This window comes from Filicampus tigris, chromosome 17 (assembly GCF_054856515.1).
Source record: "Filicampus tigris isolate MCC_2025a chromosome 17, RoL_Ftig_1.0, whole genome shotgun sequence".
Taxonomy (NCBI): domain Eukaryota; kingdom Metazoa; phylum Chordata; class Actinopteri; order Syngnathiformes; family Syngnathidae; genus Filicampus; species Filicampus tigris.
This window is the reverse complement of record NC_141233.1, coordinates 9,820,672-9,939,987: the sequence shown is the minus strand read 5'-3', so window position 1 is coordinate 9,939,987 and position 119,316 is coordinate 9,820,672. Positions and strand designations below refer to the sequence as shown.

At 40.5% G+C, this 119,316-nt stretch overlaps 7 protein-coding genes, 1 long non-coding RNA gene and 1 other non-coding gene across 21 annotated transcripts; 4 read left to right on the top strand and 5 right to left on the bottom strand.

Moving 5' to 3' along the window:
- Positions 1-849: 849 nt before the first annotated feature.
- Positions 850-34,103, bottom strand: cpeb4b (cytoplasmic polyadenylation element binding protein 4b). 3 transcript variants are annotated; one of them, XM_086012213.1, is made up of 11 exons: positions 33,668-34,103; positions 31,627-32,848; positions 19,031-19,121; positions 14,208-14,258; positions 11,301-11,324; positions 9,836-10,006; positions 9,209-9,298; positions 9,010-9,128; positions 8,800-8,914; positions 6,054-6,235; positions 850-5,091 (listed from the first exon to the last, which is right to left on the bottom strand). In XM_086012213.1, exons 2-11 carry the CDS (start codon positions 32,797-32,799, stop codon positions 4,864-4,866), a joined length of 2,244 nt encoding a protein of 747 aa, XP_085868339.1. In that variant the 5' UTR covers positions 32,800-32,848; positions 33,668-34,103; the 3' UTR covers positions 850-4,863. The 3 variants fall into 3 exon arrangements, with proteins under 3 accessions (XP_085868339.1, XP_085868340.1, XP_085868341.1); XM_086012214.1 differs by lacking the exon at positions 11,301-11,324; XM_086012215.1 differs by lacking the exons at positions 11,301-11,324; positions 14,208-14,258.
- Positions 34,104-36,776: 2,673 nt separating this feature from the next.
- Positions 36,777-64,309, bottom strand: LOC147133308 (uncharacterized). Of its 2 annotated transcripts, XR_015081922.1 has the most exons (4): positions 64,000-64,309; positions 61,237-61,367; positions 40,646-40,782; positions 36,777-36,903 (listed from the first exon to the last, which is right to left on the bottom strand). It is a non-coding gene; the product is annotated as an uncharacterized LOC147133308 (long non-coding RNA). The 2 variants fall into 2 exon arrangements; XR_015081923.1 differs by lacking the exons at positions 36,777-36,903; positions 40,646-40,782 and adding an exon at positions 44,612-44,698.
- On the top strand, positions 63,528-68,304 carry adad2 (adenosine deaminase domain containing 2). Of its 6 annotated transcripts, XM_086013266.1 has the most exons (12): positions 63,528-63,633; positions 64,011-64,079; positions 64,288-64,427; positions 64,553-64,633; positions 65,195-65,323; positions 65,453-65,603; positions 65,685-65,855; positions 65,943-66,157; positions 66,233-66,467; positions 67,040-67,172; positions 67,248-67,361; positions 68,000-68,304. In XM_086013266.1, exons 2-11 carry the CDS (start codon positions 64,015-64,017, stop codon positions 67,356-67,358), a joined length of 1,431 nt encoding a protein of 476 aa, XP_085869392.1. In that variant the 5' UTR covers positions 63,528-63,633; positions 64,011-64,014; the 3' UTR covers positions 67,359-67,361; positions 68,000-68,304. The 6 variants fall into 6 exon arrangements, with proteins under 6 accessions (XP_085869392.1, XP_085869396.1, XP_085869395.1 ...); XM_086013270.1 differs by lacking the exon at positions 67,248-67,361 and having other exon boundaries at positions 68,000-68,301; XM_086013269.1 differs by lacking the exon at positions 68,000-68,304 and having other exon boundaries at positions 65,456-65,603; positions 67,248-67,560.
- On the bottom strand, positions 67,646-80,476 carry adgrg4b (adhesion G protein-coupled receptor G4b). Its single transcript, XM_086013271.1, has 31 exons — positions 80,395-80,476; positions 79,969-80,096; positions 78,667-78,904; positions 78,140-78,427; positions 77,244-77,341; positions 77,071-77,132; positions 76,932-76,983; positions 76,392-76,420; positions 76,169-76,323; positions 75,984-76,088; positions 74,808-74,881; positions 74,650-74,717; positions 74,536-74,584; positions 74,420-74,442; positions 73,663-73,799; positions 73,447-73,576; positions 71,965-72,065; positions 71,692-71,896; positions 71,445-71,610; positions 70,801-70,938; positions 70,569-70,694; positions 70,455-70,500; positions 70,272-70,375; positions 69,870-69,991; positions 69,525-69,793; positions 69,254-69,368; positions 69,110-69,188; positions 68,787-68,988; positions 68,589-68,690; positions 68,354-68,518; positions 67,646-68,234 (listed from the first exon to the last, which is right to left on the bottom strand). The coding sequence occupies exons 1-31, from the start codon at positions 80,474-80,476 to the stop codon at positions 68,107-68,109; spliced, it is 3,786 nt and encodes a 1,261-aa protein (XP_085869397.1). The 3' UTR covers positions 67,646-68,106.
- Positions 77,404-77,475, top strand: trnap-cgg (transfer RNA proline (anticodon CGG)). Its single transcript has one exon. It is a non-coding gene; the product is annotated as a tRNA-Pro (tRNA).
- Positions 80,477-81,022: 546 nt separating the features above from the next.
- Positions 81,023-90,959, bottom strand: LOC147133304 (four and a half LIM domains protein 1-like). Of its 3 annotated transcripts, none has more exons than XM_086013290.1 (7): positions 90,814-90,959; positions 90,511-90,573; positions 84,434-84,607; positions 84,192-84,366; positions 83,395-83,564; positions 83,146-83,332; positions 81,023-82,035 (listed from the first exon to the last, which is right to left on the bottom strand). In XM_086013290.1, exons 3-7 carry the CDS (start codon positions 84,587-84,589, stop codon positions 81,884-81,886), a joined length of 840 nt encoding a protein of 279 aa, XP_085869416.1. In that variant the 5' UTR covers positions 84,590-84,607; positions 90,511-90,573; positions 90,814-90,959; the 3' UTR covers positions 81,023-81,883. The 3 variants fall into 3 exon arrangements, with proteins under 3 accessions (XP_085869416.1, XP_085869415.1, XP_085869417.1); XM_086013289.1 differs by having other exon boundaries at positions 90,840-90,959; XM_086013291.1 differs by lacking the exons at positions 90,511-90,573; positions 90,814-90,959 and adding an exon at positions 85,039-85,149 and having other exon boundaries at positions 84,434-84,609.
- Positions 90,960-91,623: 664 nt separating this feature from the next.
- Positions 91,624-104,713, bottom strand: LOC147133303 (sodium/hydrogen exchanger 6-like). 2 transcript variants are annotated; one of them, XM_086013101.1, is made up of 17 exons: positions 104,125-104,713; positions 102,680-102,879; positions 101,704-101,781; positions 101,339-101,415; positions 101,145-101,257; positions 100,119-100,224; positions 99,825-99,926; positions 98,527-98,668; positions 98,274-98,379; positions 98,111-98,199; positions 97,897-98,010; positions 96,918-97,029; positions 95,858-96,011; positions 95,710-95,740; positions 95,540-95,628; positions 94,839-94,944; positions 91,624-94,524 (listed from the first exon to the last, which is right to left on the bottom strand). In XM_086013101.1, the coding sequence occupies exons 1-17, from the start codon at positions 104,402-104,404 to the stop codon at positions 94,222-94,224; spliced, it is 2,202 nt and encodes a 733-aa protein (XP_085869227.1). In that variant the 5' UTR covers positions 104,405-104,713; the 3' UTR covers positions 91,624-94,221. The 2 variants fall into 2 exon arrangements, with proteins under 2 accessions (XP_085869227.1, XP_085869228.1); XM_086013102.1 differs by lacking the exon at positions 99,825-99,926 and having other exon boundaries at positions 104,125-104,701.
- Positions 104,088-109,785, top strand: LOC147133302 (cytokine receptor common subunit gamma-like). Its single transcript, XM_086013097.1, has 9 exons — positions 104,088-104,198; positions 106,408-106,589; positions 106,911-107,001; positions 107,166-107,338; positions 108,003-108,136; positions 108,230-108,392; positions 108,469-108,571; positions 109,080-109,140; positions 109,263-109,785. Exons 2-9 carry the CDS (start codon positions 106,523-106,525, stop codon positions 109,359-109,361), a joined length of 891 nt encoding a protein of 296 aa, XP_085869223.1. The 5' UTR covers positions 104,088-104,198; positions 106,408-106,522; the 3' UTR covers positions 109,362-109,785.
- Positions 109,786-111,044: 1,259 nt separating this feature from the next.
- On the top strand, positions 111,045-116,165 carry snx12 (sorting nexin 12). 2 transcript variants are annotated; one of them, XM_086013099.1, is made up of 5 exons: positions 111,045-111,405; positions 112,230-112,325; positions 112,400-112,524; positions 113,610-113,700; positions 114,088-116,165. In XM_086013099.1, exons 1-5 carry the CDS (start codon positions 111,241-111,243, stop codon positions 114,091-114,093), a joined length of 483 nt encoding a protein of 160 aa, XP_085869225.1. In that variant the 5' UTR covers positions 111,045-111,240; the 3' UTR covers positions 114,094-116,165. The 2 variants fall into 2 exon arrangements, with proteins under 2 accessions (XP_085869225.1, XP_085869224.1); XM_086013098.1 differs by lacking the exon at positions 114,088-116,165 and having other exon boundaries at positions 111,047-111,405; positions 113,610-114,032.
- The last annotated feature ends 3,151 nt before the right edge of the window (positions 116,166-119,316 follow it).

Genomic DNA, 119,316 nt, shown 5'->3' with positions numbered 1-119,316 from the left:
AAACATTACAAGTGATTTACAATATTCCAATTCAGTTTCGTCATTGCTCGAACAGGGACACACCTTTGCTTTTCATTTGTTCTTTTCGTGTTTGCTATTCTCAACAAGCCTAAGTAAACAATAGAATGGCTTCAACAAATATTGTCTGGAGCGGCCCTTTGAACCCAGATGCTGTGGCATGAGTGTGATTCACACTAGGTATCCCAAGAACATTGCTGAACTCAAGTGGTTTGTTAAGACCAACCAATAAGCGTTACAAGGTTACAATACAGTTCACGATATCGTCTTCAGGCGCTACGCTGTCGCCATCTCCTGGTTACTAGGAGAAATGCTTTCGGTGACAACTTCCGGGAATCTGAAACAAATATACAGTATGAGCCGTATTTCAATTTGTCTCGTGGTATATTTTATTTTCGTTTTAGAATTAAAAATTGAACATCAAACTGTTTTAGACATTTTCTTACTCGTTCCAGACGCCAAACTAGAAAATCAAGCTGTAAACGTAACATCCAATGACCAAAAGAGACACGGACCAATGAGGCGCTCATTTGTCGTCCTTGGTGGTGGTATCTACCACCACTAGGGGGTAGTGATGGTTAGAAGCAGTGACACCCCCCCCGCCCCCCCCAAAAAACACAGTACAGTATTAATTATTTTGTCTTTAACAACTGCTAAAACCGTTTTATCTATGTATGAAAAAATTGTTTTTGGGCGACTGTCACTGTCTTATAATAGTGGGGCTTATTTAAAAATCATACCCCAACACACACTCTAAGATCTGGGGAGCTATTCTACATATTCAAAACAATGTCTTCTTTAATACAATAATAAACACAAGGCACGCAGACATATTCATCACAGTTAAGATTTATTTCATTCAACATTTCACATTACAAATATTGAAAAATTATGCATACTGTTATATAAATAGTTGGCCGCAAACAATTAAATAACATTAGATTTTTCTTTTTCGTTTCACTAGCACTTCTACAGACCAACCCCTAGAAATATGGACATATCCGTATTACATAACTTAATCATTAGAAAGGAAAATACAAAAATAGTAACTTATAAAGTGAAATGACAATAAAAATTAAGGTGATATCTTAAGTAAAAAAAATGCTATTAATAAATACAACAGACCTTCCCATACACAGTTAAAAACTATTGAAATCTTGCCATTAAGTAACATTAACAGACAAATATTTAAATATTTATTTTCCTTCAGAAAATGTGAACCATATATTGTGGAGCACAATATAGCAATTAGTAAAAACTAGACACTTTAACATATTAAAAGCTTCACCTCAAAAATATAACAAAAATCTGATCAAAATTATAAAAATCAATTGTACATTCCAATTAAAAATATACCAATAAACAGCTAAATACATTGTTGACCTAGTAATTACAATGCAATCAATCACAGTAGCTTAAAATAAACAAAAAAAAGCAAATGAGCACAAAAAACTTTTTTGTTGTATGTTTTAAAAATAACTTCAATTATTTATATTAGTACAAATAGTTGGATTTCATTTCTCTCTTTTTTTTTTTTTTTTTACAAACACCAGCATGAAAAGGATTACATTAAACAGTAGAAAATGACTGTGAAAAAACATATTAACATCTTCTTTAATTAAATGTCTGCAATAATTAAAAATGGCATTTGAAAGAATTACATTGCAAAGAGTCTTTCGTCTGGAAAAAGGTTCAAAAGAAGTATTGCACATAACAACTTGAAAGTTAACTTGCAACATTGTTTTTTTTTATTCTTTTCTTTTTCACCACATTCAAGTCTTTAATCTCCCCTTCCTCCGCGTAGGTCAAGTCTTCATTTTTATTTTTTTTATCCGCATTTTTTTTTTCCCAACAGTGTTCTAGAAGGATGCTCGAGTCCGAAACGTTCACACTCGCCTATTCGCTTTTGTGTTACGCGCATCCCCGCTGAGGTCTGCCAATATGTGAGGGAGGGAGGACAGAAGGGATGGCGAGGGAGGGGTTGAGGTTGGGGTTCTCCTTAACGACATCATAGTCCAGAAACATTTGGTGCACACCACAACAGTTAATTTCCAAGCTAATTCACCTCTTTCAGCACTTTTTTTTTTTTTTTGTCGTCATGCATGCTAAGGATTACGATAGGTGCTAGTTGGCAAGTTCAAGAATATAGATACTATATATATATTTATTTATAATTTTTTTTTCTTCAAATATTAAAATATCTAAACACCAAACATCCATTCTTGTGATACGAGATTCTGCATTAAGTGTCCAACCTAAAATCTTTTTGCATTCGTCCCCCTTGACCAGATTTCCTCATATAGTGGCCAAGGGCTGTCTTAATAGTGGGGAGGTCTTTATTTACTTAACGGCAGGTTGGGCGAGGTCCTAACTGCAGATTGAGGGAAGCATTTTAGTATGGTAGCTGCATTTGACTGCATCTTGAGGGAGTCAACCAAAAGGGGGCGAGGCCTTTATGTACTCAGCTGAAGGTTAAGAAGTGTCTATTGGGTAGATTAGATTTGGGGAGGCATCAAATGGGGAGAGGCCTCCCTCTAACTGCAGTTTCGGGTTTCGGTTCTGAACTGCAGGCTGAGGGGGGCTGAGACTGTTTACATGCCTCAGTAGGTGCTGTTGTTTTGGTTAGCAACAGAGTTCAAATGGGTTCAGCAGAGGAGCGGCCACTATTTGAGGAAATATGGCAAGTACGGAGATGAAAGGTCATGTTTAACAACGAGTTTTAAGACCACAACGTTTTTTTTGTCTTTTTAAATGATTTCTCGTCATGCTATTAGAATTACTAGTAATCACCGAGTGGAAACATCTAGTGTAGGAAAAGCTAAGAAGACCAAGAGAGCGGATACACTTTGGTCTCTCCTCGGCAGATGTGACGTCGCACGTATAGTTGGAAAGAGTCCTCAGCACTGAAATGTATAAAAAGCATAATTGAAAATAACGTATATCTTGAAATCGCTCCGCTCTTTTGGGGTTTTTTTCTCTTCTTTAAAATGAACATTTCCATATATGCAGATCTCTCAGTAACAAAAGTACAAAAGCTACCTTTCACAATGTGAAAAAATTGAGGTATTGCAAAAAGGAGTTTCCCCATATTTGTGAAAAATGTGCCTAAAATGACTGCCGGAAATAAAAAGAAGGAAAAAAAAAAAAAGATATTTAGAAAAGTAGTGCATAATAAATGCTTATATGTGCATGATAAAATAATTTAGCTAGAAAACACTGTTCCAAAAAATCAGCAGGCCGTGTATAAAATAATTTTCTCATCTCATTTTGAACAGCAAATTCTTCACAAAGTGTTTGAAAATATCCCGGGTGCAAAAAGTCATATGAGGATCCTCACTTATGAGCAAAATCAAGTTTTCTCTGCACTCCTCCACTACTAAAATGGGAGGATTTTGTCAAAAATTCTCACTTCCACTGCGTGAATGTGCACTTTTGTTGTTTTTTTTTGTTGGGGGGGTGGGGGGGGGAGCTAGGAGGAAGTCTATATATGGTTGCAGTTTACTGCCAATGGGGTTTGACTGCACTGTTCATTTTTTTTTTTTCGGTAAGGCCAATCTTTGGTTCTCTGGAGTCTTTCAGGGGTGGGGGCTTCGAAACAGGATATGAGCTACAGTGCGACCCACTACTGCACAGCCGTCTTTGGTTCCCCAACCTGCTGGACTTAGGAGGGGGCCTCTTCAAGTGTGTGTATTGTTGTAGACTATCTTCAGTTATGCTTCAAAAACACATAGATGCTGAGTAGGATAAGCTTGGGAAGATGGAGGCCATATTTGAACTGCTTCGATGTAAAATAGAGCTTTGTGATGTTTTGTTTTTTTGGAATTTGGTGGCAGCTCCGCAAAAAAAGGCTACTTGGTCAGCTTTTTTCTTTTGCATTGTTTTTTCAGATGTGACGGTATGGTCGGGTTCTGGATCTGAAAGTGATGGGGGGGAGGGGGCCCGTAGCCACCCATTGCCATACATTCCCATAATGCACTCTGCGCACGACCGCGTAGGTTTCCGTAACAAAAATAAAAAGGTGACGACGAAGCTAGCGAGTACAAAAAGTGTGCGAGTAACATCGTAGCTCCGCCCGGAAAAACACGATAACACGGGCAGGCGTTCGTGACTTGCTGTTTTTTTTTTGTTTTTTTTTAACTGCATCCGGCACATTAGCAGCTGAGTTTGAGGTATTAGTTTTTGCATGTCAAGATGGAGATCGAAATTATTATGCGTCGAGATCTTTTTTTCTGAGAGAAAGAGAGAGAAAGAGTGTGTTTGGCTTTCAGGGCTTCTCTATCCTGTGCCGCTAGCTAATAAAACAGCTTTGGTTATCAACTAAGGGTATACTGGTATATTCTAGAACGTGAAATAAGTGCACTCTTCTTCAGCAACACCTTTTTCTTTCTCTTCAATTCACATTTACTCTTAAGCCTCAGTGGCGTCTTGGAAAAAATCTAAAATGAGCTCTGCTACCAAATAATCTATAATGTCAAATGAAAGAGTATTCGTTTGGGGGGGCCTCTTATTAAAAAATAAATAAAATAAAAAAATACATGACGGAAAGCATGCCAATTGAATAGCAGAGTACCAAAGCACTTCAACTTTCCCATACTTTTTTTTTTGGGGGGGGGGGGAAACAATCAAAAAATTAAAACAAAGCCACATTACACTTTGTTTCCTTGCTGGATATATTTGATATAAATCCTGTTTTCTCTTGTGAAAATATAAATATTAACTCAAAAAAATATTGAGCAAAAAGGAACCAGCAACAGAAAAGTGCATTTATTCATTAAATGATTTTGCGACTCCTGCACGACCTTGCAATCCTGCTCCCCCCGTCCGGCCTGCCCGCCTGACCGCCGCTCAGTTCCAGCGGAACGAGATGTGACGCGGCCGGTCACCACCCTCCTTCACCAGCGGCTTGTGGAACTCGCGGCCGGCGCGCGAGTGGATGGCCGCCCAGCAGTACTCGCAGTAGTACTGCAGGCAAGTGACGTTGGCGCAGAAGAACGGCGCAAACTTGCCGCCGCAGCGAGTCCCCTGGCACTCGTCGCACAGCTGGTCGTCCAGCACGTATGGCTTCACTTCCACCTGCAGGCGGAAGAGGGAATCGAAATTAAAATGTGCCGTGGATGTGTGAGCCCTCTAGTGGTATGAGAACAAATACATTTGCATCTAATCTTGAAAGGACTGTTTATTTCTACACACTTAGTTAGTTTACACCCCCCCCCCGCCCCCCTCTGAGTATAGTATTTGTATTCAAACTATGCATAATGTTACAGTAGCTTACAATATTAAATATTCTTTTGTCTCGTTTCTTTATGAACACTTTGGCCTATTGTATTTTAATCCTGGTCATCGTGGCGGTACTAAAGAGCGCTAAGAATTTGTTGTGAAAAAAATGAAGTCAATGGCAGACGGTGCAATTAACCTGTTGCCAAATAAGTCTTGGCTTCCTGCAAGTTTATTCGCTTTGTGTTCAATTAAACAGGCCCAGATTTCTCACGGAGGTGAGTTTGATACTTCACTTGTGGTTGCCACATTAGCTAACAGTTAGCCTAGCTTTTAAAATTTCTTCCACTACAGATCTTTCTGCATTTTTGTGCAATATGGATGAATTAAAAATTAAAGCATGTACCAGGCTTAAGATCTTTATTTAAATCAAGCAATTTTAAGGGTAACTGAGAGTGCCTCCGTTGATTTCAGTCAAGTAGTGCACTCCGTTTTGCCTCAATTCACAACGAATGAATCGATAATGACCAAGTTAATTTGCGTAATAGGCATTTTAGCTTGCCATCAGCATTTCTCAGTGCTTCCCCAGTTCTGATTTCCCCATCAAAAAAACCAAAAAACATCTCAGCATTTCTGTGGGTTATTAGATGACCAGAAGTAAATTATATTCATTGGACAACCATAGTTTTTGAAACTGGAAGACCACATACTATGCTGTGCTATGCTCCCTTGTCACTAAACAACGCTTCCTAGTAAGACTCAAGCTGGTGCACAACAAATTATGAAAAATGTGAGACGAGGTCACATTTCTTTCCACAAACCCGTTTATCGATTTCTCCATGCTGCAGCTGCACAAAGCGAGCACTGATAGCAGCAATGTAGCTCTGCTGATTAGAGAAGGCGACCCGCCCAGCTCCTTTCGGGTACTTCAGCTCGGGATCCGTGTCGATGCCGGCGTAGCAGACGCCGCCGTACAAGCGGTCCATGATCATGGCCAGCTCCACTACGAACAAGAGACGCGGCGCAACAGATCAACATCGTCCGCCAATTGTGCGCACTTTCAAACAGAATTATGTTTATAGAGGATGTTAAGTATACACAGCCAGTGTACGCAAACACACACTAAGTTGATGCAGACGGTGGAGCTGAGAGCTTTAAGCCATCAACACAGATGGATTAGAAGGTCAGCAGGGTCACATAGTGAACAGCACACCATTTCTTTGGAAAAAAAATGATATGGAAATGGTTTCTCCTACAAATGGGTGCATCTCAATAAATTTGAATAACAGAAAATGTAGTTCAGTCACTATTTAAAAGGTGAAACTCATTGATTCACTACACGCACTTGCACACACACACTCTTATAAAATATAGCAATTAGTATTCTTTTTTTGTAATTGAAATAATGAACAATCATCATGATTCGAAATGTTGAAATTGGCCTTCCGCAAGGTTTTTTCCTTCTGAGTTTATAATACGAATTTGACTTTTTGAATTGAACTACTGAAATAAAGTAACTTTTCGACACACAAACATACCCGATCAGGATTAAAATGTGAAATCCTCCAAATTCATATTCCAAACGGTGCCACAGAGAGCACAGGGGAAGTGTGAAGGTGAAAGCTGATGATTTCAGCAACTTCAGTGTGGATGCTGCGCCCAAACAAGGCTGTCACGTGTTTGAACACCAGCGAGCGTTTGCTTACAGCTGACATTTCAAAGACTGGCAGCGAAGCAATTAAGCAAATGTCGGAACACATGAGCGGGGGATAAAGCGCTGAGATCGTACTGATCAAAGCCGAGTTAAACATGAACAGCGCGCCGAAAACCGGTTGGGGAAAGCAGGGCAGATTGCAAATACATCTGCACATCATCCACCCCTTATGTTTGCATTCTAACAGTATATATCGTGGCGCTCCAAATTAAAATATATTTCATGCTTTGTTTCCTTAGCATTCACGCTGGCATTTCAAATGGGGAATCTGACAACTTCAAGTTTTGAACCTGGAATAACTTTCACGCAATAAAGTGAGATACGAGTTGAATATGTTCCTTGACCGTGGCTGTAACTCATAACACATATGTTCCCCCATTGAAATGAATGAAATGAATTAACACTACTGTCAAAAAACACACGTTAAAAAGAAATGGTAGTTTTGTTTGTCTCCCCGAAATTTTTAATCCCTATGATTGATGGGTTAAAAATGGTGTTGTTTTTTTAACTGATGCGTGTCTAACCATTCGCATCAGTTAGATCGCTTTCTCTGATCAAAACCAGTTCATGGGTGTGTAAACATGCCCCCTGGTTTGTGTACTCAGAGTGAAAATGCGTCGCAACAAACACGTGACGTCGCTCTCTCCTCTAACAACAGAATCATGAGAATGAGTAAACAGGAAGATGGTTTTGGGGAAGGAAGTACAAATAGTTGTTGTTTTTTTTTTTTTTTAAATGGAGCAAATCCCATGTTTGGTAGTAACTTTAATTGTTAAGTGGACAATCTAGCAGGCTACTAATTGACCAGCAAATAGCAGTGTACTTTTTTATTAGCAAGAATTGAGCATTTGTGCGATGAAAGGTGCTGCCTTGCTAATGCTACGTGCAAACATGCTAAACCAAAGACATGTCTATCGATTAAAAAGCGTGCTAGGTTTACATGGCACCTGCAGTTACGTCAACATCATCATAATGAGTTGGTAGTGAGAGCATCAATAACACCACATCCAGTTTATACAAAAGAGGTGGCGGTTACGGTAAAAATGAATGTGCTCATATTCAGAGGTGGGTAGTAAACAGCTACATTTACTCTATTATATTTGCTTAAAGTCAATTTTGGGATAATTTGTATTTGTCAGCTTGGTTTCATCAAAGCAACATTTTCATTTTACTTGAGTATTTGTGTCAGACAAAATGCTACTTGGACCCCGTTAGCTTGAGTTGAGCTACATTCCACTTTTATGCTACTTTTATTTTTATCTATATAGTTGTTTGGTGAACTCTACCTCGGGCAATGTCACTTGACTCTTTCACAAACCCAACATAACCACTAGCAACATTTCCCCAATCAAATGGAGCCAGACAATCGCATGAATGCACACAACATCTCCGTGGCACCAAACAGAAGCAACATTCTCACATTGAGCGTGACTCAAGTTAAAAGAGGCACAACACCCCGACCTAGCATTGAATCCATGTTGACGTTAAGAGACGACAGAAATCTTTGTCTGCCTAAAAAATGTCGACATTTCCGCCTACAAGAACTCCGCTTCTCAAAACAAAGGCAAGGTACTAAGGTATTCATTTTGGCAAATAACAGCCAAGTGTGCATGGACAACCTGTTTTAACATAACCACGCCACAGTTCATTTGGAAACAAACTTGGAAGAGTTACAGCCGGTTTGTGTAACAGTGTTCGGATGAGTGTTCACGCTTGATCAAACAAACAAGTAATTGCACCATCGACAGAAAGCTAACAAGTACGAACACAGGAATGCGAGGAAGCTAGCATGCTAAGGGGCAGGGGGGGGGGGGGGGGGAATAAGCATTCCGGTAAGGGAGACACAAGCCTACCTGCACGAAGTGGGCGAGGGACACCTCCAACAAAAATCGTTTTCCTTGGGTCCAAAGGCTGAGATCCGTCCATCACAAAATCACTGTCGTTCAAGTTCCACGGGCGGATCTGGACCTGTCACACACAAAGTCAACAAAGTCTGAAACTTTGACACACATTGAAACAAGTTGAGCAAAGCCGGCGGATGTCTGCAGAGGGTTTCCACTGACCGGTTTGTCTTTGATGGTGGGACTGGAGACGCACAAGTACAGCTTGCCATCCTCCTCGATGCAGGCGTCGATCAGAGCCTGCACAGAGCTCTCGTCCTGGAAGAGCAGGAAGGCGTAACCTGCGCAAAGTAATATGCCCGCTTAAAGTCGCACCAGTCCCGGTGGACGTGCCCAAGCGATGCTGTTAATTCCAACTCACCTTTCGGAGGGAAGTAAGACTTGCTCTCGGCTTTATGGGGCCAGTCGACAAACAGGTGTCCAAAACGCCGGAAACTGGCAGTTATCTCATCTAGAACGAAACAAGACAAGTCGACATTGATTTTATGTTTAGTTTTTCATGGCATCCATTGTCGATATTAATAACACATTTGCTGATCTGTTGTCTGAAGCTGAGCCGTGCTTGGTCGTTATTGACAACATTTTTGCTGATCTGTTTTCTGAAGCTGAGCCGTGACTGGTCGTTACCTGAGCCCTGATCAGTTGTGATGTCATTTTCAGTCGACATAAGTGACAAAATGGCCGCCCTCTGAGCTGGCTAAAAAGGGATGGATTTTGCTGCCTAAATCATATTCCACAAACGCAATATTAATCAGAAGGCCGCGTTTCAACTATTGGGCCTGCTGGGAATATATTCTTGAAAAAAAAAAGTGTTTGGGTTGATCTCCTCATTCACCCAAAAAAAAAAAAAGAATCCATTTCACACACATTCATGTGGTTCTTCCTCCTTAGCAAACATTTTTCACTACTTCTCGTAAAATCATGACGTTATCACTTCACAGAACGTGTTAGATGGCCCAGATATCCGATACGTCGGATGCAAGTGTACCTTCATCTATATCTGGGGGCAATCCTCCCACAAAGACTTTGCGTGAGTAGCGCTCTACGCGTTCGCCATTCTGGTGAGGAAAACAGTGTGGAGAGCCCAGGCCTGCCAAACCCTGATCGCCACGCTCGTCATCGGGGAAGCCATCCTCCATGGGAAAGAGGGACGAATGGCCTAGAAGAAAAGAGGAGGGGAGAGGCACGGGTTTATTTCTTGAGGAGAGAGAGATCAGCAACAATGATTTTAATCTGACATCCTTTGCAACTGTGTCTTTAATATCGACACCACCATCTGCCACTGGCTTCAAAATACAACATTGTGACATCCAGAACCAAGAATGACAATCTATTGTAAAAAATAAATAAATACACAGTTCCGTTTAAGCCTTAAAACACTCCTTCCACACACTTCACATTTAAACAGGCTTTTTAAACACATTGGCGAAATCGGCTAATCAGCATGGGTGCTCGATTGATTGACAAAACACATTGTGAATATAATTGAATTTTTTGGATGGTTTTTTTTTGTCGACATTAAACGTCCAATCAGCCCGCATTTCATCGTCTAAGTATAAGCTACAGAATATTTTCTGTCATTTCATTTTTGTGGATTTCAGTCCGTGTTGTTAATGTCAAAAACATGACTGCCGATTACTCGACGTATCGCTACAACCGTCATTGTGATAAAGTCGACTGTTGATTATTCAGTTCAACCCCGAGTAGAAATACCAAATAAAAACCTTTGTTTCATAGTCCAAGCCTCCTCCAGTGTAATCACTGTAATGTATTTTAAAGACATAGATGGTAAACGTATTTCAACACAAAATATTTCGAACTGAAAAATCCCGACAGGGATTACTGCAACATCAAGAAAACACGTTTTTCTGCATACTTGTTCAACCTTACCATACTGGTGACAACTGACAAAGCATGCACACGAAACACATAAAATTGCCTTCCAGTCTACATAGCTTGACAGAGGATTGCGTGTGTGCGCGTGCCGCGTGTTGTAGGGGTTAAGCCCTCCCTTGCCTATGCCTGCTCCAATACAACCTGCCCTGAGCTGCTTTATAAAGATTTATGCCAGGGAGTTAGCTCAGCCACAGCTTACAGTATGCACTGCACTGTGGCGTGTGTGTGTCTCCAACCATGTGCCTGGGCTCCAGTGTGTTTCTATGCGTCATTAAATTTCAGCTAAATGCTAACAAGCGGCAATAGTCTTGCATAACATGCGTGCGTGCGTGCGTATAAATGTGTTAAGCAGTCCAACATAAGATTGCAAACATAAGCTTGTAACGATAAACGTTTGACACTTGGACAATCATGCAGATGGCGGATCACTGCAAACTGATATGAGCCGTTGAACCAAAAGCCAATAAAAGCAGAACAAAATGGCTTCACGTCACAAAGCAATAGTGAGATGGACAGCGTGGACTTTATGCGGCTACGCCCGTGATTTATGTTGTTACCTCGTCTCCTGCTATAACTCCTGGCTGCATGTGAAGTCAAAGAAGAAGGTGATTATAGAGGATGCACAGTACATTGTGGCAATAAGCATGCCAGGTGGTTGTGTGACAGTGGAAAGGATGTTAGCCACCATTTTTATTTATTCATTAGCCATGGAACTAAAGCAGCATGATATTTGTTTGTGTGTGAGGCTTGACGCATACAAATAAGGGACATTTGAAATCATTTTGCCACTATTATGTATACACTAACCGCTTTGGTTAAATATCAACAGTCTCATCTCATTCAAATGCACAAACCAGCTCTTAAAGTTGAACTATTTTTGTTTTGTTAATATGAGCAGAACATCACATGACAGCGAGCAGCACGGTGATTCAGTGGTTAGCATATCGGGCTTTATAGTCGAGAGTTCCTAGGTTCAAATCCCAGTGGAGTTTACGTGTTCTCGCTGCATTTATGGATGTTTTATTTACTCCCACATCCCAAAAAGATGCTAACTCGCCAATAGGTGTGAATATGAATGTGAAAATCTAAACTTTTTTTTGTAAAGTGGGGAAGCCTCAAAGGCACCTCATGGTGGCGAAATTGACTCATGAACTGAGCCCCCGCCCAGGGACCCTCACTCCGTTCACTTTCCGCCAATCTGTGCTGTAAACATAATCTACATCGCTTATCCTGTTCAGGATTGCGGGTTGCTGGAGCTTATCCCAGCTGACTTGGGGCTACACCCTACACGAGTCGCCAATCACAGGGCACAAATACAGACAAAACACTCATTCACACTCACATCATCACCGAGTGGGAAATGAAATCGCACAGACTGCACAAACAGTCTAGCGAGTGAACCAACATATCACTAGTGACCGATATAAACACGAGATGGATCCATTTGCAGGTGATGTAAAAAAATTACCAATCAAAAATGTATCAATTCTGATAAACATTCTGTTCATCATTCATTGAGAATTGTTGACAATGAATCCATCTATTTATCGCACAGTGGAACCTCCAAAGTGGAACGTATCAGTTCCATGACGCTAGTTGGCTAACTGGTTGGTTGTTTTTATTTCAAAACAAATGTTCATATAGGAACTAATGTGCAATGAAATATTGTGTCGGGTATAAAAATGTATACTACTGCATGTTATGAGTAACATTCTAACATCCTAAAATGACAAGTGTAAATAGAGGTTCAGCACAGTATGACAAACCAAAATAAACGATTCACCCTTTCAAGATGCGTGACAGAAAGTGATTGTTGCACAATACTGTCACTAAGTAGCATCTTTCCGGTTTGATCAAATGTCTGACAACACACGCACCTTTCAAAATAAATACACTGAAAAATGTTTACAGTAGCCAAAATTGATAGTTTTAATAGTTTAAATCACATCTATACCACCAACTACGACCCCAACACAATTTTTGGATCACACTGAACCTTAAAAATAAATCACCGATGCTAAACTTATTTCCTCACCGACAGTCAAGCCCATTTTATTCATACACACACTTAACGGGGACAAGGAAAAGTGACTGGGGCAGGATGTGAGAACAATGAGCACAACAACTGTCGTCTCAACAACAGTAATGGTCCAACGATGACAGCAGTTACAACATAAAGCAAGTACTGTTGTTAGTCTCCTGAGCTGTATGTATCACTTCCAACATTGACGTCTTTATCACCAATAACTTATTCACTACCAACCAGGGCTTTGGTGCCACCCTGTGGCATATTAGGGCATTACAGAGAGAGCACAAAAACGCTTGTCGACACTGAGCTAAAGTTTCGATGCTCTTTCTTATGCCATTGAATGAGAAACGATACACAAACCGTTTTCTGGTAGTCTAGGTTCCACTGCGAGATTTTATAATTGTCAAGTTGATGTTTGCTACGTGACCCTTGCGTCTACAGATCTTGAGGGACACAACAGCGCTTATCAGACACGCTCTGAAGGCACAATAGCGTCCTCTAAACCGGTGCTGAACGTATGAGACGCATGCAGTGCACGCTGCAGAGATTGCGGCACCGGGCCATCTAAAACGAATAGCAGCGGAGAGAGGATGAAGAGGCCGGAATATACACGAGCACTAATCTCCCAGCTCCCACAGTGAACTTTCCAACCCAGATGGACATTAACTCTGGGGGAAGGTCAAAGAAGGAGGGAGGGAGGGAGGGAGGGTGGGAGTGAAGGGAGAGAAACACAGACAGAGAGTGCAAAAGAAGGAAGCGGATTGAAACAAATCAGAGTTCTATAAAAAGATGAGCGTGCGCAAGAGAGGGAAAATAGATTGGAAAGACGCAGGAGCAAAAAAAGATGCAAAGAGGGGGGATGGGGGGGGAATAAAAGCGAGGGGAGGGATGTGCGCAGCCTTGCGAGGCCTGCCTATGCGCTGGCACCATCTGTCTCACGGCTCCATGACAGCTCCTGACCATGTGATCCACCCATGTGACCAGAGGATCGTGAACAAACCTACCGGTATCACCGGTTTACATCCTGGGCTCGAGACCAGACAGCGAAAACGCAGCAGCTTTAATTTTACAGCCAATGAAAATGAGCAGTGTCACATTTCGGGTTCAACATAGTTTAACTGACAAATATCATCCTATCAGGGGCCATGACAGTTTTTATATGGTTCTCTGAGGGTCATCCTAAATCTACGAAAAACGATCATAAAATCAATCACAACGTTTCTTATTGTATATTACGAGCATTTGAGGGTTCAGATGCTTTTGTTCAGTTTATCTGAGGTGTTGTTTTTAGAACAGCATAGCGGGCTTTGCTGTAAAGTGATCATCTCTACGGATGACATTTGAATCACTATTGAATATTGGAACACCTCAGTTCAAATATCGACAGGCCCATGAAAACCAAAACCTGAGTTGGTCAACATACGGACATACGTACCATTTAGGGGCAGCGGGTTGTCCCCGCCAGGATGGGGGAACCCCAGACGACCTGCACAAGGAGACACACAATGGTCATATTTAACATCATGGCCCCTCCTCGCGCTGTATGTGACACATGGATAATTTATTTAAATGTTGGACCAGTGTCGAAAGACTGTATATTCAGGTTAGCACTTCAAGCAAATTCTAAGTCAGACAAAGTCAGACAAATCTAGTAGATAACCAAAACTAATGAAATAACTCAAATTAAAATTGAAAAAACATTTTCGTTAATGAAATAAAATAGAAACGAAAACGCTTGTAAAAAATTAAAAATAAATAAACTTTTGTGGCTCATAGTGACCTATTTTTTTAACCTTGTGCATGACAAACACTCCATATATTAAAAAAAACAAACCAATAAAAACAAAATTAGAATGAAGCATTTTCAAAACTAAAAATCTAAAAATTTCATTTGCCGGAAAAATCATGACATGCCAGGTGGTATGCCACTCCAGGCCTGTAGGTGGCGGAAATAGTACATAAACCCTCATCTCGGGCTTTTCGCATTTTGCCATCACACAACACAGATTTTGATGGATGCCATTTGATTACAACGGGGACCTCTCAAGTCAAAGGTCAACAAAGTGTTTTTTCTTTTGAATTTAGGTACAAAATTTCTGTCTTTAAAATTAAACACAACTTACAATTCAAACCATCTAGACATCAGCAAATCTTGAGAGATGTCAGCGTTTTGTAATGTGCAACGAATGTAATGCAACAAAAATTGACTTGTCACATGGCCTGTAATGTTGTTCAAAGGTTTCATGATGGAAACTACTTGATCCTGGAGCTAATCGATTTACTTTACATAATTTCCTATTGGAAAAATTATTTTAAAACTCAAGAGACATGAAAGACATGTTATTGAACAAATTTTGTTTCAATTTGGAGGTTCCACTGTACTTCATCCAAGAACGGCGGACATCTTTCCAGCAGAAGAGCCCAATTTGTTTTGAAGTTGTCGACTTGAATATGGCTGTTTTTCTGAGAGTTCATTAGGAGTGGTAACGCTTAGGCTGCGGCGGCTACCAGCACACCGACAGTTGCCTCCACATCAATCTGATTAGAGCCTACATGTGTGAGACACCAACCCATCTCTCTCCCCCTGCCATCGACATCATTTCCCTGTCCAAACGTCTCACACTGCAGGCCTCCTGTCAGACATGTTCCACTTGCCAGGCCCATAAACAGCACAACTCAAATGCTCAAGCTGTGATGCCAAACACGCTTCAAAGTTATGCAAGCCCTGCTTTCTGCGGTGGTGGGGGATAATGAGATGAAAAAGCTGAAATAGTACAACCATTGTTGTAAGGACAGCGAGTGCCCTGTGATTGGTGCATTCCAACGCCTCTGTCACATGCAAGTCCGGAGGCCCCTCCCCCACAGTGTGGTTAGGGCGCCCGGCTGAATGCAAGAGATGCCGCGCATAAAACGAGACCTAGATTTCCAAAATCAGGACGGACCGTCCTTGTTTTAAAGGGATGCCGCCAAAAGTGAGATTTTTTTTTTTTTTTTCCCCAGCTGAACTACACTTGGCTATGCTGCAAAAAAAGGGGGGAAAAGTACACTCTGTAAAATAAAACTGGGCCCAATACAGTACCGTGCAAGCACAGCTGATCAATTGAATGTTAAACTTTCATGAGAAGGATGTGCTCTAGCATGAACGCCACTGATGTCTACAGGGTGGGGTGCTGCCATCGCCTGAACCTCCCACGAGTGCCGCCGCTTTACATGTTCACCGTTGAAATACATGCATGCACAAGCACACTCAAACTTGTTGGTGTACATCTGCGTGGATGCGTGGTGGGACTGCGGAACAGAGGCATCCTTTCTGCCGGTCGTGACAATGGTGGAAGCCATTCAAAGCAAAGCCACGTCGACAGTCGACATTTTCTCTCCCCTGTGCCGTCTGCTTTTATTCCTCAAACTTTTGCTCACAATTATGGTCCGAATGACAAATGTACGTGAATACAACACGTGTTCATTTATCATAATTGAAGTGCTCACCTGGGTCTCCGGAGCAAGAGGAGAGAGTATGACACGCCAAACAGGAGTCACTACTTTTGAGATAATGTTGAGTAGTTTAATTAAATGGACTTTGTAAGTGCTAAACTCTGTACAAACAAATGTCATGAAATCCTGGATGATAGATGCGGAAAAGGCTAATTAAACTGAGCAACAGTTTGCAGACCATGAGGCGGCGAGGCTGGATTTGGCATGATGCATCATGTGAAAGCAGCAGAGAAAGAGGCACTGTCGTGCGAAAAAATGTGATGAGGGTGCCTGAAGATAAAAGGCGGTAAAATGAGAGTAAATTCTGCTGTATTCCTAACCAAGCAGATATAAACGACCAAGTGGTATTCCACGGTTTGTCGGGTGGTACCTTGAAGCTGGTTGACCTCGGAATTGGTCGACTTGACAAAATATCTCATGGAGATCACCGGTTTGAAATAATTTGCTCCATAATTAAGACTGGTCACCATCATAAAACTTTAATCAGTTTTAAAGCCAACACAATTCAAATTTCTCTTTGAGATAATTGTATTTGGTCCATAATTAAAACTAATCGCCATCATAAAACCGTCTTTGATTGTGCAGTTCTCATGTATCGTTTTATTCTGCTATTTCGTTTCTCCTGTGTTTTCGCTCTCTTTTCTCACCGTCTCCTCTCGAACCTCGTTCGGTCCGACTGCATTTCAAATAAATATCCATCACTATATAAATAACCACGGAGGGAGTATATCAAACTCCCATATTGCACGGAAAAACTGCTTTGGCAATAGGGCAGACCCACCGTTCTGCATTATCGGGCAGCTGCAATGAGCAAGTTTGAAAAATGCAAGTATTGGTATGAAAAACACTTCTAGGCCCAAAAAATATTCTTACGCCACTGTGATTAACTAGTTAATTGTGCGCTGTCTGTATGGTACTATCATCACATAGTAACTATCTCTTGATGAAGTAAAAAGGAACTGTGGGCTAGCGCAAGCTAAACAAGCTCCAGTGAGCTGCGCTGACGTGATTATACTGACCTCAGGCATTATAGCAGTGCGATGTCCAAATTTTGTGCGGATATATTACATACTTTACGAGCTTTAAGGTGTCGGGCCTATCTGCGGATCCATCTGTGCCGAAGCAGACCAAAGTAGCCTTCTCACATTATTAAGGTAAGATTTACTAAAGCTTTGACAGCGCAACATTAGAGCACAGCTGGAGCTAGCTGAGCACAGTGGGTATGAGGCCGAAATAAATAAAAGGTGTAATGTCTTGCGGAGCTCATTTCAACATTGTTAGAGTGAAACTACGGCTGCAAAAGACACTGGGCTTTTGTTTGGAGAGCATCATCGGTGTTACAATTGAACAGTTAACATAGGCTGCTGAGGACTAGGTTTGAGATGTGTGCCTACGAATTTGCCTGAGAAGAAACGGTATTCCATTCAGGAGTGATGACCGAGCAGCAAAAACCTGATTGTGCAGTATTTTGGAGGATTAAGCTTTGTGTCCTATCCAGCATTAATTAAAACCCCGATGCTCCACACAAATCCTTTCAACTGCACAAATGCCTTGAGAACTAAGTATCAATACCCGAACTTGTTACAACATGTATCTCCCCAAAAATCAATATTGGCTATGTCCTGGTCATATGCAATTAGATTCATTAAACACATGAAACAAGGCGTGCTACATGCAGGGCTACATCCAGTAACCTATTTCTGCTGTGTTGCATAACAACTTTCGGTCAATAACTGTCATTGGCTGCTCTCTGGTAATCAATAACTAAAGTCAGTTAGAATTTAATCTTTGCAAATTGTCTATGGGCTGCTCAGCATTTTGAGCCCCATTTTCATTTCAAACAAAGACTGTGGAAGCAACACTGAAGCAGCAAGGAGTAAAGAGTGCACAATGGAACCACTGGAGGTTGAATAGCTCAAAAAGTGCTACAGTTTGGAGTTCAACCAAATGGGGTGGGAAGATATGCCTCAGAAGTTAAACTAAAACATGCAGCTCAAACCATGATCGTGTGTGATGTCATGGAAAATATTGGCACTTTTTTTTTGGTGGGGGGCGTCAGACTGGTGTTTTTCTATTTCTTTGCCTTTTTTGTGAAATTACAGCAGAAAGGTACTAGTGATGGCAATGAGGTAATAAGGGCTGGAAAAAAACGATTATTTTAACTGATTAATCGGTCAATTATTTTGTCGATTCATCAGATTTAAAAAAAACCAACATGTTTTCATTCCCATCCCTTTTTTCAAAAACATGACATTATTTCAAATGGACAGATCAGAAAATGCACACACATAAATTATGATTCCGTTGCTCATTATTTTCTAAAGTAAAACAGTCCATCAGTCTGTTGAGAAGCTGCTAATTTATTACAATCAGTGATGTACCATCATACCCGTTTTATCATGCCAAATCTTCAAAATGATCAGTTTGATGAAATGCTTATGCTTATTGAAAGGCACAGACAAAAAAAAAAAACTTTGCAATTTAGATTCCAATTGGAGCTGTTTAGCACAAATTCCCTTCTACTCGGGGTTTGTCAAAATACGAACCTTTGCCCAAAATGGCTAACCTCCTGCTCAATTTCAGTCATGGCTCCTTGAGACTTTTTGGTGCATCCAATTAAGACAAACATGTTTACACAACTTCCTACCCACTGGTAAAACTGGTGTCCGGGGCTAATCGTGATGATTGCGTCTGTGACATAGAATGCGTGCAATACTGTATTATAGTCAGGCCACTATTTGCATGAGTGAGGGCCGCTGTGTTTACCTTTCAGGTTGTCCTGCTCAACCCGCATGATATCGATCAGGGAGCTCTCCAGAGTGTTCATGTTGAAACTGTCAAACGACCTGGTGCGCTCCTAAACAAGGGAAGAACAAACATCTTAAATGAAGCACAAAAATCTACAAAGGCATCATTAACGTCATGTGCAGTATGACGACAATCGACAAGCCCAATCCTTTTGTGTGTGGTTAAATGTGTTACTTGATGTATCCCGTGGATGTTGTAAAGTATTGTTTCAGGTTGGCAGTAAAAGGAGGCGACAGCTTTGTAACGCAACACAGTCGCATACCAACCATAGTGAGAATTGTTCTTTGGTTATGCACGCGCACACAAAATATGTGCACACATTCAAAACATGCAAGGAGAAACTCCAAGCAAAGGTTTGCCAGACTTATCCAACATTATTGTCGAGCTACCAACGACAAACTACATAAATGAAATGTTGTAATTTTTTTAATGACCAGCAATCAAACTGACAAACATCTGCAACAAGCTTCCATGTTTGGCATAATAAAAATGTCTCTTCTGTAGACTTTATCTTGAAATGAACGTACAGAGTAAAGTAACTTTGATAAGACTTCACTTTGGACTCCACCTAAACACATCAGAGTGATTAGCTCACTTCTTCATGAGCTGTCTGAGTAAAAGCAACAATTCCAGATTTTAAAAAGTTCCTCATTCACATGCTCTCAACAGAGCCTTCTGCTCATTGCAAATGTGATTTTTCAGTGAGGTGACTAGAAATTGATTCGTCATGATGGTTTGACTGTTTGGTCACAACTAATAACTTAGGGGTGTTCCCTAGCGCATCTTATCAGGAATGGAGTTATTTTAGAATCCAACGATAGAAAATGATGAAAAACAAGCAACAAAAAGAGTTGACAGTAGTAGAAGTACTAATCAGAGGTCATTTTAAATACAGTCAACCCTCAGTATTTGAGAGGGTTTGAAACCCGGACCTCCTGCAAATAGCAAATATTTGCCAATTGTAAAGGCAAAAATGTCAATATTGGCCTATATCAATAGGTTCAACACTATATGCCAACTTGGTCACAAAACACTTTCATATCATTTCAAACTCATTTTACACTATTACTTTTCAAAATAAATGGTTTAAAGATTTAATTCGAAAAAAATGCACCGGGTGTATGAGGATGCTTACATGTGCGTCTCCGCTTTGCACCCAGTAAAAATACCAATTACAACTTTACTCTTGGCCATCTACTATTTCTGACTCAGTGATACATTCTCTCTTAAAAAAAGACATGTATATAATTGCAAATGATTATCTTTAGTTAGGAATTTACTGTAGTATACGTTGAGCAGTAAGGCATTATCAGCTGTTAACTTCACACGCAACATGCCGATGTGCACTGTCAAGCCAACGCTAGCTATTTTTCTGCCAACATTGTACCTTAGAAGCAGCGGGGTGTTTGGACAATACAGAAAACAGCATGTCAAGATTTCATACGTCGCTAGGTACAAGTAGATGTATTCCTCAGAAAATCTTTTATTTTGTACAGAAAAATGTGCAAATGGCGATTTTTGAATATGTGCTGGTTGCCTATCTTGACGATCAACATACAGTGCTTAGTTTACTTTTAGACTTGCAAGAATGTTACTTTAAGAAAAAAAAATTCCAAAGGAAAAAGTCGTTTTGAAATCTTTTGTGTGTTTGACCTCACAGATTTCACTCTAGTCAAATTAAAGCATGACTGGACAATCACACAGGTATCTTACAAATGATGACATTTCATGAAATGGACCAACCTGCAAGTGATCTGCAATGCCACCACGTTAGTATGTTCTCAATTCGTGCCGGTCACACGCCGGCTATACTTTTGTGGCGCCATGTTTGACACGGAGCAATGTGACAACAGAGCAAAGTCACCTCAGGAAGAAAAGCTCACAGTTCAGTGATAGACCACTGACTCTTATGTGAGGTCACATGTTGGGAGGTGCTCACAAAAACAGACCTCAGCGCATGACTGTGGGTCGTGTGGGCAGGCAGAGGACTTTTTTTTATCTACTTTCTATATTCCCTAAATTCAATAACTACTTTTAATCTTATCAGCAAGCGAGAGATTGGTTGGATATCTCCACATGCCAGCTGGTTACAAAAAAAAAAAAAGAGGGCCATTTCACAGCAGTATCCAAAATGTCACATTTTTAAACTGGTGTGCAATGCGCAATCTCACAAAACAAACATCAGCATAGGCTGGACTACATCTACTCTTCTTTTTTTCCAAATGTGGCTCACTACTGCACCTTTGATGGACTTTGGGGTCAGTAAATCACACAGTGAAAGACAAGAAAATCAAAAACTAGCGCACACTATTATACATTAGAATGGTCTTAATTTGTAATGCTTAAGAATACAAATAGAGTGGTTAACCCAAGTTGTTTCATTTGTGAACTATAAGTTGAATGAATTGTAAAGTGCAAATTGTCAACTAGAAATTAGCACTGACGGTGTTGTGGTTCACTCCTCTGACTTCACAGCACTGTGGTTTCACTACCCCAAAAAACAAAGACAAGCAAAACCAAATACTTGCAGTAATTATGACTTGACTTTTCGTTAGCATAGGCTAATGATGGATTACGGTGCATTCTGACTTTAGAAACAGAACTGTAGTAAACTGAGGACCCCCTGTAATGTTGAATCAATGTAATAACACAGTTTATAATGTACTGCGCGACCAGTACCATTCCTATGTGAATGTGCTCCATTTCCGTCATTCATTTGGTACTTTACTCTCTCGTGTCACCTTCTGCCATCTGAGAAGGGGGTAAAAAGGGTATCTAGGTGAAACACTGTATTGCTTATGATGGATTTTCCCAGGTTTGAGATTGTTTTGACCTCTACGTCTCCATGTAAATTGCCGGGAAGTTGTCCGTTTCACCTCTTATTATTGTGTTCCTAATCACGTCCTCCACAACAGGGAGGGAGAGGAAGGCCAAAGCGGAGAAGGCAGAGGTAGATGAAAGAAGGGGATGATGGAGGGATGGAAAGGGTACAAGGCAAAGGAAAGGTCTTTTCTCTCTGTCTGCCTTACCAGGAGGGCAGGAAGGGGAAGCGGGCTGAGCTTTTGATGCTTGTGAATATGGCTGCAGCAAGCCAAACTATTTCAAAGCCATGCTACAACATTAAATACCCAAACTGTCAGAAACGACCTATTAGCGATTGTTAGCCAAATGTTGGGATTGTTGTGCAAGTGTGCACTGGAGGTGCAATAAGAGTAAGGCAAACACAACCCTTCCATTGCTTGGGGATTACTGAGGGATTATTCTGAAATCTTGCAATGACTTCATTGTATGCAACCGTTTGAACTAAATACAGTGCTATCTCCAAGTACTTTTGTCCAGCATTAGCATGTGTTTTAATATGATCACAGTAGAAGAAGTAGATTTGATAAGACTCTCTGCCTGAATTGCTACTGCCATACTCACAGGTGTCAAACTCAAGGCCCGGGGAGCCAGATCCGGCCCGCCACATCATTTTATGTGGCCCGCCAAAGCAAATTATGTGCATCGACTAAATGTTTCTTGCTAGAATACCAAAATTGCAAATTGACTTCACATTTAAAAACATTGAGATATTACTAGATTTTTTTCACCAATCACTCTTTGAAAATAAATGTAATAATATTTGGGCAAACAGTTTTTACTGGCCACTATTTCAAAATTTGTTATTCATCAATTTGTTATGTTTATGTAGTGTGAGGCAATCAAACATTCATTTGGGTTCGCAGTAAAAATGGCCCTCTGAAGGGAACCCTGAGTACAATGCGGCCCGTGACAAAAATTAGTTTGACAACACTGGCCTAATTGGACTTGATTTGGACATTTTATGACTGATGTTTATTTGATGTCCTTTTGTTTGTACCGTTTGACAAGGAACACTGAGTAAAGAGGTAGATTACTGCATTAGCATCTCACGCCAACATCACTTGGCTGTCATATGCTTTTCACCCACCCTCAAAAAGTAGAGTGCTTCATGTGTGTTGTTTCATTTAAACTTCGGTGACAGAATGTTTGAAAAAAAAAAAAAAAAATGGGTAAGCCATTTTTTTACCCTTCTTCATTACTTATCAAAGTGGAATGTTTAATGGCACTTGTATGCCTCATGGTTCTGGGGTTCAGGGTTCCAGCTGACCTCTGACCCCAATGAGGATAAGCACCATAGAAAATGGATGAGTGAATGGTAAATCACTTCAATTAAATGTTGACCAATGTCATGGAATGGACTGTGGTTGACCTTTGACGTACCAGAAGACCCTTACTTCCATACAGTCATTGCATTGTCTTCTCTTGCTAAGTTCGGACACATATGAAGAAGATAGAAGCCGCTGACTAATTAGGGCCTATGCAGCCATAGACGTGTGCGTGCACACACACACACACAGTTTCAGAGTTATCTGTCAAGGGTGTGTGAAGGGCGCAACAAAGCCGCATGATCGCAACAGTGTGTGCTGTGTATGCAGCCCAGCTCAGGCCCCTCATTAGTTTAAAAACATTTCTCTCATTTAGCACCAACGTGACAAAGAGCAGGGGTAATGACTGAAACCTCGGGCTTCTGCAGCTTAATGGCTCAGTCAGAATTAGTGCATGTAGAGACGTGCACGAGAATTTGCATGCACATGTCACCGTCAAAGGATGAAAAGCTGTCTCTAATGAATGATTTTTTTTTTTTTTTTTTTTTTTATCCACTACCCACTTCTCCTGGATGCAGTTTCAATCAGGAAGTTAGGCAGTGAGATGGCAGACTAATTGAAAAACTATATCATGTGCTGGACAAAATATAGCACCCAATTCATTCAAGAGATAACAGGAGATATACCACGTCGAAAAAAAGTGAGACTGGACTTAGTGAAAAATATGTCTCAAAAACATTGAAGGTCAAACCGCGATGCTCCAGGCATTGGGGTTGACTGCTAATGTTTGCCTGTAGCATCAGCTGACATCAGCTGGTTATATACAAATGAGCTTGATGAGGCATTTTCAAAGAAAAATATGCCTCAGTCAATAGTCGCACTAAAACATAGATGCTTAACATAAGGGACACTAAGTGCCAAACTGAAGATAGCCATTCATGATATACCCATTTAAAAAATTAGGGTACCTATGCATCGCTGGGTAAAAAAAAAAAAAAAAATTAACAAAATGGCTATAGGAAAGTAGTAGTTTATGGGTTGCGAAGTGGCTGTACACCCCAGTGTCCTTGCACTTCTGATGCATGTTTGTAAAACAATCTTTTTAAGGTAATGTTGGATGTGTTGTCTCTTTGGCTTACTATTTGGGGTATATTTGGGGTTTAAACCTTTAAATGAAGGCAATCAATCATTTAGAGGTGTTACTTGTGGATTTTCGCTATTCCCCTATGGACTTGGTCCCTATCCCCCATGAATAGTTTTCATAACTAATCATGCTCCAGCCGCAGGAGTCACATGCTAATGTTAGCTATCAGCGCTTGCTTGTTTGCTAGACACTGACTGGCCAACTACTACATGTGACGTACGAGTATGCTCTCCATGTTTGTCATTAGGCTTAAGAGAGCTGAAAGCGCTACTTTTTTTTATTGGGATGGGGGGGGGGGGTGTAATAATGTCAGTCATGCTTCAGGCAAAAGAGCTAGCTGCTAATGTGAGTTACCAACGCTAGGAACGTGCTGGCTTACCACTTACTGACTAGCTGCAACACCCAAATAAGTTGCATGCTAGTATTAGTTGCCAACACTACGAGCTTGCTTGCTGCTACATTCAATGTACACATACTGTACACCCATCACATTAAACCCAAGAGTGGTTAAAGCTCTATTTTATTGGTAAGATAACGATGTTTGAAGAACTGTCTTACTTAAAACATAGCCTGTACAGTTAGGTTTTTGTCCATTTTTAAAAAGAAACTTTTTAAGTCTACATTTTTATCGTATTTTTACACTAAAAGGAACAGACTAAAGGAAAAGAGTTTTTTATGCGTTCTGCCAAAAGTAAGGAGGGGGAAAGTGTCCTTTTCTAGAAAATATACACACTTGTTTCATTTCCATCAAGATAATGGCAAAGCTTCTCCTTATATGAATACAGTCTACTACAGCCTGAAAGAGCATTGGCTCACCATGTGATTTCAAAAACAAAGCACCAGAGGAACTGCTATTCATAGTATCATTTTTTTAAGTGTATGTTCGCATAAATCCAGCATGGCCTTTTGAGGATTATAAAAACTGAAATGGCTCCTGAGTGGCATTAAAGCTTCTGTGACCCCTGATCTAACAAAACTGCTTAGTCTGTCTAATTTGGTCTTTTCTAATTGCACAACAACCTCTTATATTGATTGTACGTCCTTTCTAACAATTGGGAGTTCAGCAGGGGATGAATGAGGGTTGGCGATGCACAATAGTCGATGTCAACTCTTTACAAACAGAGCGCTTTATAACCAACAGTTGTCCAGGTGGTTCTGTTAAGACAACATCCTGTCTTGGCTTACAGCGAGTACACAACACCTGACACAAGAGCACATCTCTGACCTTAAGAATCAAAGGTGTGAGGGGCTGAGAGAAAAGAAAGAAATTCAATTTGACATCAATTTTACAAAATAAATCACATTTTGAAGGGGAGAAGCTTTGCAAAGGCTGAATGCTGCATTAGCTGTTAGCAGGAGTGCTGCTAGCTGGCCATCAGCCCAGCCCGAATACTAAAGCTGCTCTAATACAGCAGCATCCCCGCTTACTGCAGCCTGCACTACAGTGCTGGAACATGGCGTGCCCTGCGTGGCTCTTCCTGTTACTTTGGGATGAACAGCCTCGAAGCAGCATATGGACTCCTCAAACAAAAACAAAAATATTCCAAAAACAAACCCTTCTGAAATCTTTGGACAAAATGGTGCATCTGCTATGTCGCTGCAAAAACTGAAACTTCTCCAGGGAGTAAAAAAGCAGTGTGGCGACACTCCTCATATTGTCCAGATGATACAGATATAAAGAGGATATAAAAGTCAACACACCCTTGTTCAAAATGTCATATTTTTGTGATATTCATAAAGATGAAAGCAGGTTAAATCATTTCAAAACTTTTTCTCCACCATGTATGTGTCCTGTAACCTGTAGCAATTGAAAAAAAAAAATTAGAACAGGAGTACAAAATAATTTCCAACGTATTAAATATACAGTGGAAGTCATCTACTGGAGATTGTATGGCTCAACAGCGCCCAAAATGTATGAATAGATGAGACGAAAACTGGCCAGAGATGCTGCCATGGGACTGACAGCAAAATTCAAGGAGCTGCAGGAATTTATGGTACGTACTGACTGTTTAGTACATGTGAATTCTTCATATGTCTGGGGGGAGGGTGACAAGATGGAAGCCTTATTTTGCAAAGCCTGCCTGGCTACTATTTGCAAAAACACACTTGAAACCTCCTAAACGCATCAGAGAAAATGTGTTATGGTTTGATAAAACCAAGGTTTATCCACCATAGCTACATTGAGGCATAGTGGTGGCAGCCTAATAATAACGGGCTCTTTTCTTCAGATGAAACTGGGGCCTTCGTCAAGGTGGAGAGAATTATGAACAGTTCCAAAAGTCAGTGTTAGCACAAAACCTTGAGGCTTTTCAGCGTAGCAATGCCTCAAAGCACACATCTAAATCAGCACCAAAAAAATGGCTTCACCAGAAGATTGAGGTAGGTGCGGCAACAAAGGTTTTTTAGATTGGTTGTAAAGGTGATCGGTCACATCATACATTTGTTACATCACATACATTTTGTTACATCACAAAAACCTGGCATTTGAACAGGTTGTGTATGGTTAATGTTCATTGTACGCGGAAGGTAGAGCGGTTAGCAAACCGGCGACTGCCTTGTGCAACGTCATCAGTCATGTGAATGCTACATCGTCTCTGCAATGCAACATTTAAAGAAACAAAACGAACTGGCTTGTTCATTGCTGAAAACTCAACATTCAATACAGTGGATAATTTAAAGCCACACCCCTCAAAAGTGGCACAGTTTAAGTTAACCACTTGCGTTAAAGAAGTTTCAAGTGTGGGGACTTTAGCTCAGGGAGCATCTAATAGAGCTACGCAACTTCTTTTTTTTTTTTGTACTTTTGCGATTCCATCCAAAAAGGTTACCCGTCATGGCAAAGAGGAAGTTGTGAAAATAACCACACAACTGGAAATATTTAGTACAAGACGGAGCAAAGTGTTGGCTTTTCTGTTCAATTTGAAATGTATTTCACCAAACTAAATACTCACCTAAATAATAGCATGTAGCTGAAAGAATAATGGTTAAGCATGGGAATGAAAAGCCTTACCAACAAATACTTCTGTTACATTCCTGTCAGCCGTCCCTAAATGGCGAGCAGTTTGACTTTCTTCTTGCTCAATTTTGGTTCACTTGTCTCTATTTTATATGGTAGTTAGGAATTTTATGTATTATGTTAGTGACCCTTTGGGCCAGGAAGGAAATGACTCATGGGTGACCTTACACAATGTGTATTTAAAACAACCACATCACTTTGAATGTCTGCTAGCTTAATGCTAACACACAAAATTCAATGCAAAATTTCAAAGATTAGCTGATGAATAGACCTATATTGTGGTGTTGCAATGCTTTAAAGCATTGGATTCTTGAAGATAAATCGAACACCAAAACATGTAGACAGACAATATAACAATACTCACTGGTATGTATTTTTTATTCTCTGCGTAAAACAACCAAAATTACTATAACATACTGAGTCACTTAGTTGTGACTCGTCTTGGCTTGCTTATACTGTCCCAAACATACTACAGCACACCAGAACATGCCAATTGCTAATTCGCTTATGAATGGGGGCACAACACAATACCCACTGCATTAACGTCCAGAATAATGCATATTCATTGTTTCAGTACGCCTTGATAAAATGGTTTCAAGTTCAGACAAAAGCTCTGTGTGTTCTTCATAAATGGGTTATACTTGTATAATTTCTGGTTCTTTTGCAAATGCACACAAGCAGAGGAAGGTCATTGTATGCCTAGCCTCCCTCCACGTGTCCTTGCTGCATGACGAGGCCAGGAGGACAATGCTACTTAGCTTGATCTGTTTCAACCACTGGAAGACATACTAGTGCAGCTCCAGGCCCACAACTCGAGCTGTAAATTAAACCCAACCAGGGGACTGACTGGGGATTGTTCGTGGCATTAAGATGGATGCCGTGCCATACTCCAAATGTGCCCCTTATTTGAATTCTTATTTACAGAGTTTTGAGTGTAAAAAGACAATCAAATAAGACAGACCAAGGGCATGTTGAGACATGTCAGAACAATGTCCTTACTCTCTGGCCCAAGGTACACTATGAGTCATACTCATCCTTGCAAGAGTGTGTAACGAATACAGCAGCAATCTCAAAGATCAAACACAATCTGTTTCCAAACTATGATTCCTCCTCTTTAAAACACATTTTCTATACGTAATATAATTGGGATATTACACCTAAGTGATATGTACTGTCTGGTTACATCACAGAAACCGTAATAGAAGGAGCCCCAGTACATATATTTTCACTTATTTCTGATGTCTACATACTGTCATTTTAGCCACATTGTTCTGAGCAGCCAGGACAGAGACGTGTGAACTGCTACATGACAATAAGCTCCACTTTGTTATATGCATCTCATCACACTTTTACTCTTTGTCATCACTGGAAGTCGGGTGAGAAACATTCTTAAAATGTTACAATTTTGAATTTCCACTGTATATACAGTGAACCCTCACTATTTGCAGGTGATATGGACCACTGTACTATACTACACATATAATTACATTTGAATACAATTTGACTTGCGCCAGATGGTGGTCTTTAAGACCAATTAGTGCAGGCTGCTGGCAGCTAAGTCAACAAAGGAAGTCACCGCACACATTAGAACATCTAATAATGATATTGATTTGAATCCACCCAAATACGAGACTGACAAGTTTATTTTGCATGCATGGGTGAAAAGAACACACAAATGCAAAAAGGGCAGTGGCTGTGTACAGTACTTAGAGAGGTCATGAGGTCGAGCTGAGCCTATGGCAAACGTCATCCCTCGACCCCCCCCGCCTCCTTGTGATGACCTACGCAATCAATCTCCAGCTGGATCAATACAATGAATTTATTATCTTCAGGCTCCGTTTACCCTTTTCCCGTCAGTCCTTTTTATGCATGTGGTAACACAATTATTTGCATACTCAGATCCCAGCTATTACAAATCACATTGAATGCGTCATGAGGCCATTTTGTTGGTAGCATAATAGCAGACACATCCTGGGTCATTAATAAACAGCCAATCGATGAAAATCATTAGGCTCCATTGCTCCATTTCAGAGACTAAGATATTGATACCTTGTGATGTGGCACAAGGCAGAGTTCCCCCACACACATTAGCACCATTCTTTTCTTAAATGCAAATCATCAACGGCTGTTTTTTTCTATTTAAAACCTCTCTCATCTTATTTTTCAACCATCTCTCCATCCTTCATACCAGCCCCCTACCACACCCAACCTACCCCCCCCCCCCATGGCTCGCATATGTGGCACACTGCAACGTTGCAGTGACACAAGCACATTAGTCATCATCACAGACATGCTGCAAACCAAGCACATGGGCCCCAAAAAAAAAAAAATACTGATTTATAAGCTCACGTGTCAAGAGGAGAGCCTTGTAAATCCGTGCCCACCTACCAGCCCCCACATCTTAAAATAGCAGCAATATCATCTTTACAGTAATGAATTAACAGTAAGGCGGGCTGCTGTTTAATTATATTTTGCATAGACATTGGCGGTAAATACGTATTAAAAGGCATGAACGTATTCATGAGAATGTATTTGTAGTGTTGAGGTTCACATCGCTGACCCTAAACCAGCTAGGATTAGCCTCCAGCCCGTGACGCCACCCAGGAAAGCGGATGAATGGAACGTACAGTATGTACAGGGGAGTCCTCGGTTTACGGAATTCCGTTTGTGCAGAACCCACATTTGCGCATGAGTCGGAATCTGCCAATAACCTAAGTTAGTCAAAAACGCGGTGAATATTTGCATGAAAAACAAATATTTGAAAAAAAAATCAAATGAAAACTATTAAATACGGCAGAAACTGTGTCCTGTGGTACCCGTACTCACGAAATGAATTGGTTCTGGAAGATATTTCTTAACTAGAAAAATTTGTAAGTAGAGACCTGTTTTCCATGTAAATGCCCCAATCCATTCCAAGCGCCCCAAAATTCAGACATAAATATTTTATAAAGCATAAAAATGCATCAAAACATGTAACAAATACATGTTACAATTAGACTATTGCACAATGAGACTTGTGCATAATGTAAAAAACAAAGAATAGAGTAAATAATAAAAATGATGGTCAGTTACCTTTTAATTGCTGTCCTCATCGCTTTTTGCCCTCTTTGGTTCATGTTCTCTCTCAGAAGTGGTTTTTGCCTGGCGTTTTGTAAAGAACTGATTTAATAACGTGGCGACTGTCGATACATTATGGTCATATTCTTTGGCGAGATCAACCAAATACATCCCTTTTTCAAACTTTTCTATATCTCTTGCTTTGTTTGTATGGACAAAAAAAAACTATTTTCTTCTTTTTTTCTTGTCCTCATTTCTCCATCACTTTCTCGGGGGTTCATAACGAATACTCACGTAAAACTATCGGAACACCTCATGGCCCGAGGGGCGAATGACGAGGACGCTGCATAGACATATCTATCACATAAATATCTATCTACCTGTCTATCTACACACATAGACACATACGATAGAGGTCCCTCTTAGCCAATAGGATGCCAGGAAGATGCTAGGTAATAGCTAACGGCAGAGCAGCTATGAGTATGTCGCGTTCAGTAAACTCTGGAGCTGCGAGTAGCAGACCATACTTTTACCTTTCGTATCCTGAAATTTCTTTCGTAACAAGAGGCAATATTTTCTTGAGGCGTTTCATAACTTGGAAATGTCGTATGAAGATACGTTTGTAAGTAGAAGTAACACTGTATGCCTGTTCTTCCACCGCTGCACAAACTAGTTCATTATGTGATAGTCCTAACCTCAAATTGTAACAACTACAGTAAATTTACTATGGATAAACTTCCCAGCCATGAGAAAGTTAAATACAGTGGTAAAGATGCGTGCCTTTGAGTGTGACGATGCATTGTAACGCCACCAAGAAAACTAGTGTATTGCCCACCATTTGTAATGTCAGAAAATCTCACAATGACAGCAAATACTTGTAAGGAAAACATTCCAGGTCATGAATATAAAATAATCCAATGATTAACCACTAAGTACAGCAGGAACTGAGCGTGCTTCCTTGTGTCATGAGACGATGTAATCTGCCTCCATTCGGTGAAGCAGTTCATTGCCCACCATACGTAACCTCAAAATGTCACAATTACAGCAAACGTTTGTATGGAAAACCTTGTAGGCCATGAATATTAAACAATCTGATGAAAAATAGTAAACGCAGCAGGACTGAGCGTGCCTACTTGTGCAGTTATGTTCGTACCGACAAAATGTCGTATTGGTCAGATTGATGACCCCCATAATAAGAGTATCCCCATACCTGGAAAGGGAAGATGTTATCACTGCGGCCGACGCCATCATCCATCCAAGACTTGGGGTTGAAGCCGGCGGGAGTGTTGCGAGGGTACTTCTGGGATGCCACGTGGTTGTTCAGGAAGGTCTTCTTCAGCGGCGAGATGGAGTTGATGGGTGTCATGCCGCCGTTGAGACCTCGGCGATAATCTCGGCCCTGAGATCCTCCCCAGCCACCACCGCCGCTTCCATAGCCGCCTCCTGGACTCCAGGAGGTGGACGAGCCCGGGGAGGGAGAGGGGCTCTGGTAGCTGGCCGGGCCCCAGGGGGACGGGGGCTTGCTCATGCTGTTGGACAAATGTGGCAACTGGTTGAAGGGCGGATTCCGGTGCGGAAAGGGCGGAGGAGGGTGCGGGGAGGCGGGCGAGCGTCGGTGTTGCTGGTGTTGGTTGTGGGGGTGCTGGAAGTGAGGGTGCGGCGGGGGAGCCGGGTGGTGCTGCGAAAGAGCGGCGGCCGGTCCTATCTGAGGGGAGAAGTTGCCGCCGAAGCCCGGGCTGACGTGATGGGAGAAGTTCTGGAACAGCAGCGTGCCGTTGTTGGCGGAGGCCGGGTTGAAAAAGCTGACGTCCTCATTGATGATGGTTGACGGCGCCGGCGGAATGGCCGCCGACCAGTTGTTGAAGCCGGTGAGCGACGACGAGGTGGTACTAGACTGGACCGGGCCGCCCAGACCGGATGTCTCCTGGTAATCGAAACCCGTCAGAACCGGAGACTCGAGCCGGATCTGTTTCTCTTTCCCCGTGCTTCCTTCAGGCGAGCCGCTGTCCGTCTTGCCGTCCTCCGACCGGCCTTTTTCTAGTTCTGAAATGATCCCGCCGCCGCCCTCCTGGTGACTCCCGGGGGAAAGCTGCTTTTCTTGCACTTCTTGCATTTCTTGTTGCTGCTGCGCTTTGGGCTTCTCGGGCCCGCCCAGGATTTCGTCTTGCACGCTGCTGTGGGTGGCCGAGGCGGGAAAGAGCCAGGGAGAGCCCGCCGTGGTTCCATTCCCCGCAGCGGTGGTGCTGTTTATGAACGCAGCGGGGCTCTGCGACACATTTTGGTGGTGGTGTGGGGGCTGCAGATGCGGGTGGATTCGGACCGGGAACGCGGACTTGTTGCCAGTGTTGTTTTGAACCAGGACTCCGAACCCGTAATCCCCCATTTGTTTGCTGCCCCCACACACACAAATAGTATCCCGTGATCGTTTGGTCCTGTTGAGAGAACACACAGACAGGATGGTGTCACACAGTAGCAACCTCTACACATAAACAGATTTAGGGAGTCGCATTTAAAGTGCATAGATGATATTTTTCTGTATTATATCTTCTTCCATTCACCGACTTCCTAGATATACGATAATCAACTCCCTCCTCAATGACCCCATTCTCGAACAGCGAACAATCTAGCGTCAGTCAAAGCTGTGGGCAAAGCGTTAACGTTGGACATGTCCACCGGTCTAATTATAACCGCGTGACGTTGCCCAACTTGTCCACGGACAGCTGAGTCGCCGGCAGCACCCCCTCAAATGCGTGCAAGCCATACGTGCTGTTATGTGACGAGGGCCGAGGGACACAATCGCTATTTCGGAGACGTTTTGACTTGACGCAAAAAGCGACTGACACGCCATGAATTTGTTCGCGGCGTGGGGCCAAAAAAAGAAGAGAACACACAAACGATGTGACGTGACGTTTTAAAGACTAATCGACGTGGGGTGGGGGGAATGTTCTACAAAACACACACACAAAAAACCCGCACGACCTTGTTTGACAGCTGTCAAGAGTCTATGCTCTTTCATCAGCGAGGAGCAATACGCGACCGTTTCACGAAATAGCACCATAAAGATCCGTTGTGTGCTTTTTTGTATTCACGATTAAGACGACAGACAAAAAGAAAAGATAGTGAGGCGAAAGGTAACCGGTAAAAACTAGTTAGCCAAGTAGCTAATATCGGTTACTAGCCAAAGCGAGCTAGCCTTTAACTGTTAGCACGAGCCGCTAGCTGGCTAATATAAAACGCCTTTTTTTCTTCACCTTGTGATCACCACCTCCGACCTCGGCGACGTCTTTGTCGGGAACCTTCCGTCGGCTTGACAGCAGGCTGGTGTCCTTGAAAGGATGTCTTAAGGCCGGCGGAGGCGATTTAATAGCTTGAGTCGTACAGTGCAGTCGGTCAGCTTTTTTTTCTCTCTCTCCTCCTCCTCCCTTCTCTTGACGTGTCCTGCCTGCTCAATGACACCGCTTTGCCTCGAATGTGGACCGTGTCATCCGAAGGGGCTTCGCTAAGCTTTGGCAACGCGTCAAATGCGCTCGGGTACGTGTAGTGTCTCGAGCCTTATTCGGTCGGTTTCATTTTAAGCTTGGCTTCAGTATTTTTATCCAGCCTGAGTCCTTGTGTGTGTGTGTGAGTGAGCTTTGGCTTGCCCCACTTCTCCTGAAGCCGACCGTGGCCGAATGACAGTGAGGGATCAGCCGAAACACGCTTCCGCTTCTAGCTCCGCCCCTTCAGTCAAGGCCACGCCTGCAAGAGCCACACCTCGGCGTTTGATTGGCCGTGTAGCCAGCAGCCGTGCCCTGACTCCGCCCACCATCCCCTAAACCACACACAGGAACAATACAGCCATGATGATGCAGAGGAGGACACAAATGATCAGATGGAAGTCTTTTTTTTCCCAGCATGACATGTTTTCTACTAATAGATATATATTGACACTAGACATTCATCTTGACATATGCTGTGGTGCTTTGAGATGAGTTGAATTGAACTTATATCACCCGTATCATGACAAATCATCTTTCCCTTTTGAAATGAATGGAAATGTCATTAATCCATTCCAGCCGCCCAAAAAAAATAATAATTGGGGGGGTATTTTTTAAATAAAAAAATAGCACTCAATAGTATTACACTTTATTATAAGAAACAGTAATGACATAATTAAATACAACTAAGAAGAAACTTTTTTGTCACACTTTCTCCATCAGTTGTGCTGCTCATTCTAGTCTGTGCACCTTGGCCACCTGCGAGAAATGTGTTTTTCACAGGACTGCCACGATATGCATTTTTGCTTTTTTTTTTTTTTTTACCTCCAATGCATATCGCTGGCGTTGGGCCAAAGCTCATAAGTTACATTTGAATGAATTTCACATTTTTTCAAAAATCTATACTATCGGTCAGTCCACATGCGTGGATGTTACTTTTATACATTATTCACCAATCTAAAGTCTTGAAAACAGCTTCTTTTTCACGATGCAATGTTAATGGTTGAACAAACTTTGGGGTCTCCTGAAAAGTGACTATTTCAGAGGTGCAAGGTTTTGGCCCGACACCAGCGATATGGTCATTCAGCTTGTGTTTAAGAAAGTATCCATTTTTTTTATATACTGTACCATTATTTGTCAGCTTAGTTTGGAATTTGGAAAAAATACATCTGTATTGGAAAAAATGGAAAAAGAATAATCTGTTCACATTGTACATTGTTTTAACAATTCAAAGCAACTTCCATTTGCCGCAATATCCCGCATCTACCGCGTGTGATGCGTCTGTCAAATCTAAAAGGTAAGCACAGCTGCAGAGTTTTGTAGATTAACATTAGGTGACAGCGTTGATGAAAGCATTATCATAGATATGTCATTAAGACACCTGGGAACTGTTTTAAATCGTAAAACAAAATCCATCCATCCATCAAGCATAATATGTTTCCTTCAATATCTAAACCAAGCTACCATTTGCCAGATTTTCATCTACTAACACAAGAAGTGAGCTACCTGAGCTGGAGTTTTTCTGTGACCGCCCAGTCGTTTTCCCACACGTCCACCCACACCATCCCCAACATCCCTTCATCTAAACCGTGTCCCCCACCTTGTGTGTTTTTCCTCTCTGTGTGGTCATTATCACCTGGAGGTCATCGCGAAGCTTGTCAGTCTTGACGACCCTCCGCCACAAATGACTATCTAATAAATCAAGTCACCTTGGATCCAGCTGTAGAGGTTGATAAATTAGACGAAGCATCGTGTACTGCATTGATAAATGTGTACAGAAAGGATGAGCAGGGTCAGAGAGTGACCAGATCAAAATAATCGGATTATGAAAGAAAACAGAGTTGAGATATCTGATTGTGACACCATTCAACTCTTCAAATGCCTGCACATTCATTTCTGGATATTAAAAGTGGCTCATTTGGCTCGAAGTGGCTCAGACTCACGCACAATGAAAAAGGATTACAGTTGAAATATTATGAGAATAAAATCGGAACAAATAAAGCTCTATTTTGTATGGGATTTTACATAGAATAAATGCAGTTGTAATGTTAGGACAGGAGAATTAAGTTATTTTAAGGGACAAAATTATTTTTTCTTAACATTAGTAACAGTATATATTAAGACCATAATTTTGACAGAGTGGAGTCAAAACTACAAGAAAGTCAAAATATCACATGAATAAAACCCTATGCCGTCATTTAAAAACAATATGAATGAAAAGTGTGAATGTAACATGTATAGAGTTGTGACATGAGAAAAAGGCATTTTACAAGAATAAAGTTAAAAAAAAAATACAGTGGAACTTTTACCTCAATAATTAACTAACTAACTGTTATTGTATATATATTTTTTTCATCACAAAAAGTCTATATGTACTGTAATGACAATTTGTCTTTAACTTGAATACTTAGATGTGGCATACGCTGTTGCTGCTGAGTGTTTAAAGATTTCAGTGTCTTAATAATTTACTAAATTAAGAGACCTTTATTGTTAGTGTATTTTTTATTCTGGTGTAATTTCTTAGAATGTCACCCAAATGGTTCGCTTTTATTTTATTTTTCTAAAAAAAAATGTACCATTTACTTTTTTTTTTTTCCATTTACCATTTACTACATTTACCAATTTATAGCTTCATCTTTCCGAGCTGTGCAAACATCGCAGAAGGCATTACATTTTGCAAACGCAGACCAAGATAGCCTCTTGTATGTTCCTCAAGTTCCAAGTGGAGTCCTTGTAGGCCGAAATGCCGTCATTTCAAATAGCGAGGGGAGTATACTGTACGAATGTAACTGAGTGCAAGCAGAAACTACTCTGACAAGTACAATCAAACCAAAAACTCACTTGAGTAAATAGAGTAGAATAAATGTAGTTAATTACCAAGCCAACTCTGCTGTGAATTTGATGAGATTCATTTCTTAATGGATTTAATCATGAACGTTTGGCAGGGTGTTCCTCTCACTGTGTCGACGGGAAGTGGATTTCTAGGACAGCAGAACTGGTCTTACTGGTCTCTGTCAGGAAAAAAAAAACACCCATCCCTCCTTTCACTTTCACTCAAAACAAACACTCTGACGCACATTGTCCATACAGTACAGCGGTGGTGGGAGCGAGCTATAAAAGCATACACATGTGTGTGTGTGACAGATATCGCAAGGTGTTCTCTTCTTGACCGCAGCTCCTCGTGCACCCTGCCATATCCGAGATTGGATAGGTGCTATGAATAAAACATTGAATCCATTAAAAAATTAATCGCCTCTACCTTAGGCATAATTATGGCACGATTTGAGTTCTTCCGTATGTGTACATGTATTATATCGGTACAACAACATTTGAATTTTAATCATTTCATCAGGCTAGGATGTTCTCCCCTAGTCCCTGGTTATTGGAAAGTTCGCGTGTTGGACCTCTCGACCTGACAGCAATTGGTTGGGTGTGAATACTGTGTAGTTGTCATGGTTGGAGAGCTGAATGACGTCCCATTAATAGACTTTGGCACACCGCACACCAAGCGACGTGGCTCAGCCCGAGCAGCTCGAAAAAATTACAGATGGTGACTCACACTCACACATCTGCAAGTGAGGCTACAACGGAAAAACTGCGACCCTCTCTCGGGTTTTGAGGCTCCACATACAGAATACTGTGCTGTATTATTTTCTATTGAACCATAACAGCATGGCGTGATTTTCAAAGAAGTACGGATTAAAACAAAGAGAGAAAATGGCGGGCAATGAAAGGTGCGAGTGTTGATATTTTGAGAGGCAGTTGACAAATGATCGATCATTGACTGCAACAGTGCATTTCAGCGACAGAGGCTCTTCACGCTATGCTTTCTTGCTACAGGTACATGTGAGTTTATAAATATAGTTAAGTATTCTTCTAAAACACAGCACCGTATGTATAGTCCTACAATAGTAAAACATTGGAACTTTTAACTTGGCATATCGCTCTGCCTGACAGGTGTTCTAAACTGTTCCATTGGCCATCAATGGTTAGTAGTTATCTAACTGTGGGTTGTTAAAAAAATAGCGTCAAAAAGATGTTTCCAGAGCTAACATTCCATTTCAAGTATAAATGGTAGTCAAAGAGGACTAAATCAAGAAGTGAAGCACCCGAGATGTCACCGCAAACCTCCGTGTATGCTCATGAGATCAAATGACACATTTATGGCAGATACTCAGCCAAAATGCTAATGCAGCTAACGAGTATGCAGTCATTGTATCAGTTGGCTTCATGTTGCATTTCTGGACTACTTTGTGTGACTTTTGCTTGTTGTGCAGCCCACTAAATGACATAATGGAATAACGCAATTTGACATGAAAAAAAATAACATTTTTGCCTTGTAACTTTATACATCCATCCATCCATTATCTGTACCGCTTCTCCTCACAAGGGTCGCGGGGCGTGCTGGAGCCTATCCCAGCTGTCTTTGGGCAGTAGGCGGGGGACACCCTGAACTGGTTGCCAGCCAATCGCAGGGCACACAGAGACAAACATCCGCACTCACAATCACACCTAGGGCCAATTTAGAGTATCCAATCAACTTACCATGCATGTTTTTGGAATGTGGGAGGAAACCGGAGTGCCCGGAGAAAACCCACGCAGGCACGGGGAGAACATGCAAACTCCACACAGGGAGGCCGGAGCCGGGATCGAACCCACGACCTCTGAACTGTGAGGCGGACGTGCTAACCAGTCGACCACCGTGCCGCCCCTAACTTTATACAGTATATCAATTTTATTTTGCCTGTTATGATTACATTTTCGTGAAATTTACATCTTTATTCTGTTTTCTTAATTACGACATGACATGAGTTGTTTGAGTTCAACATCAACTATTTGTTCAATATTATGACCTTTTTTAATGTCATATCTTCACTATATTCCTGTAAAATTAGAGCTTTACTCACATAGTATTTTGATTGCGTCCATATATTTGTATCCTTAAATAGATTTGTTCATAAAATATTATGACTCTGTCATTAAATTACTATTTTTTTAGTAATACTACAGCTTTATTCTCATAAGTGTTTTCCTCGTAATTTATCTGCTTTAATTCTTCTTTCACAATAATAATAACGCAATGATGTGATATGATTTCTTTTTTTCCTCTCAGAATTATGACTGCAATGTCCAGAAAGTGACATTTGTCCTAATCATCTCAACCACAGAGTTAGGTCAGGATTGCTATCAAAGTACTGCACTCTTCTGTGTTCCATTTTCCTACCAGACGAGAAGACCTTTTACACGAATTCATCCTTCCAGTGCATTATTCCGACCTGGTGTTCTCTCCCTCGGGACGGCATTCTAATTAACCCAAAGAGGTCTCGAGTCGAGTGTAGCAGGCCGGGACCACTGTTTGAGAAAGACTCGTGTGTGCGTCACAAAGACCGGGGTGATTTCACTGGGTTCAGGAGGGGTAATAAATTACACGAGCGCAGCAGCTGGGGGTCTGTATGTGTATGGTGTGTGTATGCGTGTGTGAGTGTGTGTGTGTGTGTGTGTGTGTGCATACATACTGTACGTGCGTGTGTTTGCGTGCGCTAAACAAATATTTCCAAATACAATGCTTGGATTTGGGCAGGGGAAAAAATGGTAAATGCATTTGTCAGTTAGAAGCGCTGATAATGTGTAGAAAAGATCTTGAATGATTAAAAGAATAAAAATCACCAAGTATATAAAAAGAGGGCTCAAAATCACGACAAATCAAGTCATTGTCTCTGTTCTCTAATGCTGTGGGCTTCTCTTCCATATGTGCTAATATCAATGTCAATCAAATACCACAACAACTACTACTACTACTACTACACATACTTGCATGTTTGAACCCCATCCATCGCAGGGATTTATATGGCGCCGCAAGCATTAGCCACGAGCTAGCTTGCGAGCTAACAGGCTTTGGTCTGGTAATAATAGCTAGGTTTGCTCGATAACCACGGAGTAGTACTTATAGTAAGGGACGCGGAACTCATGCTCTCATGCCAGACGACCACTGGGCTCCATTTTAGCCGAGCCCCATGAATCAGGAAAAGCAAAATGGTGAAAAACGGTTTGGATACTAGTACACAGTATCCCCACAATTCAATACTACACTGAAAAAATGTACTTAATTTTCGGTTGCACATGATTAAACTGTGTTAAGATAATACATACCTTTTGTTAAATCCAAAGGATCTTTTTTTTCAGTGTACATAGTTTTGAATCTTCGCACATTTTTTCAACAATTATCTTCAAACATGTGCAATGTATTCTCTGAAACTCCGAATTCACTTTACAGGGTCTTTCTGAATGTATGAACGGGACTGGAAAAATAGCATTGATTGGATTTGGCGATCATTTTCTCCCAAAGAACTGTACAAAGTGGGGTTTTTTTGTCTGATGTGTGGAAATTGGGTCAAGGGTATGCAAGCAACCCCCCCCCAAAAAAATGTAGGATTGTCTCCAACTATGTCTTTTTGCCACATTCCCGCGGCATCTCGTGCTGTAGATGCGTCAGTCTCCGAGTGAGAATTTCTTGTTGCCATGGTGATTCCAATTTGGCTAACTAGCTCATTCATTCATTATTTGCAATGAGTTATGTATAATAAAGACGTATTTCATGTTTTTTTACGTGCAGTAGTAGTATTCCGACTATTTCGGGCGAGATAGACACTTGATTTGCATATGTGGGTAGGTGTGTGTGTTTATAATTCAAGACTGCGTTGTGTGAAATCAATCGAGGTATTGTGCCTGAGACACAGGAGTGGTTTCATTTACCTTCTGGGCACTTGTCCACGGCTGATGAGTCTGGCTGGCTGACAGACTAGAAGGAGCCACAGCAGCTGGATGGGCAGCTCCACGTCAACATTCCCAAATTTGGTTGTGTCCCATTTGGCTTTTTGATGAGTGATTCTCTGCATTTAGAAGGTGACATACATCCATGACTATGTATTGTGCATAGAAAAAGTCTACACACCCCTGTCCAAATGGCAGGTTTTGTGATGGCAGATAAAATTGACCAAAATAATTTTGAAACGTTTTCTAAAAAGGTCAAGTCATTTCTCACCTTGAATAAAACGACTATGATTTGAACTAATTGCATAATCCAGATTATCATTTATTGAGTGATTAATTGACCTGTTATCAGGCAAAAAATATATTTTGTAAATTGAGTGGGCTATACAGTATGCCAAAATTGAACCAATTGATGATGAAAATTCCACTTATACAACCATCTTTTATACCGCCTATCAGCGCTCTTCTTGTGGCTATGATGGATCTGATCCCAACTGACTTCAGGCAAAAAAATGGGTTACACTTTTCGCCAGCCAATCGCAGGGCTGTTTCTAAAATATGTAAAAACATCAGTAACAATAAAGAATCCACTTTTCCAGAACCAAATCTAAAGAATCAGTGCATAATATTTGAATAATCATAGATCTTAATATACTGTAATAATACACACTTATCCATCTCCCAATCAAAGCAATATGTGAACAAAAATATTTTATTAATCTATCCACGCATCTAATTATCTGTCAATCTAACCATCTATCTAACTATACGAGTCTGTGTTTGTCTTGCCATTGTAGTCTTTTTCCTCTGTGTGTGTTCCCTGATAAACACACGCACAGGCACACTCACGCACACATGCAAAATGCTGACATAGGCTTTAAAAAGAAAAAAAAAAAAAAAAGGAGCAATAGGCACAGGAATGCTGAGTCAAGCAGACCGGAGCCGCCCACCACCCCAATAAATGTACGGAGCATGTGGTCTCATCAATAATGGAAAGTCCTGCTTAAAGTGTCACTGTGTGTATAATGAAATGTGTGTCATGTTGGTGTGTTTATCAAGACATCATGCATATGTATGCATAATGTATGTATGTGTATGTGTGATAACGGTTTGGCTAATGGTGTTGAAAGATCACATTAACCTTGAGGTGGAGTTGCTAGTGTCGCTTATCAGACCACACAGCTGCACCTCCCAAAATGTTTGATATGTGTGCGCATTTGAGCATGCGTGCGTGCGCGTCAGTCTGAATGAAGTTTCCCATTCGTAATTGAATAGAATGTGAAAGAAGTCAACAGTTTGTGCATCATGAGTTAATAGTGCAATTCAATTCATTGTGCTGCTCCTTCTGGTGCGCAGTAAAATACAGTCATGTAGACACAAACGAAGAATAGTACATATACTTCGACTGTGGGTGCCTCAGTAAGATGCTGTAAGATTAGTCATTTTTCATACAGGATAAAAAATATATATAACTGTGAGTATTGTTATATTATATATACACATACACGTGTTGCTCCACTGTTTGTGTTCAAATATCGGTTGGATGAAGGGTTCTAAAACTGCCCCAATGCTAACTGTTAGCATGTCAATGGCGTTATTACCGGTATATGCTAGCATTAAGCTAGCAGGTCATTCTTCTGTTTCACAATGCTGCACTGAAGTTAAGCGAGTGTACTACTTCTACAAAAAAAAAACTACAAACAAAACAAAATCCAGACAGTCATGTAGGATTGTGATTTTTGTGGTCATCTACCACCATGCATGTCTTTTGTAATGCACACATACACCATCTCTCTAAAGTTTAATTTCTTTTTATTTTAAAATGGCATGGTGAGCTGGATCAAACTATGTGGACTACGGTCTGCCGGCTCACCAACACTACTCTACAGGATTTCATTAATCCTATTTGATGCTACTGGTGATAATTGCTCGTGAGCTGCATTAGCGTTATTGTCGAGCAGAATGACCTTTATAGTGCGCGACGAGGAAGGAAAAGGGAGAGAGGGAGGGGTCTTTGGTGGGATTGATCCTCCAACCCCCACATGTACCTTTCTGAGCCACACCGTGGTCGGATGTGTTTATTGACCACAGTTTGAAGAGTTCACATTCTGGGCTTTTTGCTATTTACAGTCATTGATTCAAGTACAGCACTGAGATGATCAATGCGTTGAAATCGGACTGGACGGGGAGGAAGGCAAGGGGCCACACCTCCAGGGACCAGCCCTCAATGCCCACTCATGTATTTCTTGCACGCATTCAGCATACTGTAAACACACAGGAGTGTGACACGTATGTGCCCCGGCAAGCTCGACATTAATCATGTGTGAGTCTCAGACGCTATATGTATTGAAATGTCACAATGCCATATAATCAATACAGTGGAAAAAAAATCCATATAAAACCATTTTACATTGATGGCCATCATCCCCTAACTTCGCTCGGTTGAACCATAAATGGAGAGCACGGCCATAATGACAGTGATGATCACAATGCTACAAAGAGGTAGATTTGATGGGAAGACAGTTATTTTCTATTCGGGATGAAAAAGGAAGATCTAACATAATCAAATCTATCTAAAATGTGTTTTATTCCTCTACTGTCAGGCCAAACATGTTGATTTATAGCATTGTGGTGTCAGGCGTTACAATACGCTATACACTGACTGGAAACTTCACTAGATACAGCTGTACAGGGATACACCGACAAGAAGTGTTACATTTGAGTAAAATCTATTCGATGTTTGATAAAGGTTTGTGTTTTGAATAAATATTTGATTGTGTGTATGAGAATTGTTTATACTGTATTTGACTAAAACTCATGCCAAATTCAATAACAGCTTGTGTTTCAAATATTTGATTGTGTTTTTAAAAAGTGTTATACAGTGGAACCCCCGCATACTTTGTACTCTGCTACTCAGATTTTTTTCAATATCTTTTACTATATTGAATATTTGTATAATTCAATAATTCTAAATAAAAATAAAAATGTCTTCAGAATCGCAAGATGTAATGGCATTATCAAGTATCATATTTGGTACCGGCAAGTACTCTAAAGTAAGTATTTTTACTCGTACTCTGAAAAAAATCTTTAGAGTTTCTGTTTAAGATTATTCTAAAAATATATAAACAGCCTACAGCCTACTACACCACCACCAATCTGCAGTTAACTAAACAAAAAAACACCTGCGTCTACTTGTGTTTCTTCACCATTTGTGCACAAATATCTGTTGTGTGAATGGTTCCAAAATTTCAATTGGCGAATCTAATCATGAGCATTTTAATGGTGTTTCCCATTCTGTTAGCATTAAGCGAGTGGGGCCATTCTTAAGTTAGTCGTTTGGCTGTTTTAAACACACAGTCTGTAATTCCCTTTGTTTTATGTTTAGTTTGACAGTAAACTTCAGCTGGGAGTGGCGTTAAACAGCTTGAAGCCTGTTTTTCTGATGAAATTGTTCACTATTTATCAAACTGCTGCTTATTGTGACGTGAGTTGAATTAGCGCTCGCAAGATGATGTCTCGTATCTCAGAAAACGTGCAAGTCGGGTCGCTCGTATCTAAAGACACCATTGTTCTGTATTTGCTAAAGCGTCCATCGTCTAACGGACTCATAGCAGAAATCATATGTAGTCATCTGTTGAAGGTGATGCTCATATGGGAACATGCTAACATGTGATGTGGATTCTTTTTCAATCATTGGCAGGCTTTCGTGTAACCGGACCTGTGTGCATCTCTCCCTTTTGTCTCGCCCATGCAGTAGTGGACAGATGGTTGGATCAAAACCCATCAAACATTTACAAGCTCACACACACACGCGCGCGCGCGCAGCCGCTGATATCAGAGAGGCCTGTACGCACACACAAAGACACACACCTGCAGCTGCAAGCTAGGCTCCAACAGTGTTCAAATGAGGAGTTTGATGGAGTCCTGCCGAAAGTCTGATTGGTGAGATGGCTTTTCCTCCCGCTGCACACTTCCTCACTAACTCTATCTCCATTCTGATGGATAGCACGAGGGGCCAAATGGCTGCAGTTTTCCCTGAAATTTTAGCCAAGGACACATCGAATCCATCAGACTTGTTCTACTGCATCGCCAGGTCCGCTGGGTTATGTATGTGCAACAAAATGCAGACGAAACAAACAAAACATCACAAACGGAAAGGAGGAGGAAGAGGGTGGCGGTGTCAAGGAGAGAAATGATTAGCAGGCGGGGGAGAAAGAAAGAGGAGGAAGATGAAGAGGAGAGATGGAGGAGGAAGAGGAGGAGGCAGGGGAGCGAAAAGCTGCATCATACAAGAATGTCCTTCGCTCCCGAGTTATGAATAATAATAGTATAGAGTAGTTGAATCACAGGTGCACCTTCATAGCCCCCATTCATCTCAAATATGCTGACTAACGGTGTTTAACCTGTGCCAGTCTAGTCTTGACGTGACCCCACTCTGAAAACGGAATCATGGCAAAGCCCCTTTTAAAATCATACGATTTTTCAAATTGATTTATTTAGATTCCTGAAAATCACCATCTGTGATGTTCAAAACTAATCAAGTGTAATCAGTTAACACATGAGTATAGTTTAAATATGGCAGGCTATGGATTAAAGAAGATTAATTTAATAAAAATTTATGAAATTGCTTTCCTTTAGGTTTACATAAATATTTCTGTATGTCTATGCTTTTTGTGAATAGTTATAGCCTTCCAATGGCTTTGGTTGTAGCTAATTACATTTTATCATTAAAGTTAATTCTTGTGTGTGTTCTCCTGTTGTGAAATAGTACTTGTGTGTGTTTTACTTACTTCTTTCTCATAATTTTGTGACAACCTTATGTTAATTCCGTTTTCAGTTTACAGGATCACCTGATTATTAACCGAGAAGTTGCAGGGATGCTGTTGGCAAATGCAAAAAAGGTCAAATGCAAAAAAAACAAAAAAATAATAGAACTATCTGGTTAAAAAAATTAAATGCATTTCAATTCTTGGGAATTAGCCCTAAAAGACTGCTCTTTACACTGAAAAACAGCCGCACATAATTGAATGAAATACAACTTTCCCACAAATTGAATGCATGAGCAGTGTGTTCCGAGCTCAGCATCCCCAGAGATTCTGTTGCCAAGTCAACCGCGGACACTTTGACGCAGCAGCCACCTCATCTTCATATCTATTCTATATTCATTTGAATCATGCCGCTCATCTTCATTAATTTGGATATTGTTTGCACGGGGATCAGTGTAGTGTGTATGTAACGTGACATTTGCTGTTAATGTGCCTTTTGTGGGTTTGAGGATCTCAGTGTTGGGCTTTGGCGCACCACACGGTTCCAATTTGTTTTACATAGCCGTCGTTTGCTGTGCTAATAAATAATAGATAATCTACGTTTGTACTCTTATGTGGGGCAAGGAACAATATGTGCAGCCTTAAAAAGAGGGTTTGAAATGGAATCATTCCATTCAGCTATCATTACTAAATAAATACAGTTGCGCCTCAAGATACGAGCTGTCATTTGACTGATTGTCTGCTTTGACTTGTCTTAGCAGACCTGAGCTAAGATAGCTGTATGGTGGCAGTGACTCATCTCATGGAACACGACCTCTAATAACATATAACTGCGATGGCTGGCTAGCTAGCAGCTAGCATTAGCGCCTCGATCACACTGTGAGGACTTTAACATCTGTGGTATGAATGATTCAGCTAGATGAGATGTATTAAATGTCAATCCGTATTTACCATTCAAATAAGAAGTATTTACACATCTCGTGACTGCTCTTACTGGATTGCAAACACTACAGACAACTATAAGCATATGTGACATCGACACACAAACCGCAGTGTTGTGGAATATTCTAGTTCCATCACACACAGCTACTCAAACACGCACTTTCACTGCCACATCTCACAAACACTGAGTCACCATGGCCGTTTTTTTCAGCCTGGTAATTACCCATAATGACATTGGGCATGCAGACCACTTGGGACCAAAATGCACTATTTTTCAATACGGACAACCTCGAATGACCTCTGCGCTGATAAATAATAAACCAAACATACGTCTGAAATACACCTTAGCCCATGGCGTGAATGCTCCCTCGGCATTGACATGCTTTGACTCACACTGCAGCAGGCCTCATTGAGATGCACAGCTAGGTCTAAAGCGTGCTCTGCCAAGTCGGAGGCAGCCATTTAGCCAGTAGAAACAGGAGCGCATTGATGCACACACGCATGCACCAAGACGAACCAATCAGACAAGAAACAATCAGATGGGATCAATTGAAGAAGGACATCAATGAAGTGTGTTGAAAAGTGCATGTGGCTCTAAATTGGTAAATCATTGTTATTAAAAGTGCTTAAAAGTCGACAATATGAAAGTGGCTTTGGAGCTTCAGCTACAGCCTGGTTGGTCATGTCATGGGCGCAGAGAGGGTTGCTCACTGACATTTTCAGAAACAGGCAGATAAATGATTTTTTTGGTTTAATTTCACATCGATTTGTGGGCAGGTACTCAGAGAAACAACTGGATTTTTATATAAAAGGCATGAATGCCAGATCTATTGCTCAGCTCAGTTTTGCATGATCTTTGTGGAAAAGAGGCTAGGGTTTGAGCACAGTCGGAAAAGACATTTTGGTCTGCTCCAATTTGAGGAATGGACCGAAAGACTTCCTCTGCTGAGCCAGCTGCTAACACTTACAAACAGGCTCTTACATAGAAAAGTGTAATTTACCACTTTCCAAATTTCAGCCCTTGCATACAATGTGCTATTGTCTGTTTCTTGTACCACCTCTCTGCCGAAGACAATAAACGAATGACCATGACCGCTGGCACTTTGAAGCCTTTCTTGTAAGAGTTTATAAGGAGAGATTCGTTAGGGTTGACCAAACTACAGAAACAGTTCAACAATCATTAACATTGTTGCGGTGTAAGGATACCTGAGGTCTATTCTTATTACCTCCACCAAGCACCAAACCAGAAAGGTGATGGGTAAAAATATACATACTACATTGATTTTTAAGCGACTAGTCGAATAGTACGGTAGACATAATATGCCAACACAACTATCACTGCTGTTCATTTTCCTGTCAATGGTGTTTTGCATTATGTGTTAGCATTAAGCTAGCGGAAGGCATAGTTGGGTGGTTGTTTTGATTGCACAACATGGAACTCTTTGTTTTAGGTTTGATTTGACAGTACAGTAAACTTCAACTGAGTGGAGTGGCATTCATCAGCTCGAAGCTTCTTTTTGGAAGAGTTGTTCACAATATGACTAACTGTTGCTTGTTGTGAAGTGAGTTGAATTGAATTAACTGCCACCATCCAGCACTCATATCTAACACTCAAAAAAATCTGCTCAACGATGACATGTATCTATAAGTTGCCTGCTAGCCAACAAACCCAAAACACCACTCGTGTGCTGTAGATAAGCTGTATATTTTTTTAAACATAATTTGTGATTAAAGATCCTTTTGTCCTTTACCCCACCATTTTCATCACCCCCCAGCAAGGGTGTCATGTCACCTCCGGAATAAAGAAAGAACAAACAAAAGCTGTAAACTTGCTGTTCCACACCCATTTATTTCTATTTTCGTGTGCGAGGATGTCTTGAAAAAAATAATAATAAAGGCCCTACAGGGGTTTTTCAGCCCATATCGGCTCTTGACAGTGCAGTCTCAGAGGGCCCCAACAACAACACACAACACAAGGACACAACCACATAGAAGCAGAGAAGGGCAGAGTGGGACGGGAAGCCACATTCTCCAAATAAACAGGCATGTTGAGATTTTTAAAGGGTAACCAGTCAGTGGTAACGCACAAGATGCATCTTCCTGTTACTTGGTGTAGAAGGTTCCAGAACCACTGTCCTATGGCTAAAAATCATTTCATCGGGATCGTTATTAATAGGGTTCTGCAAAATGTTGCTTGCTGATTAGCTAATCATTTGAATCGGGTTTACTGGAGGAGGGAAACATTTAAAACAGGCAGGACAGGGGCTCTCGAGGACTGGACTTGGTTTATATGAATGCATTTCCTTGTAACGTTTAGTATGGCCCTTGGTGGACTTTTCAAAAGCTGAAATGGCCCCTGAAAGAAAAAAGGGTCTGGCGCCTCTCTCTAAAGGCAAAACTAAATGATGGGATTACCATGACAACGGGGAGCACTGATGTGGAGGTTACATCGGAAGTGTCACGCTCCATGGAGACAAACTTGATGGCATCGCTGAATCATCACGACACGGAACCAGAACATGTGATACTGCCATTGTCTCTTGCTCACTTCATGTATTAGATTATTGGAGGTCCGGTAATAAGTCGACAGAACCCTGACCTTCAATATCTTCAGTTGGTTCACTGCTGTCTTTCTTCCTTTTTTTTTTTTTTTTGAATAGCCCACATCCTTCTGTTGTCTGAGGTACTTTTACAATCACTGTCCTCCATTTTTGCACCCACACCCTCACCATAGCAACCAACGGTGCCTGGATGTCAAGTAGCGGAAAAGAGGACAGGCGAGATGAGGAAAAAAGAGATGAGGGATGGGAGAAGTTGTCTGATTGAGGTGAAAATAACGAAGACTTTGAGTGAGAGCTTTTTGTACCCGAAAAAAATACAAATAGGTCAGTCGTAATCGAGGGTTGGGTTTTTATGAATAAATAATGCAGTCTGCCTCAAAGTAAAAATAGCCTCAAGGTGGAAAGCTTGCCACGTTGCAGCAATACAGATAAATGTGATCGGAGTACCAGTTTGTTGGCAGCAATTAGAAGAGGATGTATTGCAAAGCACTGCGTGAGTCTTAGAAACACAGCGGTAGTCTGATTACTTCTTCTACTTCTGTCTGATTATTCCATTTCATCCGGATTCTCTTTGTGATTGACTATCAATATGAATACAACTAAAGCAATACGACATTAAGCAGAAAAGTTAGTTAGCTCTGGGTAATACAGTGGTGCCTTAAGATGCGAAGGATCCGACTTTCTGCGAAGTGGCTAACCAAATGGAGACAGATTGAACAATAGGGGTCCCACGATTGACCCATGGAGAACCCCGCGTGTCATAGCAATTTGGTCTAAAACACAGTTACCAATTTCACAAAGTATAAAGTGAAACACTTTTCAGTTCCGGGTCTATTTAACCCAATTCCCACCAAATTCACCCAACTCCCCAGAGGCTGCATGTCTCTACTGTATGTATTAGAGGTAAGTGAATATCCAGGCTTGTGTGTCAAAACAATCAGCGATGTACGTGGTGTGTGTACTATTACATCAAATATGAATAATGATTTTTCTTGATCTTTTACAAATGAGAGAGTTGTAACCCACTTTAACAACATTAAGCTCAAAGGTGATCTGGTGCTTGGCCGCCCAGCGGGATGTGTATGAAGTTTCAGGTGACTGAGTGGGTGTGATAGATGATCTGATTGCTAAGAACAATGGCTGACCTCCCTATGTGATTGAACACCAACATGGTGTCTCTGGTTACTGTTACCATAGGAACAAACATTAAATCTGCATGTATGGTTCAGGAGGATAGGACAGTTAATACCATCCTATCAACGGCACTTAGCTTTCTGTTCTCCATTTGCTTTTCTCTCATTTGTAGTGTGATTGTCGTGTCATTAGGAGGATTTCCGTAATTGTAGCTACTTATTTTTTCTTTAGAGAAAGGAGGAGTAATTGATGGTTAAACACTCAGTCTGCTGCCAAAAGGGAAGACAAAACTGACGTCATTTATGGCCTACATTGACATCGTGAAGACCTACGCTATGGCACAACTCCAGGCAATTACTCTGCTCAATACATAATTGAAACAGGAGTTCAGAACATTACGAGAGTGGTTTTACTATTCCATAAAGTGGAGTCAAATGCCCATCTCAAATCGACTGGCCATACATGAGAGTGCTATGGTGTCCTGTATTTCTATTGTGGGAAGCCACAAAGCATGCAAATGAAAAAAAAATACATAATTGTGAGTGAAGAATTTCAAGCTACCTTGGAGAATGTTGTATAAGTTCAGCGGGATGGTGCGGTGTACTGTGTGGCCTAAACAGGCACAGCTGCTGTTTATGATCCCCTGTTGTTACTGCTGCTCCATTGGGAATGCACGAGAGCAGCTGAGGGCAGTGACAAAGGCATGCGCGCGCACACACACACACACACACGAAATAATATAAACAATGCCCATGATAGCTAGATAGCTCGATATGCATGTGTGTGCCCTTTTTAATCATGAAAAATAGATGTACCTTCTATTAAAAAAAACTAACATTTAAAAGCAGCATTGCCAGCTATTGGCCTGGCATGCACATTACAAGGAGAGCATTTTCATTTGCCGTCTATGTCAGTTTTCAGAAACTCAGAGGGTCATACAAAATGTATGAACAAGATGTGATGTAACACATTAGTTATTAAGTGCACGTACATACGCACAAAGTAATAAGATTGAAGTGTGAAACCATTGTGTCAAACCTCCAGCAGCAATGGCCCATGTGACATTATCACTCTCGCTGGGTCACATCTGCATGGACGCAGAGATAAACGTGTAACGCACAACACATGCAAGCGAGCAATCATGATGGGCAAATGAGAAATGAGCCTCCTAAAAGACACGGCTCACATTAATTGAACCTTGTCTTGTAAACAAGACACTCATGTGGCTGATAGCATGAAGCCGCGGTGTCGTCTTGCAGCGCATTATTAACAAACACTTACCAAAAAACCCCCCAAAAAAACGCAGACCAGAGTGAGTAAACTCAATAATGACGACTGATAATGAGCATGGCGTTGTCTTGGAAACAAAGCCATCTGCAAGCCTGATTTGATAAAGTAAGTGCCCTCGGTAAGCAGCTCATGTGTGATTCACACTATGTAAAAATACATGATGGAGGTGCTTTCATGTGACGAAACTCTTGTGTGTGCGTATGTGTATGTGTGTATATATATATATATGTATATATATATATATATAGGTATATATATATATATATATATATATATATATATATATATATATATATATATATATATATATATATATATATATATATATATAGGTATATATATATATATATATATAATTAACTATGGAGATTAATTTAAATTTTATAACGCACTAAAAAAATTAACTCAGTTAACTCAGTTTTATTTACTTCCTGTGGCAGCTTCCCTTTGCTCACTTTGCAGCCAAACTTGGAAGAGAGTCACTGTTGTAAAGATGGATTTTTACATAGTTTTACTTTACTAAAAAGTTGTTGGACGGTTCATTGTAGAAATCCAAAATAATTTGCAGACTTTGCAAAGCCAAATTCAAATACCATATTAGTTGTGCGTCTATGGTGTATCGTTCAACTGTTGTATTTTACAGGAAAAGAATCGTATTCAAGGATCAAAGAAAGCTAATACAACAGTCTTTGAATCAAAATATACTTTTAATTGTTTTCCACATTAATTCCAAGATCTTACTCAAGTAAATATCGGTTCCAAGCTTCGTAAAAAATTGTAGTTGAAAAATCTGATTAATCGTGATCAATTATGTAAAATATTGCGATTAATTAGTGAACAAATTTTAATCGCTTGACAGCACTAATATATATATATATATATATATATATATATATATATATATATATATATATATATATATATATATATATATATATATATATATATATATATATAATGTTTAGTTTAACAGTAAACTTAAGATGGGAGTGCCAATTCCAAAAACAGCTTGAAAAAAAAAAAGCCTGACAGAGGGAGGAAGCCGACACTAGGATGTATATGAGAGTAGTGTGCTTTAATTTTTAAAATAGCAAAGACAGACATGATTGCTCATCCCAGAACCTGGGGGTCCCCTTGTCCTGTGACTCTTATTTCAACCCCAGCCACTGCTGAGCGACTAAAGAGAAATGCACCAAAGGCTTGCCCTGCGAATAGCAGTGGAGGAAGTGCAGAGTGATGTATAGATAATGTAATTATCCGCACATGTATGTAAATTCAGATGGCGTGCCCGGCTAAATGAAAGATGACAAAATGGGGGAGATGTTAAGGAAGTCAACTCCACAGCGCTAGCTAGCCATGTGAAGACTTAATTGACAGAGACAGCTAACTTCCAGTAATTTAGCTGATGAAGCTTTTCAGGACTGCTGGCTGCACACAAACTCACCAACAGGCCAGCAGAGCAGAGAAGCCAAGATGGAGGAGGAGGGTGTGTTTTGTTAACATTTGAGCCCACAGTCACCCAGCCCAAACACACACGCACACACATTGCCACCATCAACCTCCAAACAAGTGAGAGGAGACAAAGTGCTGATAGTGCTGTTCCCATTGCAGAGCAAGCCAAGGCACATGCATGGCTGGCTGGAGCGCTGACGCTAACATGACATGCTAGCCACGAGACACGCCGACTGGTGATGAAGAGGAATGTTGTCTGACCCTCACTATATGTACATTTCAATCCCACCAGGGATGTATAGTTGTTTGCATGCAAAATGAACAGTTACAATTGAACTGCATGACATCTGAACTTCAAAGGGAATGACTTGGAAGTAGGCGTGAACGATTTGGAAAACAAAATCAAATGGTGATTTTTTTTTTCCCTCTCTCAATATTGTGATTTAATATTGATTAATTTTTTTCAAGGTCCTCTTCCCATGTATTTTTTTAACAAACACAAGCAATAAATTAATCTGTATTACAATAAACAATACTCATTTATTATACATAAATTGTTTGGTCGTATAGGCTTAGGCTAAAATAAAGGCAAATGAACCATGAATTAATATGAAAGATCTCTTTCAAATAGTTAACTAAACACTTCCAGTTTTTTAAGTGTCCACTATGGCAAGTTCACAAAACTGTGCCAAACGAGTATGGCAAAAACATAAGTCAGTAAATCATAAGTCTGATAACAATAATGCGAACAAATCTGTGGCTTTATCAACTTTTCGAGTCATGAAACAATGATGTAGTATGTAAACACGATGACTGCACATCGAAAGCACTGAAAATATCTTGACTCTATATAAATAAAGAACTAAATGTATTTTTTTTAATTGTCTAACAACTGGCTGAAATTAAGCTTTTTTTTTTTTAATTACAGCCTTTGCTATTTGAAAATTGAATTTGATTAATAGTTCAGCCCTACTTGAAAGTCAACCTAGATTTTAGGTTAATGTGGTCTAAAAGTCACAGAAGAATCCAGATCCTGGAAAAAAATTGGATTCATAATTGTTTGTAGTCTTTCATATCGTCACGCTGGTAAAATAACGTTGTTGTTTTTTTAGAAAACATGAAAACTGAATTAATTCTGATTTGATGGAATTTATTAATCATTCATTTCAGGGGTAGAAAGGAATTATCTGTTTAAGTACGAATATAGCCAATTTCAGAGCCGGTGGCAGCATCCTGAGGAGATGTTTAAGGCAAAAAAATATGTTTTGTCAAAATCTGACCTAGACCATTATTTTGAGAGACTGACCAAATGCCAGACAAAATGTCGCAGTTCCACAACCAACCCTGCAAAGACCCGCCGTACACCGGGCAACATGACCGAACACAACTGATGGGGACCGTCATGAAAAAAATAGTTGCCGACTCTTCACCACCACACTCCTGCGGAAAAACTGCAACCTGCTATCTAATGGTCCAGAACAAAATTTGATTTATAAGAATTTACGGTCAAAATAGTCACACTTTGACAGTTTTCATAATTTAAAACAGTTCCCAGATGTCTTAAAAGGTCTCTGACATTCTTTGGCCAAAATGGCTTTGCACCAACTGTGATCATTCAATTTGATCCAAACCCCATTAATCAACAGCAATGGAAGCGTCTTCCTTTGAAGCCAATCCCTGCTCCCCCCCACCCTACTAAACACCACCCCATCCTCAGTCTCAGAGCGCCATAAATAGCTTTGAGGGGATGCGGAGAAAGATCCACGGACGAGGGACATGGAAGCCCAACGTCGCGACTGTCTGCTGCAGCGTACTGGCCGAGCCTAATATGCTGGCAACGCGCTGCGAGCAAAGGAAAGAAAAACAAGGTAGTGTGACGGATGACCAGGACAAAATTGGATTAGAAATGCTCCAATACATATCTATTCCAATTCTGGTGAGGTCCCACACAACGTATCTTTGCTGATATTCACAACACTGATATTTCATCACCGTTACGACCATAGTAGATTTCTGCTCTTAACTCCCTACTCATACTTACGACTGACATGTCTCTGCAATTAGCTGGATGCGATAACTTGCGGTGCCACTGGATTGCATCATACCGTGAGGTGTGTTTCAAACCTAATCTAAGATCTGAGTTTTGATAACATCTTTTGTATTGGGTCTAAAGGGATTAGGTGTATCTAATGTTGTAGCCCAATGATTAAGTGTACTCCTGTTAATGCCTTACTGTTTTATTCCCTACTGATATGTTCATTAAGCAAATGGGTTACAGTCAAGACAGTAATCATGGAGGCTGCCTGATAATTACAAAGTCAAAGTGTTTGGTGCAGTCCTCCGTACCAAATGTGTCATTTTTATACGAGCAGTGGAATGTGATTTTATGTAATACTTGAACTACGCTCTATGCCTGTGAATAATGACACATTGCAAATATATGTTGCTCCACCATTTGTGTTCAAACGTCTATCGTTTAGAGTTATAACAATTTCCATCATGCGTTAGCCTTAAGCTAGCGGAGGCATTCTGCAGGTAAAGCTGATTGGATGTTTTGAATACGCAACATGTATTTAACGTCTGTTTAACGTTTAGTTTGACAGCAAACTTCAACTGGGAATGGGAATAAACTGCTTGGAGCCTCATTTTTTGGGGGGAAGAATTATTCACTATTTGCCAGAGTGCTGCTTATTGAGTTGAAATAAGTTTGAATTGAGTTCAATGCCACCATAGAGTTGCGCTCCACGATTTAAAAAAAAATTATCTAATTGAAGTTTTCCGCCCCCTCAATATTGAGATTGTGATTTAATGTGAAATTATTTTTTCAAGGTCCTCTTCCCAAGTACAAGCAATAAATTAATCTGTATTAAATTTATTTTACATAAATATTTTGGTTATATGGGTTAGGCTTACGCTACAAAAAGGCAAATGAACAATGAATTCATATGAAAGACAGTTTATCTACTTCAATTTGAGTTGTGAACTTGCGAAAAACTGCGGGCCCTATTTTCATTTTTGCATGTGCTTGCTGACTAAATAAACACTGTGACTTGCAGTCTTTTAAGTGTTCAGTATGACAACTGAAATTCTTCCAAACAAGTGTGGCGTAAACATAAGTAAATAATTAATCAGATTACAAAATTAATGCAAGCAAACGTGTGACTATCACTTCAACATTTCATAATTCTTGAAATAATCATACGTAAACATGTGGACTGCACCTCTTAAGCACTGATCCCATCTTGACGCTATATAAATAAATAAACACATACATACATACATAAAATTAAGCAGCATAAATTAAGCGGTTTTTTTCTCTTTCCAAATTGCAGCCTTCCCGATTTGAAAATGGGATTCTACCACATTTCAATTTGATGAATTCTTCAACATCTTGTGTGGTGAATATCTCCTAAGTCTATCATAAGTGTATCTCGAGGTGCCACTGTATTGTACATTAGAGGTTCATGAACCTTTCAATACGGAAAACGATTAAACCAATGTGGGCGAAGAGTCAGCCCAGGCCAAGCGAATGAATGTGCCGAAGGAATGTGATGCCACATTACACCACGAGCTGGCATGCAAATACTGTTTTCTTGCTATATTTGCATATTCAAATTATCACACTCCCCAGTTCATAATCGCATGCACCTTCATCCAAACTTATGTGGAGCCAAACCCCCTCCTGATTTGACCTCTCTGCTCCTTTCCATGCAAACATCCCCAACTAGTACAGATAGATGAGTGTCATATTTCGATGGCAGCGCACTGCGGGGGATCATTAATCAAACTCTGTGGAGATGTGAGCGAGGTTTGTGATGAGCAGCCTTTGTAGACTTAAGGGAGACACATGAGCGCGCGCAGTCAGGCTTCGCTCCGGGATGCAAAACGGGGAGGCAGGGCGACGGGCGACATATTGCTCTCAGCTCATTACATTGTCACTACGAGCGCCCAATCTGGGACTCGTTGGCTTGAATGCAGCCTGATTGTACCCTGTTTGAGTGAAAGCAGGACACGGCGCCATCTCCGCTGGGAGAACGGGCAAGAGCGTGGATCGGGATTCACATTGAAACGGTTTTATGTTAATAGCGCCACACAGTTAGTGGAGTGTACTTTAAAGTATTTCCATCTGTGCGTACGGTCATGAATCCTTCATACATATGTAAGCGTGACTGGCTGCTCAAATTAGCATTGGGGCACGTTGGTACAGTGTGTGTGGTACTGTACGCCGTGCGTGACCAGGCTAAGCAAACTGGTGATGTGTGTGTCACAGCACCACGCTGAGGGAGGCTGCCATTTGTTTGCGCTTGGCCCAGAGAAAAGGGCCGCCTGCCAAAGACCCTCCACGCCGAGTGGGGGAGTACACGAGTGAATGGAATGAATAGCGGACATACACAAACATATATTGCATATATACATATACTGAATACTTATATATACACACCATATACGCACATATACATATATGTACACACATATATATATATATATACACATATATATATATACACATATATATATATGTACACACATACATACATATATATATATATATATATATATATATATATATATATACATATATATGTATATGTATATATATACATATATATATATATATATATAAATTGTTCCCCTCAGTTGTGTTGTTGTGTTGCGCCTGGAATGAGCGCCTTGGCCACATGGGGTCAGAATGAGTCAGACAGATGGACATACTATTCATTTACATACTATTTATCTCAACTCCTCGCTGAGCTCATCAGTATAGCACTAATATTAATCGTTCAAGCAGATGATAAAGAACATATGATTAGGAATAGTCTCGGACTAAATAGATCAAATTTAGTCTAGTTTTTTTTGGGGGGGTGACACTGTCATGGTGCATATCCCAATTGTGGCACTTAAATGAATAGCTTATGAGGCAGCGCTAAAGTCTTTTCAATCGGGAAAAAAATGACCATTTATTAAGTAAAAAAAATAATAAAAGGGTAACAGTAAGAAAGGAAGTAAAAAGGTCAATAAAAAGACACTAATACACACAAGCCATAGTGCAAACCTCAATCTCTTATTCATTCAGACCAGAGGCGATCGGGTTACACGCACACACAGGTACACAAACACACTTACCCACAAGCAGTGAATCCCACAGGCCAGGCCTCATCAGTTCAATTGAATTATCGTTACCGTACACCCAGCACAGTGACTGGGGAGCCTGCCCACAACGCACACCCTCCAAATGCGGCCCTGCAATGGAACCAACGACCCTGACACACACACAAACACACGCACACACGCACGCACACAAACACGTGAGATCATATAGCACTACCTCTCCCTCACGCAGGCTGCATCACTTTTTCGATTTCCCAGGACAGACAGGGTCCCATTATGGTCATCACTTACAGTCCGTATTGATCACCCAATGGCTGGGCTCCGCTATCTTGGGCCGCACACACACATACAGTACAGTTGTCATGTTTGCACTTCTGGCAAGAAGCATCCAAGACCATAGAAAAACAAGCCTAAAACTACAAAATGTCCCCCAAAGCATTTTTCTGTTCTTCAACAATTCGATTTTTGACCTTAACTGAAATCCAGAAAGCTCACGTGAGGCTAAGCCCTCATTCAAAATGATACTGAGGAAAAACAAGTAAAATATGGCTTAACCAGGAGACCAGAGCCCAGACCAAAATTGATCTGTCAAATCGGACAGGGCTATGTGCAATCCGACACAATTGTAGCGCTCTTACAATTTTTTCCTCACAAACTGTTTTCTCTTTCAATTGAATTGAAAATGGTATAATCATCAACATTTTTTTTAACACAACATTTTGCATAAAAGCTGTGACTTTCATAATAATGTGGAACAACCTAATTTCCTGTACTTAGGATTCCTTAGAAACTAATTATGAAACAGGTTAAAGACTTATCCATACAGAGAGCAGCAACAACATAAGCAAAAACATCCCCAGAAAAACTCAAAACAAAAATGTTTAACGTAAATACATTTGAATTTGGAACATGTAGTCTAGCTTGCACGTGAACCGTTTTCAACTGCATGACAAATGTTATTATAACAAACAATTCCACTCTGTCACTGTGTTTTGACATTTTCATAGCCGCCTGCCATGAGTCCTCCCACCGGAGTGGGGAAACCCTGGTTGATGTGTCCCGTAACGAAAAAAGCAAAGAACGAAGAATAGGTCGCTGGCCTGTTTCTTGGTACGACGTGAGCGAATGAGGTCGACAGACGATGGCGAGAAAAAGAGAAAGAGAGAGGATGCTGGGAGGAGAGAAACAGAAGGCGAGAGGGAGGAAAAAGGAAGGGAGCGGATGTTGCTGCCATGGTAACCAGTGGCACCTCAGAGAGGAACAGCACCGCTGTGGGGAAAGACCCCGTGTGCATGAACACACACACACACACACACGCACAGTACTGTGTGTGTATAAAACTAAGACACATTCATGTATGTTTCATTGATACATTCCTATTTTGGTATGTGGGAGTCTTTTTTTTCCCATTTTCATCTATCATGAAAGATGCAACTTTTTAAATGTTTAATTAACATACGCCCCTCCTCCTATGGTTGACTAAACTGGACCAACTGAACCATTTCCACTGAAGCCCATGAAAAGTCTATTTTTGTTGCCCCCATATTGTAGTCCTTCCTCGTCAGAATATGCGGGCTGCATATAACGCCAACCCCCCCCCCCCCCCCCGCCGCCCCCTGCTGTGGCTATGACGAGGAGGCTCTCCCCCTCCCCCAACATTTTCACATGCAATGCGAATCTGTTCTGCATACGCGTGAGAGATTTCCCCCATTCTGTTACTGCATGACGATACTTTTATTTCCACCCTAGCCATCAGACAAGATTAAATCCAGGAGAGTCTCCAAAGTCAAACGCCTTAAAGGTGGCATACGCATTGTGCACAACTAAAACCTCATAGTCTAGCTTTAGTCTATTCGTTTGATGATAATGCTAACAAACAATGGGAATCTCTATTGACGTGCTGGAGCTAAATAGCATCAGCGTCATGGTGTTACCATAAAGTAAAGGATATTTGAACACAAACTATGCAGCAATACATGTAAACAGACAATATAACAGTACTCACTGTCATAAATTCTTTATCCTCTGCAATGACCAACTAGTATTAGTGCCATATTGAGGAGCTGAGACCTCCATGCACAATACTGTATATCTGTTTATGTCTAGTACTGCCCCCAGGTGGCCAGGACTGCACACCAGGGGAAATGCCCATTGATGGATACATTAACATTAACATTTTTTGGAGGGACTCATATTTTGACTTATGGACAATTTCCAAGAGTCAATTTCAAAGAGTCATGAAGCCAATATGCATTTTTTGCAACAACTTTTCTTATTCTGAGGTTAAAGACAGCCAGTCGTTGCATGGACCGACATAATTCATTCATGTAAAAGTTCTTGTGAGGGAACATGTTTACTGCAAAAGCCAAAAGGCTATTTATAGCTTAGCATGTGTCAGAGGATGGTGTATGAGCTTCATCGCACATGGAGGCGAAGACAGTGATGTTGCAGGACAGGCGTGAACGGCGCAGTTGGTGTTAAGGATGTTAATGAGGAAAAAAAAGAGCTTTGTGGCAAGCGTTACATTTGTGTTACTAGTGTTAGCATTAGCTGCAATGCGTGAGTCAGGAACATGATCGTTATGAATTCAAAGTCGATATCCATATGCAGTATGTATATGTACAAACACTGCATACACGAACACAAATATGTATGTATGCCTAAAAGGCGAAGTGTGTGGAGTATCTGTCGTCGAAACGCACGAGTGCAGTCAAATAAGAAATAGCGAGTTTCCCTTCTTATCTATCTTATATATAGCTACAGGGGCAATACGTTTATAACTTGACAATCGCACCATGTTGTTAGTGGTTCAGTACAAAACAATACAGTACAGTGGCGCCTTAAAACATTGTTTCCCAATAAGAATGACAGGAGTCTCCGTTTTTTTTTCGTTGTTTATGTGTGCAAGGGTCCTCGGATGTAATTATATTTAATAAACAACAATAATGGATTTTTTTTTTTTTTTAATTTCCCCCATAGCAAATTGAAAACTTAAGGGCAAATGTCTCATTTGAGCAAATTAAACAGAGACTATTGTTTCCGGTGTGTAATATGCCTCAAGTAAACACTAAAAAATTTCATTCACTCTTTTTTTTTCTGACCGCCATCTTTTCATGCATCACATCACAAGAAGAGAAACAAAGGGAGGTCAACAGAAGGAGAAGCAGATGCTAGCATGGGAATAATTATTATCCTGATGAGATTCGACCAGAGTGGCACGATATTCGGGGAGTACCTCACGACGCAGCAAAGGCGGAGAAAGAAGTGAGACAAAGGGTGATTTTTTCTTCACGACTCAGTATGTGAGTGAGGCACGTACGCGTGGGCTCACTCGCTCCCTCCTTCGTCATCCTACGAGGCGTGAGAAAGTGGCGCCTCCCTCTCATCTTTAAAGATGTATGAAGCTGCATCCACAGGGTAGGCAAGCCAGAGTGTTCTGCATCTTACTGTCTGAAAAGATTAGCAGAGAAGAAGAGAGTAAAAAGTAGAGAATCGTGGACATTATACACCGATGCCTTGACTTTAAGAGTGTCTCAAATCATGTTTCCCCATTGAAATAAATGGAAATGCCAATAATCCGGACCAGCCAGCCAAAAAAACAAAATAAATTATGCTTTTAATGAGGAAAAATAGCACTCTATCATATATTAGCATCTATAGCATATGACAAAACTGTCATATACTATAGATGCTAATTGTTAGCCTATATGTACGGTACGTTTGGAGTTTTCCATTGCAGGCAATGTGGTTGCTTTAAATGCTCAATGTGTAATTCTCTTAGTTTCAATAAAGTAAAAGCAAAGCTACCAAAAATAAGTTGTAATACTGCAGTATCACAGCAATGTCATTTTTGCTAGGCGATAAAACAGAAAACATTACTTTCCACCAGAGCTCGGCATTCCGTCTATGTGACGGACCAGCCCGTCTATCCGCCTATGACTGAAATAGACGGACTAAAGTATAGTCGGAAGCCCATGTATTTAATCCGTCTTTCATCTGTAGTCCATCCTTAGTCTATTTTTCGCAGCCAGCGTGGCGGGGAACAATAGTGAGTTGTTGTTGTTTGGGGGACACATTTGAGTCAGGGACCAGGCTGTGAACAGGCTTCCATGGCACAGAGAGTCACTCTTTCTGTTCAAATACCGGCAAAGCTATGACGGACGACGGAAGGGTACCCACGCTGCAGACGGATGACGAATAACGGACGCCCAATTTTTAGTAAAATGCCCAGCTCTGCCTTTCACACATCTTCACGCATATATTATATGAGTAACACCACAGAGAGATTGACACAAATCCATTTTTTCCTCTAACACCAATTAATACTGTGATTTGTGAGTCAAGTGTAAAAAAAAAAAAAAATGCTAGTCATGCTAGCGGTGTTGACTTTCAAGTTTGCAGCAAGCAGCCTCTCTCACTCACAACATATGCTGAATAAAAACACTATCACAGTTTTCCCTCTGCCATCTTCCAACACAAAAAGCTGTGACAAACGGAGCTGTCCCCTGTGCCCTCACCACTTGATTTTTTTTTTCATTTAAGAAATAAAAGTGGGAAATCTGTGAGCCTTTAAACGGCTGCGTGGGTGTGAAATCATAAGACAGAAAGGGAGGGGGAAAATGAGGCGAGAGGGTAGAAATAGAAATGAGAGACAGGAGAAGGCGAGGATTACACTGGGGAAGTTTTCCATTGTGCCTCAGCAGGAGTGACTTCATAGACACACTTGCACACACACGCACACACACATGTACAAGCACACTAGAAGGCCCCATTTTGCTCTCTTGAGGTGAGCGTAACAGAAATATTGTTGAATTTCACAATAATCAAGGGAACATATCACGGGTGCAAATAAGGCTTCGCGCTTATACGGCATGTACAGTGTGTTTTTTTCAAGTGTCCTCATGTGTGAAGGATTCATCTTCACAATTTGATATTCATAGAACTCCCCAAACCATTCTGTATCTATTTGCTTATTTACTGCAGCCATCTATACATAAAACATAACAAGTGCCGTCTGGAGCACCGATACAGATTTGATTAGATATTTATTCGCAAGCAAACGACGTAGCATGATGTGCACATCTGCCTCACAGTTCTGGGGTTCTGGGTTCGAGTCTCAGCATATACTGTACAGTATAGGCCTACTGTAGATGCACATTGGAGTACCTTTACTGTTAAATATTTGGTAGAATTTTAGATATTTGATAAAAATGAAAAAGACGAGAAGAGAGGAAAAAGCTACCTTTTAGAAATGCTTATTAAGACTGGACTAGAGGCATCATTTGAGAAATATTGGACTGCTCGGACTGGTCTCTGATAGCAATTTTGTTTGTAAAGAATACAGGTAACGGTACAGAAGATGGCGCCAGAGTTCTTGATTTCTACGGCCACAACATTAGGTACACCAGCAACAAGTTATTTCATTAAGAGCAGTATCAGTTTCCGTATTTGCAAAGAGAACCTCACTTTTAGTTTGTCGACTCCAGGACACTATTGCTAATAATAATGACGAATGTTTAAATCTCTTAAGTGAATTTCTTTCTGTCAGTAAGGCACTGCTTGATTGGTCCCCGAAGACGGCCAGGTTAGCACTGAGCCAATCAGGGGGAACTTTACTCGCGGATATGCAATTATCTTCCTTTCTTCTTCTCTCCTTAATGTTAACAAATTAAATTGGCGCCACAAATTGTGAATAAAGCACGACAAAACTTCTGTGGTGAGTGTTATTTTTACTGTATTATTTATCGTACTTAATTAAATTGGACTTTAAGGTAATACTAATGCCGCTTTGAACTAAAAAGAGAATACTGTAGTGAATTAACATGTAAACAGTCAAATGGACGCCACGAGAAGCTGCCGGGTAAATAAAAGTGAAGTTTATAACGTTGTTAATGTTTGTACTGGGCGATACATAATATGTTGGTATTGTTGTTTTATATGTGCCTGCAAAGTTTGTTGGGAATTTAATAGTTCAAAAACACCCATTAAGATTAACCTCAGAACTTTTGTAGGTTGTTTTGTTAGCATCTGGCATTTAGCTGAAAATGCTCAGAAAATAGGAAATTAACAAATTGTCATTTACCTTCTCAACAGCGAGATGAGTAACGAAGCACGCGTGTGGAACTGCAACCATCCTCGGGTGCCTTTTGATGATGCTGAAGGGTACGTTTCATGTTTACTAGCTAACCCTTCAATTAATGCGTCAAGATTAGTTCTATCAATGGAACTGTGCACTCACTAGTTACATCATGCGGTGCACTAGTTAAAGCTGACTTTAGGCCCATTGTCGTGCATATACTAGACAAACAACTATTCACATCTATGGCGATCGAAGAATATTTGTCCTCGTGAATTTTTTACTTGCTTGCAGAGATGATGAGTACGTGACTGAAGAAGCTGGCACACTTCCATTGATGATGACGTCCACTCCCAGAAACGCCAATGCTGACAGTTTGCTATCAAATGAAGACATCACTGTGGAGCAGACCCTGGACTCAGGGGTTGTGGGAGGTACATTCATTCCAACTTAGTGTAGTTCTCAAACTGTGTTGTCACTGAGACTGTGTTATGTTAGGCTTCAGATGCTGTTAGGTAATTTCTTTATCAATAATCACACTCTCTGTATTTGTTTGAAGCCTGTACTGTTGACCTTGACAAGGATTCCAATGAAACAGCAAGGGAAACTCCATCTTCTTCTTCACCCTCGCCAGATTCAGGTTCAGCGCCTGTTCAAAACTGTCTCGTTGCCGCGAGAAGTTGTTTTGTTCTGCATCATACTGAGATGTTTGGTTTTCCTGTTGAGTACAAGTACATTTCAAATCATTTGGTCCAAACTGTCGCTGGATCAATGAACCGTCTTCAAACACGTTCTAAACTTTAATGACGACTCACATCTTTTTTTTTTTTACACAAGAAGTTAACGTAGGAATCTCACCACTCAACTCAAACTCAAAATGCAGGACGCCAGCTGCTGAAGATTCAAATCAAAAGCCTTTGCTCTTGAAAAGCTGGGCTGAGTTCTACCAAGCCAGAGGGAATTGGAAAACAACATCCAGTAGAAACCTACCAAAATAAAAGCTGTACTTAGTACTAACTACTCTCAGTATGATGCAGTGCAGTAATACGACACATCTTATCAAAGGCATTGTTAAATGAATCCCTCTCTGACAGTCAGTCAAAACTGTGCATTATTATGTCTATAAAGGAAGAGTTTAACTACATTATGTGCATGTACCTAATGTTGTGGCCAGTGAGTGTTCACATATCCTGTGGTTTAGTTTGGGACACAGACTTCCACAAAAAGCACATGACGGCAATAAGCAGTGACAAATTCAACAGCCTCTTGAAGATGAGTCCGGATTTCCAGGGCTGCAAGAGCCACATGGCGGCGTTTGTCCTCGTGAGAGGTACATTTCACATAGTGACTGTGAAGCCCATCCCAAAAAAAACAACCTTTGAGATAAACTAGAACAGAGACTGGGAGTAGAACCTCCAAAAATAAACTTTGCAATACTTTTGTGTGCTTCTTCCCATAGAAGTAATGGACACTTCGGGGCGTGCATGTGATTCCTACCAGGTGGTGGCGTTGGGAACTGGCCGCTTCAGCTGCACCAGTTGGCTTTGCTTCAACGGGACTGTGGTGCACGACTGTCACGCCATGATCATTGCCAGGCGTGCACTCCGGAGGTGCACTGGCATCATCAAAAGCTACCTTCACTCAACGTACCTCCATACACGAGACGCCTCATTTGTCGTCTTTGTCTTCAGGTTCCTCTACAAGCAGCTTCTGCTCTTCTTCGACACTGACCCTCGGGCCGAGGAGGCGTGCATATTCGAGAGCAGCCCAGCCGGGCCGCAACTTCAGCTCAAGGCCAAGACCAGCCTTCACCTTTACACCAATCAATGTCCCGAAGGATCCGCCAAGAACTTTTACATGAGGTGTGACTGTGTGTTCAGGCAATGGAAGCATTCCCGAGTCTGACATATTGCCAAGTCAACAACAACCCCATTTGTCGCCGTCTCAAGGGGCTCCGCCAACAACAATTGGACCCCGCTGAAGCTGCAGTATCACGCCAAGAGTTTACTGGTGCCTGCCGCCCACCTCAACCCGAACCACTGGGCGGCCAAAGTGTGCTGCATGTCGGGCAGCGACAAGCTGTGTCTGTGGACCTTCCTGGGCGTGCAGGGCGCTCTGCTGAGCCACTTCATCCAGCCGCTTTACATCGCAAGCATGGTGCTCGGTAACTGTCGTCACGCCGATACGTGAGAATAAAGTCTAGTTGTAGTTGAGTTCTGAAGTTGCCGTGTCGACGCAGGGGGCCAGAAGCTGTACGCCGGCCACTTGTCGGACATCACCAGTGAGTGTCTGGGCGACGGCTGGGAGGACATCCTGCCGCCGTTCTACAAGAAATATGAGACCAGCTTTCTGTGCTGCGAAGAGGCCAAGCCTATCGAGGTGTCGCCGCAGCACGACGTCCTCAGCATCAACTGGTGCCTCGGAGACAAAGACATTGAAGTGGTAGACGGCAGCAAAGGCTTCATCGACCACAGGTAGTGAGCTGACGTGTCATCTCATGTCATTTTTTTGTTAGCTTTTCAACTTTTGGAAGGGGATTGAGCAAGCAACAACACCTGCTTGTATGGCGCTGGCGTCAGGGCGAAAAGTCCAATGACAAAATTTGGTGAATTGAATATTTTTTCTACAAATCTATACGATTGGTCAATCCACGCGTACAGGTATTATTATTGACCATCTTACGTGTTGACAATGGCTTGCTCTCTTTGATGATGCAATTGTAACGGTTGAACACATTTTGGGGGTGTCTCCCGAAGTGATGACTTTTTTTTTTTGAGAGTGTACAAAGAAGCAGGGTTCCCATGGATCCTTAAAAAGTCTTAAAAGGCATTGAATGAATGAATCTAAAATCAAGGCCTTAATTGGCATTAAAATATCTTCACCTTTTGAAGAGTGTTGCTTTACTTAAGCTGCGGGAACCCTGTGAAAGAAAAGAGGACAAAAACGGCAACTGTTAATACGTGGTTTGATAAGTGACCGATATAAAAAAAAAACACACAAAAAGCCTGTCGGAATTTGAAACAACAAAATCGCTGTCACCTTACAGTTCCCCGTCCATGACCGGGCCCGGCTTCTCCAGCAGGCTGTGCAAGAGAGCGCTCTACAGTTACTTCCGTCAAGCGGCTCAGCTGAGCGGGCACGGCTACTTGCTGGACCTGCCCACCTACCACAGTGTCAAGGTGTGTCCCAAAGCATGTCTACCGAGCTCTACGGGTCTTCATGTCGATGCGTGTGTTGGTCCTTTTGTGTGCCAGGTGGAAGCGGGCGTCTACCAGACCGTTAAAGAGCTTGTCAAGCAGCACTTCCAAAGCAACCATGGCGGTGCTTGGAATGCCAAAAAGATGGTGGACTTCTTTAGCACCTGAATGGTTCTCCTTCACATTTAGTTTATCTGCATTTAGGCATTCAAGTTCTGTTTGGGGGGGGGTAAAAATGTTTAGATTGTTTTGTTCTTGTTCTTCTTAAGTTTACAATCTCATGAGGTCAGCACAGCATTCTCGTGCAGTGTGGTTCGGGTTGGAAAGAAATACTTCAACATCTATATAAAAGTGTTGTGGAGACTTACAATTCATGTTACACTTTATTATGTATTTCTAAGAAGTAACATTAGAGCTGCGCTAATTATCTAAAGTTCAAAATATGTACAATGGTATAATGACTGCATGAAATTTAATTATGAATTTGTAAAATACAATACACTGGAGTATTATTTTAACCATTAAAAACAATTGGGTACAAATTATTTGAATTACAAATGTGGTCACAGAACGAATAGGCTCTTAAGTCAAGGTACCACTATGTTGGAAAAATCAAATTGTACACTGACCACGCATGAGTGATGCAGTTATCCATACAGTAAAAAGCAATATACAGTAATCCAATCTCCAAAATTGAGGGTTTTCCATTACAGCTGTGTTTCTATGCTTCACAGGCACAATGTCTTCTCACCAGTTGCTTGGCAACAGACTCCTCCCTGGTCCTGATGCTCATGTGTTCATAATTGCAGGCTTCTTTGTGGTACTTAGCGGAAACAAAGAACAGTAGTGGCGCATGATACAATTACCGAGGACGAGGAGCAGCTAATTTCCGCGTCTGGCGTCGATGGCGCCGGGCTCAGTGTTGGATGTCTGGTGGGGTCCTCCAGCCAGGTGCACCGGTCACAGCCTTCGCGAGGGGCTTCGACTGAGTCCCTGGATAGCTTGACTGGGCACGGGGGAAAACCAGCGACTTCACGAAAAGACCTGAGGGATCATCATCATTAAAAAAAAAAAAGAGCAAGGGCGCAGGGCTCCATCAAGGATTTTTAGCCAGTAAAATAAATAAATGAGTGGAGTGGAGTGTTGTTTTCTGCGCCACTGACCCAGGTCAGGCCTCTTGTAAGACGAGCCCCTGCGGCTGGATTCCGAGGAGGCCGACGTACTTTCAGTGGAGCTGGACTCCACAGAGCGCACCGACGGCACGCCGGCGTTTCGGGGGCATGGTCTCGGTTTGGCAAAGGCGGCAACGGACGCTGTGTGGCTCCATTCTACACAACAAGACTCATGTCAGTGTCTCGAGCAAGTCTACTGTCGCATTGGGTGGAGAGACGAGTATACCAGAGTGATCCACAAGGCGAAGTTTGCCAAAGCACAGGTGGACCCTCCATTGCCGTCGGACATTTTCCTTCATTAGACAGTGGAAGAGAAAGATGAAAATTCCTGGGGAAACAACATTTAGTAGATCATAAATCCTGAAATAGAATATGTGGTTGATCAGACTGAACATGACCTTTCATTCGATTACTATTTATCTACCTTGAAGCGTGTTGAGTAGAGAGAACAAGTAGAGCATGACCACCCGGGCTGGCCCCCAGGTGAAAAATCCAGTGGTCCAGGTGAGTCCGAGTAACAAAGTCAGAGTGGTGACCCCCTTGAGGTCATGCATCAGTCCCCCGCGGATCCCGGCGGGACTGTTGGCCCGCATGTGGCGAATCTGGATCAGAACCACCACAAAAACCTGACAGAAGGGACGATAGACTCAGTTTGTGGATGCACAATTTGGGGATATAGGTGTCATTTCATTTCACCAAACCTTTATGCAATCATTTACATTTAGAACTACAGAACTCTGAACTCACAGCGATATTAAAGAGAAACACCAGCAAAGCGTAGGCGACCACAGACACGTAGAACGTCACGTCATCCTGCAACCAGCAGCTAGAGACACAAACAGGAATATCGTCAGTATCATGGATTTGTCCATACCTCAAAATTGCCCGTACAAGCTGTCACTGTTGTCAAGGGGCGCCAGGCTGCTCCTAGCGCCAGTGTAGAGGTGACCGCCGTAAGCGTCTCTTTTCACGATGAGCACCAGCACACAAATCACCAGCGGAATGCCTGCAAGCGCAATGAATGAAATCTGAAAATTTGTATTATTATTACTACGCCATTTGCAAAATTAAGTGATTGTGATACAATTCAAGGATGGCATATATTAAAATTCAATGATTGGATTTGGTGAACTCAAAATCTATTTTCTAGCTTCGGACTCACCCCACCCTATTGCACAAAACTTGAATATGTACGCCGGCACGTAGACGTTGAAGACCTTGATGAGGGCGAAGTACATGTTGACACCCTCAAGTCCCATCCAGGTGAAGGAGGCCAGGAGGAAGTAGTGGAGTGTGGCGGCGGTGGCCACACAGAGGCCTTCCACACCCCACAAGGAGAGCCATGAGTCAAGCAGGAATGCTAAGTTCAGGCCCAGCAGGGCCACGGAGAGGTTGATGAGGATCTGCGACGGGTAGTCTCGACGCAGCTTCCTGAAAGCAACCCGAAATGGCGTCATCGAGAAAGGGGACAATCAACCCTCATCGTTTATAGATTTTGGAGTCTTACTCAAAAGCTGTGTAAGTGAGGATGGTGATCCCCAAAAACAGCGAGGAGACCCCACACCCAACATAGGTTATGACTGTCAGCACATGCTCATTAGCTTCATCCACGGAAGCTCTGGAGACATCCTGGATGCAAAAACACACACTGCAAAAACTCCACTTTCCAAAAAATAAAAGAGTGATTAGTAAGTATGTGATTTTGGGACGAAAACCGCTATCGTATAAAAACTGCTTGGTGTTGTGTCAGCCAAAGTGCTGGCACAACACGGTTTCTTCGCACATTCCAAAACACACATGTTAGGTTCATTGAAGACTTTAAACTATCCTGAGGTCTACATGGTTATTTTGTCTGTGTGTGTCCTGTGATTGGCTGGCAACAAGTCATTCTGTGCAACATGACAGTTACCAGAAGAACTCCAAAGTGTGTGAGATGATCACACAGGCACGTGGTGAAGTCAACACTGCTGTTGTGTTTTGTGCAGCCGCGAGGGTCCCAGCCTCCGTGTCCGTCTGACGCACACATGCACACGCGTACTTGAAAGTCACAGCAAAAAACGAGGAAGTCCATTTTTACATGTTGACTGCTTACTGTTCTCATTGAAGTTCCAATACACGCACTGTGTGTCCATATTGGGCTGAAATATATTATAAGGGCATTAAAGCAATATTCACCGATTTGCCATAATGACGATTGTGGTCATACGTGTTTAGGTTGGAGATGATGGAGCGTGACTGGAATGTCCTCTTGGAGGTCTTGGATGGGGGAGGTGCTGTTGCTGACGCTGGCGGACACCACAAAGCTGTTGAGGACCTGATCTTTCCGCTTGTTCTGGAAATGAACAAAAAATATCAATCAGTCTTTTATTTCCGATAATAAACCTTAATACTCGTGATATCCCAAAAAAGACAAACAAAAATAAAAACAAAAACAGTACCTTGAATACCTCCGGAATGCCGTAGAACTGAAACTGGACCCTCGGTAGGCTCTGGGTGTGCGGGAAGCTGTGCTGCAGAATGGAGGGCAAAGAGATGAAAGCCACTGTGCCTTTTAGGGGGATCTTGTTGAGGAAAATCTGGAAAAAAAAAAAAAAAAAAAAAGGTAAAAGCAAAATAAAAAATCAAAAAAAGCATTTAAAAAAAACTGACTACAAATATAATTATAGCAAAAATGTCATTGGTTTTTGTCTTTGGCAATTAATATCATATGTGAACTTTCAAGGTTCACTTTAAATGTATTTATTTTGGTACTGCGGTACTTCCATATAGAAGCTCAAATATGAGAATTGTAGTTTATTTAAAGTTATTACACAATGCTTGGTGACTTTTTATTTATATATCTCGCACTCGGCATTCTATATATAAATGAACTAAAAGGAACCATTTAGAAAATAATAACAATAACAAAGTTGCTCCAAAAACGACTTCAAACTAACTGCATTTCAAATAAACAAAATAAAAACGAAGAACAATGAAAAATCCCAAACTTTTATAACCCTACACCCAGTTAGTCAATGTGTGTGTACCCTGATTACTGGATAAAAATCAATAGACCTCTGCTGGTGATTGTGACTCAACTAACCTCAGGTTTAGAGCCAACCCCATGAGACGACACTCCAAAAGTCAAACCAGCAAACTGCCCCGGAACCACGTCCACCATCGAGACCGCCAAGGCCTGAGTCACCAGAGTGGACGATCCCTGGAAACCCATCATGCAGTCTCCCACCGCCTCGGTGATGTTCAGAATCCTGGAGATGAACACACACATTAGAATACTCTTTTTATTTTTTTTTTAACCCCCATTATCTGAATGCTCAACATTTCCTTACGTGTTGGTGAAAGGCAAGAGGTAGCTGCGAGACTCCAAGATGTGACTGATGATATCGATGAGAGCTTGGCCCAGGTCGGCGGTCAGCGCCGCGACGCCCACCACGTCCTTCAGCTTGTCGAGCACCGTCACCAGCTCCGGATAGTTGAGCTCAGAGCGGTTGCTCAGTAAACTTTCAATCATCTCCACCACGTCCAAAGCGTTCTCTGGCGATAAAACGCATGTTAGTCGTTCATTCACATGACATAATATTGAATTTTGTGTCGTGACCGACCGGGAGTGACTGCCACATGATCCAGATCGGCGACGGTTTCCACCACTAGATGGCACTCTTGTAGGTTTGGGGCCATCCATTGAGTGTTGAGGCTCAGTTTACTTAAGAAAAGACATTCAGGAGTCATCACGACACGATGCATTTGAGGCTTAATCTCACCTCCCCAAAAAGTTGAGATTTTCCGTTGAACTTCATATTCATTGTACAGTATTCTGTAGATGTTTTGATGTGACGTGATCTTAAAATGACAAGGTGTATAAAATCCTACAAAACACTTTTATATTCAAGTTTTGTAAGTAAAAAAAAATAAAAATACTCCTAAAATCTTGCAAGTATCTACGGTAGCTCCTAATTTTGGACAAATTAAAGTATCGGGACATCTAATTTCTACCAAAGAAATAACATCGTAATACGTTTGTCTATTTCTCACATTTGCTGCAGATGAATTGTTCATTAAAAGTCAAATATACTCTCTACTCATTTATCATTTTGTTCAGAAACTGTGTGAGACACATACAGTACTAAGCTTCTGATTAATGCTTTTACAACACTAACTGAGTCAACATACACAGAGAAGCGGCCATGTAAATATGTACCAGAGGAAGTACTCAGAACTCACAGGCGCACATTTATTGAAGCTTTCATGTTGACACAAGAGTATTTAATGAGCCGCTTCTAGTTTCATGATGGATGTAAGTACATTTTCTTTTGAGTGTGTTCTCATGAGAATTTAGTAGGAAATCACACAAAAGGTTCTGCACCTTACAATGCACAAGTGTGCAAACATGCTCTAGTGTTGCTATAGTTTGCCATCATTTCGAGTCAGGACGTTCGAGTGAGGACAATCTATTATTTTAGGAAGAAATATTTCTAAACTAGAATAATCTCTTAATTTTGTAAATCATACTAAAGTCTTATATAACATTTATTTTGTAAAAAAATCCTTCAAAAATTTGGGGGTCCTACTGGTATCATCAGAAAGAAGAAATTAAAAAAAAAAAAAGAAAATCCTACAAAAATCATATAAAAAAAGCAATATATTTTGTAGAAAATCCAACTAAAATATATATATTTTGGGGGGAAATAGTAGAAATCCTATCAAAATATTTGTACAGTATATATATTTTGATGGGGAAATCCCACTCAAGTCTTGTGAAGACATGTAGTTTGTAAACAAATCCTACAAAAATGTTCTGTTCTGAGAACATGATCTCTGTATTTTGTAGAAAATTCTACTAAAATCTATCAATAAAAAAATCCTGCTACTCTTGTTAAGTAGAAATCCTAAAGGAAATTAAAAATGAGTGTAAACACTATTTATTTTGTAGAAAATCAAAATGCTACTAAAATCCCATGAGAACATTTATATGCTGTGTGAAAAATCTATAAATAATAAGGATAACAAAACTAATAATAATAATGAAACGAATATTTATTTAAATCCTACTTAACACATTTTCCACTAATGTGTGTGGTTCTAACCAGTGTCTGGTGGCATAGTGCTGGGTGTTTCTGGGGCACGGCAGATTGCTGTTTTTCCCCCCGGGCGTGACGGGCCACTCAAAGAAGCCTTTTCTCGTCTGCTGGCTCTCCGCTTGACACGTCACAACCACTGAGGTAAGTTAAACATAAGAAAAGACCAAGTCAAGTGATGGCATCCTTCTTCAACCGCTGAACCTTTCACATCTGCTTGCTTACGTATGCGGCTTATTTGTACATCCTGAGTTGCTATGGAGACGGGGCCTTGGACGTAAGGCGTCAGGAGCAGGTCTCGTATCAGAGCTTCCTGCGAGTGTTTAGGCGATGGCACCTGAACCTGGAAGACCAAGCTCGCTCTGGCAAGATTGTGTTGTGACAAATACAAAAACAAAATCTAAAATGCATTAAATTTGTAGAAAATCACCCTTAAGTATTATATAGAAAACCTAAATTAAAAAAAATATATTGTGTTAAAATCCTTCTAAATTCTTGTATATTTAGTGGAAAATCATATTAAAATAACACAGTATTCCCACTTTGACAACATATATTTTTGTAAAGAAAAAAAACCCTACTAATAAATCTCCTTCTAAAATTGTGCAATAACATTGATTCATTCTGTACACACTCCTACCAATGTTTCATTATATCTATTTTGTAGAAAATCATATATATAATCAATATATTGTGTTAAAATCCTACTAAATTCTTGTCAGAGAATCTGAAAATTTAGTAGAAAATTATATTATAATAATTTTCACACTGTGACAACATCTATTAATTTTGTAAAGAAAAAAAATACTCATACTTTTGAGAACATTTAATCAAATTAGTACTTGATTAGAAATGAGTAGAGTCATATTTTGAAGAAGAAAAAATGCGTTAAGGAATTAATTTTGATCAAAATCCACCAAAACAAAAGTCTGATAAAGTTGTCGAAATGGATTTACTGTAATATCAGCTCCAAGACGCATACCTGGTCACAATGTCTGCAGACACCTGGGAAGAATATTGACGTAATATGATTATCCTAGATTATCCTAGTTTACATTCCATGTTATATCACCCACTATTTGAGGAATGTTATCTTACCCCATCAGCAGTAGACAAGTTGGAGTGCATGGGGGCGCGTTTACGTCTACTGGCGAGATTAAGAGATTGAATTTATTAGCCCATTTTGGCCTGAATGGAAACATCCGAGCACACCTGAGAGTTTTCGGGAGCAGCTGGAGGCCAAGCACCAGCATCATGTGATCAGATAGAGTGTCGTTGAGCTGTGAAGAACCAGACATATTCGCGTAAAGTAAATATTTCATCCAGGCAAAGCAAATCGAGCGTCAATTTGGAGAGGGTGAGGGGCTCACCCATCTGGTGAGAATGCGCTTGGTATCACAGGCTCCTGTTATGGACACGTTGACCTGCACTTCATAGTACATCTCTAAATGTAGGACAAAAATATCGCATATCATTAATATAATAATAATGGTGTTTGTCCCTACTAAAGTTGTGTGCGAAGATTTTTTGGGGGTACATAATCTGATGAAAGATAACACAAAATCCTACCAAAGTATTGTTTGATGATCTGTTTTAGATTTTGTGAAAAATCCAATTTGATTCTTGTGAAAACAATCATCTATTAATTCTGTACAAAATACTATGAAAGTGTCATGGGAACATATATTTGTTTGAAAAAAGAAATACTAAATAATAGTAATAGTAATAAAAAAAAAATCAAAAAAAATCGTTAAAACTATTATCCTAGGATAAAATCTTTCTAAAATCGTATAATCATTTAACTGTACAAAATAATCTATTCAACTATGTACTGTGTAGAAAATCTAATAAAATCAATATATTTTGTAAAAACAAAGTCTATTATTGTCTTGTGAAAACATCTATAGATTATTTAAAAAATGCTCAAATCTAGACCTGTTTTACAAGAACATCTTTATGTCTATCTGCTAAAGTCTTGTTAATATCTTCTTCTTTCTTCAAAAATTGTACTATACTGTAATCTCATTAGAACACTTATCTAGTTCATAGAAAATACTGCTAAAATTTATGACCTTGATGTAGAAAAATCTAGTCTTGAGAGAACATAAAAAATCTGGCTAAAGTATTGCGAGAACATCTACTGTAAATTATCTACTGTAAATCTACTGTGTCTAATTTTGTAAAAATAATAATAATAATAATCATAATAAATAATAATAATTAATATTATTACTAACAAAAAATAAAATTAAAATAAATACCAGTAATCACAAATTGTAAGCCTCGTGAGACGATCTATACATTTTGAGGAAAATCCTACTAAAATCAAAATATTTTATTGTGAAAATTTACCAGTCTTGTAAGAAAATGTACTGTATATATTTTCTAGAAAATCTTATATTTTCAGCAGAAATAATCCTACTAAAGGCTTGTGAATGTACATAGTCCTTTGAGGAAACTCTACTCAAATCTTTTGACAAAATCTAAATACATTGTGTAGAAATTTCTACTAGAGTTAATAGATTGCATCTTCATGAAGCACTGACCTAGCATGCCGGGGGATGTTTGCGTGTAGGAAGAAGTAAACACTGTCGTGCCAGAAGGACGCTTCGTGGTCACAGCGGGCAACGTCGGATCGGAGGGGAAACTGTCTAAAGTGGCATAAGAAAATTAGCATTTATTGTCATGGTAACAAGTCTACCTAGACTCTGTCCTCTATCTGCTTTCTTACCAATGGGTGTGGTTTGTATGCTCGCTTTGTCAGCTCGCACCTGGACCAGACCACTGGGCTCGTGGTAAGGGTACCCCAGTTGTGTGTGAATCGTGCGCTGCATCACTGCCACGTCCATGCTGGGGATGACGTTCATGTAGGCCAGGCCGTCAAAACTACACAACACAGCCATCAGAATTTAGGATTTAGTATATTCACTTTAGGCTAACGTCAAATTTCTCACCTGTTAATAGCGGATGAGGACAGGCGCACCTGAGGGATGAAAGACACATTCAAACACATGTTCAATGCAAGCGTGAACCTTCATTTCCTTCTAGGTATACTTTGGATTCCTGGAACAGGTGTAAGATGGGATCCCTGTCGATTCCTGCACAGTACACTACACAGACTTACACACACACACACACACACTCATGTGATGGATCACACAATGCAATAAACAACCCTATCATCAACACCTTTTCATCGGCTTCCCCCCCAATCACTTTCTTCACAGATCTTTTTTTACATAAAAAATCGCCTCGTACATACACACAATGTAGTGTCAATACATACACATGATGGAGACGTCTACTTTCGAGTTTGACGTCTTCCTATATTCCAGTATTAGTAAAGGTTTACTTATATTTATATTATTTTACTGATATTATACAGTATCTCAAAAGATATATAGTAAATAGTAATACAGTACACCAGATGCAATTCTATATAGTTCTGATTGCTATGCTGGGTATTTTAGTTGTGCCATAACATTTCTGCTCACCAGCTTTTCCCCGCTCGGTGTAGTCACCATGTTATCATCTTTTGCAGTGGACCTGATCAAAATAGCACTCGCGTGTTAAAATGATGTTCCGTTGACATTTAAAGGTCTGATGAATTCAAATGTCAGAGTGTTGCCCCACCTGGTTGCTTTGAACACTGACACTCGGTTTAAATAGATCACTGAAGGCAACACAGCTCTGAGCTGAAATGGATACAAACGTATTTACACTGTTAGTGTCAAGATAATAATAATCACCTGCACCACCCAATGCTCTTAATGCATGTGACGTGTTTCAGTGTATGACAATAATACCCAGCTGTGTGCGATGTCTCTGGCTGTGTAGAGCTCCGTGTTGTTCTCGTCATAGCGGATGATGATGAACTTCAGGCTGACTTTGTAAATGGACCACACTGCCAGCATGCGAAACAACAAAAAAAAATCAGTTGTCCGTGGTTTGCAGTTGTAGACCTGCGGCTCGTTGGTCTAGGGGTATGATTCTCGCTTCGGGTGCGAGAGGTCCCGGGTTCGAATCCCGGACGAGCCCTACTTAGGTTTAATCACTGGAAACGAAGAGAAGGTTGTTGTGGTGCTAAATGAAATCCAATGCGTCAAAGCTATGTGATTGGCGCTGCATCGATCACAGGACAGTTTCTATGTTTGCTGAACTGACTGATTAGACAGCGAGTCAATGTTTAATCGGGCAGTCGATGGCGTAAATGAACAAACCCCAGAGGTGGCCGTAAAGCACTCCATGTGATTTTAATACCATCAAACATCGATTTCATTCAGAATGGCTGGTGGACAGATAAATCGGGGAATAATGGTAAATGGATCGGTGTAAATGAATGGATTAACTGTTGATGTGTGGGCGGATGGAAAACCAGGCAGATAGATGGATAGACTGACGGATAGTAGTAGGGGAGATAGATGGATGTGATTAGAAATTAAATAGGTGAATGGGTGGATCTTAAATAAATAGCTGAATAGCAGATGATGGATGGATGGATGGTTGGACGGATGGACGGACGGATGGACGGAAGATGTTTGGATTGGTAGGCTGGCTGGCTCAATGGATGTATGGGTGTACTGTATGTTTGGATTGTGGGATGGATGGACAAATGTTAAATGGATGGATGGATGATGTTTAGATGGCTGGATGGATGTCTCTAATGTTATAATGATAGCATGCTAGCGTGCTCGTTACTGACCACAGGTGAGGGTGTCATCAGGAATGGGGGCACATATGCATGTGTTCCACTGCTCCCTGCTCCAGTGCACTAGATCTCCCTCGGTGCAGCGGAGGGTTTTCACTTCCTGGCCGCTGCGTTGTCGCCCCCACAGGCGGAAGAGGGACAAGCTGCCCAAAAAGTTAGCCGACGGAAGGATGCGCATGACGCCTTGCACCAGATGGTGGGCCGCACCCAGGGTGAGCGTCCCGTTGGGGGCCAGCTCGCAGCAGGAGGTGGAGATGGGCGAAGAGGTGATGCTATCCTCAACTGTGGCACACAACATTTTCAGTGCATCCAGGAAGTAATAATAACACATTTTATGGTGTAACAACTTGACTTCAAAATGGATTACATACTTTTTGTCCTGAATTTGTACATGCAACATAATACCGTAATGCGAAAAGAACGTTTGGGGGAAAATTTTACCAATGTACAGAGGATATAAAAAAAGTTTACACACCCCTGTTCAAATGCCAAGTTTTTATGACGTGAAAAACTGTACTTACCTGCCTTGAGAGCTGTCAGGGTTCCGTTGACGTACAGCATGGGCCTGTCTTGGGTGTGCGACCAGGTCAGACATAGCGAGTGCCACTCTTTTGCAGCAAGGCCAACGGTGGCCGTGGTCCACTCGCTGCCAAGCAACCAGACCACCATAGCGTTCTCTCTGCCCCCCAAGCCTAAACTGGCACACTGAACCTCTGGATGGCGGTACATAAAGGCTGTCCACGGCCTGCTAGCTGGAGCCTTGATGCAGGCCAGAAACAACATTGTTGTCATTATTTGAAGTTAACATGTTTTCAACATTTAAATGTGTCAGTAAATAGAGAGGCTAACTAGCTAAAATGCATTAAGTGGATAGTGAAGATAGGGGTGGGGGGAAGCTCTTCCTAAAATAGACATTTAAAAAATAGCATGAGAAATGTGTTAACTAGACAGCTAAGACCGTTTTGACATTGTATTGATTATTTAATTTTCTAAGGCATAGAAATCTGTTGGTAGATGGACATTTAGGCCAAGTAGGCCAAGTGGATAAGTAACTAACAAAGATAAAGATAATTATCTTCCTATCTCCCTAAAAAAATAAAAAAAGAGAGGATGTACTTGAGTTATAAAAATATACTGTACTGGACTTTTTTTCAAATCCAGTTCAAACACGCTGTATTCAACCTTCTTATACAGTTGGTTGTATTACATGTGTTAAATGTACAGCACCAGTCAAAAGTGTTTGGAAACACCCTCTAATTCAGTGTTTTTTCATTATTTGAAAAAATCCTGATTGTAAATTAATTCTTAAGTCATTGACGTTATGAAGAAATATTGATGGAATTATTGAGTAAACAAAAACATGTTCACGTCAAAACAGAATATTCTATATTGTTTATTCTTCAAAGTAGCAGTAACTAGCTAACAGATTTGCACATCTTAGTACTTTCTCAGGCAGCTTTATGATGCGAAATGACTCTTAGCTCACAGTTGTGCACTATCGAGTGAATAGTTTTAATTTCTTGACCTCTTAATGGGTTTGAGACCATTTGAATTTGAAGGTGCTTCCAAACTTTTGACTGGTACTTTGTGTACCACCAGAGGGCGCCCGCGTTGCAGATGTATAGGATCAGAGAAATAAATAAGTAAACATAATATAGTGAGGATAAGCGGTTTGAATAATGGATGTACTGTATAGATAAAACAAGAATAGATGTCAATGGAGGACAGGTGGGGTTTTTTTTCAAACCAATATTGAATTCTCATTCGCACAGGTTGAGAATGCCGGCTTAGAAAGTTGTATTCATTCATTAAAAAGCAACGACCTTGAACTTGAGGTGGAGGCAGACGGTAAGATGGTCCAATGTCGGGATGTAGACATGAGGTTCCAGTCTCCAGTGTCTACAGCCGGTGGTGAATTGGGCCACGTTGCCCCACAGGCTCAGCAAAGGCGCTGACCGACCACACAGTACACGCAATGTACAATATAACATCAGTAGAACATAAAAATCAAAGAGAAAGTACAACAATAAGAACTTTATCCCTCCATGATGCTATTTTCATTCAAACTTGAATATATTATACATACATTTGATTATATTAAGCCTGGCTTCAACTTGATGACCTATAATGTATTTGATCATATTTTTGAAGCTAATTAATAAGGCATTAGTGCCCGGACGCCTTTATATCAAAAAACTAATTAATAATAAATGGCTTGCGATAGTTTGATATAAAACTAAATGTCATACCTCGCTCTCTCATGGAAGAGGTAGCGTTGCTCAGCAGAGTCAGAGTGACCACCACGTTGAATATTTTGGGTTGAAAAAGCATCAGAAATCCGGGGGGGTGGGGGTGAGGTGATAGTTCCCCCCTTGTGCGATTTTCACTACAGTAACAAAGCAATGTTCAATTTTCAAACTACCATGACATGATGTTGCTGTCCTTGAAAACTGAGGTAAATTAAAGCAGTTTATACAGAAATGCAGAGATTACAGGGTGTCATACAGAGCATTGTAACAAAATAGGCACTTACCCGGTTAAAGAATCCTTCTTCAAGGCAAACAACTGCAAGCTATGTTGTTTCCCAACTGTGACTCCAGATTATATGGTGTGTGAGTGTGTACTTGGATGACAGCGTGAGACACCAGTGAAGCAGAAAGGGAGATAAAGAGGAACCTACACACATACTGTCTGCAAACTTTATACTGGACATCAATCAATCATTATCATATTATATATTTTTTGAAATATATAGAACTTAATCATTTAGTTATATATACTTAAATATAGGTCAATTGTCAACATATATGTCACATAAAATGTTTTCAAAACATTAAATTAAAATGTATCGCACTTAAAAGTCAAATACAAAAAAAAAGTTTAAGACACTTGAAAAATATGCAGTTTTAACATTTAATTCAATGATTCATTCACGTACCACTAGAGGGAGCTAACACAAAGCTAGCTAGCAGTCAGACTGTATATAAACACTGTTATACATGTATATACAAATATATTTAAAATAAAAACCTCCTCCAGAATGTATTACAAATGTTTATTTTTTTATATTCAAAATACATGAGAACCTGCTGCAGTAAAAAAAAAAAAAAAAAAATCATTTCATGACAATAGCAATAAAAGCTAACCTAGAGTTACAACGCTAACACTAATGGAGCTAAAGCGTTGAATAGGAATTAGCGTGCACCATTACAAACATGAGTTGACTTAAATCAGACCATTTATCACTTATTTAGTTTTCTGTACGTTGATGTCATTTAATGCATGATCTCCCCAGGAATCGATACGTTGATTATTATTTTTTTAAATTAAACCAGATGTGGTGTTTTGGGCATTTTCTTTGGCTTTTTTTGTTAGTACTGCACACCATATTTCCTCAGAAAATTGGCCGAGTGCGTTTATTTCGACACGTATATTCGTCAACTCCAATTCACCCATTTACTGCCACTGGCGAAAAGGTTGTCGCCCAGCTTGTTGATCCACGTAAATGGTGGCGTTGCATTGCTTTGGATTTCAGATCAGCACAGCTTTTGCGTAGAAGATGAAGATTAGGCGGTTAATATCGGCTTTTCAAGTTGATTATTAGGGAGAGAAATGCATCTTGAAAAAGTTGTTAATATATCAATGAGGCAGTCATTGAAATAAAGATGTCTTTCGCACCATTGTTTAAGTGCAGCCTAATGACAAGTGCGGTTTGGCAGAACCAAGGGTGTTGGTTCCCTACTTGTCGCCACAATCGGAGCAGAGGATGTCCCGGCCCTTAGCTATGAAGGGCTTGTTAGCTAGACTGAGGGAGCACCGCTTACAGTTGAAGCAGTATTCGTGCCAGGAGCCTCCGTCGTAGCTCACCACATTCACCCCTTTGCCAAAACCTGAGAGAAGAGGAAAACCGTCACAAAAAAACTCAATTTTACCACGTGTATAATTGACCCTCAATATAATTCAAATGATGTTTTTTCTGAAAAATTTCAACTAAAAAAAAAAAAAAGGTTCCCCCAAAAAATCTGTGCATGCCAAACCACAAATATGCCTGGGTCCACTGTATACACAACAGAGACAGTCACAGCTGCTCAATTAGCTGCAGTAATATTAGTTATCTTTCGCAGAGGATAAAGAATATATGCCTCTGAGTATTGTTATATTGCAAGTCGACATGTTTCTGTTCAAAAATCTGTTTCTTAAAAGGTTATAATGCCACAACATCTATGCTAGTTTCATTAGCCCATCAATCGGGTTTTACATTGTGTGTTAGTATTAAGCTAGCAGACTTTTGTCAGACAAAGGGTTGTGGTGTTTGTTAAATACAAAACACGTAATTCTTTGTTTTATGTTTAATTTTCCCAGTACACTTAACCTTGGAGTGGCAATAAATAGCATCCAGCAACCTTTTTGCTCACAACTCAAGACAAATAAAAGTCCAAATGATGATCTATAAACTCAGGCTGGGTCACACTGTATTTACTTTTTGTGACACTTTTGTAGTGTGCTGTATTAGGTTATTATCATTAAAGAAAAACTAATAAAACAACTACAATTGAATTAAAAAAAAAACTTTTACAATGAAATAAAAAAAAAGAGTGCTTAAAAATGATAACTAACTGAAAGTAATTATTACAACTATAAAAATTGAAACAATTATAGCAAATCGTTTTGATCCATGCCAATTAATTTAATACATGGGCGTTTGTTTGAGGGCATGTGATTGCTTTCAAATGTATTCATAAAACTAATGCTAATACGAAATCATAAAAACAATAGCTTTAAGAACTCATCAAAACTAACTGAATTCAAAAAACAAATTTCAAAATGAAATACAAAGTTACTATAATGAAGAATCCAAAACTTTTCTACCCTGGTGCCGTGATGAGATTTTTCTTCATGTTGCTGCTGTCAAATATGTGCCTGTGCTGAATTAACGTGAGCAAACACTGATTTGTTTAACACATTCAAATATGAGTAGAGGCAAAAAAAAACAAAGGAACCTGTGATGGCCATTTGGCAGCCGCTGCATTTCTTAGCCACGGTGCTCTTGTAACAGTCCACGCAGAAAACCTGGTCCTGGTGGGTGGTGAAACTGGACCCGGCCAGAGTCTTGGAGCAGGAGCTGCACACGAAACAGTGGCCGTGCCAAGGCTGCCCCTGGTAGTTGACTCCTCCGGACACGATCGGCTACAGAGGAATCAAGGTATGGTCAGTTTTGATTGCCACTTCTTCCGTTTTCGTTAAATTACCTTTTTGCAGGAGACGCAGATCTTGGCAAACTTGTTGTCGTAGCAGGGGCTGCAGTAGACGTCGCTTCCTTTGGCGATGAAGCTCTGCGATGCCACCGGTCGCTTGCAGTGGCAGCAGGTGAAACACTCGTCGTGGAAGGAGTTGCCTTTGTACTCCACACTCTCCGTGCCTGGAGATGATGACGACACACAGGTCATAGATTCATATACGAATGTAGAGCAACGGTGATTCTCAAAGTGTGATACGCATACCTACCTAGCAATACGCAAAAGAATCACTGAATTAAATGTTCTGTACAAAATGTAAGAGGGCCTTTAACTTTATTAATCCAGTGCAGTACATTAGCATGTATTTTTTAAAGTTATTTAGTGGTAATAATGCATACTGTCCTCTTATTGGATGATGATGAACATTTAAGGCCGCATCTGATTGGTCAAAGTCAGATAAAAGTATACAATTCCATAAAGCGTTAATATATCACATCTCTTTGCAATACGCATATTGCAACGTGCCATTATCACGATGACAATGTTTTTGCGATATATTGTGCGGCCATAGTTGCAACTCAGCCACATGCAGTACAGTACATCAAATGCTAACAGTTAGCCCTGATAGCCCATAAAGTCAACGACATTGACGTTGTGTCGTGCTTAGGCAGACAATTGAAGCAAAGAAATGTGGCAAAAACTGTTCTATATTCTAAACTTTCTATTCTATTAGGTCACTACTGCGTGTTTTTCATGAAGTGCAATGGGGGAAGATGATACACGTCATCTGCACTTGTGTTGATTCTTACCAGCGAGTATGGGTTTATAGCAAGCGTGGCAGCGTGGAGCCTCTTCTCTGGAGCAGCACTTGCCGCACAGGATGCGCTCATCCTTGGTGGTGAACGGCTCCTTGGCCAGAGGCTTGTAGCACTTTGCGCATCGGAAGCAGTCCTCGTGCCAGTAGCGGCCCTTGTGGCTCAGCTCCTGATGAGAGCCAGCGTCACATCCAGGTGCCAAATAATACTGCGTGAATACGCGCGTGTGTAGACACCTTGGATTCCACAGAGATGGGTCGGTGGCACTCGGCGCAGCTGTTGGCGCAGAACTTGGTGTGGCAGCGCACGCAGGTAGGCCGGCCCTCGTTGCGCACGAACCTCCTGCCGCCGAGGTCCTCGCGACAGTAGAAACACTGCACGATGGTTGACATTTTTTTTTTTTTTTTTATCTCTGAAGCGACAAAAAAAAAAACTTCAGTCAGATCAGGATTTCAGTCACGTTGTTGACTTTACGAGTACATTACATTAAAGCAGTACTGGGCAGGAAATCGACCTTAATAAAGTTTTTTCACAACTCTTTTAATGATACATTGTTTTACAAGTAGATGAATGGAACTTTTGTCATGCCTTGGGGGAGGGGCGGGGGATCTGTGTCGTTTTTACTGGCACTGAGCAACTTTGGGGAGGATGCAAGCAACCCTGGCACATACAAAAAATACAAATGTCCTGAATTGCTTTACGGGATACTCACTTCCTCCTTTCGCTATAAGGTCGTAAGTCGATTCGAACGTCTAAGCACTATTACTGGTGTCATGGCAGAAGCCCCAAAACAAGCAAGAAAAACAACTAAGTATTGTTTGAACAAAATTTGATTCATTACCTCATCGCTATTCATCTTTCACACAGTCACTGGAAATAGAATAGCAATTCAGTCCAACTTGCTGGCCAGTGAGAGTGCAGGATTCCACCACACAACGCGCTGGCGCGCATGGCAAATGTGGTTGACTTTTGCCAAAACACTACCGCTTTTGTCCACATGGCGCCGCCATAATCAACAAAAAATGACATGACACTGTTGCTTTAATAGGTTCCCTATAGTGCTTTAGGATGGAGGGATGGATGTCAAAAAAGGAGGCAAGGAGCTGTATTTGGCAACTTAATTTTGTAGTACTAAATAATAAATACAGAAGAAATTTTATTTTTTGTATTTATAGTCAGTTATAGGCCAAGAAATCCTGTTTTATAAATGAAATCAAAATGGACGTCACACACCAAACAATAAGGCAATAGTTGAAACGTGCTTTCAAGGTATATTAAAGTATAACATTTTAAAAAAGGAAAAGACAAATCTTTCTTTTACATCCATCCATTCCATCCATTACCCAAGCCACTTAAGAACAACCTTTGATGTAAATACTATATTTGAATGGACATATATAACACTGGTTAAGACTACAATGGTCAAGATTTTGCAGAAATCTAAAAAACATATCTTGAGTAACGTCATCAAGCTCCACTTGAGGTCAAAACACAGAAGTTTGCACCCAACATGAGTGTGACGACACAAAAAATAATAATAATAATAATAACAATAATAATAATGAGCAACACTGAGTTCTTACAAGTAAGTCAACAATTTAAATGGAATGTTGTTGGGTGTGTCTGGTCAGCCGGAAACACTGTCCGGATAAAAAGAGGGTGTGGAATTGAATGAAGCATGCTTCCAACAAGGTCATTCTAAGTGTACGAACAGTGTACTGGAATGCTGTGCGCTTATTTTAACTTTCTGGCCAGTGCTCCAATTTATACTCCAAAGTAAATGACATGATTCTCAGTCACTCTAGTTGTACAATATACCAGCTGCAACCAACAGAGGGCAGTGTGCATCCCATACCTTAACTTTATTTAACATTATTAAATATTACGAAGGCCAAGGCGCGCACAGTAAAAACAGCAGTACTTATTTTTTTGTGAATAAATGTTTACATTTATTTGAATATATTACTATTTTGTTAATTATTTTCTTGCTATTCTTTTAGGTTACTGTATATTTAAGGTTGAGATTTGGTTGTGAATAAATACTACGTTTGGAAATTAATGGTTAATTGTGTTTGATTTCAAGATCAATCAAGATAATCTTGATTATTCTTTTTTTTTCCATAATCGCCCAGCCCTAGGAAGACACGTTAAAAATGCCTTCACTCACATACCGCCCACATCAGGTTCCCGCCGACTGATTGTCAAGAATTCTCCTCAAGGGCAGCAACATGTGAGAGTGTACATGGATATTCGTCAATACACTATTTGATCACACAGAAGGGTGAACGCATGAAGGAATGCCTGCTATGGCACATGTGGTCAGATCTGGACTGCAGACTCACTCACACTAATGCACACGTAAAATTGCACTCATGCTGACAACACAAAGCCACTCCAGAGAAAACAAAACCCACAAACCTCGTGGCTTCAGCTGCGTGCCAGCACAGACTCAGACGGAGGTGTTCCTTTTTTTCACAAATAATATGATGAAAACACTATAAAAGCATTTCATCATCCCTTGTTTTTTTTTTTTGCAGTGATTCTAAAGGTGATTTACGACAAATACGAGACATCAAAGTACTTTAACTTAGCTGACCCTAAGAGAACAACAATAACCGCGCCACACATGCACTTTTTGCTGTTAGACCCAGAAACACCCGGGACCTGCATTCAACAGACGTAAAATAGTGTTTAGTCCACTCAAAATGCCTCTTTGTACAGGTCTGTTAGTTCCAGAATTGGCCAAAATTCATTCAACAACAACAACAACAGACAGAGACTAGTCAAGTGTTTCCATCTTGCACAGCTCTCTCGTCATAGATAAACAGACAGTAGACTAGAGCAGGCAAAAAAGCGTGTCAATGTGGCAGCCATGTTGGCAGGGGAGAGAGTCCCTTCAACTGAAATGGAGCACAGACGTTAGCTTAGCATCCACTGTCGACTTGTGGTTTAAAAGGAGCCTGCTATATCTATCTTGTATTCAAAACTATGGCTGTTGTTTTTACCAATTAGTATTTAATGTATTCTTTATCTTTGTGTACGATTTCTGAAGAATGTCAAAGACCTGGGAACTCTGTCTAATTTTGAAATAAATTTGCGCAGCATGACTTCTTAAAACTTGGCCATTTGGTTACAAAATAAACTTCCTGCTTTTGGACCTTCTACCTGTTGTTTTATTTCCCCACTAAACTGAGCAGAGAGCAAATCAACAGCAATCACTGGCCGCAGCCACACAGGTTCATGTAATAACAATAGCGCCACCAGCACAATAAGACACTTATCTGATGGGAACCATTCACTAACAGGAAGCCAACCGGGAATTCCACGCATGTCGGAGGGAAAAATAAATCACGTTTAGGTGACGTAATCTGACATGTCTCAACTTTTTCCCTCCGGTTTTTGTCTAATAGACCTTGTTTTAAGAGTAGATAGCTATCATTATCATGCACAGCTAAGTGCTAATAAAAAAAAAAAAACTCCAAGTGAGTGTGCCAACATGTGTGGTCCTGGCTTGTATTAAGGAGGAGTAAAGCGTGTTAAGAAAAGAAAATGATTTGGCTGACTGTTCTGTATTTTCCTATTTGGGCATGTGATGGTTCTGAGTATTGATACAGGATGCATCTGTCCGTCCAACAACAGTGCCTGTCCTCACACAGCACAACGACATCAAATTCACACCCACCCTGAGCCATCTGACACCGTACGGATTTTTCACATTTGTCTGCACGACATCTGCGTCGGGCCCGGCATGTTGGCATGAGCTTATCGGCCAAGAATGCGCTGGAACACACTGAAACAGGAAGTCTCCATCGCGAGAGGGTTGGCACGGTAAATGCGCGCACACAGAAACGGCGTTACGAATAGAATTTGGATCATATTATTAAAAATGACTACAGTATTGCAGCAAAAGGAGGGCTTTGATGTTCATGCATTCGAGGGGCGGACTTCTTGACACCTTTTTAACAATTACACAAGTCAACAGCAATTTTTAACAAGAGAAGGCATTTTGCGTCCCTAAATGTATTTTTGACACTGATTTAAAAAAAATGTCAACTTTTTTCTAGCATATCAGGTTTTTGAAATATTTTCATGTTTTGCTTTCAAGTTTGCGCAATATGGATTTCACCATGAGTTGTAATTATAGCTATGACGTTTCAGAAGACAATTCCACCTGTTACCGAACCTAATTCTTCGGTCATTAATATTACTAAATACATTACATGTATAGTGTAAGTATTTCATAGATGATGGAGAAATGTTTGCTATCCGACAAACTGCACATTAGCACTGGTACTAGTATGTGGTATCGGTTAATTTTTGCCAGTGAATCAATATACTCCGCAACCCTACTTTCTACTCTTACAAAACTAACAACAACTCACACTATTTAATAAGAGTTATTTTCCATAAACTGTTATATTTGACTCCAGTGAGACAAAGTCCAGCAAGTGGAATAATGCAGAAAGGAAAGAAGGCAACATAGCGGCAAAGACTTTACCAGCTGCCTATTACCAATTTCCTTTCGTGGTACTATCCGTGACATTCTCAGTGTGTGCATGCCAGCCACCCTTCAAAGCCTCAGCGACACCACAAAGGCATCACAACAACATGACTGACTGCGTGCAACTTTCATTACTGTCTTGAGGGATTCTGAACTGCGCAAACTAAATCGACATAAATCTCAGTGTCCCAGTCCAAAAGCTACACACTAAAAACACTGCCGCCAAACAAAAAGCCGCACAGAGAAAAACAAAACTTTCCCTTTAAGCAGCAGATGATTTAAGCGTAAAAGCAGAAAGCTGGATGCGCTCTCGCGTTCAAGAGAAAGTCCTGGAGGGGACGTTGGAGAGGGCTGCAGAACAACTTGAGTGATCCAAGGCAACGATTTTTACAGTTTGTGCAAAAGCTTGTCTTTGATTACCTGAAGGATGTTTGATTTTTGGAGTGCTGTCTGAAAGCAACATTGGAACAGTTATCTTGAGTTGCATGGTGGGAGTGAACATCACAGCAAGCAGCAGTGTGAACAATTAATCCCAAATCAGGCAATTGCTTCAAGCTGTTTATTGCCACTCCCAGTTGAAGTCATTTGTAAAACTCGACATAAAATAAAGAATGAAACGTTGTGTAATCAACACAACTTTGCCAAAAGTCCGCTAGCTTAATGCTAAAACACAAGCAATCGATAGTGTGGATGTTAGAAAAAAAAAAAAATAGGAACACAAATGGGGTACACCCTGAACTGCCATGTGTCATCTTCCTGTACAGAGTGGCGGGGAGGTACTGGAGCCTCTCCCAGCTGATTTGGGGTGAAAGGCGGACTACACCCTGAACTGGTCGCCAGCCAGTCACAGGGCACACACAGAAGAACAACCGTTCACACTCACAGTCACACCTAAGGACAATTTAGAGTGTTCAATTAACCTACCAAGCATGCTTTTGGAATGTGGGAGGAAACCAGAGGAAACCCATCTACTTTACAATGTCAATTAAAATTCGATTAATTGTTCGTCCCTATTTAAATTTGAAATTTGGGGGATTAAGTCACAGAAAAACGCAAATGTTTTTTATAAGTTCCCCGGAGGCTGAATTTCACAAATTAATTCTGCACACTTTGTGTTTATGGTAGCTTGGGCCTATAGACATGGTGGCCAAAAGTTGTATTTTTGGATATCATTATAGGACTATAATGAACTTTGCTTTTTTTTTTTAATGCGGCTATTCTTGGAAATTTCTTTAAAAGTGCTGAAAATGTTCTTGACCTTGACCTTGTGCCATCATCACGACCACCAACACTTTACAATAAAAGTCCATTAAAATGTAACACACTCATTTACATTCGCTGGCGTGGAGCAGCGCATGACGCGTGAAGCCTAAGAAAGTGGATAAAGTTTTACAAGGCTGTGATGTAGTTTACTGTGCTGTGCTTTAACCTTTCTAACAGGCACCAGCCCTGGGGCACAAAGTATGCTTCTCCACACTGCAAGCCATTCATGTTTAGGCTATTATAAGGGACATGACCGCAAGCTGTGGAAGATTCATTCACTCATCTCGAGAAAGTTATTTTTGATGCCTTTTTAATTTTCATCATTTGCAAGGTTATTATGGATTACAACAAGTCTCGCCAAAAGTTACCTTCTGTCCTGTGCAGAATAATAAACTGCTGTACAGGAATGTTAATTGACCTTTGTGAGCATTTTCTTGGCCTCAACACTTCGATCAGTGAATGGGGAGAAGAGGAAACTTGCTAACTGGAAACAGATTGCATGGCTTCCAAAAGTCACACACGCACACACGCACTTGCAGAATTACTTACAGAGACAACGCCCCATGCAACTTTGATTCCCCTTTGAATTTTGGAGATTTTTGCAAGGCAAGCCTGTAAAAAAAAATGATAATAATAAATCACAAAATGCGTGAAAATGACATCATCGTCATTATCAGAGAGCGCATTATTTCCACATAATGTATATGTGGCGATTGCTCTAACTGTATTAAATGTCACACATCAAATACAGTAAATGGCACACACGAGTACGTTTCATGAGACGCGTATGCAAAGTAGCACACATTTTCCTGACAAAACACACAGTGAGTTAAGTCAAGTTTAGACACGAACATGTGTTTTCTGGTCCTCCAGTTTACCGGATTCAAGGTGGAGTCGCGTGGCCGCGGATGCGCGTATCGCCGCGGGTGTCGAGGAGCTGAGGGTCTCCGTCTTAACTTCGCACCTCCGGCTTCTCCGTAAACACGTTCGCTGGCGTCGTCTGCTAGACATAAACAACCAAGCCAAGAGCGGATGTTTGGTGTCAAGCTTCAAAATAAAATCAAATTAGGACTTCCTTCAACATACATTTCAAAATATTAAAAATAAAAAGTTACAAGTTACTTGTTAAAAAAAAGGTAGTTAGCAATGTAGTTTAGGTATCATAAAGTTACGCAATTACTTCCAAATGCTTTTGCATTACTCCAATACTAACTAATAAATTAAGTAGCATTTTTTTCTGGTCTGATAAACGTTTAATTCATTACTGATCATTTCTGTGCGTGCACAAGGAGGTTTTCAGTTTGTTAGCAGGTTAAGAACAAGTTCAAATGAGAAAATATTGATGAATCACTGATTTATGCATCAAATGTTCATATGCACGAACATTTAAGCACACGTTTGTGCGTACTCACCTTTTGAGAATAAGGTGCATTCCGAATTTCCAACAAATTCGGAACTCCATTTTAAACAGAGGACCAACCTGTAATGTGGTTTTAGTTAACTGTACTGCATCAAACAGATTTTTTTTTGTTTTTACATATTTTGATGAACTTATTCAGCTTCAAGAGAGGGATACAAAAAAAAAAACAACCTGCAAACACATTGTGTTAAAGGATTACCTCACTCCATCAAAATACACTCACAGGATGAGAAGAAACAATGTGCAGTCCTTGACATTTATTTCTGGTACATTTGCAAGTTGCCAGACAGGAGACCAAAAATATAGAATGACGGAACAGGAGGGAATAAGTCAGTCAAATATTTTCAGAACATTGGATCACATTTCCTTTTTTTAAGAAAATGTTTACATATAAACACATTCCATTCATGCTCACAAACTCCAGTGTTTAATCTCTACAAATAGGAGAATCAGACATTTAGTTTGACGTTTGATTGCTATGACAAAAGTACAATATAAATTAAATCTATATATTTAAATCATTTACACATTAAAGTAACACACAATCCAAATTGGGTGGATGATTGTGAACATTACAATACATCTTTACTTATATAGCGCTTTTGAAAAGCTTAATTCTGAATACTGCTTAAAACAAAATCAGGACAAAAACACTTTGGGGGATTCAAAAGTTATCAGGTATTTTAAAGACCAAAGACACTCTAACGGTGTTGACCAGCCTGCTCGGCACAAAGACGACAGGACGAGTTTCAAACCACCAAACTACAGAGATGCCTATGTGCAAAAAGCAGACGAATGGGTGAGATCCTTTTGTATTGCTACAGTGGAACCTCCGAAGTCCAACGCAAAATGCTCTCTTGACTTCTAAGTTGGACTTATTACTTTTCCCATTCTAAAAAAATGTTCACTTATTTACTTTGTAGATTTACAATTAAAGTTTGGAGGAACCTTTTAACATTCCCAAATGTCATACTGTAAGAAAAATAGACGTGGGACACTGTAAAAAAGTTTAAAAAAAAAAAAAAAAAAAAAAAAACTTCAAGTGAAATGACTATCTTAGTGGTGAGTAAAGTAATTCCCCCACCTATTCTTAGTCTTTGTGATCTTTCTATAACGCTGTAAGATGCTACAAAATGGCTCTAAAGACTTAGACAAATGGTGACAAATAGTAATCGGTCTCAGGGATTTCTTGCAGAACATTTTGGCTCAGCTCAATTTTCCTACTTTAGGAGCGTTTACTTTGGAGGTTCCACCGTTTTAAAAATTCCAAGGTGGTACAATATACTCTACGATTCAGTAAACCTGACATTGCTGTACAATGCTATTAGTTCTGATAATATATTGTTCATCCCAGTTACACCTGAAAAATGAATTAAACCAACTGCACTGTTCATAGTCAACATCAATCGGCGCATCCAAGTGTCAATCAGAATGTTCACCTGACTGCACACATCAAATGTACAAATCTACACTGAGGAGTTCAATTTACATTTTAGGCACTTGAATTCACAATAGTTGAGCCTGCCCTCATCCCGAAGACATGGCAGCGTTTTTGTTTGTGTGTGGTGCATCTGTCAGATTAGCAGAAATTGTTGTTGTTTTTTTTCCCAGTCACAAGCTTGTAAACGACGTTCACAGGGGAAGCTCTCGTCGGAACAAGCGCCTTGCTACATCACACGCACGCAATTTCTTTTTCATACACAAATAGTTAAGAAACTTTCGCAATGAAAGTCCACAACCACCTTCGCCCCCCTACATTCGTACAGCGTACCTCACGTGGGATGACTCGGCCGCGGTGCGCCTCGCCGCAGAGCTGTCCCTAGTTCTAAAAACAAATCATAAAGAAACGTCATACTATGAGCCAACAAACAAATAAATTAATAAATAAATCCACACATAAATGAAGCACACGGGCAGTGCTGAAATGTCTTTTACAGGAGTGTGGAACTAGTCAGTCAGCTCTTGAGTTGCTTAGCCTGCGCTAATCATCGACTTGTCATCCATGCGTGTATTTCGACACAGGACCTGACCTTGCGTGCGGTGCCGACCGTCACAGAGCACTCCTCGCAAAGCACCTCACGTATACCTGACGCGGACCTGTCCACGTGAATATTTTAAGCGACGGGAAACAGCGAAAGCAGATGATTATTTCAGTCGTTAAAAGTTAATACAATGGCTGTAATTACGTGACCGTAACAGTGTGTGCGGACTGTTCTTTTTGTCTTTTTTTCCCCCCGCTTAAATCAGCTGCATTACTGAGTTAGTCATGCTCTCTTAATAGCAGCTGGATGTTGGGTCTGTGAAGCAGGAAAAGTAAAACGCCTACAATGTGAGTCCTGTGTTGCAGAAAATGATTAAGCAGCATAGTAGACCATTCACTTCTCAGACAGGTGGGGAACTACTATAAGAATACTGCCAGTAAGCATGATCAAATAACACCAGCAAAACAGCGGAGCTGTAAAAAAAAAAAAAAAAAAAAAAAAGAGAGAGAAGTGCTGAATTACTCCAATTGAAAACCACAGAAATCTAAAAACAATCATAATAAATCACAGTCAGGTAAAAACAGTCACCATCCAAGCAAGCCTCAACAAGCGGAGATATTTCTTGCCTTCGATAACACTGCTTCATGCAGAGATGTAAACGTTGAAATAGCGAGAAACTATGGTAAAAATAGTGTGGTGTTGTACTACAGTCGTAAACTGTTAATTGCCATATAAAAGGACATACAGTACGGTCACGTGAATATAGCCACCGCTCCGCTGGCTGGGGGTCCAAATCAACTTGTTGGCATTTTCAATGATGACGACAAGAAGCCGCATCCCACCAGTGCAAACCTTTTCTTACAGTCTGTGCCTACGGGGGTCCGAGCGAGGCGGGGACGGCGGCGGGGGGAGGGTGACGGTGGTCGGGGGATCGGCCGCGTCATTCATAGGCAGGACCAGGCGGGTGCCCCGGATGGCCACCTCGTGCTCGGCCAGCGCCAGTTCGTGATCCAGGCCTTCGTCGGCGGCGGACGGGCGGTGGCGCTTGGCGCCGCTAGAGCCCGAGCCGTCCGTACTGACGGTGACGTCAGCGTACATGGAGCTAACGCTGGCGTCGTTCAGGATGAAGTCAGAGTCCTCGTCGTGAAGCGGCCCTTCGTTCTAGTTTGCGAAAAACAAACACTTGAAGGGATCTCAAAGTCATGTAAATAAATATTTTCTACTAATGACAAGCACCAGAATTTTTTCCTGTATCGTGCATATGCTGCCAATTGCATATTTACACGAGTCCTGATTCGTTTTTACATGTATTTAACATGAATAGTAGTAGCATAAAAATACAAAGGAAAGGGAAATGTGGTCGAGTATATACAATTGGCCCGTGTTAACATTTCAAGCATTTGAAATCCGATTTTAAGAACCCTCTAATGGCGCACCTATTCAAATGTGTTAAATAACGTAGTTGAAGTTCAAACCTCATATGCTTGCGGGCTGGTGAGGCACCGCGCCAGTGGGCCGCAACAAGCGGGTAGAGTGGCGGTGAGAGGGGGGCCGCTATGTGTCAGGAGGGGCTTCAGGTAGCTGTGCGAAAGATGTCAAGGACCTTGAACATTTTGAATAAGGTAAAAAATATCCATGAAATTATACAAGTGCCTAAACAATTCCATCAGTGTTGTTTTATGCTACATCACTGACAGAACTTTTCTGATAAGCAAAGATACATGTGACTAAATAGTCCATGAAATAACACAGGGTGTGCCTCAGGGATCAATTTTAGGCCCTTGCTGTTTTTCTTATGCTGCCTCTTGGTGGTGTCATCAGGAGATATGCGGTGAACTACATATAGGTTGGTGACAAAAAGTCTCCCGATGACCTTAATGCAGACAACGCCTTGAGATTTTGTTTCCTTCTCTAGATCGTCCGGACTCAGCCATACACCATAGGTCATTATGTCGTAATTTTTTTAACCTGTGGGTAAGAGTGTGTGAGTGTGTGTGTGGATGAGTGGGGGGGAGAAGCTTGATTTTAACCATGCAAAGGACTTTGTGTTGAATTTAATTTATGACAAGTGCTTCATAAATAAGCACTGTAAATAGAATTTCCAGTTGAAGGATTAAATCAGTATTCAAAAAAATAAAATCAAAATCCGAGAGTGCACATCCACATCAAAGGATACTTGTGATCAAAGTTGTACCAGATCCTGAACGGCCAGGCGCTCTCGTGCTTGGTGTTCCTCCTCTGTGAGCCATCCAGCATTCCTGAACTCTGTCAAGCAGAACATTCCGTTACATTTATGTTTAATTTTACAATGGAAAACCTACAATTTCATCATCTTATGACACTTACTGAGTGGTCTTGATCAGAGTCCACACCAACGCTGAGAGGGAAAAGAGGAGCGGGGGGCGTGGGGACAAGAAAGGTGACTTTGGAGTAATAATAAAACATTTTTTAAAGAAAATGCAGATAGGGAGATGAACTCTGTTGTGGCCCTTACGGAATGCTCATAAAGGACAACATAGGCATGGTGCCGCCTCCGCAGATCCACACGGTGAAGAAGACGATCAGCAGGGTGGTAGAGAACATCATCTGGCGGGCGTAGGTGGCCGTGTCTCGGATGGATAAGGCGAATGTCATCGCTCCGCGCAGTCCTAGAGGGGACAAGAAGAAGTGAAAAAAATTAATCAGGTGTGAAGAACCTATGACCTATGGGACATATAGGTACCGTGCATCTCAATAAATTAGATTACTGTGCTAAACTTCATTTATTTCAGCAGTTCAATTTAAAAGTAAAACTTATTATACAGATTCACTATTTTATAAAAATTCACTCAAAATTACTCTGCATTTTCCTGCATCTTTCCATGAACTTTCTACCATATTCAAATTTAATGACCTGCACCTTTAAAAACGGGCCGTGAGCACATTTGATCCAAACCGCCATGCCAAATTATACCTCCGAAAAACTGTTATAAAAACAACCACAATATTAAAACCTCATATGCTGATAATATAAGAATAAACATTTGAAACAAGAGGTTTGGAGAGGTCAAATCTTGATTCAGGTAGTGGTCTTGCAACTGGGTTGATATATAGTTTATTACACCAAAATATACAAATTGGTGTCATTTGTAAATAAACAAGAAAGATTGAAACCATTCGGAAAGTGTGCACACTTGAGATGCAGTTTTCAAACAACCCTGTCATAGATTACATTAACCAACACTTCCCTCTGGTGGAGCTAAGAGGCAGAGTCAGGTCATGAACCTTTTCCTCTTTGGTAAGACAAGTCAGCCCACTAGTAGTGGAAATAACACCTCCTAAATGACAGTCATTCTACTAGTGCGCTGAATTGTCTTACTCATGAGGATAAAGAGCCTACTCGTACATGGACTTAAACTAGATATCAAGGATAATGGAACAAAGCGCTTCCCTGATCCCACTACTTCTGAGCTGCTGACAATTGTGAAATCGAATGACTATAATAGTTTTTTTTCTCCGTCTCTCTCCGCGGCCTCAAGTGGCCAGCGGCTGCGGACCAACGTGTTACAACGTACCTGCAAACATCATCACGTGCTGGAAATTGGAGCCAATCTTGTTCTTGCGGCCCAGGTTGAGCAAGAAGGACAATGGGTAAATGTTTGCCGCCCTGCCCAAGAACACAGCTACCTAGAATAGCATTTCGGTCAAGGGCAAAGCTCCATGGTTGAACAGTGAGAGAGGGATGCTGACGGGAATAATGATGAGGAACAAATAGTCACGGATGCATCGTCATAAATGCATATGGCAAAATGTAACGAGAGGGGGGAAAAAGGTATCGAATGGATTATCTTCTGATGAAAACTGGGCCTCTTCTAATGTATTGGATATGTGCCAACGGAAGTGCAGCGTGAGCACGTATATTGTGAGTTTGACGTGGAAAAAAAAAAAAAAAACAACAATTGTTGATGTATGCACAAACAAAATCAATATTAAATCTCAACTACAGCAAAAGCACAGCCGGTGAAAGATGAGTTGAGTCATGTGGAACTTAACCTCATTTCAATGTGGCGTGGCAGGATCACATCAGGCCAACAAAACACTAATATTTGTGTTTAATATTTGTATTACTTTTCAACGCTTGTGGGGATATCTACCTGCAATCAAGCCATCTGCACACGCAGGTTGCTTCAAATGTTCTTGCAGTTTAAACACGGCCATATTGGATATGTGTCACCTAAAATGTACACTGAAAGACCTGCACTGTAAATACTGCACGTGTCACGGCCCAAACTTGGAAAAGCAGACACGCCGCTGAGAGGGAACAGTTTGTTGGCAAGCTTCTGTTTCTTCCCATGATAGTCACAGGCAATCATGTTTTTAGCTAGATGCTATTGACGTTGAATTTGTTATTAAACCAACTGCATTGCGCATATCACATTTCTTACGTCACAAAATTGGCCATCTGATTTTCAGGATTATATTGCACAACGGAAATGCACACTGCGAATAAAAAGCCAAGAATACCTCTTTGCCAACGAGCTGGGTGAAGGATACAAAAGCCCCGATGATGAACAAAGGGTTAAAGATGTGCGACTGAAAGGAGAAGAGCGTCAGGCCCATGTAGGAGAAGATGAAGTTCTCTGCCAGGAAGTTGAGCAGCTCAAACAACTGCGTTGCGACAGGCAGACAAACGCACACACACAATGAGAACTCGTGGGAGTGTCTGTTGGCACCCTTTGTCCATTGACACGCCCCAGTTGGCATTTACCTGCTTGGTTCGATCCTGCGAGTCACGAGAGAGATTGTTGTAGGTGTAGTGAGCCTGAGTGATCCCGCAGAACAGCACGGCAACCACGCCTGTATTAGGAGCGTTGTGTGAGAGTTTACCACAATATGAAAACGAGTCGACCATAACGCTACGAGAGTGGTACCGGTGAAGCCGCAAGCCTCGGCCAACAGGAAGGTGCTCCAGGACATGAGGAAAAACAGTGCCGTCTCCAGCAATGGGAAGTCCCTCAGCTTGGTAAACTTGGTCACGTGATGGAAAGTTAATGAGAAATCAATCAATGAGAAGATAATAGGCAACATGGAGACAAAGCAAGACCACTCGGGAAGTGCGGGCCTCTGTGATTATGTTGCAAGTCAACTTCTGCGCTGACGATAACAAGATAACAAGAAGGATATGAGCGCCGTCACCACACCGGTGGCCACGCCGAGAGCAAACGATCCGCTGAAGACGCCCAAGAAGATGCCAAAGGACTTGAGCATGGCCATGGCCTCAAAGCTGTGGCTGTTGTCACCTGTCGGCTGGTAGGCCACAATGGAGCTGAGGACCGGGTGGACAGCATCGACATCATTAGAAGGAACATGGCAAAGGGGGGAACCACGAGAGGACAAGGAGACGGACCGACATCGAATCAACCTTGAATCCGTGAATATCTGATAACCTGTGATTCAAACAGATTAGTGTCATTCTTAACTCATTCACTGCCAGATGTCATCAGACCCTCTTTTACACTAACGTTTGAAAAATATTGAAAAAAATGTCTAAATAAATTCCTGGGATTGAATGGCTGGACTGCGAAAAGACAAGTAAATTCGTCAATGGCAGTGGATGAGTTAAGCATGTATGGGGTTTTCGGTTTATGACAGGAGCATCGTAAACCAAGGGCCCACTGGATAGTGAAAAAATAAATCCCAAACCGCTTGCGTTAACTGGAGTTTGGATCCAACCGTCGTCTAAAAGGAAAAGCAGATTGTTTTAAATTTGGGATATTTCCTCAAATAGTGGCCTGTGGAACCAACTGCCGTGCACGGCCCTGCCACGCTACGCTATTCCAAAAACAAATGAAATCTCAGGCAACTGCCATACAAAGGCTAAAAACATCAAAAACACAAACGCTCGTGATATAAAATAATGATTGTTGCATCAGGCTTTTTTTTTTTCATACAAATTTAATACGGAACAAAGAGGCTATAAAAAAATACCTCTGACTTAAAGAAATTCCTCACCTCAATCAAACACTTTTCCACTACTAAATAGCTATACCTGTATTCTCAACTCTACAAACCATAATTTGCTTAATCCCTCTAAAATGTGTAGAAAGAAGCCTGGATGCCATTAGAAAAAAACGCTAAAAATTAATCATCCAAACATTTGAATAGATGTGATTTCAACCACACTGTTCATCTGTTATGTGACGTGTGGAAACTTAAATAGGAACCAATTAGCTCTGCCTACAACTCCACTAAATTATTGATAAGAACCACAAATAAAAAGGACACGAATATAGACCTCTCCCGTTACAGATGCAACAATTCTCCGTCCACATGCTGCCTCCTCCCAAATGCCTTCAAACATAAACGCCTTGTACTCTCGAGTACACAAAAACGTGTGTGCACTTTTTGAGGAAATATCTTGCGACTCATTTTGTGGATCCCCAATATGCCACCAAAACCAAACACAAAGCCCAACCACCCACCGAGGAATGACTGTCTGGTTCTTCCTCAGCCATTCCTCCTCGCCCTCGGGCCGCACAATTCGAGCCCCCCGCCTACTTTGCTTCTCCAGGCGGAGAAGAACGCTGCATGCATACGTACGGGTAGGTGATGAACGACATAGATGGATGAATGGAAGGCCAGCAGTGGAATGACAGGGACGTGTGTTAATAAAATGATTACCGGTAGATGATTTGCAGAAATGTAGTGGATTATGGGAGTTTGAGTTGATTTTTCAGGGGGGGGGGGTGTCAAAAAAAAAAAAAAAAAAAACTTACGACGAGAGGACGATGGCCACGGCATCATTGAGCACACTCTCCCCAAAAAGTAAAGCGTACAGGTCCACGTCTACCTTCAGCTCATTGAAAATGGCCAGCACTGTCACTGCAACACAGAGTAGGAATGTTGGATACCACTTTTTTTTCAAAGCGACACCAGTATGAGTATTCGCTCTTTGAGTATGCACCGATATCAATTACCAATCGCTCTAGTACTTTTGATATATATACAATATTTCTGAAAATTGGCAAAAAAAAAAAATGGTGAACACCGATTCACCGATGTGTCGAAGTATCGCACCAACTAATGCACAGGAGAAATGTATGTCAGATTTATTATCTGACATAAATTATCGGAGGCTGGTATCGGCAGACTCCAAAAGTGCCCGCTACCTTAAAATAAGGCCGATAACGGCCCAATACTGATACCTGGTTTTGGTACTCGGCCATCCCTAAAAATGAACTGTATTACACCTGAATGCCTCATCTAAATAAAACGTGCCATGTTGGAAAGTGCAGTAATATTGAATGCTCCAGAAATGGAACAACCAATATTTTCTGGAATAATAGAACTCAATCAATCAACCATCATCATGCGTGACAAAAAAATACACTTAAAACCTATCCGAAAAATACCAATAAAAGTGACCGTCTCCATTATACAGTATATGTCTGTCAAGTCTTCAAACAGTGAGAAGTTTTATTTTATTTAATGTGTATTGTACAATGGTGAAGTTATCTTTTTATTTATATGACAGTTGGGAATGGGAAAATATGACTTAAAAACAATTGCTGCAAATACATAAAGGTTTTATGATGGCGAAAGTGTGAGCCTGGAACTAATTTATTCAGCTAATTTCCCTATGGGACAAATGTATTTTTAAATGAGAACAACAAAGAAGTTAACCAGCATCTTGATTGACCCTGAGGGTAAAAAAAAAAAAAAACATTAAGATGGAATATGCTTCAAAAGGTCTCACAATTGAGTTTTGAGTTGTTGTTTTTTTTTTAATGACAGTGTTGTACCTGGGTCTGTCGCTGATACGATGGCCCCGAAGAAGAGGCAGTCGGTAAAGTAAAAATCTCCCCCGAGCTGGCCCACTACTTTCATGAAGGACACAAATCCGTACATAATGAGCCTGGGAGACATTACAGGAAGCCATCAGACACGGTCGAGGCTCATTGTAGTTACAGTATATGAACACAAACAGACCACTTACCCAATAATAAAGCAGGATATAACAGTTCCCATGAAAGCGTAGGCCAGGATGGAGCCAATGTTGCGGAAAAAATGTCTCTGACACGGACAAGGACAAACATTTATTAAAACATATCACCTATTGTACTAGAACTCAGTCTGAAGTCACGTTAATGGTATAAAAACAGCACACTGTTACCCGTTAGAGCACTTGATCTAACTCGCAAATCAATTCTTAAAACAATTAAAAGAACTGTTACAAAAATAACTTTGAAACAACAAAATATTTGATAGGTTTAATGATCATACATTGTGTCCCAACACTTTTGTCCATGTAGGGTCTCTAGCACAGTTAACTTCTAATAATTATTATTTACATCACCTTACCCGTTTTAGACTATAGCCAGCATGGAAGATGATTGGGGGCAGCAAAATGTTGAAAAAGACTTCTGGGTCAAAAGTAACCTGAGGAAATGAAACAGATAACTGGAGTTTTAGTCCATTTTGTACAGTCATTGCGCAGTTCTTATTAAGGTATTAACAACTTCAGATTTTCTGTAGTTGACTTACAGTTATGGATGAGATCCTTATACTTATTTTTTCTATTTATTATGTTTTTTTAAAGTTGGCAACTTACTATCCACGTGACTTTTTGCCTTCTGTCTCCAAATACAAGCTCACTCTCCCTGTCATAGACAATAGATATAATGCTCCCCACTGTCCCCAAGTGCAGTTGCCCCACCCCCAGACTCACCAATCACATTGAGCCACCGTAACTGCCTTGCAGACAGTCGGAAATTGCAGAAGTCGAACTCCAATTCATGTTATACGGTTGCAGGTTTGCTTCTCGCTACAGTACTAAAAAATCATAGGAGAGTAGGTTTTGCAAAAGTGTATTGTAGGGACTCTGCTAACAACCATGTTAAATACTACAAAGTCGCGACTGTCTGTGAGGAAGAGAAGGTGTCTGAGTGTGATTTGTGATGCAATGAATAAGTCGTGGTTGGGGCAACCGGAAGGAAGAAGAGGAGTGTGTCAGCGTGTGTCTGCCTATCACCTGTTGCTTTCATTTCAGCAAGGCGTCCATGTCAATAATGCCAAAACAAGTGATTGGCAATTAACTGACTTCAAGCTCTAACTGTCATTGCATATAAAAAGCATCATTAATACAAACTTAATCCATAAAAATACAATCAGTACAATGAGAAGAATTGATTAAAGAGCATCATAATAATCCAAACGTTAAAATATGAACAACAAAATCAAAAAAGGTATACATTTTTTTAAATGCACAGAAATTTCAATAAATTATAGAAACAATAATAGTATGAAAATACATAATGATGACAAGGTCTCGGCTTGCCTTTCTCAGCATCTCATCGTCCTGCACTTGGTGGCCTTTGCCGCGGCTGACTTCGCCCTTCAGGGTGTACTCGTAGAATCGCCCGCTGACGTTCACCAGAAGGGTGGCAGGACTGGCATTCACCGCGCAGCCCTGCACCACGTCGCTCATGCTCGGGGGCACGTGGACACCAAATCGTAGGATCACACCCACCAGGAGGCCTTACAGGGAGGAGAGAAACCGAGTCAAGTGGTGGTCAAAGTTTACATGCAACTCCATTATTAATAATGATTTGCAGCCATCTGGTGAGATCTACAGGCAATCATTACCGTTTTTAGAGAGGTTGCCGTTATTTTAACAGTACTTACTTCAAGTGTGTTTCATACAAATATTTACTGCAGCTATGGAATTAGAAAGTGAAGGATTTGTCCAATATTAGCATCAGGCTGGTAATTACTGACTCTAGCTGGCAGGCTGAAGATTAGCCAAAATATTAGCCATTTCTGGTCAATACACACAAACCGCTAAATGTCCTTACACATAAGCAGTCAATAGAAAGAAGAAACAAAACTATTTGTGTCTTGTATAACGCACACACACCAACAGGCCTTCACATCACTGCACGCATACAGCTTTGTCTAATGTAATGGAATGTGGCTTTGAGGGATATCTGACAGAGCTAGAAGTCCTTGTGACCAAGAATGTTTCCAGGCCAGACGACCTGGTCCTTGAAGTGATTAACCATAGATGGAGAAGATCAGAACCAACGTTTTTGATGAGACTTATCTGACCGCACAACACTATAAATGTAGGGGTTCCATCTTAGACAGCGCCCTTTACTCACTTCGCCCCCATGGGTGGGTGTGTTCGCAATGTAAGAAAAGAAGCCCAGATCTGACCTTGTCTGATTCCTGTATTTCAGAGATTGAAAGAAATGGACGAGCAAATTAAATCAACTTGTGTCAGTCTTGATTTACATTGGATGCTTTCTTGAAAGATTAAATGAACACGCATTGGAAAATGGTTGTTGTTTGTGAACTAATAATTGAGCTTACATCCCAAGTGAGTGACCTGATGAAATTTTCCAACAAAAGGTTACAAGTGGCGCGCACTGCACCATTTTGCACAGAGGTGTAAACATCTGTATAGGGCACGCTGAGTTACCACCGTACTTACTGTTTTTTCATTTGTTTCATATTTATGACCCGCAAATGTTTTTCATTCAAATATCAGTTTGCACGTTATTATAACGTATAATAAGGATGAGTACTGTTGAGTGATTTTTTTTGGGGGGGGGGGGGGGGGGGGACTGTGACCACTCCATTCGTCAAGGAACCACTGTACTATGAACTGTCAAATTACCTTAGTGCTTCAGTATGTGCAGCTAACGCTAGCTACCATAAGCATCCAGTTAGCTCGTTAGCATGGACGCTACACGGTGGTTAGCTCGAGGCTAGTGCTCTTACCATAGATCATGGCGAGTCCCGTTTCGTGCAAGAACCGAAAGCGCCTGTGCTTGAAGAGCCATATAGTGAGAATGGTGAGCGTTAAGAGCATGATGAATATGAGCAGGTTGGCACTGTCTTGGCGGTGGCTTTCCTCAGCCAGCCTCTCGGTTGCGACGTTGTCCATCGCGTTGCCCTCGCCTCTCCCAACGAGGACGAAGGTCAGCAACGCAAACGGTGGTGACCACAGTGCCGTCGGGGATTTAACGTGAAGAAAGGGGCTTATTTGCTTAGACGCCATAGTGGCGCTAGCGTTTGTAGTAGCAACAGTAGTAGTACAGTATCGGGAAAACCACAAGGTCCCTGTGACATACCACAACAAACGGATTCAATTTCCGGGCCGGTGTCAAAACAAAATAACTTCCGGCTGTTCAAAATAGAGATTGGAAAACAAATATTTTAATGTAATTATAATACAAATAAAATTAATAGACATAATAAAGATATAATATAGTACAATAATACAAATAAATAAAACATGCCATGAAAACCGTTGGACGGTGATGGTTGGTTGGTTGCAATATACTTATCAATACTGTATTCCAAATGTATATTCACAAACGTAAACAACACTGCTGAACTTTTTTTTTTACATTTTTAAATATATATATTTAATATTTAGATATATTTAATATTATATATTTATTTAATATATTTAATATATTCAGTAATATTTATGAATTAAGGGGTAAATTCAACAACGGGCGGATTTTTTTTCTGAAACATCAAAGCTATAAATTACAACACATGGTAAAATCCGTATTGCGCAAGCTTTTTAAAGGTCAAATTTAAAAACAAAAAATGAAAATCTGTCAAAAACCTGATGTGCTAGAAAAAAGAAAGGATTTTTTTATAATGAGTGTCAATGCGTTTAGGGACACATAAAGCCATCTCTAATTAAAATTTGGTGTTGACCAGTGTAATTTACACAAACATTTGTAAAAGAGCCAATCAATAAAATGTCATGTAGTACAGGAGGTAAATCCAATCAAATAGTTTAATTTTCATGCATGCACCTGTTTTGACACACAAAAGTAGATCAAATATGTTCAGACCAATTAAAGGGGCTACTGTACGTCATCCTTAGATAAAAATCTAAATAAAAATACAAAATAAATAATCCATCCATTTATTTTATGTCGCGCTTATTTCCACTAGGGTTGTATCCCAGCTGACTTTGGGTGAGAGGCCAGGTACACCCTGGATTGATCGCACTCCAGTCAGAGGGAATACAAATTCTTATCTATTTACATGTGTATTTATTTAATCTTTCATTCATTCATATTTTAGGAGGAACTAACACTTTCAATTTGTCTTAGCCAGTTTTACAGTATCTACTTCCTGTTTTTGTGTGTCAAAACAGAGATATTTTTCAGAACTAGTCTCTGACGGTTGTAGTGGTTCACTCCTGATTTCTGTGCAAGCAATGTGGGTTCAGTTCCCACTGTTACAGTGGAAAAGTGAGTGTCATGTCCTCCGATGCTACTGCAAGTGGCTGGCGACCAGTCCAGTGTGTAGTCTGCCTTTCACCCAAAGTTAGCTGGGACAAGATACCGCAACGCTAAAAGGTGGTATAGAAAATGCATGGATGTATAGTTTCAAAAACACTACAAATCTGTTTTTATTTACTCTAAAACTGTTCAATGGCTTAGTTTGAAGATGTTCAACAACAACAACAAAAAACACAACAAATGTGATGGCAAGATCAATCTTTTTCAAATTTGGTGAGTTTTGGTTTTGAAAAACACAACAAATGTGATGGCAAGATCAATCTTTTTCAAATTTGGTGAGTTTTGGTTTTGAAAAAGAGACTTTATAACAACTAACAAAATGTTTGTTTTACATACACAGGTAAAGTTCCACTTGACTCACACTTTTGTGTACATAATACCTTGAAAGTAGTTTCCTTTGACAGGAAACAAAAGCGAAGGGTGCAGTCGTACACATGATGCAAAGTGCTACTAGACTGGTGTGCCCATACAGTGACTTCCTCAATAACGTCTGAACTTCTGTAACCAAACTCAAATAGCAAAATGTGATCTGCATACAAATCTGGGCTTGATCTTGTCCAATTTTTGAATGCTATATCCAGTGTATCCGTGTTGCCAGCGGTAATATTTAAAATTAGGCCTACAATGTGAATAATGTTAGGCCAAGCAGCATAAATGTGTCCAGTTATCATCATTTTGTTGTCTTTCACATAGTGCTAATGATACTGAATAACCCGACAGTTTCCGCTGACAGGAAGCAGAAACCACCAAAGTCAAGCAGAGAAAAAACCCAAATGTGACGCATTCCCCTCAGATGTAGCCGACGACTCGCACCAACGCTGAGAGCATCCGCGTTCTTATGCTCCGTGATGCTTGAAAAATTGCTGTTACTTCTTTGTCTGGTGGGACCTAGTTTTGCCAAAGAAGCCCCCCCAGGTAAAAACATTTGACGTTCTATTCAATTAAGGGTGATCAGCCTGCAGCCTGTTAGTACTCTTTGTAATTTCCTTAAAGTTCAAAGTTGTTTCACACATGATGGAGATTATAATGTGAAGTTTTCATATGAATTATAATGAATTCATATTTTTAAAATATATATTATTATAATAAATATTAAAAGTATAATTGTATTATAATTATTTAAAATATAATCAATTGATGATTAATCATTTCAGCTACACTTAACATTTTTCTGAACTGCAAACTGATGAACAAAAAGGTTTTACTGAATGTGTTTTGCTGTATTTGTCTTGACAGATGTCGACTGTGTTGTGTTGCATCTGGAATATGTTAAATGTACCTGGAACAGACATGGCAATCCTAGAGTCAATTACACCTTCAACAGCTGGTGAGTGCAAATAAAATGGTTTGAATTCGAATGAATTGCTCTTCCATTTAATCAAGTGTGTGTCTGATAAATATGTGCTTTGTTTTAACTGAAAATCTGCTTAACATGAATAAGATGTTGCCGGGTTTACTTTTTGTATGACAATGGGGACTTTTCTCACACAGGTTTCAATATGAAAAAGTAAGAGCGTGTGAGCTGTACCTGACAAACAACAATATAAAAAACGGCTGCATTCAGCCGTATGGTGACATAAACAACAGGTTTAGAACGTTTTACATGCAACTGGTGCATGGCGACGACATTTTTATGAAGACTGATAATGACCTTAAAAGCAAAGGTAGGTGTACTGTAATTGATATTAACTGCTAATCACGTACTAAATTGTAAATGATCCTGGTAACTTGTAGCATAATCTACAAGAGGTCCACAGTACTCAGACTCAGATTCCATTATTTTGTCCAACACTTGCAATTTAACAAACACAACCGGTAGGTTTTTTTTTCTGCTCATTATAGTCAAATGTAATCAGATAGTGACAGGAAACACATAGACCTGAGCACCTTGGTTAGTGAGTGTAGGGCAAGCAAACAGATCGTCTTGCTTTAAAAGAAGAAAACAGTGAATACAAAGGGGATTAAAGCGTTATAGAATAGTTGATATTTGTTCAGGTTATTTTTTTTTTTTCAAGATATTTTTATTCCACAAAATGATAAAACATAAATTAAAAAATTCAAACCTTTAATATATACTGTATTGAGGTTTTTTTTTTTCATATTCTGCACTTTGTAAAAAATGAATGTGAAATCAATACTATTGTCTTATTTGGTGGAATAACAAAGCATTATGGACAATTAGACAAAAAGGGTAAATAATGTATGTACCATTTTTAACTCTTACTTGTGGCCCCTTGCTCTAGTCTAGAGCATACTAATCAGCAGCAAATTTAGAACATTTGATATGCCTGTATTAACTTTAGACCTTAATTTATGTGTCACCTGCAGTGACGTTAAATCCGCCAACCAACCTGACTGTTCAGAATGGATCAGACTGGAATCTGTGGTTCTATTGGAATCAGACTTTTGCAACATGTGTACAAAATGAGGTTCGCTACAGGAACAATTACAAGAAGTGGGACGTGAGTAGCTTGGTGTCTACAGTGACACTCTTGATATATTTTCTTTGTGATCTGCACTACCTTTCCATTTGAAATACTTTGTGCACCCCGCAGTATTTTAAAGTCAATCGAGGGAAGCAAATTTACTGCATCAACTTGCCCTCCAGTCGTTCCCGGTATGAGCTTCAGGTGAGAAGCCGTTTGCATGAAGCATGTGGAGCTTCTGGCTGGAGCGACTGGAGTGAGACTGTGATGTGGGGATCAAACAACGGCACAGGTAAAAATATTCCCTGAACGGTTTTGGGGGAAGTCAAATAATCTGATATACAAAGCTCTTTTTCTCCTTGTCGCAGAAAGTGACCAAGGCAATGGTTCCATGTTTGTGTGGATAACTGTATACGTTCTGGCTCCCGTCATACTCATCTTGATGGTCGTGCTGTTGCTACGTTGTGAGAGGTGAGACAGACCACATCTGTGCGCCCCTCTCCAATAAGAAGGTTCTGTAGAACAAAAGCAATGGTACAAATTATGGTGTGCCAACAATCACAGTTCGGTCCATACCTTGGTTTTAATGTCACAGTTTGGTTTACATCCGGTGTAGTAAAATGCAAAACCACTGGCGGACCGTGCATTTTGTACTCTTAGGCCTTGATGGGGACTTGATGCTCCTCCTAGTATGGCCACTATCATCTCATATTAACAGCACATCACTACAGACATGTTTTGCTAGTCAAAGTTGACTGTAACAAGTTTAGCTCTGACCACCCAAACGGGCTCTGTGATAACAAATTTGAAATCTAAAGAAACAGAAACTGTTCCATTGCTAATGTAGTACAGTGCTGATTTTTTAAAATTTGAATACATACATTACACCTTTACCAAAAAAAAAAAAAAAAAAAAAAAAAATCTGTGATCTGTTGTTGATGTGGTTATCTTTAAAATTGTCCCTGACTCCCTCAAATAGGTTCAGGATCATCTTCATTCGTGTGGTACCAAAACCATCACTGATTCCTCAAGACATTGAGGTAAGGAGCAACAAGGTGGATGTTTCCCAGTTTAGGTTCAAACCTATTATTATATGGAATATTATAAACACAATGTAAAGAAGATTTTTTTTTTAAAATGTCTCATATACTTCTTTCTGAAGCCTTGGCTTAAAATCTCCAAAGGCCTTAAAGAAGGCTTCAAGCCCAGCTACCATGAGCAGCCCTGTCCTGTTCGAGAGTACCGTCAGGTCTCCCAGTGACCAGTCTGACAGCCAGAGGTCCAACAATTCTACGTCCAGTTCCCCTCAACACAAACCAAATGGACCACTCTATCCTCGCAGACAAACTGAGAAGCAGGAAACTTCCTGTTCCTCGTCCACCTTTATCGTCCTCGTCCTCGTCCACCACTTGGGTTACACTTTCACCATGACCTATTGGAAGTGCCTGAGCAGTATGATCAGTAAAACATGTGTGAAACAAATGATTACGTTCAAATCAGGCGAAAGCAGAAGTGAACTCGCTGACCAGACACACAGTACTTGCTTCTATCTGTAAGTAAATTTTCTTATCTGCTGTTATTTGCTATTGATAGATTTGAAGTAACTGCAAATTGCAACTGGATAACCTGCATGTATCAGTTTATATTTTCAAGTTTCTCAATAAATAATAATTCTCACAAAAAGATCCATCCTTTTTACATTGGCACTGGTGCAAATCATCCATATCAGTATATTCAGGAGATTCTATTCCTACGGCGTTCCTATGGCGATCATACAAATAAAAAACAATCAGAGGTAAAATAGTAGTCCGGCAATCACCTCTTGTGACGCTTGAGAACATATTCTTAGGCCGCTCCGCTAACGAGTTAATCACGCACCGTTCGTAACCTCGAAAAGTTGTATGTTGGTACTGTCAGACAGATGACCACCTTTATTGCATAATTATCTCAGTGCCGATACAACATAATTTATCAATATGATCAATATTATCCGATGATGCGGCTGTGCATCCAATTTCAGTCAAAGTCACTATATTTTCCTTCATGTGCTGTGACGCACCATCTCAAAACATACCCAACATAACAATTATGTTGCGTTATTGTAATACCATTGCTGTAAAAATATCACAAATATACTGTTATTCCCTATATAGTAGCAAATCATAAGCCATTGATGTTCTTTTTCCCACATAAGGCCATTAATAACATTTTTATTCTGCATTTACCTTGTACAAAGGAGTAGCCAGGCATCTCTGAAAGTGATTATACTACTATATTTTCAAGATTTGTATATTTTCAATACAATAAATGTTTATGACTTTATCCTTGTTAATAAAAATTCAATCTTAAAATATTCAACTGTTTTACTTGATAATAACTGACTTTATTCTGAAAATATTACAACTTTAATCTTCAAAATATACAACTTTTTACAAAAAAAAAAAAGAAAATTCAAATTAATTGTCATAAATGTCATGGCAGACAAAGTGCTTTAGTTTTGTTTAGTTTGGAATCTTTCACTTAATGGATAATTTACTACAGATTTTTTTGCCATTTCATTTAAAATAAATTCTGTTCCTGATATGGTCATCTGTAAAGACTTAAGTAAAATGTTGTCATTAACCTGGAAAATATAAGCCTTTCTATCATGAAATAAAACTTTAAAAAATATATATACGCTACTTTATACTTGTAAAATTATGACTTTTTATCATGAAAATACACAACTTTTTTTTTTAAACATTTATCTCGAAAATATACAACCTTTTCTTACAAGCGTGGCCCTTGTATAATCCCCTGATCTTGTACTTTAACGTGCATGCAATACAAGTTATTTTTAATGTTGTGTTTCTTTAGGTCGGGAAGTCCAGGCCCAATCCAGTTGTTTCCATTCGGGGAGCAGGGTGGGTGTCCAACACAGCGCGGAATAAATCCAACACGTGTTCCTGTTTCAAGAAGGGTGGGGCGCAGGGCGGCTGTCCCCGGCTAGAGGAGGCGCTCAATCGGCTAGTTCCTTAGCTGAACCCGTCAGCCACCGCAATTAATTAATGTATCCGCGTGATATTTGTATATTTTCGGCGCATCCACTTTTCAGTCTGACGCCTTTTCGAGCGTGAGAGAAACAATTGCAGCCCGACAAAATGTCAGAGGCTTCGGTTGCTGACACTCGCCGGCTGAATTCCAAGCCCCAGGAGCTCACGGACGCATACGGTCCCCCCAGCAATTTTCTGGAGATAGACGTTTACGAGCCACAAATCGTTGGAGTCGGGAGGCACCGGTACACAACTTATGCAGTTCGAATGCGGGTAGGTATTCGAGAAGACGACCGAAAAGCTTTTAGCCGATGTGCTATAACGTCACCGACCGTGACGCCGCGATTGGTGCCTCATCGCGGCTACAGCGGAATTCGAGTGCCGTGCATTGTCGCGGCCTAGTTTGTATTTGAGCCGGAGGAGTGTATTGTCGAATGTGATGTAAGTGTGTACTAAAGTTACGCATAAAGTGCACAACGTAAAACGACTCATTCACTTACTTCATTTCAATGAAAAGTTTTAAGCAGCATTATTAGTTTTACTAAATATAAGTAGGACGGCAGGAAAATGCGTCTTGTAGCAAACACTGCTAGCCTATGCTAACCGTAAACAGCTAACACGGTGTGATACGCTGACAAATTAAATTTTGTCCAATCCATTTTTACTACAAGGTTACATTAATAAATGTAACGTTATCGAAATGTGTATGCTGATAAGCTATTCGATGTACACTGCATTAGTTGTACAAAGCATGTTTACTAAAGTTTAGCTTGTCCAACTGTCATACATAGCAGTTAGCTAAAAAAAAAACAGCAATTAGCTGGCTGACGCTAACTAGTAGCACTAATACTTGATGTATACATATAGCTGTAGTTAGTAATTCAAGTATTCGATATACACTGTTATTTATTCAAGTATTTCTCAGTGTTCCTGTTGAGTTTGTATGCGACCTTCTCCAAGCAGTTTCAACATCAACCAAATGAATGGTGCTCAACGGATAGGAAGCTGTTTTTGCTGTCCTTGCATTGTAGAATATTTACTAAGTCACATGTCTCCTTTGCAAGTCAATGACTGTTCTGTCCTATATCTTCACGCAGACCAACCTTCCCATTTTCAAACTGAAGGATTCCTGTGTAACCAGACGATATAGCGACTTTGAGTGGTTAAAGAATGAGCTGGAGAGAGACAGCAAGGTGAGTGAGACTAACAAGCCCTATTATTAATTTGTGGCATTTAAAAAAAAATATCTTAAATCATTTTCTATCAGATTGTAGTACCACCTCTCCCGGGTAAAGCCCTGAAGAGACAGTTGCCGTTCCGCAACGACGAAGGGCTTTTTGAGGAGTCGTTCATTGAGGAGCGGCGGTTGGGCTTGGAGCAATTCATCAACAGGTCAATAAATTTGTGAGATCTCTTCAGAAATGCTTACAGTAGTATCTTGAAAGTAAAAGGGCCTAAAAGTTGAACAACTGTGGCTGAAAAAGTTGCACAAAATTGTGTAGCTCCGTCCTCTACCTTGCGTGATGCCACATTAAGTGGGCTAAACACGCACTGATTTTTAAATCACCATTTGGTAGTGGAAGTGTAGGTGAAAATAAACAGGCATGCATGTCGTGCTTATTGCTCTCATGTCTGGTCTGCTTACACACATAATGATGTCTTGGAGTTGTACCAGGATGGACCTCTGAGAAGCAGTGCAGTGATAGAGGGCATCCAAACTTGAAAGAATAGTGAAAGACAATGAATTTCCAAATTTGGGGATCATGTCACACTTAAAAAAGATTTTAAAAAGTGCAATGTGTTCACTGCAAAGCAGAACTTACTAACATGCTAAAACCGTTATGGCTACAATCGGCAATGCAAGGTGGCTATGTCAGATAATTTAATATAGTTCACCACTGCTAGCTTGCATTTGTTGTAATGCCACCGAACGCATACTTTTGTTTTATTGGAAAAAAAAACCAATCACAAAATAAACACATAAGCACATTCGTGCAAACTAGCTAACGGTTAGCCAGTTAACCGCCGCAACAGTCAACTTTACATTCCAATCGCTGACTCCCACGTCACACACCAGACGACGCATCATTTAAAGCTACACACACTCTGAAAGTTACAGATATTATAGTGTGGCACATGTGGATGGTGACCCCAAGGGGGCAACTGTAATACCTGCACATTCTAGTGTTTAAAAAATGCAATGGATAATTGATGTGATAATTGTTACAATAACCAATTCTGAAAATATTGGGTAGCTGCATTTCTTTTTCCATTATTTACGAAAATTGTTTTGAAATCCGACCAGGGTCCCAGAATACATTGTCTACTGTATGCATAACCATATCCCAGGTTCAAATATATTCTAATGTAATAGGTTATGCCATATTAACATGTTTGTCCAATGACAGTAATACGTTTTTATGAATCTACAAGTGTCCCAAGCTAAATTTGATCGTGCTGTGCATGTATTTCTCTAGAATTGCAGGTCACCCTTTGGCCCAGAACGAGCGCTGTCTGCACATGTTCTTGCAGGAGGCCGAGATCGACCGGAACTACATTCCCGGAAAAGTACGACACTAGGCTCACAGAGGGATGGGGCGGAGGGTGGTGGGGCTTTACTTAATCTCCTCTGGGGTGTAGAATGGACTTTTTCTCTCTCATTACCAAGTCAAATCACACACTATTTCAGCGCATGTTCTTCCACTGTGCGTCTGTGTGACTCATCTCTTGTGTGCACTTTTGTTTTATAACTGCAAGCTGACAGTAGTTTTTTCATTGTACAGTGAGATTCCGGCTTTTACGACACAATACAATAAGCTACATGTACTATTTTCCCTCGTGAGTGTCATAAAATCATGATTGTAATATACTGTGAATAAAGTAGATTAATGTCAAAGTAAGTGTGTCTCATGCAATTTCTGATCCTGTTTTGTTCTTTTTGTGTTTGTTTTTTAGGTATGAGTGAAGTAAGTTTGCTTTATTTATAATTCTCAACATAGTTATTCAGTTGCATGAGCTTTTTTAAAGGCTAAAGGCGATAGTTCACGAATGGGTAACAAAAATGATCATTATGTAAAGATGCCACACATAGTCTTTGGTTTTTGCAATTGATAACCATTTTGAAAAAAACATGAAATGCTGCAAATGTGAGAGCATTTTGCAAGCATTACAACTGCCTTGCAATTCTATTGTATGTGAACTATTGTTAAGTGTTGAAGGACTATTGTACCTCACTCATTAACCGAAATCTCTCCTAACCAAGTTTGTCAAAATTAACTGCACTAATAGCCAGCTGCATGCCAAACCTGCACGCTTATTTTATAATTTTTACAGTATATGTGTTGTAATCATGCTGACTAATGATTTCACATGCTTTTTTTTTTTTGTCGGCTAAATATTGACTTCTGCTACATTTTCATATTAATGATGAGCAAAGCCATCATTCTCCCTGTCTGGACAGCATAGCAATAAAATGTCATTCACATGATGTCTTTACACCACTAGCACATTATATTAGCCTTAACTTTGTTGGCAACACTGCATGACGTGGCTTTGAAGGCTTAATTTCCCGAATAGAAAGTACACAGTTTCCTCTGGAGTCAACATTGATTTCACCATCTTTTGGGAATTAATGTTAGACTCTTGTGCAACCCTTTCCTCTCCAGTAAGTGCACTACTCAATTTCAACTGTTTAGCTGCTGTCTTTATTTTGTAACTTGCTAAGGGGCTCTTAAAAGTCCCTAAAGGGTCGCCAACAAAAGGTGACGATAATTAGATGTGATTGACACAGTTTGACATCTGGTTGCCAAACAAGATTAGAAACAGCCATTAGTATGATGCAGTACAGTTTTACATCACAGTTAGCTAAAACCCAAATAATATTTAGTTTAATGAATACCTTGAACAGTATCAGCCTAAATTTAAATAGAGCTCTAGCACATAATATAGTGCAGGTAAGTGTTTGTATATAAAGAGTATATTTGTCAGTGAATTGAGTTAAAAAAAAAAAAAGTTTTCTAACTAAAAGGCTGGATTTATACTGCAAGGCCTAGGTGGCAATTCAGAAATTAATTATGGCGACGTTAATGGGGGAAAAAAATGAAATCTGATACCTTCAAAATGGGAACCGGGCCTTTTTCCAAATGTGGATGAAAAAAATATTACCCTGCAGACACTACTTACCTTGTGCTATATTTGTGATGACCTGATAGCAACTGTTCTCATTTACACTCTTCATATTGTATTTGAAAGTAATTGACAGTCAATAAAAACAATATTCGCTTAAAATCAAACTTGGCTACTTTACCTGCAGTGTCAACCCAGCTTTAAGTACTTCTTGTGTATGACTTTGTGGTTCATGGTTTGTATTTTTCTCTCCACTGCCAAAACAGACGCCTGCACCTTCTCCTTTTATTTCCGCATCTTGGCAGTTTCAAGCCGGTGAAGGAAACAACACAATTATTGCTCCCATGTGTAAATCATTTGTTGTCTCTGTCATTCCTTTTGTGTGCATTATTAAGTTGTCGGTGAAAGAGAATGTGTATTTTTTTTTCTATACTGATGATTATTACCCAAATCAAAAGTCCTTCAGTCAAGCGTTTGCTTAGTCAAACAAGTTTGCTTAGCGTTTGCTTTCGGTCGCTAGTGTGTGATGACGATAACCTCCCAAAGTGAAGCAACATGTAGCATCATAAAGCAATTGCTGACTTCTGTTTATTCTGTACGTGCTTTTAGTCGGGACCGCTCACATTTTCACAAGTACAACTAAGTTGTCACATCAGCAGCTAATGCAAATCTGAAGTTAAGCAAGCAAAATATGAGCACTGTGAGGTTCATTCTGCGAACACGTTTTCATAGTATGAAATAATCATCGGACCTCAAGTAAGGCGTCTCTGCTTATGGTTTGCTTTTTTCTCAGTTCCATAAAGATGATTGTGAGGTGTATTAATACTGTACATGCTATCATTCCAGTTCCACTGAGGAATTTCTCTGTTATTTTTCTGTCCGACTATTAAATTTCCTGCTGCCCGCTGTGTCACGTTTACAAATCCTTACAGTCTGGAGAGGGAAAATAAGTCAGAGAATGCCGCAAAGCTCCACTTTGAGTTGGAAATGTGTGGTGGGAGCCGCGTGATGAGAGGCCCCACGCTGGCGGATGACCTAGTTTGTTCAATGGGAACCACTGAAATGGAACATCGACACGCAGCGTGTAATTGTACTGTTATTTACCAGAGCTGGGCATTTTACAAAAAATTGTAAAATCGTCAGCCGCGAGAGCACCCTTCCGTCATCAGTCATTTTTTCGGGGGGGGGAAAATAGTACCCATCTATAGGCTGGTCCGCCTTTTTTTTTTAAACAGCCGTCTGTCGGATTTCTCTCTTAATACGGTGAAATGATTCAAATAAGCCAGGGGTGTCAAACAAATTTTTGTCACAGGCCACATCATAGTTTTGGCGTCACTTGGAGGGCCGTTACGACTTTGAACCCATATGAATGTATGACCGCCTTATATTAACACGTGTACTCAACAAATTGGTGGATAACTAGTTTTGAAATCACAAGCCAATAAATAGTTTGCTCAACAATTTTTTTCAATTTATTTTAAAGGGGGGGATTGGTAACAAATGCTTGCAGTATCTCATATGTAGTGTAAAAAGTGAAGTCAACTTGAAAGAAACATGTCAAGTCAACGCACATAATTTTATGTGGCCCGCGGCCGGATCTTGGCCTTGAGTTTGACACCTGTGAAATAAGCGTCGCAAAGTTTCACAGAAGTTATTACGTCATTTTTTGTGTGTGTGTGTGTAACCCTAACAAACACTGAAAACAAAGCATCTCACTTTCATGTTTTGGCCAATCAAAGGAATAAAGTGTATGTGGCAAGCAGGAAGTGTCACAGTAAGTACAAGCTCGGGCTTTAGTTGATGTGCAACACTGGGCCTTTTTGTTTCACTACACACGAATCCCAAAGCCCTTTTTCCTGTTATTGCTCCCTCGCAGTAGGGGATTACGCGGCAAAGGGGGCATTCTGGCTGGCCGCAGGTGGATTAAAGTCATCCCAGAAATAGTGATCTTGTGATGTAGACCTTGACGTGGCTATAATTGGACACAATTGTGTTGTGGACGATAGGAATTCTAAACATTAGAGCCAAGTCTGGCTTCTCATTGATTCATGGTTCCATGTAAATGCTGTGACTTGGTTCCATTTGTTTACACTGCACATGCATTGTATTGTCTGATTTCATTGTGTCCTCTCCATTCACAAGAGAAAGGACATATTTTTAACTACCGATAATAAGCATACATATGGTGGAACCTCCGAAGTGGAGCGCAGTCTGTTCGGCTATTTGATGCGTAAAGATTTTTGCACCCCGCGCCAGAAACGTCACAAATCAGAGAACACAGATGAATGAAACAACTTTGTTCATCGTTAACTATACAATATTCATCTTTCCAATCCCAGCACACTTGTGCATTAGGCTGAAGAATGATTTTGAAAAAAAATCGAATTGCAATTTTTTCCCCCCTCATTGCGATTGCGATTTAATATGCGATTATTTTTCAAGGCCCTCGTCCCTCTTTGACGTCTTGAAATGTTGATTTACTTCCAAATTGTAGCCCTTCTTCGGCAATCAACTTCAGCGGTTCTGCTTTATTCCATATTCATCTTGTGCTTTGATGCATTTAATACAAACATCTTCTATCTTGAAAATCCCGAGTAATGATACTGGACTGACCTTCCTGGTCAATTAGGACGGCAACCTGCAACACAAAGCAGCTTTGATGTGCTGGCCTTGTCCTGAGAAATGAAAGTGGACACGCTTGATGGGCACAGCGGTCCAAGGTAGAGATTAGCTCGTGTTTGGTTAGCGGTTCCAGCGCTCTGCAATGACGTCCGTGTTTGTAGAGACACCTATTGGGGGTTTAGCTTGATAAAGTGGAAATAAATCGAAAGAGCAGCGAGGCCGGGCAAGGACAAAAGAGGCGTTGCTCAAATGATGGTATGGGGAGAGAGAACATTTCTATTTAGGAATCTGTTGGATGTCAAGTTAGCTCGTCCTGAAAGTCAATTGAATTCCTCGCATAGATGTTGCAAAACACAACAAAAAGACAAGTGAGTCTCTTTTCCTAACATATGGGGGTGTATACGGTTGACTCATGCAATGACTCCGCGGCTATTGTCAAAACAAGTTTCACTGTCTCTTTCTATTGTCAAGTCATGTCATATTATCTTGTTGGCTTCAGTTCAAACATGCCACCAGGGAAACAGAAGCTTCAATTGATTTTAATGACTATTTTAAAGAAAAATACATTTCCCTCTCAATATAATTGACTGTGGCTGATTTTAGGACTGTGACGCAGCTAAAAATAGTAAAACACCAGGCTGCATGGCGTTCTCATGGTTAGCATGTCCAGATAACTTTCTTTCTATGTACAGTCCTCTCAAAAAATATTGGAATGGCAAGGCCAATTCCGTCATTCTTGTTGTATACTGAAGATATTTTGGTTTTAGATCAAAAAATGAATAAGAGAAATGAATAACAGTTAGTAAGTCGAGCTTTTTTCCCCCAAGGTTTTTTTTTTTACATTTAGATGTATTAAACAACTCAGGACAGATCACATTTTGTTTGAAGCCACCCACTTTTCAAGTGAACAAAAGTATTGGAACACATACATTATTAAAATGAACTTAAAGCGACATTTAACATTTAATATTTGGTGATTGGCCACTAAGACTGTTTTTTTTATGCAAAGCTAGGTTAGGCCTCAATGAACAGACAAATTGAAATGTGAATTTCTGCAATTGTGTGAGAAATTACTGACGTTAGCGCTGAGACATGGGGTATGCCTGGACTGCTCGCCTGCCAATCACAGGGCACATATATACAAAAAAAAACAAAAAAACAATTACACTCATATTCACACCTATGGACAATTTAGAGCTTTTGGAAATGAGGGAGGAAATCAGGGTGGTGTATAACAAACAAACTATTCACTAAGCACTTTGCTATCTTGAAAAAAATCAGGGCATCTTGAGACAGGTTTATGCCCTTACAGACAAGATAAAGGAGAGTTTGCCTTATTTTCAAAGAACAGATGAACATGCTTATTACAGAAATAATGCCTAACATTTTTTCCACACAGAACCTCAAAACGTGGTGACAACTAGTGTTTTAATATCA

Excerpts from the sequence above, each read along its gene's own strand:
- LOC147133302 (XM_086013097.1), top strand. The coding sequence starts at position 106,523 with ATGCTTGAAAAATTGCTGTTACTTCTTTGTCTGGTGGGACCTAGTTTT. Across the intron at positions 108,393-108,468 it reads GGGATCAAACAACGGCACAG|AAAGTGACCAAGGCAATGGT; the intron begins GTAAAAATATTC and ends TCCTTGTCGCAG. Across the intron at positions 109,141-109,262 it reads TGATTCCTCAAGACATTGAG|CCTTGGCTTAAAATCTCCAA; the intron begins GTAAGGAGCAAC and ends TTCTTTCTGAAG.
- adad2 (XM_086013266.1), top strand. The coding sequence starts at position 64,015 with ATGAGTAACGAAGCACGCGTGTGGAACTGCAACCATCCTCGGGTGCCT. Across the intron at positions 64,634-65,194 it reads TTCACCCTCGCCAGATTCAG|TTTGGGACACAGACTTCCAC; the intron begins GTTCAGCGCCTG and ends CCTGTGGTTTAG. Across the intron at positions 67,173-67,247 it reads CCACCTACCACAGTGTCAAG|GTGGAAGCGGGCGTCTACCA; the intron begins GTGTGTCCCAAA and ends TTTGTGTGCCAG.
- LOC147133303 (XM_086013101.1), bottom strand. The coding sequence starts at position 104,404 with ATGGCGTCTAAGCAAATAAGCCCCTTTCTTCACGTTAAATCCCCGACG. Across the intron at positions 100,225-101,144 it reads CGTATCAGCGACAGACCCAG|TGACAGTGCTGGCCATTTTC; the intron begins GTACAACACTGT and ends TCTGTGTTGCAG. Across the intron at positions 95,629-95,709 it reads ACTCTGATCAAGACCACTCA|AGTTCAGGAATGCTGGATGG; the intron begins GTAAGTGTCATA and ends TCTGCTTGACAG.
- LOC147133304 (XM_086013290.1), bottom strand. The coding sequence starts at position 84,589 with ATGTCAACCATCGTGCAGTGTTTCTACTGTCGCGAGGACCTCGGCGGC. Across the intron at positions 84,367-84,433 it reads CCATCTCTGTGGAATCCAAG|GAGCTGAGCCACAAGGGCCG; the intron begins GTGTCTACACAC and ends GGCTCTCATCAG. Across the intron at positions 83,333-83,394 it reads TCTGCGTCTCCTGCAAAAAG|CCGATCGTGTCCGGAGGAGT; the intron begins GTAATTTAACGA and ends ATTCCTCTGTAG.
- cpeb4b (XM_086012213.1), bottom strand. The coding sequence starts at position 32,799 with ATGGGGGATTACGGGTTCGGAGTCCTGGTTCAAAACAACACTGGCAAC. Across the intron at positions 19,122-31,626 it reads ATAACATCTTCCCTTTCCAG|GAGCGCACCAGGTCGTTTGA; the intron begins GTATGGGGATAC and ends TCCCTTGTTTAG. Across the intron at positions 8,915-9,009 it reads CCACCATCAAAGACAAACCG|GTCCAGATCCGCCCGTGGAA; the intron begins GTCAGTGGAAAC and ends TGTGTGTGACAG.
- snx12 (XM_086013098.1), top strand. The coding sequence starts at position 111,241 with ATGTCAGAGGCTTCGGTTGCTGACACTCGCCGGCTGAATTCCAAGCCC. Across the intron at positions 112,326-112,399 it reads AGCTGGAGAGAGACAGCAAG|ATTGTAGTACCACCTCTCCC; the intron begins GTGAGTGAGACT and ends ATTTTCTATCAG. Across the intron at positions 112,525-113,609 it reads TTGGAGCAATTCATCAACAG|AATTGCAGGTCACCCTTTGG; the intron begins GTCAATAAATTT and ends GTATTTCTCTAG.
- adgrg4b (XM_086013271.1), bottom strand. The coding sequence starts at position 80,476 with ATGCTTTTTCAACCCAAAATATTCAACGTGGTGGTCACTCTGACTCTG. Across the intron at positions 74,443-74,535 it reads ACTTGTCTACTGCTGATGGG|GTGTCTGCAGACATTGTGAC; the intron begins GTAAGATAACAT and ends TATTCTTCCCAG. Across the intron at positions 68,989-69,109 it reads TGTTTCTCTTTAATATCGCT|GTTTTTGTGGTGGTTCTGAT; the intron begins GTGAGTTCAGAG and ends CCCTTCTGTCAG.